This window comes from Erpetoichthys calabaricus, chromosome 11 (assembly GCF_900747795.2).
Source record: "Erpetoichthys calabaricus chromosome 11, fErpCal1.3, whole genome shotgun sequence".
Classification (NCBI taxonomy): domain Eukaryota; kingdom Metazoa; phylum Chordata; class Cladistia; order Polypteriformes; family Polypteridae; genus Erpetoichthys; species Erpetoichthys calabaricus.
Window position 1 is genome coordinate 134,632,891 of NC_041404.2, and position 110,000 is coordinate 134,742,890.

Consider the following 110,000-nt stretch of genomic DNA (forward strand, 5'->3'; position numbering starts at 1 on the left):
GCTAAACGAGTTCCGCAGTTTACGGTCATCTCATCCCCATTCGTTTCTTGCCGGATTGTCCGTTGACCACGAGCACGACGCTCGGACATTAACTTCTCGGGTATCAGCAGATTAAAAATAACCGCCGGTGTGACTTTGGGCGGACGCCGGAGACAGCAACCTGCTGCAGTCCCTGTCGGTGAACAGATGGGCACGAGTGAACGTGCCAACTAGATGGGCTTAATGGGCGACTGGCACATTCCCGAAATCTCGCCATGCTGACTGGATATGTTCAGGAAGGAAGCTGCGCCAGAAGATCTGCCTTGGCACGCGTTCGTGTTGCTTTTACACCTGTGTGGAGAAATGCGAAACCCAAGTGATAAGACGGAAGAAGAAGAAGAAGAAGAAGAAGAAGAAGAAGAAGAAGAAGAAGAAGAAGAAGAAGAAGAAGAAGAAGGTCAACCTGAAAGGTTTATGTCCTTCATTAAAAGCGGCAGGCTTCTCGTCTGTCGTTCTGGAGGAGCGACACCTGCTGCCATTTGACATCCACGTCTTTATATCCGTTGAGTCGTTTTCGTGCCAGCCGGGCGCTTCAAGCCGTCTGGATCTCCATTATTAAGAGTGGAGCTTTGGTCGGAAACCCAACGTGCAGACCGTCTGTCTGCTTCAGAGCTTCATGTCCTGCCATCTTTAGGACGGCCGTCGATCTCTGCTTTGTTCCAAGAACCCGGGTTCAAGTCACGACTGAGCTACTGCCGGTGTGGAGTGCGCCCATACGGCCCGTACCCGTGTCTCTACTATCCTCTCCAAATAATAATAATAATAATAATAATAATAATAAGATCGCAGTTATGGGCAAAGCACAAAGCCTTCATAAGGCGCTCAGGCAAATCGCTTTGATCTCTTGTTGAGATATGAACTCACCAGCAAACCATAAAAAGACGAGAAGAAACAAACGTTTAACATAATAATAATAAGAAGAAGAAGACGGCCTTGATCTAGCGATTTACAGCGTTTGGCTGCAGGTTCAATAGCCGGCATTAACGCAATTATTTCACATTCTTGGGCTCCAATTATAAAAATGAAATCCTCCTCCTCATCATCATCATCATCATTATTTCTTAGAATTCCTTAGAAGATTGTAAGAGAAAGGCGCTGCATAAATTAAGGAGCCATTAATATGAACATATAGTTACGGTGAAGAACCTGCCAGACCAAAGGCACAGTTGTAACTTTTCAGTGTTTGTTCTCGTCCGAGGAGGACACGCGTGGCATACCAGCGGACCAAAGTGCCACCTAAAGCAGGGCGGCTTTTCACGCTGCGCTTCAGAGAGGTGCATGGCTGCAGGGCGCTATATAAAACATAAGGCTGTGCCCATACCGGCCTGCATGGGTAGTCCCCACATCCAGCTCTTTCACTGAGATGGTTACGCACTTGTGTTAATTTTGGACACTTGGGTCCTTCAAACATTTTGATGACACATCAACAATAAAAGAATTCTGGGATCTTTTATGTAAAAACTCAGGTCGCCTCGGACGATTTTAGGTGGGGCGTTAAATATTTTCGTCCTGCTGCAGCCTCCATAAACTTCACTGTAACTAAACGCTAAAAGAGCTAGAAGTCAATTTTAAAAAGTCTACTTAATTAAAGGTACAAGCATATCAGATTCTCCCATTAGGTTCACCCAGTTCAGTGCCAGTGGCGAGCCGTACATGTCAGGGTCACACCCAAGTCGGGGCGCCAGGTCGGTGCAAGGCTCAGTCACCGTCAGGGCCAATCAGGACACGCAGAAGAGTTTGGGGCGCAGAGAAAACCCGCGCGCGAGGCCGCGCTGGGGACCCCGTTAAATAACAGAAAGCGAAATGTGCGTGACGTCACACCGATGCGCAATACAAACAACTGGAAGCAGCAAATGACAGGCGTACAGCACACCGGCGACCCGAGCAGCGGCAAGCAGCGACATCAGGGGGGACAGAAAATAACGTCACCGCCCGACTGAGTCTGAGTGTCCAGGGAGCCCACCGGCCAGTAAAGGCGAGTGTGGGACCAAAAAAAGGACCCGCAGCGCCATTCGCTTTGCGCGTCGTTCGGAGGTCTCATCTGACGTTTAAGTCAATGGGCTGTGTAGGGCAAGTCAGACCGGACCGTGAAACACAACAACTGGGGGGAGAGATGACCCTTTGTGGGACCCTTTGTGGAGTTAGGCAGACTGCTGACTTTGAAATGACACTTTGAGAGAGAGTAGATAGACAGACAGACAGACAGAAGTGAAAGGTGCTATATAATAGATAGATAGATAGATAGATAGATAGATAGATAGATAGATAGATAGATAGATAGATAGATAGATAGATAATGCACATGTGCCCGCTGTGCTCCATGCTCAGGACAGCCGCCTTGTGCCCGCTGTGCTCTCCACTCACGCCTGCTGTTCGCAGGTGGCGGCCATCTTCCCTTTTCATGTGTTCTTCCATTCACGGTTGTGATGACCACCAGCATCATCCAATCACATTACACAATATTTGCCTGTGGAGCACCCTGGCGGTGCCAATGGGCTTACTGTGTGGCTCACGTGTGTCACCGGGGCCCTCGAGAGCCCTGCGGACAGACATCTTTCAGCCACTTTTCATGAGTTCTTTTTTTTGGCATGGGCGTTTACTGCAGACTACCACTTTTGTTGGCATGTCATTGTCTTGCCTCTGTTCAGTACGGCCCTGGGGTCCCTGTGGCCGAGGGCATTGATGACTCATCTTTTCCCCTTACAGACCACAGAGTGCAATGAGGGAAATGATCGACAGTCTTTGACCAACCCCCCGTCCAACAGGTCTACTTGATGACTTCTAAACCCCACAGTCAAGTTTTTAGTGCCACTCTCCACAGGGCACCCTGTGCCCGCTTTGCCTTTACCTCTGGCTGTCCTGGCCCCGGTCTGGCTAACCGCACAATGACAAAGCTCCACTCTGCTGGGTTGAGGATGAATACGGAGGCTGCAGCAGTTTGCAAGGATGAGTACAGGGAGAGATGCCACCTACTCAAGGAGCCTCACCCACACACCACAGTTGCTCTTGATGTCTGTGGACCACCTTGTGAATCCTAAAATCTTGAGGATGGCTTATTTGCCATCCTGTTGGAGAGACACTTCAGTCTGAGACGCTACAGTTCCACTGTCGGACGTGCGGGTGGCATTGTATGCCATCCCTTAAATTCAGATCCAGTAACTCAGGTGTAGGTGACAAGAGTATCATTGGAGTTCTTCTCCTCTGAGCTCGTTGGTGCAATGGAGCCACAGATTTGTTTAGTTTTGGTGCCAAGATGTCAGAGGACAAAGAGAAGTCACAAAGAGTCTGAGCGCCCAATGTGAGTTCCTGTGAGGTTTGGTGGCACAGATCAGATTCTTCTGGGTGCCAGATATACACAGTTAGTGGGACCCACAAGGGGGACTTGGACGATGGTCAATGGGTGCTTTGTCTGCAGGTGTCTAGTAGGTGTGATGTTACATGTAGGGGACGCTCCAGATGATGAAGGCCTCGTCCACCACCATCGGGGATGACTGAAATTCTGGGTGGGCTAATTCACTGAGCATGTGTCCAGACTGATGATGTCCACATTGTCCAAGTGACAACATGGGTGTATGCCCAGCTCTGTTGTCCCAGGGTGATGCTGCTACAATTCATGACACCTGGCACTCCAGTGCTGAACCCTGTGCCCACTTCCATCCTCCCAGGGGAATGCGGGTGCCATTCCTTAGGGGCATCTCCCTGGGGTTATCTGACCTCTAGTGTCCTGGGGTGCTACTGCGGTCCTTCCCAGATATAAGGCCTGCTACCCTCTGCCATGAGGCAATAATCTTCCCCCTGCCACGGCCTGACTCTGACACAGACCCCCCCCCCCCCCCTTACTCTGATTACTCATGTGCCAGCAGGACAACCCCCTGCAGTTCTGTAAATGAATTTAAGTTCAAATGAGAGGGGGCAATGATGGTGGAAGGGTATGGAAAATGGCAACTGAGACCTCCACCTGAAGTGGAGAATTACAAAGCTTCAAAGTCACCCACCCAGCTGGTGTCAGGGGGACCATGGGGCAAAAAGAAGGAACCAACCCTGGATGGTCAGCCAGGACCCACAGGTCTCTGCTGGCAGGTCACCTGCTGGCACTGGCTGGCCACTTGTCCACACCTGGATGTGCCTCAGCTCGGCCATCGATCTTAGCATGTGACACGAGTACGCTGAGGGGCACCCAAAGGCCTGGCCTGACCCCACTGCTGCCCCCCTCACCCCAGGGTCAGCACGCATCTTGCGTTCGGCGTCTTAGCACAGAACTTATTGAAAGCACCTGTGCGCGTTCTGTGCCAATGCCGAGCCTGGTCAACTTTTAAAAAGTATAATAAAACGGCGAGATGAAAAGGAAAGAACACGCGGATTTCGACGAGGAAGAAACGCTGTTATTTTGTTTGGCTGTGTTGCCATGTGATGGATCTGTTGGCTGGCGGCTCTGGAAATTCTGTTCATGTGATTGTGGCTCGTTGTGCAGGGGCGGGACGGAACAAAAGCGCCGAGAGTTGCACAACTGCACTCGCAGTTTCAGCGATCTGTTTACTGGCGCTGGCACTGGACCCGTCCCTGCTGCCTGGTATCTCACACACTGGCATCTGCAGGTCACAAGGGCACTGGACCTGACCCTGCTGCCTGGTATCTCACAGACTGGCACGGTGCGAGCGTCCACAGGAGGAAGAGTCGGTGGTGTCGAGTGGTCCTGGCACCAGCACTGTATAACGCCTTTCACGCTGAACAAGGAATGACCTCAGGGGTCATTATATATAGTGCCTTGCACACTCACTTCATATTTACGCACTGAGAGGACCGGCAGGTCCAAACCTTCAGGGGGGCGTCTGCTTTTTAAACTTTCCTCCCCCATTGGTGGAGCATTTCAGACCACAGCAACGAGCGACCCCTGCTGGCGTCACTCTCACCACCCACTGGCTGCTCTGTCTGGCGAGCACTTGTGTGCCACCTCAGGGGGCATCTGCTCTGTCCTGCACCCCTCAAGACCATCCGGTGGAGTGAGTTAAAGCAAAGGCAGGTTCGAGACGGATGGCCAGGGGGCCGAGGCAGCCCTTTGTCCACTCCGAGTGACATCCTGCTCCTCATGGTCTCCTGTCCATTCACGAGCCAAGGCGCTATACAAGAAGGTGGCGTGTTGTGAGCCGCCACTCTGTTTATGTTGCAGAGATGGAGAAGAAACAATCAGTGCCAGCGACTGGATCACCTCCAAGTGTCTGCTTGGTTAATTTCCCAATAGTGGAAAACGCCAGAGGCGAGCTCTGTCACCGCGTAATTAAAGTTACTCAAGACGCAGATGCCTGACGTTACAGGAACGAACGGCAGATGAAAAGCGTCTGAGCACCGCAGGCGGGTCTGCGTCCACAAGTGGGCCAGCGGGTGCAGCGTGCGGCCGAGTGACCAGGGCCTGCTGGGCGCCAGTGCCATCGGCGCAGGTGAGGGGACCACAAAGGCCTGCCACCTGGCCCATTCCCTGAGTCCTCGATAGGCTGCCTCAAGAAGCGCCACAGTCTGCCAGCAGGGGCTGGGGAGTCCACCTTGGTGCCGTCCGCTTATTGTCCACTTGAGGTCGCAGAGCCACCCCCTCTTTGTCTTGGATGGGCGCTGACCTTTATTTCTATGGGGCCCGGAGATGTTTCTTCACACAAAGAGCCGTCGAAATGTGGAAATCTGCGCCCACTGGCCGAGGGGACTTGCGCTCACAGGCAGAGGGCTCGGACCCCCCATTTACACATAAGGAATCGATGACTCCCAGATCGGTCAATCGCCGTGACCTCCATGCCATCGTGTGGCATGCCAGTCTTTGTTTATGCAGAACTTCGTGCCCCCCAAGCGTCCTTTTGTTCAGCAAGTTGGCCCGCCACTCGCCAGCTGACAGACATGAGGCAAATAATCCAAGATGCCAGGAGGCTCGTGTAATTATTGTAAACTCCGAGCGCTCTGGCTGGAAGCTGTTCCTCTGAAGTGCAGAATATGACATAATTTCTCGAGTTGTCTGTCTTTGTTCGAGAACAAAAGCGTATTGTGATGAGGGCTGCTCTTAAGGTGTGCTGATCTTTGCGAATCGAGCGCTCATGGATTCTCCCAGCGGGTGTCGGGCACTGAGACGGCACTCTGTGGGTTTTCCAGGACCGGCCCCCTCTGTCCCCAGACCGGATCGAGGGCTCTCTGAGTTTTCATTTCTCGCAGCACATCCATCAATCATTCGTTCGTTCATTTTTTGCCTGCCCATCTGCTAGTGTTGAATTGGGTGGGGGACACATGGGGCAGGGGGCAGTGGTTCATGCCAGGGCCCAATTACACACCCACAGTTTCTCAGGACATTGGCGATGAGAATCTCCTGACGTTGGCAGGCAGAAGCTCAAACTGCTGTGCCAACGTGCCACTGGCAGAGTCTCCTCTAACGTGTGCTGTAAGTGATGATCCACAGCCCACTCCGACACCTCACATAGGCACCACACTGTGAACTGTCAGCGGCCCCCAGAGGGGACCACTCAGTGGGCACGGGCATAAGCCACCACAACCTGGCGTGATTTATTTAAGTTGCTCCTGCCCTTTTGAAGGGTGCTAAACAAAATGATGCCACATTAGATGAAGGAGTGACAAATGGCAATTCTTAGAGCAGAACAGGGGCAGCACCTGAGGGGCACAAGTGACGTAGCCTGGCAGACTTCCACTTTACCCTGGTGACTCAGCTAATCCTTGGGGGGTCCTTTTAACTCTTTTGGGCCAGGCTGGCGCTCTCAGGGATTCTGAGCTCACCACAAAGGTGGCTTCCTGCTAACTTCCATGAAGCCCCCCAAGATGGCGTGGCTCCTGTGCACTGAGTGCTTGTGAAGCTGCCCGTGTGCCAGTCCCCCTTTTCACATCTTTACAAAGTGCTGCAGAGAATATGAACCAATGTCACGTAACTTTCTTAAACCCACTTAATCCCGTTCAGGGTCCCAGAGGGCTGGATGGTAGGCAGGAGACGGCTGTGGACAGGGTACCATGCCCAAGGCCATGCGGGCAATTTGGGATCATTCATCGATTTCACCTTCGTGTCTCAGAGGAAAACGCAAGCGAGTACCTGAAAGAAAGTGCAGCGGAGGATCTGAAGCCGTGACGCCAGAGCTTTGTGGCATCGTTGCTGCCCACTGTGCCACCTGCCTGCCTGTTTACCAGAGAGTCACTGAGGGAGGCTCACCCGAGACCACCAACTTGACAGACAAAGCCCCCCTAACCAGAGCACAAGGGTTTTCCTTCCATGTGAAGGTTCTGAATGTCTATGGCCTTCCAGTGAACACCCAACTGCCAGCAGAGCCCCGAGGGAAGCGGGCGGCGTGCCAGCCTGCGGTTTGCTGCATGTCTGCTGTCCTTGAGGTTCCCTTTGTCCCCGTGAAACGTCACTCCGTGTGGCACCGCTGGTGTCTCACAGATGTCCCTCCCTCTCTCCTTCTCTCTTCTGAATCTCGTCGGCCGTCTCTGATGGAGGCCTCGGAATGCTAATTAGCTGCTTATTATGCCAGCGGGGACTCCTGGCCACAAATTTGGTTTTCGGTCTCTTGGCTGCGCTTTAATGGCCTCACTTAGGCGCTGCTTAAGACGCACACTCTCACTGCTATTGATGGCCATTTCAGCTGAAGAGCTCACAGCTTCATTGTGCCAAGAGGCCCCGTCTCTAGATCTGGACAGCACCTGCTGTCTTTGATGCCAAGCGGATGACCCGTGATGCCAGGCAGGCAGCGCTTTTGCTCTGTGAGGGTGCGACAGTTTCTATGAGAGGTGCCCCTTGCCGCCATCAGCCGTGGCATTGTGGACTGTGCCCTGCTGTGTTTCAGATGTACCCTGGCAGCTTGCCCAGTCCGGCTTGGTTCTTGGCGCCCCTGCCGCCTGCCGCTCTCCCTCTGACCGCTCTTCTCTTCTCTTGTAGGTTTTTCCTCCTCTGGGGCGTTAACTGAATTTCCCGATTCCGTCCGCCGCGCCTCAACGGCCCCGCCATCTTCTCCGGGATGAGCCGAGCCTGCACGTGGTTGCTGAAGATCTGTTTGCTGGCCGAGGTCGCCAACGCGCTCAACCCATTTGCGGCACAGCAAACTCTGCCCGACCCCTGCTACGAGGAAGGCGGCGCGGCACGCAGGTGTGTCCCCGAGTTCATCAACGCCGCCTTCGGCAAGGAGGTGCAAGTGTCCAGCACGTGCGGCCGCCCCCCCCACCCGTTTCTGCAGCATCCAGGAGCGGGACGAGCGGCCGGCCACCCGCCTGTGCCAGGTGTGTGACGCCTCGGAGCCGCGCAGGGCCCACCCGGCCTCCTACCTGACCGACCTCAACTCGGCGCACAACCTCACCTGCTGGCAGTCCGAGAACTTCAACCACTCACCGCACAATGTCACCCTCACGCTGTCCCTGGGCAAGAAGTTTGAAATCACCTACGTCAGCCTGCAGTTCTGCTCGCCGCGCCCTGAGTCCCTGGCCGTCTACAAGAGCATGGACTACGGGAAGACGTGGACGCCGTACCAGTTCTACTCCTCGCAGTGCCGGAAAATGTTCAGCCGGCCGAACAAGGCAGCCATCACCAAGCAGAACGAGCAGGAGGCCTTGTGCACGGACGGACACACGGACTTGTACCCGCTCTCTGGGGGCCTCATCGCCTTCAGCACCCTGGACGGCCGACCGTCGGGAAAGGATTTCGACAACAGCCCCGTGCTGCAGGACTGGGTGACTGTCACCGACATCCGCGTCGTCTTCAGCAGGCCGCACTTCCCACGCAACCAGGCGCCCAGTGAGGCTGGCAAGGAAGAGGAGTCACTCACGGGCACTTACTACTACGCCGTCGGCGAATTCCAGGTCGGCGGGCGGTGCAAATGCAACGGACACGCGTCGCGCTGCGTCAGGGACAAGGACGGCAAGCTGGTGTGCGACTGCAAGCACAACACCGAGGGCCCCGACTGCGACCGCTGCAAGCCATTCCACTACGACCGGCCATGGCAGAGAGCCAGCACCCGCGAGGCCAACGAGTGCCTGGGTGAGTGTGCCGCTACCGCGACGTGCGCCTTGTCTTGGGGTCGGGGCATCGGGTGGCAAGAACCTGACAGGGAGACGCTGGCACGCCGCAGTAGGAGCCATCTCTGAAGCAAGGTGGCACCAATGTCCCGTTAGCGCAAACTGGCACACACCTCGGCCTAGGTGCTGCCATCCTTTTGAAAGTGTCTCGGCTGGCACATGGGCACCACCACACTAACCCTGATGGCATCGGCTGTTAGCACCACACAGACAGTTTGATAAAGAAGGAGAAAGCTGAGGTGGCACTGCTGCCCGGGCTCGTCAAGGATGCTCACTTTGATTGCTCTCCGCTACCCTCGCCTGCCACTCTGCTGGGGCTGCTGACGGTGGGTGTGAAATGTGAGAAGAGCCAGTGCCCGCAGGGGCTATGGGTGTAACTTGGTGAAGCAGACGGGGGATTCCCAGCTCAGTGAATGACTGACGTTGAACCCGAGGGTGGCGACGGGGTGGGGTGGGGGGGGCGCCACATGGGGCTTCGGCCCACTGATAGCATAGCGTCAGGCACAGGTGAGTGTGGCCATCTGCCATCTTGATCATTGCTTTACAACCCAAAGTGTGCAATGCTAAACACCATCAAAGAAATGCAGCAGATGGGCACCGAGAACGAGGGCTGCCAGGGAAAGCTGGAAGGGAAGAGTTTTTGGTAGACCGTGATGTCCCAAGTGTCGTGGTCCAGGGGTCCGTGTGCCAAAGCCAATGCCTGCATCAGGCACGCTCACCCACTCGTATCAAGGGGTTGTGAGGACGCAAAGGTGGGTCCACCAACATGGAGGCCACAAAATCCACCCTGGCCGCGGGGCCAGCAGCTGAGCTTTGGTTGAGGATGCACCCGCTCCCTCTGATTTAACTGGGCACTTCACGAAGAAGCCGAGCCTGTGGGTGCCCACCTTGTGCCCAGCTGTCTGTCCCCCTCACTTTCTCTGATGTGGATGTTTGAGTCCTGCCATAGCACAACCCTGGTCTGCTGTCCACTCTATACGTTGGCCAGGGACGGTGACGTGTAGCTGTCGACCCCTTGGCGATGTCCTCATTCATTTCGGGTTTTCTTGCTAATTTACACTCGGTGGCCACAACAAGATAAATCTGTACAATGAATAACCTCTGGAATGACCTTCACGTTCAGGAGCGTCCCGCTCTTTTTATCCCAAATTTCGTGTCCAGCGCCTTTGGATTCCGGCTTTACACCGCTGTCCGCTTGGCACAATGCCCACGTGCCACCTGCTTCCTCTTACGGTCCCAGCTACAGGGCCACCTCGTCCACTCTCTGAAGCCATGGGTGACCAGCCCGTTGCCATGGCTACTCTGAGGCCTACGGTGAGCTGCCCCCCTCCCCCGCCCTCGGCGCTTGTCCCGTTTTTTTTCGCATTCCTTCTGCGTTTGCACATTTCGTGTTTCTTGTGTTTCCCTTTTTTAGTTTTGCATTTCACTTTGATGAGTCAGCAGCTTTGGGGAAGAAATCCAAGTGCCTGATAAACGGCGAATTCCCTTCTCTCCGCTCGTATCTGCTTCACTCAATCGGCGTGATTAGAAGAGAGCAAAACGTGGCACTGTGTGCCCGCGCCCGACTGTGGCGCCCTCCTCCGCCATCCTTCGGGGCCATTCTTGACCGCCACACAGCAGATGCCTGAGACCCCCTGGGCTCCGGGGATGCGCTCAGCTTTGGTTTCTTTGGCACAGTACCCGCTTTTCCCCGACTGTGCTCAGTGTGGCCCCCGGCTGGCTCACTTGTCTGTCTGGGTTGCACTTCAGTTACACTGCAGAGTTAAGTCTGCTGTTTTCAATGAAAGGCGCTATATAGATGGTCTCGTTTTGAGTGCCACTCATCTCATCTTCTCATGATCTCCAAGTTGCCATATCTAAGGTTTCCTTTTTTGCTTTTCCATGTTTCTACAAGCCTTATGGCAAAGCTCAGCCTGGCAGAGTGGGCCACAAGACTAGATGGCATGTTGGTCCGTGACAGGGCACACTCGTACACATGCCAACCCCAGACAGGGCCATGCCTTTCAATTAGATAATACTTTATTTGTCCTCAAGGTAAAACTAAGATCTGGGATATGGGCAGCAGTGCCAAGAGCCTCCGTGCCCATGACAGAATACAGGGGCGACATGTAATGGGCCAGACCCTCCCCCCGATGTTGGTCCAAACACACCTGTGTGACATTCATCGAAGGGCACAGTGGGCACTTGTGTCCTGCAGCTGTCCCCCCTGTCAATTGGCCTCCTCCCATCGTGCCCAGCGCATGCGCCAGTGAATCCTGGTGTTTACAACGCCGGCCCTTTAAGGAGAGGAAGCATGGAGGTGGAGGTCAGCCCGCCGCCCTTGAGCTTCCATCCTCCTGCTTTGGAACAAAACTCACAGCTGAGGGAACGGGCGGAAAACAACAAGGACAGAGCAGCCAGCCGCCTTCATCCATGGCCCTGGATGGCAGCGCGTGATGTGACAGAAACCGCAGGCGCCTCACATGCAGCGTGTCATTTGTCATCGTATTCCTTAAGGACTGCGGCAGACATCCTCACAAGAACATGTAGGACGAGGACGAGGATTGTGGGACAAGGCCAGCACACCTCCGCGCGTCCTTCTCTGCAGTAAGGAGAACCTTCCAGAGAGACCCCTGTGCCCAAATCCAGCCTGTGCTAAGCCCGTACTTCACCATCCTGCCGTCGTCTATGGTCCTACAGTCCATGTGCTCCTTGGGTGCGACACCAGCATCCAGACCCAGCTGGCGCTCCCCTATGCAAGTGCTGAGACGGGCCTGGCATGGCCGTAATGGGCGACTCTCTTAAAAGTGCTGCATGTGTGAGAAGGGAGCGTCAAGTCGAGTGAAGCCAGTCACAGTGAAGGTGCCATCGTGGCACTAGGAGATGGGCGGGACACTTGAAGGGGTTGTGATGCCCTTTCTGCTTTAGTAGCAGCTCCATGAGCTCAAAGGGCAAGCGATGGTAACTGCTGGCATTGTAGGTCAGAGGTCGGAGAAATTCTGACGCCATGTCAGACCGACAGGCAGCACATCACCATGGGCAGAGGGGTGTGAAAGGTGCTATGTATATTGGAGTTGGTGAAGTTGGCAGTACAGTTCTATATAAGCCCCTGTGCCACCCAACACAAAGGACAGTAAAATGCCAGATTGTGACCCGCTCCAGTCGAGTGACGTCTCACATTTCCATGCCACTTTGGCTCAACGGCGAATGTTTAAATAGCAGACACCAACGGCGCTGTGGCAGAGCTGTACAGCGACAAATGTAAGCGGGTGCACCTCCAAGGCCTACACCCGCTGTACCAGTTTGTTTAAGGCAGAATTCTCCTGACAGCTGCCATCTTTTCGTAACCCTAACCCTAATTCTTTCTGACGTGGTCCTCTTTCAAGTCTCACTTGTGACATGCAGCAAAGGCCCGCATGGATCTGAGACCAACCTGGGCAAGGTGGGGCACAAAGTGCCAGCTACTGATGTGCCAGGCACGGCCTGGTGTTGAAGGCAGCAAGATGTCAGGCAAGATGAGAGATGCCCACTGGCGCTGCTCTGCCTGCGCTCTCCTGTCCTCGTGCCAAGCCCTGCAGATGAGGGCCTTCAAAATGCAGCAGATGGTTTTCTCCCCCTGGTTTGCGGCACGCCTGGCGCTCGTGTGCATTTATCACACGCTGGCCTCGCAGGGTCCATTTGTTTTAAATTAGTGTGCGAGTCTCGTCGAGGGCCCGCGTGGAGGCGGTGGCTTCTCATTGGGCAGGTGGCGGTGGCGGCACCGACTCTCCTTCCCGACTTCTAAGCCTCGTCATTAGCAAGCCCATAAATCGTCGCCGTTTGACTTGTCATTTGCACGGGATTAGAGCTGCCACCTGGCGCCCATAAATCCAGCGTTCCACAGGGGCACTGCAAATCGGAGCCAAGCGTGAAGGTCAAGGGGTCAGGGGGGAGCAGACGTCCGGGTGTGACCAGGTGAGAAAAGAGCGGGCACAAGTGCCAGGCCAGTCACGAGGTCGTCTCGCTTCTTCTTGGGTTCAGTGCCAGCATGTGATCAAACCTTGGGCTGCCTTGGCGCTGCCCTCTCTTTGTTTTTTGTTCACTTTGCTCCTGCTCTGCGTAGCTGGACGGTGTTGTGCACTAAAAGCGGACCCCTGGCAACCACAACAAGAGCCAGGCGAGACCCCCACCGCAGTTGAAGGACGTGCAGGTGACGTTGGCGTCCCCCTTGGCACGGCCCGGGCCCCTCTCCGTTTTTTTCTGCGTCCTCCTAATTAAAGGCACACCTCTGGCTGTCAGTTGCCGAGCTCCCCGGGGATTTTGTGCGCCGAGTTAAACAAGCCAGGCAGCCAAAACCAATTAGCAGGGTAAATGTGAGGAGAGGGTCTCGCCCGCGCCCAGGCCCCTGCGAGTCCTCGACACGCCTGCTTCTCATTTGGGCTGCCGCGCAGACGGAGGGCCCCCGTGTTTCTGTTTTATTTGGAAGGCACCGCGTGTTTGGGTTTTGGAGGGCCGCTGCAGAGCTGGGAGGAGAACATCTGGGCGGCAGATGACAGGCGGCTTTGTCCCTCGCCCTCCCCGCACTGCAGCGCCTGCCTATCGGGCACCGGGGGACGACACGGGCATTTCGGTGGGGGCCGCAGGAGAGCGTAGGCCGGCACGGAACCCCCAGATGCACTGGGACCGTCACGCAGGCACGCGCGCACACACACGGGCAGGGTGGCCTGTCTGTCAGGGAAGTGCCAGCTGGCTGAAGCGAAGGGGCTGTGTTTCCAGGGAACGGGTGGGTTCAACATGTGTGTCATGCCAGTCTACTGCTGCCCTACTCAACTCGCTTCTCTTCCACAGCCTGCAACTGCAACCTCCATGCCCGCCGCTGCCGCTTCAACATGGAGCTCTTCAAGCTGTCTGGCCGCCGGAGCGGAGGCGTCTGCCTGAACTGCCGGCACAACACGGCGGGCCGCCACTGCCACTACTGCAAGGAGGGCTTCTACAGGGACCTGTCAAAGCCCATCACGCACAGGAGGGCATGTCGAGGTACGGCGCGCCACTTGGCTTCTCGCAAAATGAAAAGCAGAGGCCGCCACGCTGAGCTTTTGATCCTGGCAAGTTGACACGTCACCCCAGTGTCCCGCCGTGCCCGCCTTCCCCATTCTGCTCTATTTTTTTATTCTCCTATGGGATGCCGTAAAGGTGGACTGTTTGTGCCCGCTTTGATCAGCCTGCGGGTCAGATAGTGCACACGAGACGTGCGTGAGGGTGGGGGTGTGGGGGGGGTATTAGTGCCTTTTGGCACGCCTTTGAAATGACGCCACCTGCTGTTAAACAAGGAGTGGATGGGCACGGCGCTCCGTCAGATGTATTTCATTAGCACCTCCACATTGATGAAGATGCCAGGCTTCCCCTGGCTGCCCGCTCAAAGCTGTCGGTGCAGATGGTGAGCGGAGAACAGTTAGAGGCGCTGACCTCTGACCTTCACCCTGCCCGGTCCTGTCGAGACAGGTGTGCCCCGTTTGAAATCTGAAACTCGCCGTTCAACTCCCTGGGCGCTCGTTACTTGGCTCCAGGTGCGGCACAAAGCCCTCGAAGGCAGCCGTCGAAGGGCGGGCACTCTGTGTGCCTGGAGTGTCGTTGGAATGGGTGTGCAAGGCCCGAGGTGTGGGGTCAGGCTGCTCACACGATGCCAGGGGGAGGTGCCCACCTTTCTGATGGCAATTTGTCATGACCTGCTGCATTGAGACAGGCAGAGACGTGCCAGGTGGGCATGAAGTCTGAGATCCAGGTGACACGTGGAGACACAGACGGTGATGGGCATCTGACACCCAGCCCGGTGCCACCACACGGGCACTGAAATGAACTGGCAGTTGTGAAGCATACCAATGCAGTATTTTGGAGTTTTTCTTTTTGAAAATTTAATAACAAAATAATTGAAGGTTTTGCCAAATAAATGCCAGGGCAGTGTAATATGTGTCATAAAAATGTGAGGGTGGAAGTAAGGCAGCCACAAGGCACACGGCTCAGTAATTAAACTGTGAAATGATGCCGTTTCATTTGGAAAGTGTGCCTGCTCAGAACTGGCACTGGCGAGTCTCCTGCCGGGCTAAGCATGGGCACATCATATTGTGCTCCTCACACGCACAGCTTTGGCACTTCACTAATTTGATGTAAATGTGGAGCCTGCCAGCTGCGGGTCGCGTCTCAAAACTTCCCTGAAATGGCGTCAGTTCTGTTAGTGCCAGCCTCCAGTGAACACCATTTCCTACCATTCCCTGACCTCTGTGCCCTCTTTGCCTTCCTCTTTCTGCGCCATTGTTTCTCTGTGTTCTAAGAGGGTCCACCGGGTGTCACCGCCAAGCCCAGTGAGTGACAGGACTCTACTGCTGAGGCCCTGGCGAACACTCAGCCTTGGCACTGCCAGATGCCTCCTTTGCTGTCATTCCCTTCACCCCATGGGGTGATGAAGTGGGTGGCTGGCAATTAGAATAAAAAATGGCATATGGAGATGGCACTCAGGGGGCCAGGCCACCTCTCTGATGGCACAACAGGCAATGTTTAGTCTCCCCTACCATCTGAGGTTTGGAGTTGGAAAGGAAGCAGGGGTGTCTCTAAAGTCAAATGGCATAACGCTCGCCTGACCGGTTATGCCAACTTAACTGTGAGCGAGCCCTGGCAAAGCTAGAAGTGTCATATCAGGATGGTAACTCACGTGTGTTCACCTCAAGGTCACCACGTGAACTGAATGACTGAGGTCTCCGGCAGACGCGGGCACATGCAGAAGATGAGTCAAAATAAATGATCAGCGGTAAAGTCGTGAACGGCGATGCTTGTTGGGCATGGCAGATGTCCTTCATGCCAAACACCCCAATGCAATGCATCCTCAGTTCCTGGCAGGCGCCATTCAGGGCTAAAAGGCTGGCACTAGCTGGGCTGAAGAATTGGGGGGCCCACATTATGCCCACTGACTGCCATAACCCCATAGAAGTGTGCTGCTCCCTGGGTACTGCCAGGCCTCAACTGTAAAGATGGTGGCATCTGTGCCACTGGAGGCCACCAGTTGAACGACTCGAGCTGAGAAATGAGCTCTACTGAGCGACAGAGGGTTAGGATTACACAAGTGGGCAAAAGGATGGCATCCTGCTCTAACCCTGTCTGTGCCACCGTCATGAGAAGTGAGCCAGCAGAACATAGATCTGAGAACATCCCTCAACTGCAAAGTACATTCCAAAGGATGGCATGTCCTACCAGTTCACAAGGGCAAGTTGGCCTGGTCAGCCATTGGCGGGCAGCTTACCTGCTGAGGTTGTTGACTGTCTGGGGTCCCACAGCCCATTCGTTACCTGCAGCCGTGCCCACCCACATTGTTATGAGCTCTGGGGTCCTGCCCCAAACCAAACCCCCCCCCCTAAACCCCTCCCCCCCAGACTCTGCCAGGTGAAATGAATGAAATTCTTCTGACTTCACTGCCTCGCCCGGGCCCAGTTGCTCTGCCCTATGCCAGACGTCTTTTCCGGTGTTTTCTTTCGCCTTCTCACCAAATAAAACCAATTTTCTCCACCGGGAAGTCAAGTTTTCGTTCCCATCGACGGTTTGGTTGGCAGCCAATCAGGGGTCCGGGTGACAAGGCCCGACCCCCACAGCAACGTCCGACTCTGCCGATGTGGACTGGAAAGTCAGTTTGGGAAAAACAAGCGGCGCTGCCGCCGAGGCTTCCGAGCCAGCTGTGTTTGAATAACTTTCCAACCCGGGAGTCGTTGGCGGAGCCATTTCTCATATTTATTGACGTTTGGCCACCTTCAGAATCATCAGCAGGGATTCGGGAGGGCGCTGGAATTTGCAATATGGCAGGGATTTTCTGTGTTTTTTAACTTGAGAAACGGGCTTTGTGAATGAAATACGACAGCCGAGCGTCACAGGAGTTGTTGGCACAGACTGGCACCGTCCTCGTGCCCTACAACCATCAGCCTCTCCTTGATTTCACTCTCGTCACCCCCGCCATCTGTGCTTGTCCCAGTCAGCCCACCGGCTGTGCCACCCTCCCCGTGTTTCGTGCTTCTCAAACCCACAATGGGGCTCTTGGCCCAATAATCCCTGCACTTGGACGCCTTTCAGTCGGGGTACCCCCGAGTGCCCAGCCTGAGCTTGTCCACTAATCTACTCCGTGGCCCGTCTTTTGTCGCCACCTCCATTGTGTTTGTCTTCGGCAGGGCCCCCACCAGTGGGTCTCCTCAGATGCCCACTCTGCCCCTTCCCTGGTCACCGCCCAAGGAGTTGGGCACAGGCTCTGCAGTACTCTGGGCTCGTCTGCCATTTTGCAGGCTACATGAACTAAGCCTCCTCTTCTCTCTTCTTCCTTACAGCTTGTGACTGCCACCCTGTTGGAGCAGCGGGTAAGACCTGCAACCAGACGACTGGGCAATGCCCGTGCAAGGACGGAGTGACCGGCATCACCTGCAACCGCTGCGCCAAGGGCTACCAGCAGAGCCGCTCACCTGTGGCCCCCTGCATCAGTGAGTCCTGGTGGGATGGGCCAGTTTGAACCCATGTTCAGGGTGCTAGAGATGGCTGGCACTGCAAGAGGGAGCCCCCTACTGGCAGAGATGAGAGACGGACACCACAGCTAAAGCCAAGATGTCGATTTGTCGCCTTGTGGCACATTCGTGCCAGGCAGGTCCAGATATGCAATGACAAGCCACACCAGGACCCTGTGCCTTGCTGCCCCCAATGCCAACGAGCGCCTCCTGTGTTCTCCTCACTCAGCTTTCATCGCCATCTCAAAGTTGTTTAACCAAACGTGTTTATGTGAACTCGCCTGCTGCCCGATTTATGATGCTAGAGGCACTGAGACTGGGGGCTGCCCACCCGCCCTGCCCCTTCAGAGCGGCAGCTGGCAATGTGGGAACAGCGTCCTCCTGGGAGTTCACTCTGGACGGCCGGGGCAGCCAAAGGAAACAAGGCTGGAGGTGGGACCTCGTGGGCAGCAGCGGCAGAGAGGAGCGAAAGCAAAGGAAGCCACCCAAAGAAAACACAGCTAAGCTAACAGGCCGGTCGAGTGGTGCCAGCACCCGGTGCCCATCTACCCCTTACTGCCACCTCTGTCGCTCATTTAGGTGCCCCCACGCTTGCCTTGAAGAGCCCACCCAGCGGGAGGGCGTCGTGTCAGCTTCCTCATTCCAGGAGCCCCCCGGCCCACCCGTGCCAGGCAGCTCCTCCTCTTGCATGTGCCAGAGGGTGCGTCTGACTGTGCTTATCGCAGACACACTCGGCACTGACGGCTCGCTGACATTTCTGAACCGAGGCGTCACGTCGACCTGCTAATGACGGCTCAGAGGATTGCACTTAATCCCATAATTAATCACAAGAATGGGACCCCAGTGATGCGCCCGCCACAGGTGTGTTTTGACGGCTCAGCCAACGATGTGGGGCCCGTCCACCCCGGGGCATGCCGGTACTGGCACATCTTCTTGCGCTCTGGCAGCCATACAAATCCACTTAAAGGGGCTTGAGGTGAACGTACCACCTATAGCAGCCGTCCTAATGAGAACGGACCCCCCAGCTCCTCAGCCAGCAGGGGGCACACCAAATGCCCACTGAGAGGGCACAGTGGTTAGTGGTGCGTCTTAGCCTGTGCCAACATGGCCACTTTCCTTTTCCAGAACTGGTGACTCGATGCTGTGAAAAAGTATTTGCCCCCTTTCTGACTTCCTGTCATTTCTGACGTTTAGCCCGGAGTGACCCCTTTTTTATCTTTTATGAATACACTGAGCGTATGTCATCTATTAACGGGACAAAGAAATCCAACATGAGGCACGGTGTGAAAAAGTCATCGCTGCCTCCAGACTCTCTTGAGTGCAACATCCATCTTTGACTTCCTTTCCAGACTCTTCGATTTCCGAACGTCGATGGGTTTTTAGTCGAGTGCGGCCATCTGGCCGGTCCAAAAGTGTACTTTGACTTCTCCATCATTCTTTGACCCTCCACTTCAGCTCACAGATGGACGACTGGACTTCTCCTCAAGAGTTTTCTGGTCCCAAGCAATCCCACCAATGCCACCACGCTTGGCCTCTGGTGTGACATTCTTACTGGGCGGTGTTGGCTTTGACTTTATGCTGGACGTGACTGGGCCCATGTCCGCCTCACCCTGGCCTGTCTGCGCTCTCTTCATTTGACATCAGATTTCGGTTGAAGACTCAAAAACATTGAGTGTGAAAAATTTGGAATAATAGAGGAAATCGGGGCGGGGGGGGGGCAAATACTTTTGCAGACTAGACGTGGATGTTTATCTGAATGAGCAGCTAAAGTCCTGTCCAGAATCCCAACTGGATATCAGACGTGCCAGTGGGTCTGCCAGTATTTTTATAGCGCCTTTCACGTCACATAGCCACCCGATTCCCCACACGAGCCCCCCATTGTGTCTCACGGAGGTCCGAGTGTTCGCTCTAACAATGTCTTCTCTCGCTGTCCACAGAAATACCGACAGTCCACCCGACGTCCATTGTCAGCAGCACAGAAGAGCCGGCCGGTGAGTCACTCGGTTTTTATTCCATCTTTGGGGGCTGCCCTGTGAGACCCCCAAGGTTGCTAAATGTCATGGTGGGCCTGTCCACTGATACTGGGAGTGCTCTGTGTTCTTCCCAGTTGATTCTGGGGCTCATCAGGAGGGTGCGTTCTGCTCCTTCTCTCTTCAATGATCACATGGACTGGGTGGTGGGCAGAGTCGGGGGGGGTCCAGCGGCTGTGGGTGTCTGATCTCGACTTTACTGATGATGCTGCCTCTGATGGGGGCTCTCGAGAAACGGAGTGAGGACTCGGAGTGTGTGGGCTTGCGAGGGTCCAGGCCTTCAATGATCCCTTGGGCACAGCAGTGTGTCTGTCTGTCTGAGTGTTGACCTCCTCGGTGGTGACAGTCATGTGACTCTCCCTATGACGTCACGGATTGGGAGGGCATCGGGGGGTCATGACATCACTTTAAAGGGGGGTGTGGCACTTCAGAGTCCTGGTGCTCCCTGTTTGTGAGCCATGGATGCCGTCCAGTGACCCGCGATGAGGACTGGGCTCCTTCACGTGTGTCTCTTTGGAGGGTCCTTGGCATTGCGACGGGGTGTCAGTTGTGGTGCGATCAGCTCACAGGACCCTCATCCAGCTGGACCCGGCCAAGGGGATGCCCACGTAACTCTTAGCTGCAGCAGATAGATGGGTGGGACTGGACCGCCTGTCTGCCTGGGGGGTTTCCAACTGGGATCCCGAGCCATTTCATCACTACTGCCAGCTCTCCAACCTGACCTGATGGGTGGCCCACCTGGCCAGTTATGGGCAGAGTGTGACGGCTGCCACAAGCACCAATAAAGCAGCTCTGCTGAAATATGACAGCCGGTGTCTTGGGGGCCACCAGTGTAAGATGGGAATGAGATTTCTGGAGGGCAAGTGAGATGGTCACCTGCTGCCATCGTGCTGTGGATTGGGGGGGGGGGGGGGCCCACGGGTGCTGACCATATTAGCGACTGTCTTCTCTGTCCACAGACTGCGACTCGTACTGCAAGCCAACAAAGGGCAACCTGAAGATCAACATGAAGAAGTACTGCAAGAAGGACTACGGTAAGCAGGCCCGAGGGGGTCCGAGACTCGAGCCCACCCCTCACCTCCTATTCGGTCAGCCTCCTTCACTCAAAATGTCTCCTTTTTGTGTTTGTGTCCAGCTGTCCAGGTGAACGTCCTCGACATGGAAACCATCGGCGACTGGGCCAAGTTCTCAGTCAACGTCGTTTCGGTCTACAAGAGCCGTGGCGAGCAGGCCAGACGGGGGGACCGCTTCCTGTGGATCCACATGAAGGACTTGGCGTGCAAGTGTCCCAAGATTCAGATGAGCAAGCGCTACCTGGTGATGGGCAGCCTCGAGGGCACAGCCGAGAGGCCCGGCCTGCTGGCAGATAAGAGCAGCCTGGTCATCCAGTGGAGGGACGTTTGGTCTCGCAGACTTCGCAAGTTCCAGCGCAAGGAGAAGAAAGGCAAATGCGACAAGGCGTGACGGCCCCCCGGTGCACATTGGACAATCCGTCACCGACACGAGGAGCAGCAGCTTCCGTGGATCTCCTGTTAACGTGTAAATAGTCGTCGGCTGGCGCCGCGTCTCGCTCTCGTAGAGCCGCCTGCCCGCCCGTCACTAACGCCGCCCGGTCCTCTAGCTTAGCCACAATAAAGCAGACATTCTGATGCCACTCCTTCAACAGCTGACCGCGTCTCGTGTTCTTTGAGGGGTTGGAAAGAGTGTGTGTGTGTGGGGCGGGGAGGGCACCCCCTGCTGGATGGCATGCGGTGGCCATTTTTGTAGATACATGCTGCTAATTAAAAAATACCTCGAAAGGTCAGCGAGACGTCCAGTGATATCACCACTTCATCTGGATGTGCCAACTGGACAGCCCCACGGTCCCCGAGGCCTCCGGTGGGGTCAGCTCTTCACATGCCATGGTCACATCACTGGTGACGCCAATCCAAGTCACAAAGTCACCCACCAAAGTGGGTCAGTCAACACGACTCTAGGTGCCCCTTGGTCACCCGCGGGCCCATCTGCTGCTGTGGTCTGCCAGCCTAGGCGGTGCCTCACTCTCAGTCATCGACTTGGTGACCCCGGTGTACTTGTCACCAAGTCGTACGACTCGAGGCTTCGCCCTTGAGATCCTCAGTCACTTGTTCAGGTGAAGGTCATTTTTTGCACGTCTGAACAGCAAGGACTCCACATGGACGTTTTGAGAAGACTCCTGCCCTGTGTGTCGGCTCGGTGTCCCCTCGTCACGGGTCATCACCGGGGTCATCTCATGCCATCCACACATCGGGCCGATCCCCAACAGGAAGCGCCGCCTCATTTATCCGTGTGTGATGCTGCCCCCTGTTGTCCTAACCTGACCACATTCAGTCCATCTGATGCAAGGCCACAGGGATCACATTGCAGACCATCTGGGGACCCAGAAAGACCACCTGGCCAATACAATCATCATGTCGTGTCACACAGGCCAGTCACGGGTTCTGTGTGCCCGCTTCCATATGCCAGCTGACAGGACGTGAGCCTATTCTGTATGTCAGCTGATCAAAACACATGAACAAGGACTGGCAGGACATGCCAATCATGTATGGTCCGGCCTCCTCCTCCTCCTCCTCCTCTCATCTTAGCATGCTGACGGGGGGGGGCTGCTGTGAGACACTGATGCCCCCTACTGGGCACAGCGTAGTCTGCGTCTCATCCCTGCTCACCTAGTCCTCTGGGGGTCACCATATGGCAGAGTGGCCACGCAGATCCACTTCACATGACCATCCTATTGGTCAAGCGGCTGAGGATTTCATTAAGTGCCAGTCCTAGGAGCCTGGCACCCCCTCCGGTGATAAAGCTGGTCCTACTGTAAACTTTGGCTCCCCACATGGGGGACCCTGGCAGCACCTTGAGCAGTCGATACGTCCACCCGCCACCTGGACAGCCATCAGAGCGGCAGGCCATCAGTTAATGGCGCGGACTGGTGGGGGAGGGGAATCAGAGCGGGCGTCGTAATGACAAACAGGTGAGCCGAGGTTCGTCAGGTCTCAGGAATGTGACAGATTAGAAAAATAAGAATGATGAAAGGGCAGAGCGCCAGGCGGCACGAGGAACCCTACAGCATTCTGGGAGGGTTAAGGAGCAGGAACAACCGCCAACTTGTCAGGGCACCCCCAATGGCCCCACCCACACGGACATGCCAAGCCCACCCATCCAACTTTGAGATGCCCTGACTTTGGTTTCTGGGTTCATTTTCAGATGTGACCTCAAGGTTGCCCACCAGAATGAACGACTTGTTTAAAATGGCCGTCGCCCTTCGAGGAAAACTAGGATCAGGAAAGCGGCAAAAAGATCGGAGTTCCTGTGCTTGCTTAAATGTGCCTTTAGCATCCGGAGAGCTTCCATATAGCGCCTTTAAACACTTTAACATAAATACAACTAAGTGATAAAACACGGTGGCCATCGTCATCTAACACCAATGAGGATGTCTGTTTGATAGAAAGATCGACGTGACGCATATCGAGGAAAGTGGCATGGGCACCCAGAGTACCCCGCCAGAGCCGTCTTCACGTTTCTAGTTGTGTGGCTTGTGATCTGAGAATGGCAAGGCACATCGGCCCTCGCATTTAGATTAGAGGGTAGGCAGGACAGGGCCGACTGCCAGCCCACCTTAATCAGCTCAAAGGCTGTGTGCAGAAGACGTTTGTGTGCCCAACTGCAATAGAAACATGTCCTGTGCCAGTCCATCGTCTGCCCTTCAAGCTTTATTGGCTGATGTGTGTGCCCCATTGCAGAAATACCAGGACGTGCCACTCGGAGCACCAGGCTTTGGCACACAGAGAAGACAAACAGGCTGTTAAAAGCTACTCTAAGCTCAACTTCCAATGACAACCAGCAGAGGGCGCTGCTACCAATGGGCACTATGAGGCACAGCTTAACAAATGAAAAAAACTGGGAGATGCCCAGAAGGCCCTCGGAAAAGCCACAGTTGCCGAGAGCTGAACGGGGCCCACATGTGGTCACTAAGGCCAGCGGGAGGCGCCGTCGCAGTTGGGGGTCACCGCACTCATAATGCAAACACACCGAAGTCGAGCAGCTTGGCTTCAATTTCCTAATGGCTACCATTGGTCAAGCGACTCCTGGCCGCTCCGCACTGCTGCTCTGCTGACCACAGAATTACCACACGGGTGGGCCCTTGGACGGGGGTCAAACAAGGGGTCATGAGCTCCTTCAGGCCACCCCATCAGGAGGGTGATGGCCAGAGCAGTGGCGATATCCAGACTTTGACATGGTCAACCTCAGGTGAGTCCTGCTGAAGATGTTCAGGGGTCCATCCGCAGCTTGTCATGGGGGTCGAGGTTAGAGGTCCACTCTTTGGCAAGTGGGGCCCCGAAGTTCCTTTTGTGCCTTTAAGATGGCGCGGGTGCCATTTTTGAGGGCCACGTCACACTCATCTGGGTACAGGAGGCTCTCACAGACCAAATTCAAGGCCACAGTGTGAAGCCCCCACCCCCCTCCGGTGGACTTGTCACAAGGTAAGATGGCCTCCTGGGCATGCAGTCAGAGCAGCTGGTCTTACTGGATAAGCTGTCCGTCCTCACTGCCACCAGACTGTTAGAGAAGAAGCAAGTGGTGCCCTGGAACTGGAGTGCCACGGCCGATTGAGTTCACCAACACACTGAGTTGCCTTTACATCTGCTGCCCTCCATTTTAAAGTCGGATAAGCTGACCAAACCAATGTGTGCCGACCAACACTAAAGCTTCTCAAGTTGTGCATATGGTTTGCCAGCAGAGGGCAGGAGCCACAGTGGGTATGATGCCCACAGGTCTGGAGGCCAGGGAGCAGCCATTGGCATGCGTTTGCTCAGCGGTCAGCACCTCTCGACATCATTCAAATAGCGTACGGATTTAAATGACGACATCTAGTGGCACACATTAAAACTGCAAAGCAGGGAACAAAGGCAAAGGAGAGGCATAAAAAGCAGACGAGGCCAGCTGAGAAGGCCCGGCCAGTAGGCGGGCACCACCACGCTGAGTGGCAGGCAACTCGCTCCTCCACCGCCTCATATGAAAGCAATTTGTACCGCAAAGAGAACGCAGCTGTGACCTCCAAAGTATGAAACAATTAGCGCACATTCACGACGCTAACGAGAAGAAAACATCTTGTAGGAAATAAAGCGGACTTGGAGAGCTGGGCTGTTTGGAGTGGCGCTGTGCCAGCTGCCCAATGGCTTCCAGCGCCGACAGCTCATGAATATGCAGCGGCCGACTCCTCCAAGGCCCTCTGCTGGTCACGGGGCACGGGATCTGACAAAGACGGCGACTGCAGACAGGGGGCACTGGCAAGACCTGCTCCGAGCCCAGCTAGACGGCGCCCGGCGGCACCGGTCCAGCACATTCGCACTCAGCACACCTGGAGGGCCAGACATCTAAAAATAGCTGCGGGCTAAACGCACGGGAACGCGGCTGGGGCGCTGTGGACTGGAGACATGTCAAAAAGCTGGCCAGACTGGCGGCAGGTGAACCCAAATCTCTGTGAAGACGAGTAGGAGCCTTCCTCTGAAAGGCACTATATAACAGGTGTGTGCCACGGTCAGCGTTGGCTGCGATGCCCACCGTGCCTGATCTAGTGTCCAGAAGATGGGATGGCATGCATGTGGCGCCCCTTTTTTATGGTTGCTGCTGTGCCAGGTCATAGGTGCCCATCTCCTTATCCCCCTCCATTTCTTGCCCTCATTTGGTGGAGGTGGTCTCTCCTGCAGGTTTCCTCCTTTTTTTCCTGAGCTCATCGTTTTGCTTTTGGCCAGCTGATGGTCTGGTCGGGCACCAAGCGTTCCTTTTAAAGCTTTCTGACCCACAGGACTTAAACAGCCAGACTACCCAGCAGAACGTCGGCGTGCCTGCCTGGGCTCTTCTCAAATTTTTCTCGTTCAGCTCACTTGACCTCTCGGAGTTGGATTCCTACAAGCTTAAGCCATGTGTGATGTGGTGCCGGGGCATCCTTGGGCATCTTGTCACCCATGTAATGCCCAGGCCATCTGGCAGTCACGGGCCTGTAATGGGCGAACAGCCACCATTTTAAATGTACACTAGAAAAGCAAAGGGGCAGGGATAAGGTGGCTTAACAAGGAGAGATGGCAGAGCTGGGGTCAAAGTAAGCAGATGTCAATGTGGCACTGACCTGCACCCGGGCCAGTCTGGAGACCGAGATGTGATCGAGGTGTGTGGAGACAACGGAGACGACTGCGCCGATCTGTCTGAAAATGGTCGGTTGAAGCCCAGGCACGTGTGGGCAGCACGTATGCCAGCTGTCAACATGTGGAAGGCGTGGCTGCCTTACGTTTAATAATCTGTGACACTTGTGTGGGCATAAGGACATCCGCTGTGACCTTGGGGCACATAAATTCACAGACTGAAATCTACAGGAAACACTGATGTCCTCGCTGATGCCGAGATGGCTCTTCCATTGGTGACCCGTTGTCTGCCACCTTCACTGTGTCACTGGCACTCGCTCCTGCCAAGAAGGTGGGGTCACTGATGGGCATCAAGTGCCGTGACCTCTGAATCCGTTCGCCTGTCAAACAGCGAGCAGAGCGTCACGGAAACAAGCCGTGCCAGGGCAGGTGCCGGCGTCCTCAATGATTATTGACTTTGATGAAAACATTCCTGGCATCCTTGAAATGTCTCTGCTGCTTTGGCGTAACTCAACACGGCTTGAAAGCATTTCGAGGGCGCTTAAGCGAAGGACACCTGCAGCCGCTCGTGAACGGCGACTACGGACGGCTGCTGGACGCGACTCAACTCGCAGGTCAGGGGAGCGAGGCTGGAGGGGTACAGAAGGGTGGGCAGACTGGGCTGAAGGGCAGTCAATGGTGCCCAGGTAATCTACAACATAAAGCTCAACTGTGTCTGCCCTCCATGCACGTCAATGCCATTGAACATCTCTGGCACAGAAGGAGAGCACAGACCCCCGGGGGAAGTCGACTGAGTGACCCCCGCTGCACTCTACTCCACCCTTGGCAGCGTCAAGCCTCTGTGCCAGTGTACTATACAGGTAGGTAGGTAGGCATGAAAGGTGCTACAGCAAACGATAGGGTGGCAGCCCCTTGAGTGCCACTTCTGACAGAAAAGACCCTCAGCTTAGGCAGCACCAAGGCCAGTTGGTCAGACAACATTCTACATGGCACCTGCCAGGGGACTCTCAAAAGGCAGCCAAGCACAGAAATGGCCTGCAAGTCATGGCAGTAAAAAGCCGCTTCGTGAGTGGGAGTCTACATAGAGGGGCACCACCGGTCAGTCTGAGAGGTTTCAAGAAAGGGGGGCACCTCTCAGCGCCACCACACGGGCCAAAGCTTACTCAGGCTGGACGTGGATGGTGGCCATATCAATTCGGCCGCTAGTGGAACCAGGTGGTGGGCGCCCGGTGCTCCCCATGGTGGCACCAGAGTTCATGCTGCGGCTCCTGCTTCTTCACAGACTTAGCAACGGGTGACTCTGACGCAGTGACAGTGTGTGACAAGTGACATCGGGCTGGCTGCATAATGGACAGTTTTAAAAATCAGACATCCACTTATCATTGCAGCGCCTGGTGACATCACCACTCACACATGAACAGTTTAGAAATGTCGAGCTGGCACAGGGGTTCACGACAGGAAAAAGGAGCATGTTGTGACATCTGATCTGCCCGACAGATTCTCCTACCGCATGGCACTGATTTGCACCCGCTTCACGGCAACGGACCAAACAGCCAGCATGGAAAGATGACGTGCTGCCATCCCTTGGTAGAATAAGCCTGGCATGTCCCACAAGGCCAACCCAGACTAGGGCTTGTGCCCACTTCTGGCACTCCCCAGGTGTGGCTTTCGGAGACGTCTGGCAGACCCCCCCAAAGTGCGCACCTCCAACACTGCCACCATCTCTCCTTTAGCACTCGCTTTTGAACCCGCACGCACACATCTGCCCCCTTTACCAGGTCAGTGGCCTGGGCGAAACGATGCCCTGACACGGGTTCAACGGTGTTTGTCTTTTAAAGGCGGGTCTCGCCAATTTTATGCCTCCCTGGGCCAGCTTGTTGAAGGCGCACACAAAGGAGACAAGGGGGCCTTGTGTGGGTCGCCGGGCCTGTGAAGCTGGCCGCCATTCAAGGTCAGGGCGTTCACAACACGCCCCGCGCTTTGCCACCTCGTCACTCACTCGCCGTGTTTGTAAACTCGGACGCTTTCTGCATTTTCACACAGCCTCCCCGCACTGCCAAAGGCGAGGGAACAATGGCACCTTCACCCAGTGGCGTGGGGTGGCTGCTTTCTATGTTCACCATGGCAACCTCATAATGGCCACCAGGAAAGGGGGAAAAAAAAAAAACAAAACAAAACAAGAAAAGAAGCGGAGCGGAGCGGGGGCCGTGGTGGGAATCGGGAAAGGCCAATGGAGAGCCAGCGCTCCACCCGTCCACACCCAGCCGTCCCGTCTTTGTCATGCCAAACGGAGGTCCTCGTCACGTGCTCGCTCCCTATGGGTGCCCATGGCGGTGCCCACACGCCGCCATTTGATGAGCAGCTGAGCAGACTGTATGCTGGCTGGGCCGTGTGCCACGGAGGGTCCGAGGCCAGCTGACTCTTTCGTTCACATGGCCTGCAGCCTCCAAGCTCGGCCATCCCCTGCGCACTGGCACACACCACTGAGCACCATTAAATATTAATGACGCCAAAGGAAGCTCTTTTTGCCAGCACTCAATGCATCTCTCCGGCCTCCTGTCTCGTTTGCATTTGCGTCGACGCCCACTTGGTGCCGGCCCAAGCCGCGGCGGCTGGTGAATAGCTGACCATCCATCACCCGGGCGGCCATTCACTCGGTTGTTTTGTCTCGCTCGTCTTCTCGAGTGCTTGGCACTTTTCAGCTGTCTGCCGGCCTCAATGGCTTTTGTGCGTCTCTTTTCTCGCCGATTACTCCGCTCCCACCATAGCGCGTTCCCATAGACGTTTCACCTTGCAGGCCTGGCTGGCTGAGTATCTCAGCGTTCACCAGCGTGTCACGTGGCATGTGGAAGGGCACCAGGGCAGAACACACAAGTGCTGATGAGTTCCGGAGCAGACTCTATTTCATATAGCGCCTTTCCATCACAAAGCACTTTACACATACAGCACAGAATGGGGGGCAGGACTGGCAGTCGACACGTTAGTCACGGGGGGCACCTGAGCACCAGCAGGAAAAGCAGGCTTCTCGGCCGCTAGGGGTCGCACACCCACCTCTTAGTCTCTCCGTGATGCCACCTGGAATGCCCCGAAGCGGATAAAGGGCCCACTGTCACTGTCCAACCTGCACAAACAAAGGACAGCTTATGTGCCACCATGACCACGAGTCGTCTCAGTCAGGCATGGTAGTCCTGGAGGAGGGCTGGACTGGCATTGCCAGCAGCTAAATATAACGGAGAAGTGACAGAGCATGGGGACTGTGGAGTGTCCCATGTCACTCACAGTTAAACAGTTCTCAGCATCCCTTAACATGGAGGTGGTGCCAGTTGCCCCAGTCCGTCTTCGCCAGCCTGGCATGATCATTACTCTGATGTGGCCTGCTGGGCTCCATCTCCCCTGCAGCTTCTCTAAGCCGAAGCCTTCATTCACTTCTGTCACCAAATCTCAAACTCCTTCCTTATTTCTCCTCAATTTCTGATCCATGGCGTCCCCTGCAGCCCCTCCCTATAATCGCAGGTGGACTGCAGAAATGCCCAAGACGTCAAGAGAGTAACCTGTCCATACCGATGGAACACCGGGCACAGGACGCGCCACAGGATGTAACCCAGAGCACACCTAACTAAGACCACCTCACGGTGAGGGACTGGACTGTGTCACATGACACCCCACCCCCCCTCCATCTGCCTGCCTGTCCCCCGGGTGCGCGTCTTCTACCCCTACCATCTTTGGTGCAATATATGAGGCGGAGATGTGAAAGACGGACTGGCACTGGCAACCTGTGGGCCTCAACTGGAGAATGGATGGCACAGAGCCAGGACCATGCATGTCCCGCCGTGCACCTCTGCCCTCCCACTTTGTTTCAGAGCTGCCAGCCGTGTCCACTTTGTTTCTTCAGTTGTGCAAAAGCCTGCTGTGGGAGTGAGGGGCTGAGTGCCAGTGTGGCTGGACTATCATCCCCTCCTGGTCTCATTCCCACCTTTGCTGGCACGTGGGCCCTTGAATTGTGGAGTATGGGCAATGAGAATGGATGGACAGAAACACCCCGAGCGCCACCTTCTGACAAAAGTACAAAGTGCCACAATCAGCAAGCAATTCCAGCAGTCACTAATAATAATAAAATGATGCAAAGGAACGGGCATGAAAGCTGCTGTGTGGCACTTGGACAAACAGGGTTAGGGTTAGGGTTAGGGTTGTGCTAAACAGCAACAGAGGCAGGTGAGCCACAAAGCAACGGCAAAAGAATCCAATGGCACAACAGAGACCCCCGGTGGACACCGAGGGAAGTGCAGCAGTTGTTGACCAGTGAACGGACTGAGCGCTCTGCCCAGTCTGTGCTCTCTGGGAGTCACCAGACGTCATTGGCAGGGCAGGGGTCCGCATGAGGGTCAGTGAAGATCACTTCACATGTGTGGGGGTGCACGACTGAACTGCTTGAGCATCGGCCACATAAGAGCTGCCGATTTACCTGGGCACGCTTATGGCTGCTATCGTTCTGGCATTCCCTGTATACTGGGGAGGACATGGGTGGCATCCTAAAGCCACAGGCAACGGGCGGACTATTTCAGGAGATAAGTGAGAGTGGCAGCATGAAAGGGAAAAGAGAAGAAATAAGCGAGAGATGAGAGGAGGCCAAGCGCCCCCAAGAGTAAGCGATAATCCTGCTTGACAGCGTTTTCATCAACCGAGATGCCACCGGCCCCATCACCAAGGCCCCATTGTGTGGCTTATGACACAGTGACGAGTGACAGGTGTGCCGTCTAATTAAGAAGCTGAGCAGGGCGAGTGAGAGGAGCAGGTGGCAAGAGCCTGGCAGGTGTCCAGCCTGGATGGCAAACAAGTGTCAGTCTTAGTGGACATCTGTGCGGGCAGACATGTCAAGGAGATGCACTGCTGGAATGATTTTGACCAAGGTACGTTCTCATACCATACCCCCCCGGCACAGAGAGGATGTCACAATGCAGCGTAGCACAGCACAGGAGACCCCTCACAACCCCCTGAGACTGTGTCCTCTCGCCACATCGCCCGCACAGTTAGCACCGGGGTGAGAGGGGGAGACACTGAGCTGGCATGTCCAGTGGGATTAGAACAGCTGTCCTCTAAGGAACATCTGGGAGGGGGGCAGAGCTATGCCGGACGTGAAGTACCCGCGCACAGATGACATCACGAACACTTCAGGCTCGACAGTCTGGTGTCGTGGACCTTCTGAGAGAGGGCTGGCGTCAAGAGCATGTGGCTGGCATAGTGCTTAACATGGGGAGTCCAGATGAGGGTCTCACTGAGCTCAGAGAGTGGGCTACCGTTCCACCATCACGCAAGTGCTTAGACGGGCACTCGGTCACTGGCCTCCCAGTCAGGAGGCGCCTCGGGCCTGCATCTCCTTCATGTGCTCCTCCACATTCGCACAATCGCCTTTTATTCTCAAACTCCTCCTACCCCCCGCCAGAGCGACATTCCAGGCAGTGAACTCTGGGACACCTGAGCCTGAGAGCCATCATCGCAGCAGCGACCACGTGCAGCTGGCATTCCTTATCGGGGCAGGGATCAGTGTGTAAGCACAGGTGGGCAGAGAGGGGCTGCCACCCCATACTGACAGAAGCGGAGATGAGAAGAGCCCACCAGTGTGGGAGAGCAGGGCAAAACACAGTCAGAATTGTGACAGATGGATGTATGGGTGAGGAAGAAATAGGGGCCTCAAAATCAATGGACGGTCAAACCTCTTTATCACACAGAGGTGCCAGTCACTGCTGGCACAAGTATGCGGTTGACAGCTACCCTGAAACGTAAGGTAATTGTCACAAGGATGGAAAAAAAGGGGCCAAATGTGAAGGAACCAGGGCTGAGACTGAACAGAAATGCTCCATTATGAAAAAGTGACAGGTCACATATGGATCGTGTTCACTAAGGACAGGCCACCGTGCTCACAGGATGGCACAACGGTGGCAGCGGCCAGTGTTACGCTTAACTGGTATTAAAGAATCATGAAGCGTATGATCCGTCGGGCTCTGCTAGGAGATCCCCAGTATAAGCTGGGCAAAGTGCTACCGGGGTGTCAAGCAGCAGGGTGTAAGCTGAAGATTTGATTGTTTGGGTATAAGAAACCAGTGCGGCTCTACCGAGAAGTACAAGGCGTGTGCATACAGATGTGGGGCACAGAAAGTGTGTGAGTGCCTACTTTACATAAAAGACGAGTATTCTGTAAGCAGGCCCTGCGCGTATCAGTAGATAACAGAGAAGGCCAAATAAGACACCAAATGGAAGGCAAGTTAACAAATTAGAGCCTTGGGGCGGGTAGGCGTGGACCGAAACAAAGATACGAACCTGCCGAGGACAGAATGGCGCCTCACAGACATTTACTCAGCAATAAAACGCTCTTTAGTGAAAGCACATTAGCCAATCATCTTAGCCATCGGATACTACCAGTAAAGCAGAGCTTCACACGCCGCTTCCATCTTTGTGACCATTCGACCTCCTGCTGCTATGGCGGGCATCAGCAGACAGCGAGGAGGGCGGGTAAAGCCCTGGAGGAGGAGGAGCAGGAGGAGGGCGGCTCATGACGTCACCTGGAGGCGCCGGAACTGCTTACGCGCCCGTGACTCACGCGCCTCGCCTCCGCGCCGGAAACGACTCTTTCTGGTAAGGACACATGGCGTAGAAGTGCCGCGGGGGCAAATCACTGAAAAGCAGAATTCACGCACTCCAGGAGCGACATGTTTCTCAGCACGGGTTTGCGGGCTTCCCTGAGGACAGGCCTCCGACTTCCACTTGTCTGGCGGGGAGTATGTAGCATCAACTCAACGTACGCAGCTCGAGGTTTGCAGCGATTTTTATTTGTTTACGGCACGACTGGTTAAAATGATTTGACTTAATGCCAGGAAGCACTGTTTGAGGGCGTGTGATTTACAGTCTCCGACGGGCTCAGCCTCTGGCCGGTGTTTGTTTTATTTATCACCCGTCATAGGTGACCCAAGGCCAAGGCGCTTTACAAGGTCAATAAAGGCGGTTAGGGTGCCTGTGATGTATCGGAGCACAGAACGGTTGGACCAGAGGGCCTGCAGGTGATCTCCGTACTGTGGGAGCGTTTAACTATTGTATCGGACTGGATGTCGGTGCTGTCGAGCCGGCCGATGGGTTCATTACGTTTGGTCCTTCGTGCAACTCTGGTAGCAGCATTCTGAACTTGTTGTATTGGATTAATACGTCAGTTAAGGAGACCGTTGAGAAATGAATGGTCGTAATTGAGTCGAGTGGTGATAAAAGCCATGGCATGGCAGACCAGGACAGCTTTGAAGGGCTGGAGTTTGTAATCACTTTTTAAACACTTCGCTGTATTGGAGCCAATTCTGGCAGCATCGAGCAGCAGGCAGGCAGGCATCGGCCCAGTGCAGCACAACCCCACCCACCCACACTCGGCTTACCTTAAATGTGTTTTTGGGTTGTGGGACAGACCACCAGCCCCCAGGTATGGGCCTGCACTGTCTTGAGTTTGAATTCAGGTCTGTGGATGTGTCGGGCAGAAATGCTAATGAGTGCATCGCCAAGCTGCATATGGATAAGAAACTCCTGTATGTTCAAGTTGTTTGCAAAATGTTGAAAGTTTTATAGGGTGATTATTGTCAAATGTACAGTGGCAAAAAAGCAACAACAACTACATTTATTTCTAGAGCACATTTTCATACAAATAATGGAGCTTTACATGATGAAAAAAGACAAAGTAAGAATTAAAATAAGAGAACACTAATTAACATAGAATAAGAATAAGGTCGGGGGGGGGGGAGACAGAAAAAACAAAAAAAAAACTCCAGACGGCTGGAGAAAAAAATAAATTCAGCCAGGAGACCACCCGCCCAGCCCCCTCTAGGCATTCTACCTAACATCAATGACATCAATGGGTCCTCGTGGAAGGACTTGATGATGACGGTCATATGGACTTCTGGCCTTTAATCCATCAATGTAGGGACATCACGGTGCTTTGATCAGGTGATGGTGGCGCAGACCACAGAAAACCGGAAAAAGAACAGAAGAGAGAGTCGGGGTTAGTACAAGTTTTGGAGCCACCATGAATAGTAATGATAATTAGATGAATATGCAGAGCACTAGGATTAAATTAAAATGAGGTTATGAGAAAGCCATGTTACAGTAATGAGTTTTTAGCAGTTTGTTAAAGTGCTCCACCGTATCAGCCTGGCGAATTCCTATTAGCAGGCTATTCCAGATTTGAGGTGCCTAACAGCAGAAGGCCGCCTGCCTGCCCGCCCGCCTCACCACTTCTTTTAAGTTTAGCTCTTGGAATTCTAAGCAGACCCTCATTTGAGGATCTAAGGTTACAATTTGAAGTGTGTCAGACATTCCGATATATAAGATGGAGCAGATTATTGAAGGCTTTGTAAACAATAAGCAGGATTTTAAAGTCAGTTCTGAATGACACAGGTAACCAGTGTAGTGACATCAAAACTGGGGTGATGTGTTCAGATTTTCTTTTCCTAGTTAGGATTCTAGCAGCTGCATTCTGCACTCGTTGCAATCGATGTAAGCGGTTGAGAAACCCACTTGACCACAAGCAGTCCTGCCGCCGTCGCGCTCGAGGCCTCGCTCAAGCCATTGTGCCACGGGGTAGAGCATCAGCATTTAGTGGAACAGCCTGAACTGAGAGATGGATGATCTCGCCTGCCCCACGGAGGTCTCGCCCAGTCGCGATTGCCAGTTGTATTTCTGCAGTGTGTTGTGATTATCCGGATTACAAGGCAGGCTGTGTGGTTGCAGTAGCCAAGCCATCAGGATTACTGGTGGAGTTTCAGCCTCACCTCACCTTTGTGCTGTCTCTTTAGCTCTGTAAAGTTGTGCTGAATGATGATGAGGGTGAGGGCTTTGCACATCTGGAGCACCTGAACTCTGCAGTTTACAGTGGTGTAACGTGATATTTGGACCAGTTGATTTGCATCACGTGTGCTTTGTTCCATGACCAGTGGCCTATCCACATGGAGAGATCCCAGTTCTAGACTCGTGGCACTGTGTGCTGAGCTGTCCTGACCGATTGCCATCTTATTTTCCATGTCTTCCTTGTTTATTATTTCACTCCCAGAACATTCTGCATGTTGTGTCCTATTCAGGCCCGTCTTTGTGCTGTTTCTCGGTTTGCTTCTGGGATTCGGTTTTTATTTTTGTGTTTGTTTCCTCCTTTCTCAGTAGGAAGTGGTGGAATCAGCAGCCAATGGCCGGCCAGTTGGTCATGTGGTTCAAGGTCCCATCTGCCTGTGGTGACTGGTTCATTTCCCAGCTGTCAGCCCTACAGTTCCCAGCAGGCTGAAAGCAAAGAGGAAGAGCCTTTACACAGCATCATCAGTGACACAGAAGATGTGGAAGGTAAGGTGTGGTCCTGGCAGGCCTGCTTCAGCTTACTTTTACTTGAAATGAGTTTATTAGAAAGTGATGCCTCCTATGTTTCACATTTGACTGGAGTTGGCCACTGTTCTGTTAGTAGTCCGGTCTTCCTACCTTTGTAATCATCTCAAAATAGAAAGCGACATCGCATGGGCAGAAGGATCTAAACGGAGAGCTACTCGGAGGTCTGAAATTCCGATGGCTTCAGGAGTTCTGCCCTCCTTTGTGCTCTGTTAGACAAATGAAGAAGAAGAAGCAAGCAGAGGCCTGGATGAAGCTAACAATGGCAGGTCAAGAACAGACTACAGTAAACTGCAGTTGAGCGCAGACTCGTGCCATGAAATCTGACTAGATTAGGCCATGTGGGAAAGGCCGAGCATCAGATTGCATTCAGAGTTCTCCAAAGACCAGCTATGGGAGGTTTTGGTGTCGGGGTTGGCTGATTTGCAGATGCGTTTCTGCTTACGTCCTGCTCATCCATTGTTTATGTGATGGCAGTCTGCTAAGGTGAATGGTTTGTCTTTTTGTTTTAATTTTAAACTTGTTTATCCACGCATGCTGGGACTCTCAGAACCGACATGTCCTATTTTTTTTCAGGGTCATCTTTCCAACACGAGTTCCAGGCTGAAACCAAGAAACTGCTGAACATTGTAGCGAGATCTCTGTACTCTGAGAAGGAGGTGAGCTGTAATAATAGATTATTTTAATGGTATCAACGTGCTGTATCGGTGCCCGCTCCCAGCCTTGGTAGTTCTGCAGTGACAATCTGCTCAGCACTAGGAAGTGTAACCGCTGGCAGTGGGCATATGAGGCCTGCAGTTGATGTGCTTGTCATAAGAATTTCACTGACCATGTTGGGACGGGGTGGCACTGATCTGTCCACTGAGCTGAGTGAACCTCACGCAAACCGACAAATTTGTGTTCTTGGACAGGGCATTCTTGCTGGCACTGACACCGTGGTTTGTGACCTTGTGCTTTGCAGGTTTTTATCAGAGAGTTGATTTCTAACTGCAGTGATGCTCTAGAGAAGCTACGCCACAGGCTTCTTACCTTAGAGGGGGAGTCAAGTCCCATGGAGATCCATCTGAAGACCAACCCCGAGAAGCGCACTATCGTCATCCAGGTATTTCCTTGGCTGGGTTACTGTCACTGTACTTTGTCCAATCAAATATATAGCAGCTTCAATTTACTACCGTTACACTGTGGCCATTATGGGACACTAGGCGCGTGAGACTTTTCTACTGCTGTGCGTTTTCAATTTTTATTATATGTATAATGGCAAAGGTCCCCCTGTTTTCTGGGAGAATGAAGAATCAAGTTGTCTAACATTCTTTATTTAAGAATCCCCTGGTCACCTTTTAACTGGGATTTACCAACCCTTCATGCCCAGAATAAATGCCAACAAGTCCAAAGGTTTTAAAATGACATCCTCATTAATACCTGAAACAAGGAAACAGTCAGGGAGTGATGAAGAGAGGAAGACCACCAAAATACAAAGTAAACCAAATATGACAGCAGGGCTGGGCGATGTATCGAAATGTTAAAATAAAAACACAGGGTGATGAATAGAGCGGAGTATGGCGTGAGGCTGTATCATGGATATCCAGTTAGAATAAAGTTGTTTTAATCTTGCAGAAAGCCCTTCTCCTCATCCCTCACTGCCTGCTCCAAACTCCACTACTGTGCTTTTCTAGCAGCCGTGCCCATCTTGCCCTTATGTGCGTGTAAACACGACACCCAAGTCACCACTCAAGATGACTGAGTTTGTAAAAAGAGCAACATTGGGTCAGTTATTTGGAGGAGGTTTGGATTTCACAGGTGAGATGAGAGGCAGAATACCATAATCTGCAGGGAATGCTGAAAGGAGGTAGATGTCAAAAAGTGGCAGCATTGCCGATCTTCTTCATCACTTAAAACAGTGGCACAAAATTCAGCATGACGAGGCTGGTAAACTCTGCTCTGCTACAGCAGTTACGAAGCATTCACCACCTGAAACCGACTCGGGCAACATTGTAAGCTTCATTGACTTACACCTTGCTTTACGAAAAGAAAAGCACAAAGTGGCGCGGCGTCGCTGAGGCAGTGGCTTACTGCATAGTAAAAGATGTGCTTCCTGTCTCAACAGTGGCAAAGGGGGCTTCTGAAAAGCTCATCAAAACTGTTGACCTGTGAAACGAAACGCTGCGTCGCAATTACTTTGAAAGAGAAGCGCTGCCTGACATGTACATTCAAATCAGATGTTCCCTAGCCAACCTGTGCGCCAAACTGAAGTATTTTGCACTGACAACTGACACGTCGTATTTAATTGTGATGTATTCGTTTCATTGAAGAATGGGAGATTAAACGTATGTGTGTGTGTGTGCAAACAAGCTTTTTACTGAAAACCGCACTGGGGAGCACATAGCCGAAGCTCTGGAAGCTGATGAAAAGAGGCTCGCTGTCATTACAACCGACAATTGGAGCAACGTTCTCAAAGCGCGCAGGCGCTGAAACAGCAAAAGATGCACTGCAGGTTTTAAGAAGAACATTAACTGCTTGTATTATCGTAGTATTTCCCTCTACTTACCCTTTATCTGTTCTCTTAAGGGTAAGTGTTCTCGTCAAGTTTGTTATCGAGTTGGTCTGCTGTTGCACTTTAAGATGAACACACACATCCATAGCTATACACAGACACTAACCACAGCAGTGCCCCATGAATGACACACACACACGCTGATTAACCCTTAGCACTTTAAACCACACAAGTGCTTTAAGAATAACACAGCCTGTCACTCTCTCAGCACTTCAGGAGACGTACTTATTATCAGCACAAACAACATACGATGTTTTAATGATATCTCAGACTTAAATATTACTTTTGGTCTACAAGAATACGTTTAAACATACAAAGACTCAGCACTCTTGACTATCGGCCATTTATCAGCCAAGAATACCTTCCTTATGTCCTGTCCCTACTATTGAGTGGAGCTCTCACCCTCAGCCTGATAAACCTTGCAGCACAGAGTGTATGGCAGATTTCTGGCTGGCTGGACCTAACTTATTACTTCAATCACTCTAGACATTAAGACAAAGCATAGAACCTTAGCATGGTATTTATTACAAGAATAATAATAATACCACTGGAACAAAGAACAATAGAAAATCGGTACTGATAGGAAAGTCTGGATAGATATAGACTTTAGAAAAAGCTTACAAAAAAAGTAGAGATGACAAGGATGAATCTCGCAGGTGGCTTCTGATCTCGCACTCGTGGATGTTCATGATGCTTTTCTGACTACCAGTGACGTCTTCGTCCATTCTTCTTCTTCCTCCCTCCCTCCTTCCGTCTTTACTTCCCTACTCACTCCTCACACGAGGCATATTTATTCTAAAATTGTACCGGGAGTGGGGTTTGCTAGATGTGATTCTTAGATATTCTGATTGGCTGGCTGTCAATATGAAGAATTAATTCCCTGTCCGTTTTCCCAAATAATAAAACCTTTTATGTTCTCTGAGGTGTAGGCAGATCTTCCTTTCCCAGGCTGTAAAATAATTAGATGTCCATCCTTTCTCAGGTTATAAAGTCATTGAGCCACCAGCATGTCTTCCTGTCTTTGTTAGAGTAGCCGTTTTAAAAGTGAGGTAGAACTGAGAAGAAAGACCTGCTTTGATGTGTCCTGATTGTAGTTCATCTGTTGTCTTGTCTTGAACGAAATAGAAACCAAAATGTACAGATTTTTGTACCCCACAACACTACTCAAGTGTTACAGTTTATTTCTCAAAGACAGAATTGAGCCGTAAGAGCGAGTTATAAACTGCTTGCCTTTCCAGTGAGTTGTGTCAGTTAAACGCATTATGTGTTTTGTGAAGTTTAAGTGGGGTACAGTGTAGCTGCTGAGTTGGTAAGGCAGGCTCAAGTGCGAGTCAAACGTGCACCAAAAGAAATTCCTCAGCCTAATAAAGTTTGTTTTTAAAATGGGTTTAGTGAAAACTCAAAGCAACAGTTCACACAAGAATAGAGAAAAGCGTTGTTACACATGCAGAATAAAAGGCAGGACATGGAAACCTGTTTCTTTGTCGTCTTTAAACATTTTCTTGTTAAACTTCAGTTGTCTTTCTATTATAAAAGGAAATCCTGCGTCGAGACATTCTCAGAGATAATTTCAAGTCCCATGAGACAAGAGATGTTGAAAAGTCCTGCCCTCCCCTCAAACATTTACAAGCACACGCGTGGTCCAATCATTTCTCATTCGTGTGTATTGTCGGACACACACAGTTCATGTGCTCTCCGCTCCTATAAATGGGACAAGTCCTTCGTTACATCCATTAAAGAAGCTTTTCTGGACAGTATTTATAGACATACGATCTGTTCACTTCCGTCGATGTCGTCCTTTTATGGACAATAATTTTATACGTTCAAGATGACACGTCAAAGACTAAGCGAAGAAGAAAGGGCAGCGGTGCGTTGAAAGAGGCCCAAAAGTGTTGGAGAGAAAAGAATTCAAAAAAGAACAATAATAATAATCTAACTGCAAGTTTGGAAAATAAGGAAAGTAATAATCAGCCCAGACCAAGTGGCATTGAAAACCTAGCAGGTCCAAGTGGGGACGGAAATAAAAGACAAAAAGTAGAAGACAAAGTAGAACGTCGTAAAGAGGCAGAGCAGGATAGAGATGATGAAAATACTGAAATTCAAAAGTCTCAAAAAACTGATAATAAAGATCACATTAGCGCTAACAAATGGAAAGGATTACTCGGTGAAATAACGGAACAGCAAATAGAGATTGAATGTATGGACATGAGAGATGACTGAAGTATGGAGATATTGTTCAGCTTTAAAGTTTTAAGTCGGAGACTTGTAGATCGTCTGATTAGGGTTGTGTATCCACAAGAATTAAAAGGTTTGTTATTTGGTGAAAGTGAAATCCACAAACACTACAGGCAAAATATCCGAATCTACAATAATCTGTATACATTCACTCATTCAATGATCAGAACGTAGTTTTACACGACTCCGGACCAGACGCTATGAGAATCTGTGGTCCCGTAACAATTCAAGCTACAACAAGTTTCATTTCAAAGAAAACAAAATTCAGTCAGGTTTATATTTTGATCATGGAGAAGCGATGCAACATAGAATTGAAAGAGTTAAACGATCGGACATATTAGAAATTCTACAGCCAATAGTGGATACAAATCCATACGTCCAAAAGTATCGCACTTTACACGAAATTTATCTGAAAAACACAAAGTATTGTTGGATTTTGGATTTGTTGTTTGGTGAAAGTGAAGTCCACATACTCAAGTGGCAGAGACGTGAAGTGGCTGGCGCGTAGCGCAGGCAGGGGGCTTGGCGAGCAGGGCGTGAAGCCCCCTAGTTGTTTCTACTTTAGGATGAGTTGTTTCTCTATGCCTAATACACTCGGTACGTTCAATACATACAGCAATGCACGTTACGTCACATCCAGCTGGGCACGGTTTGAAACTGTGTGCCCTATAGCCAGGCGGGTCACTGAGACTAATCTCTAGTCAGAGAGACAAGAAATAGAATATTCCATGTCAGTTTACCTTGTGGGGTTATAACAGAATCTCCCATATACCATGCACTGATATATACAGTTAGGTCCATATATATTTGGTCAGAGACAACTTTTTTCTAATTTTGGTTCTGTACATTACCACAAGTACTAGGGTGTTGTACCGTGTTAGCCATTATGAATGTAGAGAAAAGCCAAGCAAAATGACACCTTTTATTGGCTAACTAAAAAGATTACAATATGCAACCTTTCGAGGCAACTCAGGCCCCTTCTTCAGGCGAGATGTAATGATTGATTACATCTTGCCTGAAGAAGGGGCCTGAGTTGCCTCGAAAGCTTGTATATTGTAATCTTTTTAGTTAGCCAATAAAAGGTGTCATTTTGCTTGGCTTTTCTCTACATTACCACAATGAATTTGAAATGAAACAACTCCGATGCAGTTGAAGTGCAGACTTTCAGCTTTAATTCAGTGTGGTGAACAAAACAATTGCATAAAAATGTGAGGCAACTAAAGCATTTTTTGAAAACAATCCCTTCATTTCAGGGGTTCAAAAGTAATTGGACAAATAAAATAACTGGAAATAACATGTTCATTTCTAATACTTGGTTGAAAACCCTTTGCTGGCAATGACAGCCTGAAGTCTTGAACTCCTGGACATCACCAGATGTTGGGTTTCCTCCTTTTTAATGCTCTGCCAGGCCTTTACTGAAGCAGCTTTCAGTTGCTGTTTGTTTGTGGGCCTTTCTGTCTGAAGTTTAGTCTTCAACAAGTGAAATGCCTGCTCAACTGGGTGAAGATCAGGGGCCTCATGTATAAACGGTGCGTACGCACAGAAATGTTGCGTACGAACCTTTCCACGCTCAAATCGCGATGTATAAAACCTAAACTTGCCGTAAAGCCACGCACATTTCCACGGTAACTCATTCCTTGGCGTACGCAATTTATCCGCCCGGTTTTGCAGACTGGCGGCACCCAGTGTCAAAGCAGTGCTACTGTTCCTGTGTGATCACCCTTTCATTCTTAAATGCACATTCCTGGCGCGGCTTTATAAATACACTGAAATTAACTGCATATTGTTTATTAGTGTAATGCATCTGATTGTAATTAACCTGTAGCAATATAATGGTCCAGGGAATAGCCATAGTATTCCAAATACCATAACTGCTTTAGCGTTGTAACTCTCACTGCATGTTCTTTCAGCTGATCCCGTTAAGGGTTGCCACAGCAGATCATCTTTTTCCACATTACTCTCACTGCACCACTCGGAGTATTTATATCACTGTATCTGAGTGTGAATCACAGCAGCAGCTGATTGGAAAGAGAATTATCGGTACACAGCATGAAGCAGATGCTGCCTGAGCCACAGCAAACGCTTTAGTCCCTGTACGGACTTCGCGGTTTAGAAACAGTTTCATCCCAAGAACTCTAAACACACTAAATCAGTCCATCAAGTGCTCCTTGTAGAAATATTTGGACTTATAAGTACAATTACCCCACTGTAAACTTGCACTACAGTTATAATATTGCACAACCTGCGCCACTTTATAAAGCGCGTATTTACATGTGATGACGGTATTCATTTCTAAGACGAAATGCAGCAAAACATGTTGATTATATTATACAGATAAAACTTTAACTTCATTTAAATAATCTGTATTGTTTATAATTAAACATGTGAGGACACGGTGCCGCAGCGCTAGCTAGTTCAGTAATTGTTCCTACCTTGCGCTGTATTCTTGCTGGTGCTGACGCGACACTGGAAAGATAGACGGATATAATAATTAAACACGTACTACTAAGATATTTCAATGTTCCTTAAAAGTTTTGAAGAATCGAAGTTCTAAGCTTACAGATGGCTTCACGTCTATTACATAGCTTATTGTGTGGCGATTGAGTTTTTGGAGAAAGAAAAGTAAGGACAGGAATTGGAGGTTAGTACATTTGAAAGAGACAGTACTGCTGTGATAAATTATTTAATTGAAGGTTGCGCATGGCGCAGCAAGCCTCTTGCGTGAGACATGAACAAGCACTGCGCCACCGTGTTCCCATGTTTAATAACATGCTTTCATTCCTATCATCATGAAAAAGATATCACGTATACATCTTACTATTTTAATTATTCAGAGAGCTGTAATATCACGAATGTAATGGATTATGTGTCCTGTCGGAGAAAGAGAAAGCCCGTTTAAAAAGCAGGTAGTGATTCATACACATAGAGCACATGGAAGATCAAATACAGAACAAAGCATTTAACATGCCACTTTAGTTACAATGGGATTTGAGAAACTAGTAAATTAAACGAATTTTAAGATGAAGTTTATGATGTTCTACTTTAATGGCAAAATAAACTACGTGATTAAAGTGGAAATTTCGAGATTAAAGTTGACATTTCGTGCTTTTTTCCCCACTGTGTGCCTTTTTTTTTGTCTGTACCCTAATAAGCTTTCATATGACACTCAGACGGTGGGCTACGACTCGCTTTTTCACGGCGACTTTGATATGTGATTTCTTTTTTATTTCGGGCACAAAGTCGCACACTTTGAAGTTGAGCCTTCGAGTTTCTCCGACACTCTGTCACTCGATCAGCTTCCTTTTGTTGATTATACCACTGTTTAAACCAACAAATAGTACGTTTTTCCTTTGCCTCCACTTGGTATTCGCTGAAATTCTTATATTTTCTCCCGTGCTTTTCCCATTGTCTTTTCACAGAAGGCTATTTATATTGATTTGCATATTCAAAGAGGCGTAATTCTGGGAGGAGTTGGGGCGGGACAGAAGGCGCGTGCACGTGCGTTACTTTTCACGCAAATCGGGATTTATGTAGTGGAAGAACGTGAAAGTATGTGTGCGCACAGATTCCTGCATCTGGATTTTTCTGTGCGTACGCACAATCCCGCTTTTGTGCTTACGCCATGTTATAGTGTGAGTTCTACGCACGGCGTTATACATGAGGCCCCAGGTGACTGACTTGGCCATTCTGTATCATGAATCAATTTGACTGCTGTATTTAGCTGGATTTGAGCAGACAGGATGTCTCTGAACACCTCAGAATTCATTTGGCTGCTTCTGTCCTGTGTCACATCATCAATAAACACTAGTGACCCAGTGCCACTGGCAGACATGCACGCCCAAGCCATCACACTGCCTCCCTCCACCGTGTTTTACAGATGATGTGCTATGCTTTGGATAATGAGCTGTTCCACGCCTTCTCCATACTTTTTTCTTGCCATCATTCTGGTAGAGGTTGGTCTTGGTTTCATCTGTCCAAAGAATGTTTTTCCAGAACTGTGCTGGCTTTTTTAGATGTTCTTTAGCAAAGTCCAATCTAGCCTTTCTATTCTTGAGGCTTATGAGTGGCTTGCACCTTGCAGTGCACCCTCTGGATTTACTTTCATGCAGTCTTCTCTTTATGGTAGACTTGGATATCGATACGCCCGCCTACCCCCTGGAGAGTGTTGTTCACTTGGTTGGCTGTTGTGAAGGGGTTTCTCTTCACCATGGAAATGATTCTGCGATCATCCACCACTGTTGTCTTCTGTGGACGTCCAGGTCTTTTTGTGTTGCTGAGTTCACCAGTGCTTGCTTTCTTTCTCAAGATGTACCAAACTGTAGCCTTTGCCACTCGTAATATTGGAGCAATTTTTCGGATGGGTTTGTTCTGTTTTTGCAGCTTAAGGATGGCTTCTTTCACCTGCAGCCAACAAAGGGCGCAAGGCAGGAAACAAAGCCAGGGCAGGGCGCCAGCCCACCACAGAGAGACAGGTCATATATGTATTTTATATTGTTCTTAGCCGTGTTGTAGGCTGAGTTTTCTTATAATTTCAAATACATTTTCAGACATTGTTTTCTTTACACTGAAACATTTACACAGTTCTTAACCTGAAGACAGACTCTTCTAGGTACTGTGGGTCTGTAAGTTAAGTGTATATTCATTTGTTATGTCTTTCAACCTTTATTTTTTATAAATACATTCTTGTGACATCAGTTGTAAGCCAAAGCCATACAAAAAGCTTTTACACGCTTCATAAAAAATGTTTTAGCTCTATACAGTGCATCCGGAATGTATTCCCAGCGCTTCATCACTGTTTCCACATTTTGTTATGTTACAGCCTTATTCCAAAATGGATTAAATTCATTTTTTTTCCCTCAGAATTCTACACACAACACCCCATAATGACAACGTGAAAAAAGTTTACTTGAGGTTTTTGCAAATTTACTAAACATAAAAAAACTGAGAAATCCCATGTAGGCCTACATAAGTATTCACAGCCTTTGCTCAATACTTTGTTGATGCACCTTTGGCAGCAATTCCAGCCTCAAGTCTTGTTGAATATGATGCCACAAGCTTGGCACACCTGTCCTTGGCCAGTTTGGCCCATTCCTCTTTGCAGCACCTCTCAAGCTCCATCAGGTTGGATGGGAAGCATCGGTGCACAGCCATTTTAAGATCTCTCCAGAGATGTTCAATCGGATTCATGTCTGGGCTCTGGCTGGGCCACTCAAGGACATTCACAGAGTTGTCCTGAAGCCACTCCTTTGATATCTTGGCTGTGTGCTTAGGGTCGTTGTCCTGCTGAGAGATGAACCGTCGCCCCAGTCTGAGGTCAAGAGCACTCTGGAGCAGGTTTTCATCCAGGATGTCTCTGTACATTGCTGCAGTCATCTTTCCCTTTATCCTGACTAGTCTCCCAGTCCCCTCAGCATGATGCTGCCACCATCATGCTTCACTGTAGGGATGGTATTGGCCTGGTGATGAGTGGTGCCTGGTTTCCTCCAAACATGACGCCTGGCATTCACACCAAAGAGTTCAATCTTTGTCTCATCAGACCAGAGAATTTTCTTTCTAATGGTCTGAGAGTCCTTCAGGTGCCTTTTGGCAAACTCCAGGCGGTCTGCCATGTGCCTTTTACTAAGGAATGGCTTCCGTCTGGCCACTCTACCATACAGGCCTGATTGGTGGATTGCTGCAGAGATGGTTGTCCTTCTGGAAGGTTCTCCTCTTTCCACAGAGGACCTCTGGAGCTCTGACAGAGTGACCATCGGGTTCTTGGTCTCCTCCCTGACTAAGGCCCTTCTCCCCCAGTCGCTCAGTTTAGTTGGCCGGCCAGCTCTAGGAAGAGTCCTGGTGGTTTTGAACTTCTTCCACTTATGGATGATGGAGGCCACTGTGATCATTGGGACCTTCAAAGCAGCAGAAATTTTTCTGTAACCTTCCCCAGATTTGTGCCTCTAGACAATCCTGTCTTGGATGTCTACAGACAATTCCTTTGACTTCATGCTTGGTTTGTGCTCTGACATGAACTGTCAAATGTGGGACCTTCTATAGACAGGTGTGTGCCTTTCCAAATCATGTCCAGTCAACTGAATTTACCACAGGTGGACTCCAATGAAGCTGCAGAAACATCTCAAGGATGATCAGGGGAAACAGGATGCACCTGAGCTCAATTTTGAGCTTCATGGCCAAGGCTGTGAATACTTATGTACATGGGATTTCTCAGTTTTTTTATTTTTAATAAATTTGCAAAAACCTCAAGCAAACTTTTTTCACGTTGTCATTATGGGGTGTTGTGTGTAGAATTCTGAGGGAAAAAAATGAATTTAATCCATTTTGGAATAAGGCTGTAACATAACAAAATGTGGAAAAAGTGATGAAGCTCTGTGAATACTTTCCGGATGCACTGTATATCATGTATTGCCATCCATCCATCCGTTATCCAATGCGCTATTTCTTCATACAGGGTCACGGGGGTCTGTTGGAGTGCAAGGCAGGAACAAACCTCGGGCAGGGCATCAGCCCACCGCAGGGCACACCAAGCGCGCGCACACACACACACACTAGGGACCATTTAGGATTGCCAGTGCACCTAACCTGCATGTCTTTGGACGGTGGGAAGAAAACCAATGCAGACACGGGGAGAACATGCAAACTCTACGCGGGGAGGCCCCGGGAAGCGAAACCAGACAGGTCTCCTTACTGCGAAGCGGCAGCGCTGCCCACTGCACCACCGTGCTGCCCTATTGCCATTCATCCAAAACATATTGAGACGTGACTTTTTGTGTATCGCCCAGCCCTGTATGACCGCTCGCCTGCCTCAGTGGGCCACAGGACACCAGGATTGACCCCTTGACTTCTGCGTGGACCTGCTGACATCTTTGCTTGTCTGTCCGCTCGTGTCCGGTAGCCCCTGTTATTCTTGCACCCTGAGCCCTGCTGAGTTCAGTCTCCGTTCCTGTGCTGCCACCTAATGGACTGTAAGGAAGCTCCTCGGCTGTTCTTTTTGTCCTGTAATCACCTTTTTGGAAACGCCATCATTTAAAAAATTACAAAAAAATTGGTGTGTTAATTTGAATAAAAATAAGAAGCTGAAACTTTATTTTCTGTCTTTTGCACTTCACCCAACTCTGCATTTGCCACTTTTTGCTTTTTGTCATTTGAGTGCTGCTCTTATCCTTCTGGCAAGAAATGTTTGTCTTTCTCTCTTGCAGGACACTGGCGTTGGAATGAGCAAAGAGGAGTTGGTGTCAAATCTTGGGACCATTGCACGCTCTGGTTCAAAGGTAATGAATAACTTTGTAAAGTTGATGTCACAGTTAGCGACTTTCTAGAGAGGCCCTCGATATTCTTCTCTTCATGTGTCTTCAGACATTTATCTGTCCTGAGTTGTTCTTTTGGTAAGTTAGGTATAACATATTATTATTATTTTAATGGGGGTGTCCAATCTATACATAAACTGTCAAATGTGCTTAATACAATTCAGCGTCATATATTGGGGCGGTCAGTGCCAATCCCAACAGTATGAGGCCTTGAATAGAAGCCAGGCCATCACAGGGCCCACTCACACCCCTACCCTCACAAAGAGCCTGCGTCATGGTAGGGAAGAAAACCTCGATCAGCACAGGGAGGACATGCAACTCTCTGTAAGGCCAAAGCGCCGGCCACTGCCCTGCTGGACTGCATATTCCAAAGTTCGGCTCCTCCTGATAGTTATCAGTGTCACAGTTGGGTTGTTTTAGGTTCTGTTTTCTTAAGGTTAGAAATCGCAAGCTGGTGCGAAACTTGCTGTGGTATCCTGTGCATACTTGTGCATAGCACATGACATCCCGGGACGCCACATGGTCACCGGATATTGGCGGCCATCTTAAGCAGGGGTGAGCTGTATGCTCCGTGATGATCAGAAATGACGGCGCACATCTACTCAGGCCTGCACAGGGTCTTTGTGTTTTTTACGTTTGGCCTGTTTCCACCCCTGAAGCCCCCCAGACTTTGCCCTTTGATAATGATCTCGAGCTTTGGTTAACAAGCCCTGCTTGTGGTTTGAAGTAAACGTCGATATCACTCTCAAAAAGGAAGGATGGTGAGCCGTTTTGATGTTTTACTTCTCTATGAGAATGTCGTGCTTATATGCGAGAGGTCTTGACATCTCTCGTCTGGCGGCACATCACTTGCCTGTTTACTCAGCTCAGTCTGTAAAGTTGTCACGTTTTTGTAGAATTCTTCTCTTCACTACTTGCTCACCTAATAAGTTGGTATCTCCGTTATTATTTTTATTTAATTGACCTTTGTTTCCTTGGACACTCCTTGTGCTAAGGGTCTTTCCGTCTGCTTTCCCAACAGGCATTCCTTGATGCCCTGCAGAACCAGTCAGAGGCAAGCAGCAAGATTATTGGTCAGTTTGGTGTGGGCTTTTATTCTGCTTTTATGGTGGCTGACAAGGTGGATGTTTACTCCAAGTCTGCCGAGCCGGACAGCGATGGGTATAAATGGTCATCTGACGGGTAAGATTCATGGCCGCAGGATATCGACAGCATCTGGCGAGCACTATACTAGTGGATATTTGAAACTTCATTTCTTATTTGTAGTTTTATGTGGTGTTTAAAGTGTTAGGAATGCTTTCTTCCATCATTTATTTTCATTCATAGGTAAATGTGTAAAGGCTCTTTTGTTTCTTATTAGGGTGTGAACATCATTTTTAAAAGATCATCACATTCAGCCCATCGTATCTTCTCAGCGTCTGTTCAGTTAACTTGAGACTTGAAAAGTTCACTAAATCCTACTGTCTGTTCCTGCTTGTTCTGTTACTCCATATATTGATATTATTTTGTGTGAAATTCTAGTTTGTTCATGTTGTGCAAAACCTTCCACCTGTACCCCCATCTTCCAGCTGAAAGAGCTCACTTTATAGTTCAGGCTGACATGCCCCCCCACATTATATTCTGAATTACTAGTGAAGCTGTAATGGAATCCTGGGTAAATACCCTGAACAGTGCCATCTGTTGGTGTCCTCTGGCACTGCGCTGTTATCCATTCACATGTTCTGTAGCATCTGCCAAAGGATGCCAGGGGGCACTCTGAGGGGTACAGGGAACAAACAAGAAAGGTGACCAACATGCCTTTTACAAGTTTAAAAGCTTACGGTTTTATTTATTGTCAAAGTTGTCAAGTGACAGTGTTGGCACAAAAAATGCAAAATCTCATTTGATCCTTGATCTTGATGTTCATGTATCTAGTTCACAGCTGTAGAGTGCGCTGTAAGATTAAATGGACGGGATTTCAATTGTGGTAAAGTCACAGGACAGGCGTGGCCGAGTGCCACCTACGATGCCACTGAGAACTTGACTGCTGATTTAGCTCGTGCTCAGTTTTTATGACTGCAGTCCACTCCATAGAGATGTGTACTGTGCTGGTGTGGCCATTCTTCCAGTAAGGTCCTCTTGAGTTACGTCCGTGTAGAATGTTTGAAGCTGGTCACCTAAACCAAACACAAAGCCGGGGTGTCACATTACGTCTGTCACTAGAGAGGTGTAGTGTATGTGTGATGAGATGGGGTGAATGTCACTCGGCTTCTTCTAAAACTCTTTGCCAGCCTTGTGGAAATACAGAAGCAGCGGTGCTGTGTTTCTGAGCAGCCTTTGATGGGGTCAGTCCACAAGGACACTGGAGAACCATCTTAACATTCTGTGGCAAATGGAAAGGGTGCTCTTTTTATACTGCTTGACTGAAATGGTATGGACATGTGATGAGTAGAAACCAAGAATATGTGGGCAAGAGAGTGGTGGAAATGGAAGTGCGGAGGAAGAGGAAGAGGGGAGGCTGAAGTGGAGGTGGATAATAATAATAATTCATTATATTTATATAGCGCTGGATAAAGGAGAAGGTGCAGGGCCGATAGGTGTGACGAAGGTTGATCAGTCACACCAGCTGCACACAGACAGACAGACAGATGATGATGATGACGACGATGATAAAAGGCTGTACTGTTACATGATAAATGTACTGTGTGTGTAAACTCGTGCAGACTGAAAGGAGCACACCAAGTGTGGGAGGTCCGTCACAATCCATCGTTCTTCACTGACGCCTTTAGACATCTCCATCAGAGTGTAAGAAGCACAGCAAATACTTGCGGACCAAAATGGTGGAAGAGCAGGACTGATATGGGGTCAACATTTGGCCGACAGTCAGGCTCTCATGGAGGATCAATCTAAAGACACGAGAACATAACAGTCATAATGTGTACAAAACAGGGGCGTTTGTATGATTGGTTTAAGACTGCGAACAGGCCAGACATCACTAAACCGACCGTGCATAGCCGTTCTTGAGCATGGCACTTGACGCCGCTGAGCAGTGTTACCGCCCGACCATAAAGGCCTTACACTACAAGTTCATTTTTAGAATTCGAGGAAACTCGAGGGCAGTCACGGGGGTGAGCTGTGAGCTTTTATCGTGTTGTGTGTCATTTTTAACTTTTGGTTTGTTTTCTATTCCAAACTAGCTCAGGTGTGTTTGAAGTTGCCAAAGCCAGCGGCGTTAGACTGGGAACAAAAATTGTTGTTCACCTCAAGGATGAATGCAAGGAATTTGCTTCAGAAGACCGGGTCAAAGGTAAGAATGTTTAGAGGCCTTATGTAATAAGAGTCGTAAAACTAATTTACTGCCTTTGACAATCTGAACACATTCACTGACACCTGAATATCAATGTGCCCCAATCAGAACTCTCATCCTTACCTCAGGACACATTTGTTATCGAGGCATAAAGCCTAACGTTACTGCAGAGAGGGACTGCCGATTGACATGCTGGGGTGGCAGGTGGCTGTGTGCAGCTCGACAGCTTGTTTGGCTCCTTACTTTCCCGCATACAGAGCCCACTGAATTGCATGTGCGTCACCACTTTACGGAGCCATAGTAGTGAGTGGAACCACTGTACCTCGAAACTGCTGTCTTCCTTACCTAAAATTCTCGGGACACGTTTGTCCTAAATGCATACAACATAAATTACAGGTGAATTGCAAGAATGAGAAGGGCTGTTAGGAATGCAGATATCCATCTCAGCTATGACATTTGAGGTCACGTGTGTACAGCCAAGAGCCACAGCAGGAAAAGTCAACGACTAAAATGCTGTCTTCCCGGTTTTAACTGACTGATGGTGGCATCCATTGTAAGCTTGGAGACACAAAACAGTAAAACATGAGGACGTCTCCTTCGAGCTCTTGCTGGCCCTGAGGCTCTACGTTACGTGGGCCAGCGGTAAGAAGTTCACTGCTCTTAATGAAGGATTCCCCTGCAACACCGCTGGCATTAGACTTTGTTATTGATGCTAATATTTGATGTCTTCATTTATTTTTAGATGTGTTCTTGTTTGTTTTCCAGAGATTGTGACTAAATACAGCAATTTTGTTAGTTTCCCCATCTTCCTGAATGGCAGGCGACTAAACACTCTGCAGGTGAGACGTGGGTCTTCTTCTTTTCCAGACAGTACATCTTTGGCCTTGTTGGGTGGTGCGAGGCATGTTAAGTGCTTAGTGAAGTGACAACTGAGCCGGGGCCGCTAAGCCCACGGGCCCCCTTTGGGCAGCTAACAACTACTTGTCAACAGATGCCAGGTGGGCTTTCTACCTGAGTGTCACAGCAGAGCACTCTTGTCATCTGTTGGGAGATGCGTCTTCACACAATGCACTTCTGCCTTTCTCTGTCCTCACGAGTGTTCTCTCTGCTCGGTTTACTTTCTTGATGGCATGTCACATTCAGATTTTTTTTTTTTCCCCCCCAGGCATTGTGGTTGTCGGACCCCAAAGAGATCAGTGACTGGCAGCATGAAGAATTTTATCGGTATATTGCACAGGCTTATGATAAACCACGATATGTTCTGCATTATCGGACTGATGCGCCACTTAACATCCGCAGCATCTTCTATGTGCCAGAAATGGTAATGGTTGGCTCCAGCAGTTTGTTTAATGCTAAAATGAAGACGTGACTGTCAAGGCAGACCTGCAGTTAGATACGCTGTGATGTGCTGTTCCTACAGTTTAAAATGTTTGGATATTTGATACCTCACTGATGACACCGTGCAGAATTGCCACATTAGATGCCCATCCATTTCATGCCGATTACTCTGGCAGTGTCTTTGAATACTAAATGTACAGGTCTACGTGTGAATGATCCGGGGAGAAGGACCGACTCAGATGGCTTTTTACAATGTGTCTTTCAGCAGCAGGTGTGTGTCTGTGACAAGTGACTTTTTGTCTTTACTTTAGTGGACTGTGCAGGTACAGAGTGTGCCATGGCGCTGTCTTTCATTGGGCCCCTTCACTTCTTGGCGTAGAGGTGCACATCTTGCCTGCGTGCTGAGATCATTGATCATTAAGGACTTTTTACAGTTGGAGTGTCGTCAGTGTGCGTGTGCCTGGTTTTTATTTCGTCTTTGATCTTTAATTTTAAGAAAGAGTTAATTGTATTAAACAAGGCTGCCCTGTCATGGCACGGCTGGGAAGATGGTTCTGCATGTGAAAAGAGTCCATTCAGTCCACTCACTATACATAAAGAAACATAGCAGTGACTTATAATGCGGAGATGTTCAAGTTTGAGGACACCCAGTTGATGTTTTCTGTGAAAGATGCCAGCTAGTCAAGCACCTCAGAATTTGATGAGGAGGAGGAGATAGCTGATTTGAAGCTCATTGCAGCTGGGAGTCGGAGGGGCAAGTCAGCTGGCACTAGAGGGGAGTGCAGAGCAGAACAGGTGGGTAACCGTCAAGACATTTATAGAAGGGTACAGGGGATGTAATCAATGGTTGGTTTGAAACTAAAACCCCAGTGAGGACTGAGACCCGTCTGGATTGGTTTGGGGAGGCTGTCATAACCTAACAATATCCCGAAGGTGTGACTCTGTAAAGTAACATAACATTCTCAAAGCTGGGTCATCCACTTCAGGGTCAAGGGGGCCATGGCTGTGTCCAGGACAAACCCAGCGAACCAAATGAGAGTAGAAGTGTGGAAGTGTCCAATGACTGCACATTGACAAAGATCTGCTGTCGGGCTGACCATTAAGGCAAATGCCAATAGCTAACAGACTCCGGCATGTAAATCTCAAAGTGTAGTGAGCAGGGTTGGTGCGCCTCTTGGCACTGACGAACTAGGCGGGGTCAGAGGACATGCCACTCGACGAGGCTGTAACATAAAAGACGGGTCTGTTAGAAGACCCCCAGACGGTAAATGAATTGACTGAAGGACCTAATGAGCACTATTTTTACCCTTGTGTGCCGTTTTCAACGCATCTTCTCGGACTTTGTCAATTTCAGTGTAGTCGCTCTGCCTTTCATGAGGTGTGTGCTAATTTGATGTCATGTCATTCGGTAGTAAGTTGTGACCCATTTCTTTACCACATAACATTGTTTTGCTACCACATTTCTTATTCAGAAGCCTTCCATGTTTGACGTGAGCCGTGAGATGGGCTCCAGTGTCGCCTTGTACAGCAGAAAGGTCCTCATCCAGACGAAGGCGTCGGACATTCTCCCCAAGTGGCTCCGTTTCTTGCGTGGTAAGAGAGGTCTGAAATGTAACGTGGTGACCACGCAGTGGCACTTTTGTTTCTGTTACTCCATTGTCTGGATGGCTTCAGTGACTCGAGGCTTTGGCTTCTTACCTGGAGTGTTCGCCCTTCTGTGATGAGCAGCTTGTTGGGGTGTTTCTGAGTTGAGGTGGAGCCATTTTGAGATGTGTATTAATAAGAGAATTTTGAATTTGTCATGATATCGGACACCGTCTTTATCTTTGCTGTTTCTGTTTAGGTGTCGTTGACAGTGAAGACATCCCCCTGAACCTCAGCAGAGAGCTACTTCAGGAGAGTACACTCATCAGGTTAGCAGATGGTTCACAGTCCACGTCTCTGCCCGTCCTTACATCATCCACACTAAGTTACCGAACGTGCCCCTTGACGTCCTTAAATTTCCAGTCCACTGTTTGGCACCTGAACCCTTCCACATTTCGCTCCTCTTTCAAGTCCACAGGCACAGCACCCATAACTGCACACAAAGCAACAGCTGGGGTCTTTCATTTGTCGTCTTTGCCATCAACTGTTGATGCGCCTGGCACAACACGCTTATGGTGGACATGGTGACCTCACATTTGATGAATTTGTTTTTTATGATGTTGCAGTTATGGGGGGGGGGGCACCTTTAGGATGGGCAGCTGCACCCTCATCACTTGCAGAATTAATTTGAAAGTCAGACACAAACGTAGTGGAGCCCTTGTTCGCTGCAGCGCCAATCACTTGATGTAATTGTTGAGTTGCCCTGAGTTGTGCTTGTGCCCCGTTTCATGTGATGTTTGTCTTGTATCTTTCCCAGGAAACTAAGAGATGTTTTACAGAAAAGGATTGTGAAGTTTTTTGTCGATCAAAGCCACAAGGAGCCAGAGAAGTACAGGAGATTCTTCGAGGACTATGGGCTCTTCATCCGGGAGGGCATTGTCACCTTAGCTGAACAGGAGGTCAAGGTGCGGGCGCTCTCATCAGTACCACATGGGGAGGGAGATCTTTAGGGTTAATGAAGCCAGTAAAAGCACTTATGGAGGTCTGGGAGATGTCCGAGGTGCTCTTTGTGCTCGCCACTTCTGTAGGCAGCATTAATGTCTCCACTGGAAACGGGTGAATGGTGATTTTCATTTCTTCAGCAGTTTTACATTCACTGTCCTTCATTCTTTAGGAAGACATTGGGAAATTGCTGCGGTTTGAATCCTCCGTTCTCCCAGAGGGTCAGCAAACAAGTTTACAAGAGTACGCAGAGAGAATGAAGGCTGGCACACGTAATATTTATTACCTCTGTGCCCCTAACAGGCACCTGGCTGAGCATTCACCATACTTTGAAGCCATGCAGAAGAAAGACATGGAGGTAGGTGGGTCTCGAAAGTGGCAAGGAGTGCTTTCTGTTCGTTTGTTTTTTAACAAGTCAGTGTGAAGCCATGCCACTTGTGTACCCCACTGCCAAGGAATCCTTCGTTCTGCTTTTGTAGGTCCTATTCTGCTATGAGCAGTTTGATGAACTGACTCTCTTACACTTGCGGGAGTTTGACAAAAAGAAGCTCATTTCTGTGGAGACCGACATTGTGGTAGATCACTACAAGGAAGAGAAGTTTGAAGACTCAAAGCCAGGTGGGCACTTCATCACTCACCAGTTTTACGTTGGCACATCACTGGAGTATTGTCATGTCAAGAAGGAAAAGTGCTGTGTGTATCGTGGCCATTTGTAAAGGGGATGTCGACGTCAAGTGGGCCTTCTTGGTCACCCTCGCGTTGGCACGGTCACTGCTGCTCAGTCCAGTACGTTGTAGCGCTGCGTTTATACGACACGACTGAAAACGCCAAACCCTCTCTGTGTCATTAGGATGCACGATAAGTGATATCGGCAAGACGTTGAGGTGACCCTTGTTAATGACAAGTCACTTTTTAGTATCTCGAACCTTCATGTGGCCTCCTTAGCATTAAGTGTATCCCTGGAAAACGAGCCAAAGCGTCGATACTCTCAACAACAACCTAATGTTGTTCTGTGTAACTAACCTAGATCAGTAAATACCAGAATGTCCGCTGAATCTCAAGGTACGGAGAGTGTCCCCTGCATATTCGTGTGACGTGTTGTTTAGAGAGATTCTCTAAGCCACGTGGCTCTGTTCAAGTAGACTGTTTGCTCACGAGAGGGTAGAGTGGCGCTGCCTGACCTGCATGATCGACACCCCCATTGTGGCACAAGACACATAGCGACTTCCACATGTCCCCTAACAGGAACATTAACACCTGAGGCACTGTCAGCAGTGCTTGGGGGGCCGACACCTTTCTTGTCCTTCCACTTGTGCCCACACAGCTGAAGTCCCCAGGCATATCGCAGTGGTTTGCTCAAACCCTAATTTAGAAAGTGCACCTCATTAATGCTGTAACTGTGGTCAAGTAAAGGACCGATGATGTAACGACGCCATGTTGACCGTACTTGCCATCCCACTTGTATCCAGAGCTGGACACTGAATCGATTGTCCCGTATCCTCGACGGCCTTCTCTTATAACCCATGAGACTTCAGTCAATACTTACGTCACAATCAGGAACACTGAAGATCGCCTGATACACGTCCTGCAGTTTAGCTGCTGGCTAAGTTGCTTCATCGTAGTCATCGTTCTTAGTAAAATGCAGATATTTCATAATTGGTGAAAAACGATACTCGCTCATAACTTCATCGAAAATGGTGGCCTGCAGCAAGCAGTTTGTGAACCAGTGCCATCTCTGGACTGGTTTAAGCACCGTGCCCTGAAACACCCACATGTCGTCTGCAGTGACTGTTTACTCCACCACACTGTCATTGACAAGAAGAATCAGGATCAAAAGACCTCTTTAGACCGGGTCACCCGTAAATGGGCATTAATATGAAGCTGACACCAGAAACGGGCATTAATGAAACTTGGCAGGGTGAAATTTACCAGACTGGGTTAAGGTGGTTCACTTTAAGGTTGTTCTAGAACTGCCATTGTGTTTTTGGTTGAAAGCTCCTCCTCAGTCATGAATATTAATGAGTTACCGTATAGTGAGGTCAGCTTTGTGGTTTAATCCACTAGGTGGCAGCAGAATACCATCTGGCGAGTTATTCAGACTTGGTACTGTAAAGTGGACATTTACATGTCACCCCGTGGCTTAACTGGATTTACACACTCGAGGTTAATGCCGTTTGCCCGTGCTCATTGTACCCAAGGTGCCCAGCCAGTGGCGGGCGAAACCCCAAAGATGTAGCTTTAGGACCTGAAGTGGCTCGTTAGCTGTCGCCAGTGTTGAGGAGTGGCACCCTAAGGAGTCTGCCACCATTTTCATCTTCATCTTATGCCTTAATGCTCGTATGTCACTGAATGGAACCTGCAGCATGTGCAGCCATGTCACAAGTTCCATCACCGCTGGCCTTTTCACTGTTTGCAAACTGCACCAAAGACCCTGGGAATTACAGCCATGCCATCTGTTGGAGTGTAGCTGCTGGCATGGTGAGGTGACCCCCTTAGCGGTGCCGCAGACACTCCAGTATGTCTCACTGAGGGGTCAGTTGTCAGTCACCAGTGGGTTTGTTGCCATCATTGTGCCTTGTTCAGACTACATGAGGCCCGCTGTAGGGTGTGTAAGTCTGACATACCCGCTGTTCAGTTTACCTCACTTGTGTTTTGTGGCATGAAGGACGAGTGTGACAAGTTAGTTATTTCTTTACAAACGTGCTACACGTGTATTTGCTGTGTCCCACAGTCCAGCATTTTCTATCCATTTTTAAAGATCTCTTACCTGCACTGGTGTTTTACATTGGAGTTGACGAGATGCGGGTTAAGCTGGCAAACGAGCCTGAAAACTTACAGAATGCGTCCGTTTTTGAAGCCCAGACACTTCCAGTTTTGATCCGAGTCTTGTGACTTGCTGGCCTTTTACAATTACGTCTTTGTCATTTATGAACAAACGCCAACATGACGAGATTCGGCCGTTTTTAAAGAGAGCCATCTGTGTGCCACCTCAGGACTTGTAGTCTTCCACAATGAGCGCTCACCCTGTGCCACGTGGCGTGATCTTGAAAGATCAAATGTCAGTAAAGGCTTGATGGCATCTGATTTTCTTCCATTTGTAAGAATTGACAGAAGCGAGCAGAGAACATTCAGAGCCTGAACGATCAGAGTGCCAGGAGCAGGCGCCAAGATGATTATCGGGGTCCGGCGTCGGGAACGCCACAGGCAGGCAGCTTTTTATTATCGAATCTCCGATACGGAAAGCCGTAACTTGCTTTTATTTTCCAGTGACACTTGGTGCCCCAGTGCAGGCTCGATTATTTCTTTACATTTATAGAAGACTTTGGAAGTTAATTTCATGTGAGAAATGAATTTATAACAAGATTGGGAAGATTTACAGGACTTGAAAATGATTGAAAACGCCGAACTTCTCCTTTAAGTCACAGTAAAACGGTTTGCTATAACACGAGTAGTAAAGCGCTCTGCAGGTTTGCCGACGTGTCCACTGCAAGTTCTGATGATGACCAACTGACCCTTGACCTCTCTACTTCGCGTCTCCTTACCCGGGCCTCAACAGTTACTTGAGATTTCTGTCCAAAAGCCTGCGCCATGCTGACTGACGCCCGTCCTGAAGGAGGCTCCTCACTCGAGGCCAAGGAATTCTGTGGCGGCTTTCCAGTCTTCATGGCGGACGTCACACACTAGCAGTCGAGACCTTGGCACACCCCACGTGGCAGAGAGTACCAGCATATAAAGAGTGGCGTCCAGTTTGTGAAAGTGCCCCAAGCAGCCTGGCAGCAGTGATGCCCTGCGAGTGTAGTGGCATATAGCGACGATTTCACTATAGTGGGCTTACCAATGAGGGGGGAGTGCGACCCCCTGAAATCCTGCCCTTCTGGTAGCAGACCTTGTGCACTGAGGAAGCCTCTTGCTGTGTCAACAATGAGGGCAGAAGGGGGCACAGAGGCACATCCTCATAGTGGCACTCGGGTGACCGATGAGACCTGCTGGGTCAGTTCATCTCTAAAAGGCTGAGAGGCACTGCTGGCCATGTTGGCACCTGCCAGAGAGCGCGGTCTGTAACAGCAGAGCCAACGGTGACCAACGTTTTTGTTTCTTTCAGCGTCGGAGCGTCTCACGGAGAAGCAGGCAGAAGAACTGATGGCCTGGATGAAGAGTGGCCTTGGAAGTCGCATTGCCAATGTGAAGGTATCTCCATGGGCTTACGGGCCAGTCCATCTTGTACCCGAGTCAGATATTTATGCCCCCAATGCTGGGGAGTGGTAGGGAGGAGTAAAGCCATCTTGTCCTTCCCCAGGTGACCCCCAGGCTGGACACGCATCCCGCTATGATTACCGTGCTGGAGATGGGGGCAGCTCGGCACTTCCTGCGCACACAGCAACTGGCCAAGACCAGTGAGGAGCGGGCACAGATTCTACAGCCAACTCTGGAAATTAACACCGGGTAAGGGAAGGGCCTCAGTGCCCCTCTGACATCTCGCGCTGCCCAGTGGTGTACAGTTGGTAAGCTTTGTGCTTCAAGAGCCTCACACACCATGAAGGTTGGCCTCAGATTTCAGGATTTGACCTCCAGAGATTGGAAAGCACAGACTTGAGGCCCCTTTTGATGGCTCACCAAACACTCGAGCTGACACTCGGGGACTGCAGTTGGGCCTCCTTGGTCACCACGGCAGGTTTGCCCTTCAGACCCGAGCCCAGTTTGTAGCAACAGTCAGCCTCTCCATGCCCAGTATGGCCAGACCAGGCTGCAGCACACAACCATTAAACACACCACGACGCTGCCATTCCCAGGGCCGCTGGTGTCCACCGTAGAACCCGTGCCAGCTGCTGATAGTCATTAGGCACATTCTTCATTGGCATGTCCCAGGTCGAAGGGTTAGCAGGGTACACAGCCTGCCTGTAACCCTGTGTGGGGTCACGAGGTGACGGTGAGAAATCTTGGGCTTGTCACTTGTCATTGGCTCTGCAGGCCTCACTTGGCAGCTGGTGCCTTCCTGCCCTTAGCAGTCCCCCGGATTAGTTTTCTCCATCAAGGCCCACCACAAATTGACCAGCCCAAAGAACCCTGACGTGAAATGTTCATACGCAGAATTAAGCAAAAATATGACTGCAAGGTAAGGGACAACAAATGAAAAACACAAAGTGAACGTCCCCAGAGAGCCTCGTGTGAGTGGGTCCAGGGAAAACGCTTGTCAGATACAAGGGTGGCACGTTTGGTTGTCTTACTGTGGGTCTGCGGCTCAAGCGGAGTCCTGTTTACGCCTGGCAGTCCTTGGGCGCACCCTCAGTCCGATTACCAAATCAAAATGGGCAGCAGCGTACGTGGGATTGGTGGTGACGTGTGCCACCCGTGGGACATTCACCCTTTTTTTTTTGGTCTTGTTCCCATAGCCATGACCTTGTAAAGAAGATGGATGCCCTTAGGAACTCCGACCCACACTTAGCCGAGTTACTGCTTGAACAGGTGAGCTGGCGGTGTGTCCTCGGACTGACCCGGTGACACGTCCACTGCTGTGTGTGTGTGTGTGTGTGAGTGTCGGGGGGGGACCTCGTGGAGCTTCACTTGACCCCTCTGTAAATGTCACATCTTCCTTTCCTGCTGATGATGCAAGTGACCTGAATGCTGACACTGGAGCCATTTTGTAGGAAGTATGGAATTAAATGACACAGTAATGCCAATGAAGGTGCCAACTTGACAGTGGTACCATGTAACAGATTTGTACTGAAGATAAACTAATCTGGCATAGAAGGCAAAAGTTAATGCGAGCTGACAAAGTGACAGGCTGAAAGCGTGGGGTTAGAGAGCCGTAGCTAAAGTGTGATGGTGCCAGTCATCGTGTGCCTGGCTCTCAGTGCCATACCTCCTCTTGTCCTCCCCAGATCTACGACAATGCCATGATCGCAGCAGGACTTAACGATGACCCTCGCCCAATGGTTGGCCGCCTGACTCAGCTACTTACCAAAGCCCTGGAGAAGCACTGACACGAGGCCCATCACTGTAACGACGTGGTGACAAGAAGGACATTTGGGGAGCGTGTGGCAAAGTCCTGCGGTCGTCTAACATTTCAGCTCGGCATTTGGGCCGGTGCCATCGCAGATGAAGGAGCCCTTGACACCCGCATGCAGTATGGCCTCTCTATATATTGAAATAAAATAGCGGGAGGAGGCCTTCCTCGCGTGCTGAGGGTCTGGGCCTCGTCAAGGAGCCCCGAAAATATGTATGTGGCTGTACAAAAAATAAATTGCTGTTGTTGTTGTTGTATTGAACAAGCTGACCTTTGCATCGCTCCCCTCGTGATTTTGAGTGTGTGGACAGAGAAACCCGCTGACGAACTGCGTCTGGTGAGCCTGTGCCAAGCCTGACTGCCCTCTGCCCTGGGGGGGCTCACAAGGCCAGTGCCTCGGCCCAAGTGTCTTGTGTTTAATTGTCACAGCCCCCAGGGTCCCAGCTCAAAGCCACCCATGTGGCACCTGCTTACTGTGCGTTCCTTCTAATGTCCTTGGATATTGTGCCATGTTAAGTGACTTCACTAAGGTTTGTACCAATCTACATACTGGCATCTTAATATTGGCTGCTTCTATTTTAAAAGAAAAAAACAAAACAAATCTGAGCACGCCCCCCGATAAATGTGGAGAGAGGGGCCTGGCACTGTGTGGAGCCGGAGACCCACCTGGTGGGACAGCAGTAGTCCAAGGTGCCCAGTCAGGACTCGCACCCAATAGCAGGCTGCTTGTGCCAGGCTCTTACTGGAATACAAATTGATAGAAATGTACAAATGAACCGTCGATGCGCTCTGATGGCCCCCCCCCCCCCCCCCCCCCCCCCCCACTACCACCATGTGCTTACGGCCAATCAAAATGCTTCAGGTCAGGTTGGGGACCGTGCACTGGCACAGCGTGCTGCCATACCCAGCACACAACGGAGGAAATGCTTCACTGGTGCCCCCTTTCAAGAGAAGAGAGCGACGTGAACAATCAGTAACAGTTGTAAATATTGTCAGGGCTATTCCAACAATATTGTAAAGGTTTACAGTCATCGGACACTACTGTAATATTAGGGGTCACTTTATTTTTCAAATATAAGAAACAACAGCTGCTGATTTAGAAATCTGTAATTTGACTAGTTTTGGATTTATCACCTAATAATACTTGTTAAAACCCCAACAGAATCCTAAAGAATAATATGAGCTATGGGCACAATGCCAGCATCATGCCACACTAAACGAGCACCACAGCCACCTGCGCGCACCTCCATGGACTGTAGAGATCGCTCAAGGGAGGATGTGACAGTAAAATACGACCACGTCCGTTCACTTACAGCACATTTATTAGGCACATAAATAAACGTAGAGCAAAATGGACGGAATCAAGGCAACAACTTCAATAATATTTCATTTCAATTTAAACACAGTTGGCCCAATAAAGCACTTAGGATGCACAGGCAGCCAGGTTGGCACAGGGCTGGGGTGGCATATACTCTCCGTGGCCAGGTCGACCCTTTCCGGTCAGCTGTGGCGTTCACCTGGGTTTGTGTGTTCGTTTCGTTTTGTTCATCCTCCGGCATCGCGTGTATACGAGCAGAAGTTATATTCAAGTACATGAAAGACTAAAATCGCAGTTACATTAGACATGACGGCCGTGGAGAGAACCACTGAACCAGCTACGATGGGCATACATACATGACGCTCGGATCTCCCACGCGTACAAACGTCAACCTAAAATGAACTTTTCTCGACGTTTTCAACGCCGTAAAATCAGACCGAGGGTTCAACTCCTAGCGACTTGGAGCCAAACGGGGAAGTGCAAGGAGGAGCTTTGACGTCATAAGAAAGCGCCCGTCACGTGATCGGAAGGAGTGGCAGGCGGCAGGTAGGAGTCGTTTGTGTTTGGAAGTCGAAGTTAGCGCTCAGTAAAATCAAACAAAACGTTCGAATTCGAGCGCCAGGGGCTCGGGCGTAGGGACAGCAGCCTCACCCGCACCCTTTCACGGTCGGTGCACGTTGACCGTGCGTGCTACTCAATGGTTTGTATTTTTCAGTTTCACTGCCGATGCAGAGCGTTTGCGCGGACTGTTTGTGTCGCTTATTCATTCCTTGTATTCCTTTATTATTTTCTGGCGGCCCCTTCTTGTTCTCCCCCTCGCTCGCCTGGCTGCCGAGTGTTTGAGTCTAATTATTATTGTATTGTGCCTGTTTATTTGGTGAATCGGTGCTGCCGAACAGCCAGGCTTCGCTGTGCAGGTTTGCTTAAAGACGGCGTCGGTGTGGCAGCTCGTAATGCTCCGGTGACGCGACGTAGTAGAGCCGAGCCCGAGAATTGGGCAGCGTGACTTCCCCTTCAGTTTGCTCCGTGTCGGGGTTCTAAAACGTTGAATTTGGGTCCGAATTGCCCACGGGTGGGTGCCCTCCGTGGTTGCTGCCCGCCCTGTGCCCAGTTCAACGGGTAGGTCTCCGAGTCTCCTTCGTCCCAATACAAAGCTCCAAATGACCAGTCCGACCAAGGCCGAACCCAGTATGGGCGGCTGGCACAGAACAAGCAGGTACGAGAACCCAGACCTTCGCAGGGAGCTGTGCACATGGCGCGGTAAACGAGGTCTCTATATAGCGCCTTTCACGCCGAGATGAATAAAAGCGAGTATTGGGGGTCCAGTAAATGAGCTGGCGTCGCCTTTAAAATGATGGGGTTTGAGGACTTGGCACAGACTTCAGCTAGCCCTCAGTGGGTTTGCTCCCAGCATGCACTGCAGTGACAGTGCCAGTCAGTCGTGGGCCTTTGCCACGGGGTGGGGAGCCGTGCCCCGTTGGCTTTGTTCTTCCTCCTCCTCGACTTTCTGGTGTTGTGCCCCACGTCTCGTGACTTTTCTTGCTTCTTGGAGGCTCTGTCATTTACCCGTAGGGAGTTTGCGGTGGGCTGGGAGACGTTTCTGTCGGAGATGCCCCACGGCCGGAGCCGAGTGCTGGGTAGTATGACCAAAAGTCTATTTCACGGTGTTTTTCAGAATTGTACCGCTTTCACCCTATTCAACGGTATTTTTTTCCCATGCATGAGTGGATGTTAAGCACAATTTCCACTGCAGTAGACTGGCTAAGAATAAGCAACTCCACTGTCATGAGAATCGTCCAAAGAAACATTTGAATGTGCACAGAAGTACTAATGCAGGTTTGTGACAGTAATGAAGAGAAGGACTCACATGGCATGACAGTGGCAGTCCAAGTGTTGAAGTTGTTCAGTAAAAAGGCTCAACTCACATTTTGACAACATATTTTCAACCATCCAAAGAGGCGTTTAGACTTCGTCAAATATCCAGAGGTGTTTGTCAAACGTCGTATTGACTTGAATTAATCATCAATGTTCTGTAAAGCAACTGCACTTTCTGTTAATGTTACCAGTCTCTGTCCACTGACACCTTAAAGTGACTTTTTAAACAACAATAAAGTAAATAATAGTGCAACTTCCAGTGATAATACAATTACTTCAAGACTTCAAGCCCAGCTACATTACACAATACTCGCCAAATAAAATAAAATAAAACGAGTGGTGATGACGTCTTTACCAGCTGACCCGTCATTAAGGCAAAGTGCAGTAATCAGGACCTTACTTCACGCCAAGCTAAATATATAAATAATAAAGTTGTGGTGCTCTTTGTGTTTTAGACCTACAGAATCGTGTTAGGGCCACCAAACTGGATGTCGAGATCAAAGTCGACTTTTCCACTTTATTCTCCGTTTATTTTGTCATTAAAGTAGAATGTCGTAAACTAAACTTCATCCTACGCACTTCTTAAACGGAGGCACCGAGAGGCGGCGCGCATAGCGACTAACAACACGGAACACAAAGCATGTCATGTGCGACATAACTTATGATGGGGTTTGAGAAAATCTAGTAAATGAAATACTCATTTTAAGATGAAGTTTGGTTTACGATGTTCTACTTTAATGACAAGTTACGAGACTAAAGTCGACGTGTCGCCCCACTATCTATCACACAGTAAAGTACGACTTGGCTCGCCGTCTTCTCCAGCAGTACAGAAACAGAACTCCCACATTTGAACCTAATGGTCACATCCGACCTTTTAAAACCAAAGTGTCTCCAGACCACAGACGCGGCTCCTTCTTCTGTGTCCTCACGTTCAACTTCGTCTGCCGCCGCTTCGGCTCTCTGTCCTTTTTCTCCGCTCGCTCCCTCCACTGAGGCCTGTACTCCATTGCACGTGTTTAGCGGTGCAGCAGTGATAAAGGTCCCCCCTTAAACGGTCCCCCGCTGCGCCACGTTCCAGACGTCCTTTATGTCCTCGCAGGTGGCGCAGTGGTGGTGGTGCTGCTGCTTTGCAGTAAGGAGACGGTGGAAGTTTGTGGGTTCACTTCCCAGTTCCTCCCTGTGTGGATAGCACTTTGAGTACTGAGAAAAGCGCTGTGTAAATGTAATGAATTATTATTATTATTAGGCTATTTAAAGCGGTGTAAGAAAATCCACATCATAACAAAAATAAAAAATATGCCACCCAGCACTACCGGAGCCATCGGGCGTATCGGGGACCCCAAAGAGTGACGCGTTTAGGACGGCGCTGACAGGACGTCCTGTTTGCGTGTGAAGCTGCTGGGCGCTGCTCTGTGCCCCGTGTGTTGGACAAGCCCGCCTGAGAGGGTCGCTGTGATTAGGCGAGTGCCTGGAGCTGCTGGACATTAGGGGGTCCACGTGCTGACGCCCCTTTATTTATGCTTGGGTGTGCTGACCATTGGAGGGACCTATTTTGCTCGAGCTTCGGCGTGAAGATGTGACGATGGCTGGGACCACCGTTTGTGTTGTTCTTCCCGCAGATATCCACAAGATGTGAACTCGTGTGAGCGGCAGGACGAGAGCCAAGATGGAGAACTCGGACGACGAATTTGCTGACCTCGGCAGCCGTTTGTTAAAGAGAAGTAAAAAGGAGGAAGGGAATGGCAGCCACGCAGCGGAGGAAAAGTGTCGGCTGGCCAAGAAAACCAAGAGGAAAGCCAAGGCAGGAGCACTCGGACCTCCAGACGGACCGCCAGATAAACCTCCAAGCGTCCAGCCACACTCCTGGCATCCTCGCGCCAGTCCCAGCGGGCATCGGCCGGAAAGCCATGGCGTCTTAGGTGAGAGTCGGCTGATCTGGCTTGACCGCACGTGTGGCTGTGGCTCACTTAGCGTGTCACCCTTGACCTTTGCTCATGTGACAGGTGCAGGACCCCGAGTGAAGGACCTCGTGCTGCAGAGGATGCAGAAGTTCAGGAGGCCAAAGCCAGAGAAGCTGACGGCTGAGGGCGAGTCTCCGGGCACAAGTTGGTTTCGTTACACTTTGGTTTGCTCCTTTGCCAGGCTGTTTAAATTGTCGATTGTGTCGGACCCCCAAGTCGCAGATTCAGGCCCCATTGCATTGTAGAATCCGAAAAACACGCATGGGACTTGTAGAAAAGAGAGTGGGGGTCTGCAGGGTCGGTCAGGGGGTCCCAAGGCTTTAAATGTGTCCGTCTCTGCGTTTTCTGACGTTTGCTCCCATAATTGCATCTGAATGGAGCTGTGACATCACTGTCATTGTCACATATGAGCAGAGCAGTGACTGTGGCATTGGCATCCCCGTTGTCTGCACTGGGTACAGTAAGGGTGGTTAAAACTAAGAATGAGAGCCAGACTGTCTGGGCCCCCACAACTGACCTTGCAGACCACCGCTCCAGACTGAGGCTTTGGGACCCCACGGTTCTTCACATCGGTCATTGGCTGACCCCTGAACTGTGACCCGCAGGTCAGCAGAGTGATGAGGCCCTGGCCCGAGCGATTCAGAAGATCCTGGACATGGAGGCCACGGCGGATGGTGGGCAGAGTCTCGAGGGTCTCTTCTGCCACATCTGCCAGAAGGACCTGTCGGCCATGAACTGCACGCGCCGAGCTCAGCACATAAACAGGTAAGCTGGGCTCTGGGTGACACTTGGTGGTGGCCCGATGTCCTACACCCCCACGTGACGGTGTTCTGATCTCAGGACTTCGATCACAGTGGGAGGATGGCACTGCCAGCTTCTGGCGATTTGTGCATTAATGGGCACAGCACCACCTTTGACTTCCTGCATCTTCTACTGTGGAGGGTATGAATTGTGGGTAACCATCGGGCACAGCGGCTCTGCCCGTGCCCACCAGTGTATTCTCGGGTGCCTTACTGCTTCCTTCACAGGTGTCTCGATCAAAGCGAAGCAAAGCCGGCGATCCCAGAGTGTCCCATCTGTGGCAGACGTTTCACCTCTTTGAAAAGCCGCTCGGCCCACCTGAAGAGCTGTGCCTTGGCAATGGCGGTCCCGACGTCGGCCTTGATCGAGGCTGTGCAGCAACAGGCCCAGGAGCGGGTGAGCGGCGGCCCCAGAGAGGGGTGAGTACCACTGGCACTAAGAGGGGCTCGCGACGTGACCGGCCCGAGTGTGCTTTGTCTTCGAGACGTCGGCACAGGCCTTGGTAAACTAAAAATAATAAATGGTGGGAAACCGTAAAGTGAAGTGACCATAGGGTGGGCACTGTGTGTGACTGCTTGGCGCTGCCAGCCTTTGATCGTCTGTCACGATCACTGCACCAGCCCGACTCCTTCCAGAGGCTGAGGGTGTCCTTATAATGCAGACGTTTGGCCAGGATGGGGTACAACATTGTACCACACAGGTCTTAAAGACTCCCAAGACACGAGGGCAATTGGCAGACCCCGAGGGCGCGTCTGAAAGGAGGCAGCACAGAGGGGCGAGTGGCGCCACATTTGTAGGCAGCCTGAGAGAAGAGGGCAGGGAGGTGGGCAAGGCTGTGAAGGCCACAGGTTACAGTGCACACATGCCACCCGGGAAACACCGGAGAAGCTGAGCGCTTGGCTGGCATCATTACTGGCAAGGGGCGGAGCTCTGGTGTGCATGGCTTGAGACTGACCTGCTTTCTCGTTTTATGTGAAGTCTTACAGTCGGTCAGGTCAAAAGAAAGGGCACAACGGACAACCGACGACCGACAAAGAAGATGAAAAGAAAAGAAGAGCCAATGGACGAGAACACCATGGTGGCTTTGGCGTTGTCACGCTCGCTGATGGAGCAGGACGTGGCGTTGGCGATCGACGGGCAGCTGCCCACCACAGAGCTGCGGAGGCCTCTGGAAAGTGCAGGTAAACCCAGATGAAGGGCACAAGACCACCGGTCAGAAGTGAGTTGAGATACAAAGTCGCTGGAGGTCTGCATGTGCTTCACTTCTGGAAAGGCCTTCTCACCACGTGAGACAGTAGAGCCGCTTTAATGTCACTTGGTCACTTGGGGAGCCTTGTGCCACGGCCTGGAAGTGCACGCGTTCCACGGTCCAAACTGAACTCCGTGTCTTTACATTTCAGATAAGAAGCCGCGTAAAAAGCGCCCGGCGGCAGCAGCGCCACCTCCCTTACTGCTGACACGAGATCGAGAAGAAGCGTTCCGGAGAATCCAAGAGCGAGCGACGGCTTTACTTCTCCGTGAGAGGGCACAAATCAACAGCACCCCGCCACTGCCCGCCAGTCACGTGTCCTGGGACCATGGGAACAGCCGGCTGTGGGATCGGAGCGCCTTAAGTGGCAGTGGTGGTCTTCAGGATTTCTACACCACTGCGCTGCTGCCAGCGGTCAGGCCATGGAGCTCAGTCCAGGTAAGTCATGCCATCAGTTCTGCCCATCGCGTGCCACTTGGACTGATGATTAGACACCCAAGAAGAGCCCAGAAACTTCAGGAAATGGCCAAGTGGACTTTACGCCATAGTGGGCCGAGTCTCCAGTGTCAAAAGGTAATGCCAGGGTGGGTGATAACTTGAAAGGACATAAGCCAAGCCCCTTGACTGAAGCAGAGGGCGGTGGGGAGCTGGGCTGCTGCTCGTTTGTCTGTCCCTCTCTGTCCCCCTCTGTCCCTCTCTGTCCCACCACAAGTGATATGTTGATTTTTTTTCTTTTGTTTTTCTCGTTTCTTGTACACACGCAGAATCAAACAGAAGATGACGTGAAAGGAGTGGATGGCAGTGATGCCAGTGCAGAATGTGGTGTGGCACCCGCCACTGGCCTTGGGGGCCCTGAAGGCCTCATGCCTGACCCTCCTTATCCATTCGTTCACCAAAGTCAGAGTTCACAGAGCCAGCAAGCCCTGCGTGACCTGATGGAGCTCGCCGAGGAGGGGCTCACCTTGAGCCAGGGGGACCCGAGAGTATTTGAGCGAAGGTTGGGCGCCTCCTCCGGGGTCACAGGTGAGTCGTCATAAGGGGGGATTGACAAGAGCGGGCAAGTATTAGGCCAGAAGACCATCCTAGCTTGGCGCCACTCCACGATGACGTGTTGTCATGTTGGTTTTTGAGGGGCAGTGGGGCCCACAAATGAATGCAGAGACGTTTAAGGGGTGTAGTGAGCAGTTTGTTTAAATGAGTTTATTATTTTTTTAAACTACAAACTAAACTTTTAGTGATGATCTCCACATGAAGTGCTTGTAGCGAGTGGCGGCCTCTCAGTCTCTTCAATATTTTCACAGGTCAGGACGCCGGGCCTTCTGTCAAGTTGGCGTCACATCCAGGAGACTCCCAGGACTTGGTAAGACCAGTTGTGCCATCTCTTATGGGGGGGGGCACCGTCCAGCCATCTGAAGCCAGTGCTTGGCGATCCTGACTGTGGCACGTGTGGGCACTGCGTTGGTTTTGCTCTTGTCTAGTTTGACTGCCTGCCTGTGCCATGCTGAGTTTGGAAAGTGGCAACTGATGTCCAGGCCTCCGAGTGCTGCCCATTCACCATGTGGCGTTTCAATTGTCCTGCAGTTGGCGCTGCGTAAGCTGGCTTCAGACCTTGGTGGGATGATCAACAACCCTCAGCTGAGTGACGTCCATTTCCAGATGGACTGCGGTGGGCTGCTCTATGCCCACTTGTTCCTGCTGTACACACGATGCCCGAAGCTGATCGAGGCGGTAAGTGAGCTCTGAGCCGTGTTGTTGACATCGTGTCACCATTCCGTGCCATTGGTGACAGCTGTGTCCTGGTGTTGAATGTCATCTTTGGTGTTTGTTCATTTAAATACCGAGTGTCGTGTTGGTCGGGGCACCAAGAGCGGGTGACTTAAAGCGGCCCAGTGTGCCCAGCGTACACCGAGAAGCGTCCATCCGGTTTGATCGACTTTAACAACCGTTTAAGTGTCATTGACCGAGGGCTCCCGGGGTCTTCACGGCCGTAGGCACTTGTGCTGCGTCACCTTTGGACGCTCGTCCACTGCGCCCCTCCATAGTCGTAGGATCGATGAAGACGACTGCTAGTAAGAGCTGCACTGGACTGCTACTCCTGTGTCATGTGACCACCATGCCACGTGTCCCCACCCTCTGGTGCTGTGACAAACGTATTCAAATGCAGACCTCCAGGAATCTGATGTGGTCCTCCTCACGGCTGGTTACTTGTGACCGCTGAAGTGGCGCCACTCGGGCAGACTTGCCCACCGTTACCCTTCAGCAGGCCCCACTCCTTCAGACATCTCAAATGCGGCTTGTCACTGGAAGGTAGTATCAGGATGGCTCGTCCCGTCGGTGTTACATTTGTAAATCTGGTCACAACGTAAGAACATTCCAGAATGGCCCACCGTCTGTCTGTCCGTCTGTCACTTCATTTGGGCTTTGAACCGTCCGTGTCGGGTGACTTTGTGTCTGAGCGTCACAGCTGCACACTGAAGGACGTCACGTCAGCAGCAGTTCAGTCATGTGACCTCCAGCTCAGCACTGGGCAGCCCACCAGTCCACTGCATGGCGCGCACAGTTGACACACACAGTTGGCACACGTTGGTGATGTGGGAGTTCCATGACGCTGAGCCCAACTTTACTGTGCAAGCACATAAGTAGAGAGCAAGAATGTGCGCTGCGTAGAAGTCCAGCGGGGTGGGCAGAGCTGTGCAGATGCCCGCGTCAAAGAAGCAGCAGCGGCCAAGTGACATTTACACACATCACTAGGGCACACCAAAGTGACATTGGCCTGAACCCAAGTGTGGAGGGCAGAGCCCCGCAGATGAGGCCATCGGAGCCGCGTGACGTTGAGAGCACAGGGTCTGAGCCCTGGCAGGTGGGCACCGCCGTTCACGTGGAGCGATGCAGCCGTTTCTCAGATTTTTTTTTTTTTTTTTGAGGAACACGGCGACCATCCCAGCCGTGCATTGGGGGCTTCTTCGACTTTACAAGCCATTGTGTTGAGGGTCTCTGTGGGCAGGGAGTCGGACAATCGAACAGCATTGGTGCCTCATTTGGCAAATCTGATGGAAGGTTTTGTTGGGGTCGGGTGGGAGCTCCCCGTGGGGTCTTGAGGTCCTCTGATCTCGGACCCCCTGGTGATGTGTCTGCCTTTCTCTTTCTCAGGTTAATGAAGATGGCTTCTTGGTGGAAGAGGAGGGTCTGCCACAGTCCAGACGCCTTTTGTTAAGCGAGGTCTCTGTGGACGCCATGAGGGGATTCCTCGGTTACCTGTACACCGCCCAGGTCTCCATTGGCAGGACCACCCTGGATGAGCTGAGGGGACTCGCTGTCAGGTCTGAGCTTTGTGACTCTAGCTGGGCACTGAAGGCCTGGGGGCATCACATGGGGCGCCGAGCTCCAAATGTTTGTGCTGCTTTGAAATTCGAAGTTCAGCTTGGTGTGGATGAAGCTCACATTGGCAAACCCGACCAGGCCTGGACCCCAAGCGGTCTGCCGTCCACCTGGGCAGGATAAGCAAACCTAAGTGCCGGACGGGCATCTTGTCCAGAGTGGGTTACTGCCATGAAACTTTGGACTGGACGGACAGATGTTGGCGTGTGCTTCATTAACATTAATAGGACGCCACGCTGGCCACTTGTCACGTCCCTCTCCTCACAGTGATGGGTGGCAGTAAGCTGAAAGACGGACCCTCGGCCCACCTGCACACCCCCCAGATCAGAGCCATCCGCAAGAACTATGGTGTCCCTCCCCCAATCCAGCAGTGCCAGCTGCCCCCCGTTAACTCCTAGGTGCCCACCGACTCTCCTCCTTGACGCACTTTGTGACGTCCCTCTAGAGATGGTGACCTGGACCTGACGTGCTGTTTGCTGTTTCCCAATGCAGGTTTGGCGTGGACGAGCTCCTGGACTTGTGTGCAGCCTCGGCCGCTGGAGGAGGAAGAGACGACACTGAAGATGAAGTGATGGAGGTGTCCATGCATGAGGAGGACGAGGAGCCTCGACGTGACTGTGAATGTGGAGAGGAGAACTTCAGACAGCTGCTGCGCTCCATGTGGGTGGATGATGATGATGATGATGAAGATGACCGTGAGTCATGTGACCTTTATGGCCGGCCTAAGCCAGACACGATTGCTGAAGAGGAAGACCATCGGGACAATGAGCGGGTGAATGACGAGGAGCTGGAAGAGATCTACGAGTTTGCTTTGACGCAGCGCAAGACAATGGGCACGTCAGCAGTTAGTGACGAAGAGGACGGAGTGCCGAGTGAAATCCGTGAGGGCGATGAAGACTTGAGCAACGAGGAGCCGCGTCAAGGAAGACCTCCAGCAGAAAAAGAAAACGAACGACGGCTGCTGACTTTGGAGCTCAGTCTGAGCATAGAGGATGGCTGCCAAGGCCCGAGCGGGCACATTCAGCCCAGCCCAGAGGCCCCCCTTGAGAGAATGGAAGGGCTGAGCCACCTGACCAGTGCTGAAGTGTCCCTCGCGGGCGTCAGTCGCAACTCTTCAGGTGGCGCTGACGGGGACCAAAGCCACGAGGGGCCCATCCAGGAGTCGCCACGTTCTGAGGCTCAAGACGAGTTCAGCTCCTGCACCCCTGCCAGGCCTGGCGAGGACCCGGGGCCCGACTCGATGCCCGGCAGTCAGGTGTCGTCGCTTGTAGATCTTTCTGGTGGCTCCCCTTTAAGTCTGCCGGTGTTGGGCCTCTCTCCCGTGACTCCGCCGAAACCGGGCGAATGTTCAGCAGCTGCCCCGACACGAATGGGCGACAGTCCAGTGAGGCCCACAAACACACGAGTGCCGCTCTTCAACGTCTGCTCCAGCCCAGCGCCTAAAGCGAAGCCCCCTTTAAGTTTCATTAGCGGGAAGCTGGGATGCCCGACTTCCCCAATCGCTAGCCGTGGCACGAGATCGACGTGGAGCCTGTGTGTGCCCTCAGAAGATGAAGTAATTGTCCTGTCTGACTCGGATGAAGAGGCAGAGGATGGCGAAGAGCGGCCGGGGTCCAAATTCAACTCTCCGGTGCTGAAAGACCAACAGCGAGACGACGAAAACCGCAGCACGTGGACCCCCAAGGGGCCACAGGCTGGCGTATGGATCAGAGAGAGCCAGTCGGGCAGAAGGCAGAGTGGCGCAACAGATGCCAGCCTCTTTGACAACACCAGCATTGACACCTCCTGGCTGATCCCAGCCACTCCGGCGCCCACCACCGCCAGAGCAGTCCAGTGGTCCGCGAGGGCACCGAGTTTACTGAAGAGTGCAGCCGACGTGACGGGATGTGAGGTGGGCCAAGAGGGCCCCGTTCGGTGGTCTCCGTCTGGTGCCCATTTGGACACAAACAATGGCAGCTCATGTGGCCCCTCGGAGGGCAGTCGCCTAACCAACATGACACTTGGCAGCAGGGCGATGAACTCATCCAGTGTAGGAGACGCCAAAGACGAAGGACTGGCAGACTGCCAAAGCTGGCACGGCAGTGACAGTCCAGAGGTCTCTGAGGCGGATTGTGCCAACGATGGGCGCTTGCAGACTTGTGGGGAGGCCCAAGCCGACGGCCCCACCGGTGCAGGACGCCATGGAAGAGGCGAATGAGAGCATCTGTCTGATTGACGAGCCCCCTCTGCCCTTTGACGATGATGGCGGCTGGGACGCCAGCGAGGAGGGCCTGGGCAACATGGGTGACGGCACCCCGAGGAGTTGCTATGGCGAGGAGGAAAGAGTGGGGGCTCCCGGCGTGAGGTCACCTGCCAGAGGCGACCCCAGGCTTTGGGAGGAAGAGTCTTCTCCACTGGTCCTGCCGCTAGCCCAAAGGCTGGCAGTCAGTGCACCCATACAGCCGCTCAAGACGCCAGGTAAGGGTGCCCTATGAAAATCGGGCAGTGCCACTTGTTTTGTTTGGATTGACTTTGCATTGTTGCAAATGTTTCTGCTGACTCCGCCTTCCGGGTCCCTTCGGTGATGTGACGAGTGTGACCTTCCGGTGTACAGATGACAAACCTAAGAGCGGGGTGCCCACTTTGGGGTAAGGGTTAGCCGGGAGGGACGGGTCAGCTAGTGGAGAGGCAATGGTGGCAGTCAGCCTAGAAGGCGAGATGTGGACTGAGTGGCACTGAAGCACGGGAGAGGACGATGGTCCAGTCGGGTCCGAGGTGTGCGCATTCTTCGTTTAGTTGACCCCTGGACCAGCTGGGCAGGGTGGCAGCACGTTGAAGATGGGACGTGAGCCAGAAGTGTGACTCGAGGGTCTGAGCAGAACGGGTGACGGCACCAAAACGAAAGACGATGGTGAAGTCTGACAACGGTGATCATGATCATGGTGACCACGCAGGGCATTCGCCAACTCGGTCAGCCGAGCGTAGGACACGGCCCTTAATGTCAGCTTGGCAATGGCATCACTAATGGTCAGCAGTGGTGGCACCAAGCCGTCTTCAGACACATCCCGAATTGAAAAATCCGACGTGCCCGCTCTAAAACCCCAAGATGGCATCTCCATTATCTTTAGAGGTCGAAAAGTAGGCTGGAAAAATGTAAAAGCACACGAGTGGGTGGCACCAGCATTGAGGATTGGTGGGCAGCAAGAGCCAACCTGGCATAATCAGTGGTGCTCGGCTCAGGCTGGGGCTCCCAGATGGCACATGCAGGGTTCGGGATAGTTTGAGGCCTTCCTGAAAGCCTCTCACGCTGGCAGTACCAACATCTGTAGATGGCTGTCCTGCCTGGGCACCCCGTGGGTGGCGCTCGTGCTGTTCTGCCCCTTTGTGTCGTTAACTACGTAGACGATTGGCTGTGGGCTTTTCAGGACGGCGGCCGTCAGAACATTGTGGGCACCGGTTGGGTAGAGCTGGCTTCATGTCCTGTTGCCCACCAGTTTGTCCCCAGCCCCTCGCACGTTTTGCCTTGTCACTTGTTTGTGCCTACTGCTTTCTTTCAGGGTGGGCTCATTACAGGGCTATAATAGAAGAAGACCATTGCTGAGCCAGGGTGTATAATGGGAGTGGGCACAGCCAGCTGATGACCTGTGACCACTGAACGGAAGCCTGATGCCCACCTCACCCCCTTTTTTTGTCTTTGCTTTCATCCAGCTGTAAATAAGAAATCGGTGCCAAGAGGGGCACTGGTGCCCATCACTCCGATGCCTGTCTATGCACAAATGGAAACCCCGGAGCTGAAGGCACAGCTTGGCAGGTGTGTTTGCTGAGATGAGGCCCGTGCCAGCGAGCACAGGTTGGTGTGAAGGGGCTCGGCGTGACTTTCTGTTGCCCTTCTTGCCCCTCAGGTTTGGAGTTCGTCCTTTGCCAAAGCGGCAGATGATCCTGAAGCTCCGGGAGATCCACCAGTACACACACCAGGTGGTCAGCTCCGGCTCTGAAGACGAGGCCACCACAAGAAGCCACGCCCCTCCACGGCCACCCCCTCTCGGCGAGGGACGACGGCCCACCAGCACACGAGAGCAAAGGCATCCTGAGACGGGGTCCGAGTCCTTGGCACCATCCCAGGCTTCACACAGCGACGAGTCCTCCTCCTCCCAAAGGTGGGTCTCCTCCGCCGCCCACCATTGCCCACTCTAATAGAAAGTGACCTGAAGTCTTGGGTGCCCGAGTGGCAGGCAAGCAGCTGGTTGGCCAGGTGTCTCCATTTCTTGGTGGGGGACCCTGAGGGGCTTCTAAGAAGCTTCGAGTGCCATTAGCAGCCCCAGCAGAGGGGTGGCACGTGGATGGTGAGGCTTGGAGCGGGTGACATCCATGGCTGGTAAGTGGGTGAGAGAGGGTCATAGGGATCAGCACTAGGAAGAGGGCAGTATGGGCATGCATTCCTAAGGCTCCCTGGCACCCCCTAACAGTATATAGCGCCTTTCAGAGAGCAGGAGAAGGGGGAGAGGTGGTAGTGGCGCCTTATTTTATACAACCCCCTTTAGCGACTCTCCGTCCACCACGGGCTGGAGCTGGGCACGTGCCAACCTGCTGAGGTCATCTTCTGCACAATGACTGGCAGGTGATACTTCATGAGCCCAGTCAGAGTGCCACACCAAGTCAGCCTGTGGCATGGGACCACTGTATGGTGGCACAGTGTTTGACCATCTGAATGGCCTCCATGTTGGGTTTAATTGGCTCACATGGGGCCAACACTGGCGATTCTGGCTGCTAGGGGCATGGTGAGAGGGTGGAGTGTGGGACCCTTGGCACACACAGACGAGCATTTGTGTTCTTAATGCCGGTGTGCGTGGCCAGCTCAGGTGCCCCCTTGTGCTTTGCCTGTTGCTTTCGCTTGCCACCTGAACCCTCCTCTTGCTTTGCTTGTGTTGCAGGTCCAACCCCGAGGCGCTGGAGCTCTCTGAGGATGACGATGATGCCGAGGCTGTGCCCCCGTCTCAGGCGGCAGCACGGGAGGCAGAGAAGATGGCGGCGGTGAAGAAGTTCATCCTGTCGAACCCTGACCTCCACCGCCGGGTGCTGCTCTACGAGCCACTGGTGCTGTCACAGCTGCAGGCCCACCTGAAGGAGGCCGGGGTCCGGCTGGGGGCTGCCAAGCTGCTCGATTTCTTGGACTCTCACTGCATCACCTTCACCACGGCAAAGCCGCACAGGCGGCAGCAGGGCGCCAAGAAAAGCAAGGGCCCGGTGCCCAAGAAGGGGGGCCGTCTGGTGTCCTGACTGGCATTTTATTTATTGGGGACAAATGTACTCACAATATAGTTTTGTATTTTAATTGAGCAGCGTGCAGGTTGGCATTGTGTGCATCTTGAAATGGGGTGACATGGGTGGCAAACTGGCATAGAATGCAAGTTCAGCCATTCATGTCTGCGCTGTGCCCACCCTAGTCTAGGCACTGGGGGTGTGTATGAGCGATGCCCTGCCCAGGGAAGAACCCACGAGGGTGAGCTGTGGCAATCTGAGCCCCTTTTTTGGATGACGTGGTTGTCAGGCCCGATCCCACCACCAGCGGGCACTGGAGCGGAGCGGCCTGCGTGGATGAGACCTGAAGATGCCACAATTCGGAGCCCACGAATCACACACGTTAACAGCACGTTCCAAATGAGCTGAGGTTCGTCAGGGTGGTCCGCCTCGGTGGTAGCTGCCCACCTACTTTTAATTCTGCTTAAAGGGTGCTTGCCACCAGGACAGGGTACCACAGACTCTGCTGTCAACTCCCAGGGGCCCTGTGCCTGCACTTCACTGTGGCACGATAGGTGCCAAGTGTCTCCATGGCCTGATGCCCCCGTGTGACTCACTCCACGGAGACTTGGCAGTGACCCTTGATGCTGCTGCCTTCAGTGTTGTCCATGTGCCACCTTTTGGTGGCATCTTCTGCAAACCGCAGGGTTGGGATGCCCTGCTCTAATGCCATGCAGCAGGCTCTTGGACCCTGGGCAAGCCCTCATGCTGGTTTTGCGAACATGTCACACATGCAAGTCAAGGACACCACAGACGGGACGATTGAAAAATTCATTTCTGCAAAAAATCTACAAACCAACTTGGTACAAAAATGTGCTCGTCGTTCTCGGCTGACATCCCCTGAAGGGCTGGCACCGCACCACCCAAGCCCAGCTGCCCCCCCCTGTGCAGGACGCATGGCTTTGACATTTTCAGGAAGCTTTAATGATGAGCACGGGACAATCCTAGCAAGGACTGGCAGAATCTGCCTTTTTTGTGATAAAGGCACTTGAGTCTTCCGTGATGCCCGCTTGGCACCTGCCCCTCAGCTTATTTGGGCCTGTACTGGAACAAGATTGGCGAGGGCTCCCAGAGCTGGTTGAGCTTTAATGTCACAGGTGCCCATCTGTCTGGAGGGAAGGCCGGGGCTATGCCATCATCACCCGGAACCTAAACTGGAGACGCGCCCGACGCCCAGTTGGCTGCTCGCCTTTTCAATCAGTTTTTTTTGCGCATCCCATAATGTGGCACAATGGCAGCTTTTCTAAGAGGGGCAGCAGGTTAAATTGCCACCCACTAGCATAGCAGCTTTGGGCCCAACTGTGACAGGTGGCACCTCCTCATCCTCTGCCCCCTTCACAGGTGCCCGGCTTTGGCAGGTTTAGCTCAGATTTTCAGAAGATGTCAGCCCAGAAGGTCTTCTCGTCGTATAAAAGAGATCATCACTACTGCAGTTTGGCCACTTCCACCGTCAACGTGAAGGTCAACAAGAAGCCAAAAACTGGCAGAGCTCGGCAGTCAGTGGCAGGATGCCCGTCCGGGAGGCGTCGGCCCAAATTCCTCTCGAAGAAAAGCGCAGCAGTCCGCCTCACGGAGGTCACAATATGGCCAGGACCCTCTGTGCCCAGAACTCCTCCAGGTCGATGGGGACAAAGTCTGAAAAGGAAGAGGACAGACAGGTGAGGGATGGCATCTGGACATTCACTTCAGGCTCGTAGCTGAACGCTGTCTGGATGTGATGGACAAAGGACAAAACACAAGTGGGCACTGGACGTGTAACCAGGGGGGACTCTGACACCTGCCATCCATCTGTTCTGACTCTTGTGGTATATCAGCTTTCAGGTGCCCAATCTCCTTGGGGTTAGGAGCCTGCCAACAAAAAGCATGGCATGGAAGCTCCTCTCCATAGGGTCCTGGAGCTCTATGCCAAGCCAAACTCTGTCTGTGCCAGTAACCGAGAAGCAGCAGCCGCCATTCCTTCAAGAAACTCTTGCGCCAGAGAGGGCACAGCAAGCGGCCAAAGCACATTCCACACCGCTGCATGGCCTTGGACCCCATCCTTGGTGACTTGGGTTGGCAGGCCTGTTTATCTGTGCCAAGATGGTGCCCTGGCTCCTGGACCTGCAGTGACCCCCTTCTATAATCCTTGCATTATTTAACACAAGTGTTACTGCGCTAGACGCCAAGGGGCTTTGGACCGCCACCTCCTACCGAGAATGGAAAGGGGAGCCTTCCCAGAATATCATATTAATGCCCGCGACTGCCAAAGGCAAACCTTACCAAGAATTACAAAATCAATCGATTGATCGCTCAAGTCCTCTTCTCACCTCCACACCCCCCTTCCTCCATTGATTTGGGGTCCCTGGGTGGGCAGAAGTTACGATTTTCCTACACTGCTGTCACTTGTGCTTTACCAGCTTCAAGGTTGAACACTTTGAGTCTGCCATGTTAGGGGACAAAAGAAGTGCCCACTGTCCAAGATGGTAGCAGACCTATGCCCAGACCACCCCAGGAGCCCCTCATATCAGGTGTGCAGGGACCCTTTAGCACATTTAAACTTCAAGTACCTGAGGTGGCCATCCAAGTGGCCTCAACTGCCCAGGAGCCGCCAGTGAAAGCGCTAAAGACACACAGTGCTGGCCCATGCCAGGCGCCCTCTGGCCACAGTCGGCTCCTACTGGGGGACACAACGGGCGACACTCGCTCACCTCGCCTGCTCCGCTGAACCATATAAGTGCTGCACTCTGAGCTTTGCGGCTTGGCCCCCCCGAACAAGATCATGTAGTCCGCCATGGGCCATTCACCTCAGCACATTGGCACACCCAGTGCTTCAGCCAGCGCCAGCAGGAGGGCAGCAAAGACCTGGGCTTGGTGGCGACGACAGTAAACTGGTGCTGCGCTGTCACCACATGGGCATGGATGTGAACTTTGATGTCTGTCACTACAGCATGAGGTCACTGGAGGGGTATGTGGCGCAAAAGGACAAAGGTCCAAGTCTTCAGAGGCCTGGTGGTGCCGGCTTGTGAGACGTGGACGCTGCCCAGTGACCTGTGCCGAGGACTGGACTCCATGTGGTGCGATTACCTGAAGGCCATCAGCTGGCTGGACCAGGACAAGGGGGTGCCCATGTCACACCTGGCCGTGGCACTGGACCATGTGTATGCCTGGAGGTTGCCAACCAGGATCCCGAGCTGTTGTGTGGTGTGTGTGCGCCAATGCGCCATACCCATGCCTGCTACCCAACCTGACAACCTGCCCTACCGTCGCCTCAGTAACAGGACAGCAGCTGGTAACGCGGCCCTAAAGACCCTTCTGATCCGAAACAGAAGTCAAAGGTCCATCAAGTCATGGAGGGCCTGGCGCCCCAAAGTCCCTCAAAACAGTCAACGCCATGCCACTGGGCAGTGCGATGAGGAGCCCTGGACCCCTCTGTCCCCTGAAGATGGCTTGACACCTCACAATGACCATTCAGGTGGCAAAGCCGATTCTTATTGGTCACCGGTGGGTTCAACCCCACACCTCTGGAAACTGGGGTCTTCCTGGTGGTCCAAGTGCTGCTCAAATTACACTTTTAATGTAGAAGTGACTGTCGGTAAGATCGGCCATCTCCCAGTACCGTACCCTGGCATCACTGATGTCCTTTCACACTCCGCTCAACGGACGAGTACAACTCCCCAAAAACCGAGCAGGTGGGCGAGTGAACAACCATAAGACCCTTCAGCCCCCCGAGGCAGGACGTTTGTTAAAGTTGGCCCTGGACTTCACAGAATTTACCCGTGAACAGGCCACTGAGTGGCACTGCCCATTTGCTGAGGCCTTTGATGGCCCCCCAGCAGTTGTCCAGTAGACCAACCAGTAGGACTGAGTGAAGACCTGAACTGAAAGGCCTTCTCCGCTAACACTTCGGAGACTCGGGGGTCCATTTCAGGTGAGTCACCTCTCCGCCATCATCATGATCTCCACTCCAGTCAGCACAAGCTGCACCTTCTCTTGGAGCCCTCGGGACTGGACCCTCACCAATCGGACCCCCAATCTTCTCATCAACGCCAGTGACCGGCCCGGTCTGGGAGACGCAGCGACGTTTCAACGAGGGAATCGGTTTGTCACAAGACGACTGAGAGGAGCCTGCCATCCAGGGTGACCCGAGGAAGACCACAGCAGGGACGGAGATGAACAAAGTCGAGATCGGAGCACACGGTGGCGATGGACATCTAGGAGCTCCAAAGAAAGAGCAGCGTCCTGCGAGTCACCAAAGCCAGCAGTGCCAGGTGGTCAGCCCAATCTCGTTTACGGGAGCCCCTCGCCTGACCTTCAGAGGGGCTGTGCGTTCAGATCAGCGTTTAACACGTCTGGACGACATTTACACGCACTGCGCCACCACACAAACCTCCTCCGTCTGCCTTCATTGGCCCACAATTCCTCACTTCAACTGTGATGAGAACGCGGGTCTCAGTTCTACGTGGCACTGGTTTGTCCCACCCCTCCAGTTCAAGTGTCTGTATGGTGACAAAAGGACAATCGCCAGCTGACAGTAAGGGTGTAAAGCCATTAGGCTGGCATGATAAAGCAAAGCTACCGTGTGCCCACAAGGTGGCACTCCTCTGACTGCAGGCAGCAGAGATCACTGGGTGGCACTTGTATTAAACGCATTCTACCCAGCGTGCCGGAGTGGACGAGAGTGTGAACAAGCAAACCACGACTTACTCTTCAATACAGGATTGGGACACTTCTCGGAATACTGCACTGGGCCATCTCCGTTCTCAGGCCTGGGGGGCTCCTTCAGCTGCTGCTCCACCTCCTGCCAGGCTACAAACAGACAAGAGGGTCGACTTGTAAATGGAAAAACTACAAGGTGGTTACAAAGAAACAACCCCATCATCATCATCATCATCGGCCTTCATACAGGTTTGCAGAGTGTGGCCTGCTGGGCTGGCTTCACCCTCACCTACCTGTTGTGCCCAAAGCAATCAAATGAACAACGTGCAAGACGTCCGCTCCATAACTTTGAGGTGTCCTGGGATAAAACACTCAACATGTGACACTAATGCTGCAATGACGGCCTGCAACGCCCGCTCCGTTAAAGTGGGTGCAGGCAAATGGATTAGGCCATGGTGGGCAGGGAAAGAAACTGCTTGTGGGATACAAGACCAGCTGGGACCGACAACAAATGGCCTGGCACTTATGTCAACTTGTGTGTGCAGGACAGTCACCCACTCACCTGGGCGTGACACATTCAGACTCGGGATTCACAAGGGACAATAACTCATCCAAACCGAGTCACTCTTAGTGCGGCCCAGGCTGTGCCCGTGTGAAGGCATATGGCCGTCTGCCCTGATTTACTTCTTGCTTGCCTTGTGCCCGTTGCCATTAAGATGGGCATCAGCTCTCTGGGACCGTCAAGGGGATAAGCCGACGAGTGCCTGTTATGGCTTTCTGTGTCCCCGAGCACATCTGGGAATGTTACAAAGTAAGGATCGTCCGAGTGCCCGTAGCGTAATTGAATGCCATGCAAGTAGATTGTGGTCAGCGGCGACCCAGGCCTACCTTCATATATGAACCGGACATTCTCCTCGTGTGCTGCGCTGTAATCCTCTTGCGGAGAATCCGCCTGGATGGGTGCTGTCCGGAAGCGTTTACCATTTAACCGGTTAAAGACGAGCTTTGGTGTGGGGCTGCGGAGAGAAAAACACAGAGCACAAAATGGGAAAGTGGAACCTTTAAGGTGAAAGCATCGAAAGAGGACAGCAAAGCCTGGCAATACTCGGCTACTAAACTCCGAGGCCTGGTGGCCGTCACTCTGGGTGTGAAAGCGCACTTTGATGGATGGCACCACACGCCGTGCAGCACTGGGAACCAACAATTGAGCCCATTTGATTTGAGCCATCAGTGTTCACACATTTCTGTTTTAAACCTCGGCTGGTGCCTGGAAATGCCCTCCCTGTCAGAAGAGACCCAACTCCGCCGGGCCCTCCACCTGATCCTGGGGTGCTGCAGACCGGCGGCGGGCCCTGCGACCACCACTTCACCTCAGGCAGGGATTAACAAAGAACATCCAGTCAGACACCAAGGGCTCTGCCAAGCGGGTGCTGCCACAGGCCGGCCTGGTCACACGAACCTCTCGGCCCGCACGTCCTCCTTTCTGGCGAATATCACGCTATGGCTCCGGAGCAAGAAAACCTTGGGAATGACCTGGAGTGTGCTAAAGCGGAGCTTATCCTGCTCGAAGCCAAAACGCGTTAATGCCTCCTTCGGTCCTGTCAGGCGGGCGTCTCGCCTTCGAACTTTTCATACAACTTTGAATTGGAAATGACGGCCGGGAATAAAGAAAAGGTAACCGGTGTAGCTTTGAACTCAATGCCCGGACGGAGCGAGCGGTGCAGACAATCAGGACGAGCCGCCCTGCCCCGCATGGACGACTTGACAGACGGCCAGACACACAAACACAAGCCGTGGACGCCGAGCGAGCTGGCACAGCCGACCTACCCGATCCCTCCAAGGGCTCTGCTTTCTTTAAAGGTCGACACTTCGGCGTGGGGCGACCTGCGTGGTCAGCGGCGGGCGGACTGAAGGGTCGCCAACACGGGTTACAGCGAGCGAGCGGGCGGGCGTGAGGGCGAGTGGCGCGCGCGGGAGGCTGCCGCCCGCGAGTCTCCCTGCCTGCCTGCCTTGTGTCTCCCGCGCGCGCGCAGCGCCACGAGTCAGCAGCCCTCGGCGTCTCCGGCCGGCGCGCTGTAGGTAACCTTGTCCTCGCGCAAGGTCACCCGCTGGGCTCTTCGGCGGTGGCTTGGGACAGGCCCGTGCACGAGCAAAGCGCGTTCTCGGCTTGGCAACAGGCTCGGCCACAGAGCAGCTCCTTCACAGAAGAGTCACTTACTTGGAGGGCGACCACGCCGCCGGCTTCGGCTTCTGCTCGCCGACTTTCGTGTCGATCTGCTGCTGCGTGGGACCTGTTGGGAGATGGAGAGGAGCGGACGCGTTACGAAGCCCCTCGCAGGGTACGGCTCGCCCCTCCTACCCTCCCCGTGTCGCCTTCTCCTTCCTTACCTGTCCTCCTCTGTGTGACAAGTTTACTGGGACCCTTGGTGATCGTGTACATCATGTGCGGGACTCTTAAACGCGCAGGCAGCATTTGCTTACATGCCCCGGCGTGCGCTTCACCAAGTCGGCCGGTGGGCTCGTTGTCAGCGGCTGTCCCGTCCACCTGTCCGAGCGATGCCGTCCGGCCAGCGCCACATGACCCGCTGTCCCCGGCCGTCTTCACACTTATCCGAATGTCAAGCCGTGTCCCCGAGACGCCCCGCCCACCGTTGCGTCAGCACACGCCCCTCGACGCCTTAAAGGGACCGCGAGGCGCACGCATAAGGGATGACCTTTCACCTGCAGTCCGGAGGCCGGGTGGGCGCCGGCTGGGTGAGTGGCGGGTGGTCGTGCGGCGCTCAGATGGGGCGACTTTTTATTTTTTAAAAAAAGGGCAAACTTCGCCTTTAAACGCTCCGCTCGTGCCCCGCCGGTTTGCATCGTGAGTCAGCATTTATGGGACGGCAAAGCCTGAGGAGGAACATCGGGGCGGGTAGGGGGGGCACCGCGGAGGTCAGGGGGGCAAGTTCCACGGACCAGGGTTCAAATGCCAGGCTGAGTAGTTTTGCTGCCATTTACTGAAATGTTGGGGTCCCTTGGGGAGGTTAAAAACTGTCCCCAGATTAGTAAGTAGCCCTCCAGGGTGGGCTGGTGCCCAATGCCAATACAATTTGAGAGGTGGGTGAGTGGAGATGCAATACCCGTACCATTCAGACAACGTTTAGAACAGTAACCAAAGTGATTTTTAATAATGTCAAAACCATTAAATGGCACGTTTGTGCCTCAGCAGTGACAGGGCATCAACGGGCACAGTGTGCAGTTCTGGTCAGCTTATTAGGAACCAGAGGGTGTGCCCCAAAGTGGCAGGCCTCATGGGGACCGGGTGACTGTTCTGAAGACAGCCAGGTGTTCTGCCAGCTGTGAAATACTTGGAACCAGAGGGCAGGTGTGTGCCCTGTTTGATGAGGTCACAGGTGTAGGACTTGGCGCTAGAGTGGTCTCCACTCGAGGGGTGGGCTGACGGCCTTTATAAACCAGACTGCCTGTGGTGACAGAGGGTGATGCGATGGACGGAGTGGGACTGGAGTTGCGATGCTGAAAGATGGCGACCCTCCTTCACGTCATTCCCGTTGGCACTGCCCAGTTTCTCTTGAGAACACCTTGTGGCGACTATGGGGGCGGTCACCCAAGGTAAAGACCACGTTCATGGCAGAGGGTGTCAGGTGACAGACATCTGCTCATATAGTTATTTATGTAGCGCCAGCCTTTCGCCGCGCCATGCCTTACTGCTTTAAATGTTAAACACTGTGCCAGTTCTGGTAACATCACTAGTGCACACTCATGCTGCAGTCTCCTTACAGACTGGCAGGGAGCTACAGTGCGCTGCCAGGCATGCACGGGGCATTAGGCCAGTGTGGCAGCTTATTCACCAAATGAGACTGTGCTGTCGTGTGGTGTACTGTACTGGGAAGGGTTAAAGTTGGTGGCCCCCTGAAGCAGCACCGTCAAGGGGGACGAGTGACAGAAAGAAGAGGAAGGGACGGCGCCAGGACATCTGTGACTCCTCTTATACCTTTGGTGGCTCTGGGCCTCGGCTGCGGCTCTTCCTCCTCATCTTCCCTGGCAGCGACTCATCAGGGCCACCTGGTGGATTGCCCAGACACCCGATGCCCACGACAGGTGGGGCACAGGTCGGTTAGAAGTACTGTAGCCCAAAGGCTGCCTGCCCCAGGCTACTCGATGCTGGCTTTACCCTTTGTGTCACTTGTTCCTCACATCTGGCTGAAGGCTGTCATCAAAGTGCCCTTGGCGTGGTCAGCATGCAAGACACTCAATGGGTGACGCTCTGCCAGGTGCCTTCACTTCATAACTGACGCCAGCCAGAAAAATACGAAGAAAGTCCTTGTGAGGCTGTTTATAAGTCAAAGGCTCGGTGACAGCGGCACGGCGTCTCCAGCGGGAAGGCCCTGACTTGGCACAGGAGGGCACGCTGTTGCGTAAGACTCATTCCAAGCGTCCTTGGCAGCAGGGGCTCTCCTCGTCCTGTGACTGCATGCGCTGTGCTCCTCTGTGCTTTTGGGTGCTGTGGTGCGTCACACATTGGTGACACCCGATCTCGTGCTTCGGGCGATTAGGAAATGGTGACCTTTGTCTGTTTGATCAGCTTGGTGGTCCTCTTGGCCCGCACGGACTTTGTTTTGCTTCGTTTGGCTTTCACCCGAGGCCATACAGGTCTGCGGCTCAAATCGATACATCTGTCTTCCCTGGGACGTCCGTGCCACCTCTGGTGGCGTCTCTGGGGGTCCGCTTGCCATGCCCCCCTCTGCACACAGCTCTCCTGGGCACTCCTGCTGCTTGGGCCGAGCTCTGCCACTCTCCCTGTTTTCTGTGTGTTTGATGTTGTAAGCTGGCAGAGCGCCTTCTAGTGGCGCATGGCACTAATGGAGCTGTAAAATACTTTGACTGATGCCAATTACATGGGATGATAAGTGGAGAGGACGACTCGTGTGCCCCACATGACTGGCTGTCACCTCGCTCTCCACCCGGGCCACTCAAGCATGAGACTGGGGTTCACATGGAAGCCCCCTGCCTGGTTTAGTGGACGATGGTGCAGCCCGGTGGTGCCACAAGCGGTCCTTCACACGGAGGTCGTCACTCTGGCTGGCTGTGCCCGCGGAGGTGGGTTCATGACTGTGCCACCTTGTCCTCGTCCTGATGCGCTTGGCTCCTTCATTTGCCGCCTTTTTCTTTCTTTTTCTTCCGTGTCTCTCTCTCTTTCTCTCTCAGTTTTTTATCCTTCTTTGTCGTTTTCTGCCCGCTGTTGCTGGTGAAGCTTGAGGTGACCACAGACCAGCCTTGGTTTGATTCCCCCCAGCATGTCCTGGTGGTCAGCGGCTCGTCCTGCCAGAACTGCCCGAGTCGTCGTCTCTTTGGGAGTCTTGCAGGTCGGACGCGTCTCCCTGTGCACGGCCGTCAGTCGGGTGACATCGGGCACAGACAGGACGCGTCACTCACAAGATGGTAGAGCAAGTGAGAAGAAAATTCAGAGTAACGACAAGGCCAGCATGTCCACCTCCCACCCAAGACCCTCTGCAATGTCCCCCCATAATGCCAAGCTCCTCAGCTGAGATGCGGACCAAGGACTGACCTGCTGTCACTGCACCTTCTGGGTGGTCCACCTCAGAGTCACCTCACCAGCATCACTTTTAACCACACGGCGGTTTATATGGCGCCTTTCAGGGCGGCTGTGAGCGCCACGTGTTACTACTAAGCCAGTTCTGCTTAGGGGGGGCCCCGCGGTGGCTTTGGGACCCTTATTGACTCCTTCGCCCAGTGCCTGGCCGTCTCCCTCCCCTGCCAGTCAATACGGAGGCTCCTTCGGGTGAGCCCATGCCCGCTTAGCTCCGGCGTGCTTCCATGACTCCCTGCTGTGGCCGTGGTCTCTCCTCCTTGTCCTCTTCTCGTCACCTCTGCTCTCCTCAAGGCCCCTGTCTAGTAGGGGGCACTGCAGGGATCAAGCCACCATTTGACGTCAGACGTCACCCTCGGCCGTAGGTCTGGATGTTCTAGAAGCCGCCCTCCGTTTGGACATCAGGACCCGAGGGAGACCCCTAGACAGGAGGACGAGGAGATAGTGGGACGTGGCCTGGCATTGTTGAATTGAGAGCAATGCCAGCTAAATGCCAGTCAGGTGAATGGACTCCACAGACATGTCTGCTGCCACCCCCACTTTTGGCCCCCCCCCCCCCACCAGCTTGACCCTCCATGGTAAGAGCAGCTCGCTGACCCCGACACGTTTAAATGGATCAGACAGCAGCAGGCCAGTGGAAAGGCGCTTTATTTAGGAGAGCGCAAGGTGCTGCCATGACCAGACCACCACTGGGCCACTTGCAGCTCCACAGTAACGCCATTCTTTGGGGGCTTCTCTGACTGTCAAAGTCCAATCTGCGGCCACCAGGAAGCTCGAGTTGGGGATTTTGGTGCGACGAGATCACCTGGACGTCTTGGTGGTGGCCAGCGGTCTTCTAACGGTGGTCTGCTTGTCCGCAGTTTACATGCACAGAGCGGTCAGTGCCTCGGCCCGCCAGCCTGCCTGCTTGTCCTCTCTGGGTCCTCACTCAAATGCTGGGTTACCGAAGCCCACCTGGCGCTGCAACTGGCGGATTTCCCGAAGAAGGTCTTCATTCTGAAGATTTAACTGGGGAAACAATAGAGAGGATGGATTATGACGAGAAGACCCCCTGTGCCCTCGCTGATGTGGGCAGGAGGACCCACCAGAAAGGCCAGCGTGACCGAGCCCCCCGGGCAGATGGGCTTTAGAGTAGAGCTAAACCAGAGGTCACCACACAGATGACCACCTCTGACCACTGGCACCACACACATGCTGATGGCAAATCAATTATGGAAAACCAAAAAGGATCAACTGCTGGAAGGGCCACAAACTGCTATGAGCGTCCAGGTGGTCTGCGCTGGTCAGCAGGACATGAGCCCCCTCAGCTGGCCTCTGCAAGAGCAGCCCCAGTGGTCTCTGGCAACCCGCTGTAAGATGGAGGTCAGTGTTTGATACCCAGCAGAAGAGGCATGAAGAAGGGGACGTGAAGCCCTCTACCAACCTTGATGGCAAACTTGAAGGCCTGCTCCGCTTCCATCCTCCTGTTAGTCTGAAAGGAAATGTCAGAGAAAGAAGTCGTCAGTCCTCGGGGGGCACACCAGTCAAACCCAGTGTGCCCCCCCCCCCCAGAGGTGCAGGCTTCTCTACCCCTCGCATTAATCAGCAAACTCCCCTCATTGCCCCCCCGAGTCTCCTGCTCCCTTAGCCAGGAGGCGATGTTAGCGGGCATCAAGTGAGAGGCTGACCACCAGAGGGCACCAAACCACCAGAGGGTACCCGTCCAGCCTCACCTGCAGGCACACGAGGCTCAGGTAGCCCCACACCTCCGGGTTCCTGTTGTTGAGGATGTTGGCCTCGGAGAGGGCATCCTCTGCCTCGCTCAACTCCTGGAGCTGAAACCACAAGAAGACGGGCATGAAGACGGGCAGCAGGCCTGCGGGTGATATTAATGATCTCATGCTGTAGAGCGCCTTTGCGTAAGTGTGATTGGCTCAGATTGAGACAGACAGGCGTACAGGGAGAGACACACTCCTGCCAGGCCCAGGTGCCATCCTTCGAGGGCACCGCACGGCCTGGATGAGCCTCAGGGTCTGCCCTGAATGTCTGCGATAAACAGAAAAACAAAAAGCAGCCGAGACACAAAAGTCATCCAGCAGGACGCTACCCGGTAGCAGGAAATGCCAAGGCCGAGCCAGGTGAGGCAGGTGGGCGACCTCTTGCAGGCCCTCAGGTACGTCTGCTTGGCCTGGTGGTACTGAAAGACAAAGAGGCAGCGTTAGAGGGCACAGCAGAGGGCACGGAGGTGGGCAGCCCATGGTAAGACCCGCACACATGTCTCACCTGCTTCTCCATCAGGTAGATTGAGCCGAGATGAAGAGAAACGGCGTGAAGCTCCGAGGTGTCTGCCACCAAGTCCAGCGTTCGCTCGTAGCACTGCCTGGCATCACTGAAACTGCCATTCAGGTACTGCAGGTGCCCATTGAGGGCCCATGCATCAGGGTTCTAGGCAAAAATACACAGGCCAATGTCGGGGGGGGCATGAATTGGCCAGGATGAGGGCGGATGCCCATCTCTGATGTGACTGTCCCTCAGTGTGACCCGCTTACCTCATGGCTGGCACGCAGCGCCTCCTGCAGGCTGTTCTTTGCTTTGGCAAACTCTCGAATGTGGAGCTGCAGACGGGCAAGGGTCACGTGGTACAGGCAGCTCGGTCCGCCGTCTGGAAAGAGCAGTTCCTGTGCCAGGGCTCGCTGGGCAAACTTACAAAGAAGACAAAAAAAAGATCCATTAAAGGGACGCCCTGTGGCCAAAGACCCTCTGTACGGGCAGTCAAATGCCCAGAGAGTGACCAAACCACAAAGCGGGAGCCCAAATAATGGCGTGGGGTGAGCGCCCTAAAGCTACCCTGGTCAGTGTGCCTACTGTACCAGTGCCAGGTGTGCCACTCACCTGCAGGGCATTGACCTGCAGCAGGAAGTGTGCAGCCTCCATGAAGATGGTGGTGCCACGGCCCTCACAGTTCTGGTCCCCTGCGGCCACCACCGCATTCATGTCCTCCGACAGCTGGGTGTCCTCCGTGGGCACGGCGTCGACCTTTTGGTGTGGCTCTGTGAAGGGGAACAAAGCGAGGAGGGCATCACGATGGGTGACGTCTGTAACGGTCTTGAACCCGTGGCCGATCAGCAACTCCCCAAGGTGGCATGAGCGCATTCTAATCCTCACCATTGTCCTGCATGTCTGCTGGCGCGGCTTGCACCTCCAGCCCATTGGGCACTGGCGTCTCTGCTATGATCGGGTTTTCTTCAGTGGCTTCCGGCTCGGTTGGCAATGCCCTGCCCGATGGTGCCCTTGCATCTCCCGACTTTCCCTTCAGCTGCTTATTTGCCTCCAGGAAAGCCATTTCTGCCTGAATTGGGTTGCCTTGAGCCTCGTAAAAGAGCCCTGAAATGATCAAGAAGCGGGCAGGCCTCGTTTATAGCGCCTTTCACCACAAAGCCACCCAGTCAGAAAAGCAAAGGACAGGACAGCCAAGAAACAAACAAGCAAAGGAAAACTGCCTCGGGCAACAACCACTATGCCCATCGGGGGGCGCTGCATCACTGAGCCCAGAGCTCGACCTCCTCCGCCATCTCCTTGATGGCACGCGTTATTAACTGCATGATAAATGCCAGGGAATCGAGAACGGACATGTGACCAGTGCCCCAAGGGAGGCATGAAGCTCACCCAGCGGTCGGCCACCACTCGGCATCCCTTTACAGTACCTAATATGGTCCAGGCCAGTGTTCCGGTGGCATCCACACAAGTGGCATTCTCAAAGAAAGTGTGGGCATCTTCAAAGCGCCCTGCCATCTCTGCCATGACCCCACAAAGCAACAGGCTGGAAAAAAAGAAAGAAATGAATGAGGCCTGTGAGTTGAGGGCAGGAAGACCAAACGCGAGCTCTTGACACAGTGTGGGCACCCGTGGAGTGGCAGGGGGTACCCAGGCCTGTGGCAGCACCAGGTACTCCTCCACACCTAGGGCCCCATCCACACCTGTCACCCTGTCCAAAACAAACCCCGCAAGTGCCCCCCTGGTCCAAAAGGCTCAGAAAGGCGGATGTGGCCACAATGTCTTTGCCCACCTGCTGGGCAGCCTGCAATCTACTCACCTGGGCACGTGTTTCTGGTCAATGGCCAGCGCATGTTGGAAGCACTCTTCAGCCTTGGTGACATCTGAGATGAGGAGGCAGAAGGAGCCATAGTCGAACCAATGTGACGGGTCACTGCGGTCCAAGGCAATTCTCTGAAAGTGAAAGGGATGGCATTGAGGAGTGGACACCATGTGCATTGTTAAGACAGCAGGGCATCTGAGTGGGCAAGGCTATTGAAGAAGACATACATGTCACCAGAAGGCCATGCCAGCTCAATGTGCTGTGAGCTCTCAAGACACAAGTAAAAGGTGGCAGCTCAACCTCGGGCACGCAGCATGGCATCCTGGAGTGAGATCACAAGGGGCACAACATCTGTCCATCCATCACGTAGACCCCCCCCGAACTCAGATCACCAAGAGTCCCAGCCTCCTGATGGCATGCCAGTCTATCTCACAGTCTCACTCACCTCCATCATGGCGCCATACAGGGCTGGCACTCACCTCCTGGTAGTACATGGATGCCAAGTCATAGTCCGCGTTGATCTCCGCCTCTCTGGCAAAGTGTCTGAGCTGGCTGCAGTCCTTCAGGGCGCGCGCCTCCCCGTTCGGGACGTTCACCTGAAGGGTCTAGAAGGAGCAGACACGGTTACTGGGGGGTCTCCTCTGCTGCCCTCCTGCCCCCCACAAACTGAAGTGCTGGCACTCTTGGTCAGCGAGTCCTACCTGGTTGAGTGAGACGTGCATCTGGTCCACCAAGAAGGTGTAAAGCTGGCTGAGGAAGGCCTGCAGCTGGGCCTGGTCGGAGAAGGTGGACGTCTGCAGCAGCTTCTCCCGCACGACGCGCACCACGGAGTGCTGGACGGACAGACAGACAGAGAGACAGACGTGAGGTCTGACTGACACACTCGCACACTCATACCCACTGAGCGGCGGTCCACCGCCACCTGCTGCGCCCACTCGTCGTCACTCCAGCCCGGGCTTCTGCTGTATGTGAACGCGGGCATCGGCCAGTATGGTGAACGGGGCTTTCTCCATTAGTGGCATTTGTGTAGGAAGAAAGGGTGCATATAGCGCCTTGGCAACTCAAAGTGTGAGGGGCGTGTAGTCCCAGTGCCAAGCTGAACTTGTATGGTGTGATGTCTGCCAGATCGACAGACAGATGGATGGATTGGCACTAAATACCATTCGTGTGCCCCCAGGCGGTCACCTCCAGCTGGCTCACCTTCAGCTGCTCCTTGAACGTGAAGTACTTCCCGGAGTAGTTAAGCTCCCCCAGCAGTTTCCTCTTGCGCTCCTCCTGGGCACTGGGGTCAAGAGCAAGGTCCCCTCGTGCCACCGCCGACCCAAACAGCTCCTGGTACTCCTTCATTACCAAATCCGCCACCCGCACAATCTCCCGGTGATAGTCGCCGACAGCCTGCAGAGGAGAGGCAGCGTGAAAAGTCCCTGGCACGGCTCTCCAGCGCCACCTGTTGGCAATCACGTCGCCAGGTGGCTGCTGATGCAAACCTTCCAAATGTGCCCCAAAAGCCTCACGTGGGAGTGAAATGGCAAGGAGGACCCACGGGCAGCTCTAGGGGCTCAGCCGTGTCCCCACGCCTGACCAGTTTCATGTCTGAGTGGCTTGGACCTCGACGTGGACACCCCCTGAGCGGGTAGACTGCCCTCTCACCTTTTGTGCGCCAGCTGTCCGCAGTGGAAGGGGAGGCCTTGCTGGGATGAGCTCTTTAACTCTGAAAGAAGAAGCCATGGATGACCGTTAGCAGACAGTGGTAAGACCTTGGGCGGTGCGCCAGTCCATCGCCGGGCACACTCATGCCATACTTACAGCTGCCAGACACCCTGAGGTGCGCCTCACACGGGCACAAATGCTCAAGTATGGTCTTCTGCCTGTTCAGCATGAAAAGGCGCTATATAGGACCCCAAGATTAGGGAGAGACCCCCAGAGTCATCACTCGGCAAGTCGCGTCTTAATAAACACCAGGACACACCCGGACCAGAGTGGACTCGGGCCACTGACAGGGGACTCTGGGGGGCACAGCCTGGCAGCAGTGCCATCCTTCTGACTCATTTCAGCTCAGGGGTTTGCCCACACCTCTTACCCACAAACTAAATCATGTGACCCTACAGTTTGGTCACTTGAGCTTGTGCCACAGCAAGTGAGTCCATTACCGCATGCCCACATATGTGTAGTGCCCGTCAGACATCACCTGCCAGCTGAGTCTTTCTTAGGACACCTCAGGATTCCCACCTTGATTAGGAGTCAGCCCGGGTTCAAACACCCACTGTGGACTGATGCCCCCAGCTGGGTGACTTCATGCCCTGTGCCCAGCCTCTGCCTAAACTTCACACAGCGGCCTGTAGGGGACCCTCAGGAATCTTAGCTCAACTTTGGTATCGGCAAGTGCCACCTGGCAGGCCACCACTGGGACGCCCCATGATGTTGTGACCCTTGTTTTGTGAGAATTCCGAATTTCATCAGCCAGCCTTGAATCCATGGCAGGTGAAGAGTCGATGCCAACGCGGCACTTGAGCCGACATCCAAGAAGCAAATTGTGAATTTAAGTGGTCAGCCACTTCGAAATGTGAGATGCCCCAAGAGCTGCCCACAGACCGGGTACCTTCTGGCGAGCTCCTCCGCCGGCCTCTTGGGCACAAGTGCCTTGTCCAGAGTGACCTCCAGCACCACGTAGCTCTTTGCATCCATGTACATCTGAAATGAGAAACGCAGCAGCTGAGAATCATCAGCAGAGGGCAGCACAGGGGGGACGTCACACACAGAATGACTGCGGGACTGAACCCGGGCCTAGGCTTGGCACACAGGGGCTTAATGCATACTGCACCTGTCCTTCCGGGTTCAAGGGCACACTGCCATCCGCCTCCTGCAGGCCATCTGGCTTGTGACTCGCTGATTGTATTGAGCCCTGAAAACAGAAAAGATGAAGACGTCACAGCGGCGACCATCGATCTGCCAGGCTGCTTGAACCCAAGGCAGAGCCCAAAGCCTCCCAGTAAGATGAACAAAGAAAAGAAATGAAACAAAAGGGAAGGGGAGCCAGCCACCCAAAAACTGACCCGACAATGCCCAGGGACCCAAATCTTAATTGGGTGGGAGAGGGTGGGCACACCCCCCTCAGGGGTCAGAGCATGCCCTGTGACCCAGAAATGGAATAAGTGGCCAGTTCAGAGACCTGACTGGGCACACTGCTCACGGATTCTGGACCCTTGTCAAAAGTGCCACGCTCACCCTCTTCACGATGCCCTTGTCCTCCTTCAGGTTCTTTGCCTTGTGGGTTGGCGTGCCAGCGGCCGATGGCTCTCGTCCTCGTCCAGTCTGCCAGTTCTGCTTCTGGTGGTCCTTCAGGTTGCTGCTGCGCCGCTTGGTCTGGGGTGAAGAAGAAGAAGGTCAGGAAGAAGCGGGCACCATTGAAGGTTTAGGGTCGGCAGACTGGCCCACTGACCACCATGTCCGATAGGCCCAGGGGGTTGACAGGATTCATGAAGTGGCCACTGCTTTAAAGCTGAACCCTTGGAAGGACAGGACAGCAAAAACTGCCAAAGGGGGTGTGGACCTGAATGGACCCCCAATGCCTGCCAGGGCTGAGTGCCACCCTGAGGTTCATGCGCCTCCTGGTCCCACTCCACTGTCCCCACTGTGGTCTCAAGTTCTGCTGCCCTGCCCTCTAATCACCCCTTGGTGACCACGGCCCCCCGCTATCTAATGTTCCTAAAGGACTCCTCACTTTGCAGGTCCTCCTCTTCCTCCTCCTCATCCTCCCACCTTTCCTTACTTAATTTCCTCCTTCTCCCATTTGTCCCTGTTTTGCCATCTTTCTCTTTTCTGTCTCTTGTCTTCCTCACCTTGGCGTATAAGTCAGCCTCATTAAACGGGAAGATCCTGTAGGCCCCTCGGATGCTCTTCACCCCCGGGTACAGAAGGGCTGCCATGTCCACAAAGACCATGCCATGGAAGGATATCTGCCCCTCGTCCTCCGCCTGCAGAGAAATGTGACATGTCGCAATGGATGAGGTGACACCCTGACTGCCACTCTTGTAATTCCTCTCGCCTTGTGTCCTTTGACTTCAGTGACTGTCAGAGCTTTGGGTGCCAGTGGGCTCCCTCTGTGGGCACCAGGTGCCAATCCCTGAGCCGTCAGAGTGAACAGCGATGACTTGCCCAGAGTTTTGGACAGTAAAAGCAAAAGCAAAGGCTTGCCTGTGTGTGACAGCAGACGCGGGTGACAAGATTGCCAAAGCCTGTCAGTGAGTGGGGTGACACAGGGCACAGAGAGGCTGGGGCTGCCAGTAGGGGGTCTGCCCCCCCCCCCCGATTACTTTTGTGCGGCTTTGCGTTGTGTCATCATGAAAGGCACTATGTAAAGTCAAAGGGGATGAGGCCCCAGCTCATTGACGATGGGTTGTGCTGCCAGTGCCCCTCTCACCTTGTCTTTGCCAGCCTTTCCGGCCTTTGCTGCATTCGGAGTGGGCATCCTCATGATTTCCAGTGGCCAGTATCTGCACTCCACGATTTGGTTCAACAGCCTGGGGGTAGAAAATGCAGAAGAGCAAGTCGGGCAGGAGAAGACATCGGAGCTGAGGAAGGAGCCGAGCCGACTGGTTGGCATCGGGGCAACTTACCGGCCGACAGCCCCCGAGTCCATAAAGCAGCGCCTCTCGGTGTCCCAGCTCACCCTCTTCCTGGTGCTTTCTGCCTCGGCACGGAACACTCGGTCCTGGAATAACACGCCGTCACGTTAGCAGTGGGCACAGAGTGACCCGCTGGAGCAGAAGGAGGGCATGAGCCCTGAATCTCACCCCAGGATCTTTTGCATGGCAAGTCAAGTAGGCAGAGAGGGTGGGATAGAAGAGGACAGCGGGGTCATGAGGAGAGAGATGGGGGGAGGGGGGACACAGAAGGGGACAGGAAGAGGAGTGACACAGGAAGGGACAATCCAAAAAGCAGCAACCACCTGGCACTCCCTCACAGTCCCGGGAGCCCTGGCTTCACCTGGCACCAACAGCCCACTTACCTGCCAGAGGATGTGCCTTCAATGGTGCTGCCACCCAGTGGCTGCTGGAGGCACTACACCCCTTCATCACACCTCGGTGTCCACATCAGGGGGTCTCCCCTAAATGTCTACCCACTCCTTTCTTGTAATGCCCCTGGGGTATTCCATAAACCTGTTGCCCCGTAAGAGATGACGGGCACCCCAAGGATGGCATCGCTGGCCTTTTATCTCGCCTCCTTTATTTGTATCTGTGACTCACCTCAGGGGACGTCAGGTCTCCAAGTTCTTCAGCTGCTTCAGCCTCCGTGTCAGACTCCAAGATGAAGTGGGACCCTGGCATCAAAACTGATCCCGTCGGCCACTTCTTCAGGCGTGGTACCGGCTCCGGCTCTCCTCCAGGCTTCAGCACTCCACCGGCAAAGAAGAGCAGCTGGTCCCTCTGCAGGAGCAAAATGACAAGAGAGACGTTGGCATCAAGGAGCTCAGACAAGCCAACGAAACAGGAGGCTGCCAGGAGCAGAAGTCACATGGCAGCTAACCCTGGAGTGGCACTGGTCCACCACTGCACGCAAAATGCCAAGGGCCTCCGACGACTTACCTCGGCCGAGCAGGGCATCAGCATGCTAGCACCATAATGAAACTGAGTGCCCGTCAGGCTCCAGGCATCAGGTGCCGAGTACAAACTATGAAGGGCCACCTTAAGGAGGTTGGAGTTGGCCAGCAGTGCCTCGGGGACCAGGGCCTGTGGGACAGACACGGACACCTCGAGCTGGGGCTGTGGAGAGAACACACTGGCGTGAGAGGTTCAGAGCAGGCAAAGGGGGCATCCACCAGCACTGAGGTCTGCAGCCAACAGAACCCTGGGGTGGCAGTCACTGTGAGAGGTGCTATAAAACAATGCCATCTTCAATTTATCAAGCACCTTGTACAAAAAACACAGCTGTACTTGGGCAGACTGGCATTCCTATGGTGTGCCAGCATGAACCTGGTGGGCATCAACACTTTGTGCTGTTGCACCGCATTTCATGTAAGGCTCACCTGGACATGACAGCTGGCACAGACTGAAGGTGGCTCACCTTGCTGTCTCCCTCTGATATGATGCCATCTGCTGCAGTCCCGGGCACTGGATGGATGGTAACGACAGTTGTAAAGGAGACTTGACCTGCAGAGTTCATGAGAGACGTGTCACAGTGTGACCAGTGAATCTGGACAGCAGAACGCGGGTTCAAGGACAAGGCTGACCCTGCCACAGTCAGCTTCTGGGCACCTTCTCCGTTGTGCCCACAGCCCCTGAGCTGGCACACCACTCTCGTCCCTGACAACTTCAGCACGCATATTGATCTTTAACCACACAATTCTGTCCTCTTATCAATTCACTTAAATAAAACTTGTCAGCTTCCCATCTGGTATGCCCCAAGTGCCAGCTGGCACAACACCATGATGACAATGCCCCTCCACTCAATCAGATACACTCCATAAATCCAGCAGTCAGCAACTGGCGAACTTTACAGTGACCTACTGAAGTGAAGTGTAGTCTAAGCCCTCCCCCAACACGGTGCCCCCCTGGCTCACCTTGTAAAAGGGGCAGCAGGTCCACAACGGCCTGGCCCAGTGTCACCATCTTCTCGTCCTTCTGCTTCTTCTCCTTCGGTAAAATTTCAATGAGGGTCACTGTGGGTAAGAAAAAGGGACCATGAGGTTCAGAGCCAGCTGCTCCACACCAAGACACAAAATCGAGCCTGGGTGCAACAATACCCGTCACTGTGCCAACCTGAATGAAGCCTGAAGGTTCAACATGGAAGACAGCATTGTTATACAGTATCTAAATATGTGCAGAAAGACCGCCCAACTACCCTCGGCCCACACGGGGTGACAGGTCGTTCAGCTCATCACCCCAAGGCAGGTCCCCTGTCGTCAGGTGTCTCCGTTCCACAGTGACTGTCACTGAAGGGGACACTTGACCGACATCCTTGGCCTGCGGTCGCCCTGTTGAATGTGCCCACGTGCTTACAGATCACAGGCTTGTGTGCCAGGTCGTCTGTGGTGTTGCTGGTGTCTGTGCAGTCGAAGCTGCAGGTGAAGTTGTACTCGGCACCGGCGTCCGGCGAGCTGTCCACTTTGGGTGAGTCTCCGATCACCGTGCCGTTGAACTCCACTCGGGCGTAGGAAAGAAGGCTGGTGCCCTTTGTCCCTCTCTGAGAAGAAGAAGAAGAAGAAGAAACGCTGATTACAGTGCAGACTGATAATGCCATCCTGCCCTTCAGCACCAGAACCTGGCAAGAAAGACCAGGAAATGAGACCCTCTGGCCACATGGCGGCGCCCTGAATTAACTCCTTCACTCCCAGGCTCGGGGTGAACACCAGGGTCCTTTTCCATTTCGCAACCCCCCTGCCTCCAGCCTGACCTCCTGGTCACTATTGGCCCCGAGCGTTCCGCATGTCACGCTGGCACCTTTGTGGATCAAACGCGACTCTTCTCGATGTCTAAGTTGCCTTCGCGCTTCGGGGTCGTCGGTCTTTCTTTTTCTTTTCATATTTCACAGCCCCTTGAACCCGAGTTCTCACCCACCTAAGAGAAGGCTCTGAATCTGGGGACACGCGGCGACTCGCGAATGGCACACTTACCAAGTGGCGGCCTCGCAGCACCGTCACCTGCACCGGGATGGCGGCCCGCTGCATTTCAGTCAGACACGTATCCATCCTCCCGGAATACGACGGGGGCGTCACGGGGCTCGGGGTTCTGCTGAGTCCGTCGCTGACTGGCGCTCGTGCTCGCGCTCGCTCCGCGTGTTTACAAAGCGCGTCGTGGTTGCCCGGGCGATTCGGGAGCGCGCGCACAGCTAGTCCGGCCTTCCGTGACGTGCGCGCGCTCCCGAATCGCCCGGGCAATTAGCGCTCCCGACGGGCGAGCTGGCGCTTCAGCCGCTGCGCTCCTCATTCGGACAAGAGGGGACAGCGACACAATGGACTTGGACAAAAGGGCGCTCCAGACCCTGAGCATAAACCTTAGGGAGTGTGCATGGCGTTAGGCGCACAGGTGGACATTATCGGGGAGTTGGGGGGACCTTGTTTGCTTTTGCCATTTGCAGTGTTTGCCATGAAGTTCCTATGTGGACTCGGACTGATCCTGTCTGTACCTCACGCCAACCCCCCCACCCCGACCACTTCACCAAAAGTCAGTAAGACCCTGGAAGGGTCGCCGGCGTCTTTGTCTCCATTGGTGGTCTCTTGTAGCCTATCACTCAAAAAAATGAATCATGGTGTAGTTTATTATTAAGTATTTTCGACTTTTTGATTTTATTGAAATATTAAGATTTTCAAAATGTATTTATTCAAACTACTTAAAATCAGCTTAAATGTCTTAATTATAAAAATAATTACATTTAATCAGTTAAAATGCATGTAAACATTTTAAATATGTCTACCAGTGAAACAAGCAAGATTCAATTACTGTAGTTCAAAGGTGTATGAGAGATTGGCTTACATGGACATTTCGGGAAATGGGATCATTACGAAGCGGAGCTGACGTAAGAGTTCTTGCAGCTTTCTAGTGCTACCTTATTGTGACTGGTAAGTTACATCTGCACTTATTAACGTATGGACATGTTATCTTTGTATAACGGTTTTATCAATATATTGATAATCAAATTCAATAAGTAAATATGTCTGCCTTGTCCGCTGTAGCTAGTCAACATTCACAGGCTGCGAGTAATATCAGCCAACTTTAGCAAGTCAGCTTTCTCATTAGCCAGCACTCCATGTATTGGAATTTAAATTAAGTAAAAGAGGGCGATGGGCTTTTTCATCGGCGATGTCACTGGCCATCTTATTTATTCTTTTTGTCGGAACAAAGAATACAACGCAGAGACGACAAATGGAGGAGTGCTGATGGGGTCGGGAGCCCGTGAGGTGAAGCGTCCTGCACTTCATCCTCGATTACGGGAACGGGTTAGTTAACCAGATCAGCAGTTCGCAGACTTTACGAACACGGTGCCCACCTCATAAAAAGTGTTGTGGGGACTGCAAGTGAAGGCCGAGTGGTGTGGGGAGCCACGTGGAGTCGAGCCGCTGAAATACAGAGACGAGGGGCGATCTTAGTCATGTGATCTCAAACACGGGCACTGGGCGCACAGTAAACCACAGCAACACTCCGGGCGGTCAGCGATGTCGTTTCACATTTAAATGATCGTTCAAACCTCCGCTGATTACTGCGCTTTGAAAATCTGACGTGAAATCAAGAAAAGTGAACGTGAGGGACGAGACGTTTGTGTCCGTAGAGCCGTGACGGCGCTTCTAGGAGGACAACATCTCAAGTCTTCTGGCGGCCTCAGTGTTTATGTGCTGCAAATTTTATTGGTGCTTTTCCATATAAAACTTACAGATTTTTTTTCAATTTGTGTACACTGAAAAAGTAGAACATTGATGTTGTTCATTCAACGTAAATGTGCTCTTTCAAGCAACTTAAGATTAGTCATTTAGTGTTGTAGCTTCAAATATTTGGTTTCAGATCTCAATCAAAGTAAAAAAAATTGTTTGTACCAAAGTAAGTTATGGTGGAGGAAATAAACGTGGAAATCCTATTTCAGTTAACTTAATATTTTAGTGTTTTCGTGTGCCGTGTGCGAGGGCCGTTTGTATTTTCTTCTGGTCGAACTTTCCAGCCTGCTGGCTTTCCAACTGCAGAAAAAGAAGAAGAACTTAAAAAACAGATTTAGTATAAAACAAGTGAATTGCAGCCAACACTCTAAACGATTTGCCTCAACTTAAAAATTATGGGATCAATAAGCTAAAAAGAATTCTGTTGGTTCAGATTGAAAATATTAAGTGTGAATCATCACCTTTATTTCTTTTCAGTTTGTGTACTTTTTGAACATTTTCATGACACTAAAGAACAATAAAAGTCTAAAACTAACAGCTGTGATCTTTAGGTCACTACACTCCTGATGTCCTCGTGCGCATGTGGCCTGATGTTTAGTACTAAGTGACGGTAAAACATCACTGGCTTACAATTTAGAGCATTAAACAAAAATATGAGAAGTGTAGCTGAGAAAAAATGTCAATCAATGTCCGATGTTAAGTCACACTGAGGGGGTGCAGACGTCATCATTTGTCACTTTGCTTGGACTGACAGTCAACAATATTTTATATTTTTCAGAAACTGAACCTACTGAAGTCCGTAGAAAATGGACACACGTTTGGTGTTACCTGGTCATAGTAGTAAAAAATCTGTAAAAATGAATACTGTCTTTGTGATTTCATAAGCAAGAACTTCAGACAATTATAAATGTGGTGTCACGTGTGTTACTGTACATACAGTGTGTGTCCAATTAGTAACATTTGTCTTTTATGGACACCTGATTCTGTTGAAAGTTTTTTTCTCCAAACCAAACTGAATACCTCAGTAACCTCTAAGATTTTTTAAGTACGCGAGACACAAAACTTTGATTTATAAAACCAAGAAATTCGATTTCATCAGATAAATAACAACGCTGCTCATTTTGAGGTTCAGAAGAATCAATAATTAAAATCATAATCATAAGACGCCTGATGCTTAGTTTGTACAAAATACCAGAAATCATTTTTGCATTTTAAAAAAGTTATTTTTGTTTTTTTAATGTTTAACTTGAAGGTCTGACTTGTTAACAATCTCACAGCTAATTAGTTTCAGGTTTTCTTTACAGATATATCTAAATGGGGTGGCACGGTGGCACAGTGGGTAGCGCTGCTGCCTCACAGTAGTTAGGAGACCCATCTGGGTTCGCTTCCCATGTCCTCCCACAGTCCATAGACATGCAGGTCAGGTGGATTGGCGATCCTAAATTGTCCCCAATGTGTGCTTGGTGTGTGTCCTGCGGTGGGCTGGCGCCCTGCCCGGGATTGGTTCCTGCCTTGTGCCCTGTGTTGGCTGGGATTGGCTCCAGCAGACCCCCGTGACCCTGTGTTCGGATTCAGCGGGTTGGACAGTCGATGGATGGATGGATGGATGGATGGATGGATATATCTAAATGTGCCGTGTGACTTGTGTAACATGTCCTCATCTACCAGGTGTGATTTGCTACAACATCTGCACTATGGCTGTAAATGCTGCTATCGGGGTGTCCACGCAGATGTATTGTGGATGGAAACACCGCACTGAGATCAAGATGATGAACTTCCACTCCACGCTCGCCCGAGCTAGACACCCAGAAGTTCTTGCCAACTCACAAGTGGACAGGTCAGGGTAAAGCAGATGAGGACATGAAGAAGCCCCCGGAAGGCCGAGATTCATTTCTGTCCAAGCCATCCAAGAGGTGAGACCACAGACACCCTGGGGATGGAAATTAGGGTCAGGGCCGCTCCTTAGACCGAGTTTAAAAAACAAAAGGAATAAGCAGGCAATGATCAAGAAAAAGCCACAGTGTGTCTTAACATACAGAAGATAAGAAGTCCTCAGTGACTGCAGAGGGTGAAAGCGATGGGCAGCACTGTCTGAAGTTGGCCACGTGACTTCATTAACACGTTCATTTCAAATGTTGATGCAAACCTTCATACGAATCACTAATTGTACATCTCGTTGTTGTGTCTTCTCCTCTCCTTCAGGTCAACGTGGAGTTCACGTGTGTAACAAATCGAAATTCATTGGACAACTGGACAGATACACTGATGGAGGCTTTCTGTGCCAAAGGGTGATCTGCAGGTCAGACAGTCCATGCCATGGTGGCACCGGCAGGCACAGGAAGTGTGTCCTTAGGTCGAGTGACAAGCTGCTGACATTCGTTGGACTTCTCTCTCTTTCTCCTCCCAATCCATTCTGTCATCTCCTTCTCTAAAAGTTGACTTCATTGATTTAACTTTGAACTCAGCATCAGTTAAACTAATTAAATGATGTCAGTGCATCGACAAATGTCCTGATCTCTGGGGTCTTGTTGGTATCCTTGTTTCGGAATGAAGACAAACATTAAGTGTAACTGTGTCCTGAGCAGCTGCAGTGTCTCCTTCAATGAGGACACGGAGACACCAGTCCAGGAGTCCATGAGAAGTGGACGTCTACCTGCTCTCCTTACGTTGTGTGTAAGTCATGGGTATACAGTACAGCGCTCTTCTAGACATCATAGGTTAGCACTGCATTGTCCAGCTTTGTGTGACTTTGGAGTTTGATCAAGCAATCTGAACGAGACCCTTGTCAGCTGGAGATGTAGAAGACACACGCTTTGCTTATTCTGCAGGACTGGCATTGTGCAGACAACAACGAGTGCCAGTCAGTCCTCAAGAGGAGCCCGCAGACGTTGGCGTTGGATGTCTGATGCTTTTTAGACTGATTCAGGCACATGAAGATGGAAAACTGGGATCCTCCAGTGATTGAGAGCAAGTGGTCTGATCCACTGATCTTTACTTCTGGAGTGTATGGCGGACTTGCTTACTTGGAGACAAAGTCCGTGTATTCTTTACAGTTCTTGATTTATATTGTTAGAGGTGCTCAGAAATTTGTAAAAATGGATGTCAGATTCCTTAAAATGTTTGTGTACGACATTAGAGCCTTCACTGTTGATCTAATTGGGTTCACCTGTCGACCTCAAGTGTTATTACACAGTCGTCAAGCACAGCGACTAATGTTTTATGATATTGCTGCTCATAAGCCTGTTTACTAATAAATAATATATAAAATATAAAATATACATACACACATGAGGGATGTACAAAAATGTATTCTTATATTACTGTGCACAAAGCACCTCCACTCCACAATACTCAATAAACAAGAGCCATCAATCCGCTAATCACTCCATTCTACACACTCCAACTCGGCTCAGTCTGTTGGGGTTTCCTTTTATAGTCCCTGACCCGGAAGTGCTTCTGTCTCTCAGTCCATGTGATTTCATAGCACTTCTGGGTCAGATGAAAAACTCCTTCGCTTCTTCCATCCTCATGACGGCGTAGGACTTCCAGGCTGTAGGGAAAATATAAATCCTTATTCCTCCCTGCAGTGTCCCCTGGCGGCTCCCACTGCATCCAGCAAGGCTGTAAAGAAAAACTCCAATGTCCATGATGCCCTGCTGGGATTCAGGGCCCCTCCATGTTGCAGGGAGAGCGCCATCTAGCGATGTGGAGGTATTGGCCGGGATAAACTGCTGGCCATATATCACAATATATATATATGTGTGTGTGTGTGTTGGTATACATGCTTTAAAAGGACACAATGTCTGACATTTCACCGACATTATAAGGACATCTCGAATTACAAGGACACTCCTAATGTCCTCATAATTCAGGCTGCATTTTCTTACGTTTCATCACCTTCTAGAGCCCGCCCGCACTTTTTTTCCACAGTCCCTACTGACCAGATAACTCTGATTCTGATGTGTAACCTGTGTGTGCTCATTTATTTTCCGCGCCCCTGTAGGCCGGTCGTGGTATTGCAACTACTAATTGCGCTAAACACAAATTCACACAGGCTAACTTATGCGCATGCGTTTAATCGTGCGCCTCAGATACGGAAATGCGTTCTGGAAAGTGTTTAGCATAGTTAAGTTTTATTTCGATACAATTCAATGATTTAAGATTAAGATTGTTTATTAGTTAGAAAAAGTAATAAATATATGACGTGAAAAAGGCTTTACATTAAATGTTTGGATTTTGACTTTTTCATAAAACGCCGCCGTAATAAGCAATCATGATCGTCCAATATAATCAAATTTTTACTTAACGATTACAAGATTGTTGAATATGGTGTTGTCATATTAATTTTGTTATTGACTATTTCCGTAATTACTGTTGCATTTTTTTCGAGTATGTTAGAACTACGGTGGCCGAGAAGGTTTATGAGGGTCACCTGAACCAATCCTGCATTATGAGGACATCACAGGAGCGTCCTTATAACGTCGGTGACATGTCAGACATTGTGTGCTTTTAAAGCTTGTATACCAGCACACCTTTCCAGCCGCTCTTTCTGAGATGTGTGTATAACGCGGCGTCCTGCACGAGTTACAGCGAAATGCGAGTTACTATTTAATCGCGATAAAGAAGTTGCACACATGAAGTGCAGTACAGTATATATCAATCACCACATTAAGTTTGTGCTAACGCTTCCATAAGTAAACCCTGCAACGAAAAAGAAATGAGAAAGAGCGTCTCCATTGTGAAATATATTGTAACGGCACTGGACAAGTTACATCAGCCAGGGATACATCACCAAAAGAATGAGCTGCTGCCATTTCATCATCATCTATACAAGAGATCTTCTAAAAACGGCAGCTCTGCTCTGTCCCAAGTGATTTTTCCAACTGGTCTTTCCTTCCAAGATCCTGGTGAAGAGCAGAGAATCGATCCATGGCGGTGCTCGGCGCCGACGCTCAAAATGACAGACCTGCACGTTGAAGCCAAGTTCATTGACACAATAAAAGGTAAGGATATTACTGTACACAGTTTTAATTATTCTACATAGTCCTAGTGTTTTATGTTACAGTGTATATCATGTGTTTATCTCCTGTTCTTTTTCAGGTCGTGACGTGTTTGCATAGACATTCATTCCAAAGGCTAACTTTGTTACAGAATTCAGAGTTTTACTTCTGAACCAAGAAAAACTAGAAAAGAAATGTCATTTGCTTTCTTCCACGTCCGAGTACTGGCTCAGATACAAATGGACGTCTTTCTGGTGTGTAGATTGTTACAGTGTGTGTACTGGGATGTACAGAAGATGATGTTACTGGTAAAACAAAGAGCGCGTTTCTTGTAGTAAATGACGCAGCTCATCTCTCTCTGCGTTAAGAGCCATTGATCTAAATGAAGACTTGACTTGTGGCTCTGGAGGATGAGCTCTTCATTGGTGACACACACACTATAAAGAAGGACATACAAGGTGAGCCCGTCGTGCTGCTCTTATTAATGATTTTTAAATACAACTCGTATTACTAGGAGGCAGAATCACAACTGAGACTTGTTGCAAACCTCAGAAAATCGAAGAAACCAGTCATTCATTTTACAAGAAAGAGAGCCATTTGTACTTGTGTTTCATTATTTCTGCAAGTAACAAACTACTGCAGTGCTTTAATTCTCAGAGTCTGACTTTAATTATCAAGCCTGCTGAACAGCAGAGATTTGAAGGATTTTGAGCAATAACCTAAATTGCATTTATTGTGAAACTATAAAATGTATCCTTTAACATATTGGAGAATACTTTACTGAACATTAGTTAGTTATGCTCCTAAAAGTTTTCTAAAATATCTAAAGTAACTGTTTTGTTTTTTTGTGATTACAGTACATAATTGCATTCTTGATGACCTAAAAGGGAGAGACGTTGTATTTTTACGAGATGTATTGTGTTTTTAAGGTCAGTGACGAGCTCTGGACTGTAGAAGTTTATTGGCTGTGCGGTGGGCTGGCGCCCTGCCCGGGGTTTGTTTCCTGCCTTGCGCCCGTGTTGGCTGAGATTGGCTCCAGCAGACCCCGTGACCCTCTAGTTAGGATATAGCGGGTTGGCTAATGGATGAATGGGTTTATTGGCTTCCAACCATTTTGCTCCTTTCAGATACCACTTGGGTTTATCTGTTACTGTAGATATTTGATATAATTTCACTTTCACGTATTTAGTTTGCCTTATTCTCAAAAAATCAGGATATATTGGCTCAGGTGTTGCCTAAGTTTTGCACAGCAATCTTGACAACTCTGTGAACATGTGTACAGTTTATTAAACTTGTTCACTCTTTGATTTTCAGAAATACATTTCTCAATATTTCTTCACTGTGCCGCCTTTATGTAAAGATGTGGCTCTTTTTAGCAAGAACTTTCCTTTTTGTTTCAAATTCTAAAGCTTCTCTCCAAGCTTTTCTCAGTATGCCAATGTGAACCTGCAGCTCTGACGTCTTCTGTTTCTCTACGCCGTGGGCTGTGTTTCATGTCATGTAACATCTCGTGTAGCACACAGCAGCACCTCAAGCAGGCTAAGGACCTGATCATTAATAATAAAATGTCATGTAACGACTCCTTCAGGATTCTCCTTCATGGTCTGATTGTCTCTTTACAGGGCACATCCAGTACCTCAGGTTCAGGGGACTCTGTCACTGAGCCATCAAGTCACACAAAGCCAACAATGGACACTGCGAGCTGCAGATCAGCATCACAAGGAGAGACTTGAGGGGGCTGTCAGTGTGAGGGGGGATTACTGGCGTTACAGTGTCATGGACAGAGAGACTTGTTAGTTTAGATGTTTGATGAACTTTACAGTTGGATGTCATTTTAAAGTCTGTGTGACAGGATGGGACTTATAAGGACGGACGTATTTACTGTAGAGGGACATGTTGGTGACTGACTTGTGACAATAGCAAGCTGTGTGTGTTGGTGAAATATTGTGCTTTATGAAGACACTCGAGCTGAGAGGACTACGCTGTGTCAGCTTACGCGTCTCCCACATTTCACACAATCTTCACAAATATTATATGGACGTTGTGTGAGATTATGTGATTTATTGTTACATATTTAAGCACGTCTTTTTTTGATATGTACGATAGTAATACTGTAAATCAATATATCTTGCTTTGAATACATTTAAGAGAGAAGGTTAAGGGAGTAAAATCTAATAGAGAAGTAATAAAAACTGGGTAGTACTTTTTGTTTTAATTTTATTTTTAACCAAAAGATTACGAATTGTGACTGTTCTAGCAACAGCAAAGACTTTATTTAGTGATTGAAACCTCATGTAGCTTTATGTAATTATTTGTTTATTTGTTTGTGTGTTTCAATCACATTTGTTGTAAATTAGTGTTTGGAAAATTACTTGACACTTTAATATAGAAATAATTTTCAACAATTCTCTTCTTAGGAAAAAGAAATCAAGCAAACTAGATAAGCGAAGATGAAGACGGAATGTCTTATGGTGTGCTAATATGGTAGACATACCAACATTCATATTTTGATTGGCTACCGTTAAACACAATAATTCTTTCTTATAGAGGAACATAGAAAGTTGCCTGAAGAAAAGTTTAAGACTTTGGTCAAAGAAGGACGTATCTGCTCTCCTGAAACACTTCAATGATTTCTTCATTTTAGTGAAAAAGAAAATGTAAAAGATAGTCTACAAATATTTGCAGATTTCAATATGTGTGCTTATTTGTGTTTTTCCTAACTACAGTAATCTTAAAGACTATACAGCAGTAGTGAGACATCACACTTTATCAGAGATAACCTTATTATGTCTCATGTACAGTGGTGTGAAAAACTATTTGCCCCCTTCCTGATTTCTTATTCTTTTGCATGTTTGTCACACAAAATGTTTCTGATCATCAAACACATTTAACCATTAGTCAAATATAACACAAGTAAACACAAAATGCAGTTTGTAAATGGTGGTTTTTATTATTTAGGGAGAAAAAAAATCCAAACCTACATGGCCCTGTGTGAAAAAGTAATTGCCCCCCTGACCCTAATAACTGGTTGGGCCACCCTTAGCAGCAATAACTGCAATCAAGCGTTTGCGATAACTTGCAATGAGTCTTTTACAGCGCTCTGGAGGAATTTTGGCCCACTCATCTTTGCAAAATTGTGGTAATTCAGCTTTATTTGAGGGTTTTCTAGCATGAACCGCCTTTTTAAGGTCATGCCATAGCATCTCAATTGGATTCAGGTCAGGACTTTGACTAGGCCACTCCAAAGTCTTCATTTTGTTGTTCTTCAGCTATTCAGAGGTGGATTTGCTGGTGTGTTTTGGGTCATTGTCCTGTTGCAGCACCCAAGATCGCTTCACCTTGAGTTGACGAACAGATGGCCGGACATTCTCCTTCAGGATTTTTTGGTAGACAGTAGAATTCATGGTTCCATCTATCACAGCAAGCCTTCCAGGTCCTGAAGCAGCAAAACAACCCCAGACCATCACACTACCACCACCATATTTTACTGTTGGTATGATGTTCTTTTTCTGAAATGCTGTGTTCCTTTTACGCCAGATGTAACGGGGCATTTCCTTTCCAAAAAGTTCAACTTTTGACTCATCAGTCCACAAGGTATTTTCCCAAAAGTCTTGGCAATCATTGAGATGTTTCTTAGCAAAATTGAGACGAGCCCTAATGTTCTTTTTGCTTAACAGTGGTTTGCGTCTTGGAAATCTGCCATGCAGGCCATTTTTGCCCAGTCTCTTTCTTATGGTGGAGTCGTGAACACTGACCTTAATTGAGGCAAGTGAGGCCTGCAGTTCTTTAGACGTTGTCCTGGGGTCTTTTGTGACCTCTCGGATGAGTCGTCTCTGCGCTCTTGGGGTAATTTTGGTCAGCCGGCCACTCCTGGGAAGGTTCACCACTGTTCCATGTTTTTGCCATTTGTGGATAATGGCTCTCACTGTGGAGTCCCAAAGCTTTAGAAATGGCTTTATAACCTTTACCAGACTGATAGATCTCAATTACTTCTGTTCTCATTTGTTCCTGAATTTCTTTGGATCTTGGCATGATGTCTATCTTTTGAGGTGCTTTTGGTCTACTTCTCTGTGTCAGGCAGCTCCTATTTAAGTGATTTCTTGATTGAAACAGGTGTGGCAGTAATCAGGCCTGGGGGTGGCTACGGAAATTGAACTCAGGTGTGATACACCACAGTTAGGTTATTTTTTAACAAGGGGGCAATTACTTTTTCACACAGGGCCATGTAGGTTTGGATTTTTTTTCTCCCTAAATAATAAACACCATCATTTACAAACTGCATTTTGTGTTTACTTGTGTTATATTTGACTAATGGTTAAATGTGTTTGATGATCAGAAACATTTTGTGTGACAAACATGCAAAAGAATAAGAAATCAGGAAGGGGGCAAATAGTTTTTCACACCACTGTACAGTGAAATTCTTGCTTGCTTGTCAGAGTAATATGAGCATGACACTCCTGAAACTGTGTGTGTGTGTCTGTATATGTATGTATATTATACTGTATATATATTATATGTATGTAATCAATATTTCAAAGCAAATCTTACCAAAAGACATTTGCTGTAAAAGTTAGTTATTCATTGAATCCAGACGGATTATCTTATAGAGAGGTTGTCTCTTTACATTTAGTCAAATAGTGTTTGTTTTAATAGCTTCATTGGCGTAGGTTTTAAAAACATTTACAAGTACAGTTGATTTCTATAATATTTTCAATTAGTTTAAGAGAATGCACTAAAAATACCTACGGCCTAATCAAAGCTTTTCTTAAAGCAGATCTTGAACATTGGGAAACAAGAATAATGTATTTCTCTCATTAAATAATTCAGTGTTAGAACAAGTTTTTAGTGAACAAGTCGTTAAACCCAACCAAGTACTTCAATCTTAGTCCTAATTTAGGGATTCATTTCTGTATCGCAATCACACATAATGGCCTGCGACACTTTATTTGTAGTCTCAGGCCTCACGTGACTTGGCAGGCCCAAAAAGACACGTACAGTACGTCA

General features: G+C 51.4%; 5 protein-coding genes across 6 annotated transcripts in view; 3 read left to right on the plus strand and 2 right to left on the minus strand.

Annotated features, from left to right (window-relative positions):
- The window catches only part of ntn2 (netrin 2), a 22,449-nt gene extending 1,189 nt beyond the window's left edge, over positions 1–21,260 (plus strand). The window contains 7 exon segments of the mRNA XM_028813940.2: positions 7,952–8,227; positions 8,229–9,043; positions 13,888–14,076; positions 17,397–17,546; positions 19,505–19,558; positions 20,557–20,631; positions 20,733–21,260. Of these exon segments, the coding sequence (XP_028669773.2) occupies positions 8,031–8,227; positions 8,229–9,043; positions 13,888–14,076; positions 17,397–17,546; positions 19,505–19,558; positions 20,557–20,631; positions 20,733–21,061 (1,809 nt within the window). The 5' untranslated portion in view covers positions 7,952–8,030 and the 3' untranslated portion in view covers positions 21,062–21,260.
- Positions 21,261–32,374: 11,114 nt separating this feature from the next.
- trap1 (TNF receptor-associated protein 1) lies at positions 32,375–60,717 on the plus strand. The gene is made up of 18 exons (XM_028813943.2): positions 32,375–32,559; positions 34,933–35,109; positions 35,725–35,807; positions 36,110–36,250; positions 47,131–47,202; positions 48,260–48,420; positions 50,415–50,524; positions 51,290–51,363; positions 51,690–51,845; positions 53,335–53,455; positions 53,706–53,775; positions 54,264–54,411; positions 54,621–54,806; positions 54,928–55,066; positions 58,551–58,636; positions 58,746–58,891; positions 59,839–59,911; positions 60,328–60,717. The coding sequence occupies exons 1-18, from the start codon at positions 32,457–32,459 to the stop codon at positions 60,427–60,429; spliced, it is 2,148 nt and encodes a 715-aa protein (XP_028669776.2). The 5' UTR covers positions 32,375–32,456; the 3' UTR covers positions 60,430–60,717.
- A 1,595-nt stretch (positions 60,718–62,312) lies between these two features.
- Positions 62,313–76,349, plus strand: slx4 (SLX4 structure-specific endonuclease subunit homolog (S. cerevisiae)). Its single transcript, XM_051933364.1, is given in 16 exon segments — positions 62,313–62,470; positions 65,276–65,564; positions 65,649–65,750; positions 66,212–66,371; positions 66,635–66,826; positions 67,386–67,588; positions 67,808–68,094; positions 68,421–68,679; positions 68,958–69,016; positions 69,238–69,384; positions 70,807–70,976; positions 71,527–73,174; positions 73,176–73,491; positions 74,722–74,824; positions 74,916–75,170; positions 75,945–76,349. Coding segments are annotated over 15 exon segments (4,500 nt in total). The 5' UTR covers positions 62,313–62,470; positions 65,276–65,311; the 3' UTR covers positions 76,291–76,349.
- Positions 76,350–77,069: 720 nt separating this feature from the next.
- mcrip2 (MAPK regulated corepressor interacting protein 2) lies at positions 77,070–83,603 on the minus strand. The gene is made up of 5 exons (XM_028813946.2): positions 83,335–83,603; positions 83,165–83,237; positions 81,835–81,962; positions 80,995–81,096; positions 77,070–77,946 (listed from the first exon to the last, which is right to left on the minus strand). Exons 1-5 carry the CDS (start codon positions 83,417–83,419, stop codon positions 77,888–77,890), a joined length of 447 nt encoding a protein of 148 aa, XP_028669779.1. The 5' UTR covers positions 83,420–83,603; the 3' UTR covers positions 77,070–77,887.
- Positions 83,604–87,188: 3,585 nt separating this feature from the next.
- Positions 87,189–98,428, minus strand: LOC114660926 (cilia- and flagella-associated protein 70-like). 2 transcript variants are annotated; one of them, XM_028813942.2, is made up of 26 exons: positions 98,245–98,426; positions 97,631–97,814; positions 97,192–97,290; positions 96,696–96,781; positions 96,218–96,394; positions 95,879–96,058; positions 95,249–95,343; positions 95,053–95,152; positions 94,472–94,606; positions 93,858–93,995; positions 93,454–93,534; positions 93,232–93,323; positions 92,283–92,343; positions 91,833–92,027; positions 91,334–91,465; positions 91,112–91,237; positions 90,630–90,763; positions 90,241–90,356; positions 89,702–89,920; positions 89,429–89,586; positions 89,086–89,238; positions 88,820–88,981; positions 88,644–88,733; positions 88,270–88,371; positions 87,981–88,028; positions 87,189–87,565 (listed from the first exon to the last, which is right to left on the minus strand). In XM_028813942.2, the coding sequence occupies exons 1-26, from the start codon at positions 98,317–98,319 to the stop codon at positions 87,482–87,484; spliced, it is 3,222 nt and encodes a 1,073-aa protein (XP_028669775.2). In that variant the 5' UTR covers positions 98,320–98,426; the 3' UTR covers positions 87,189–87,481. The 2 variants fall into 2 exon arrangements, with proteins under 2 accessions (XP_028669775.2, XP_051789492.1); XM_051933532.1 differs by lacking the exons at positions 88,644–88,733; positions 88,820–88,981 and having other exon boundaries at positions 98,245–98,428.
- Between the last annotated feature and the right edge of the window lie 11,572 nt (positions 98,429–110,000).

What these genes read in the sequence shown, in the direction of transcription:
- trap1 (XM_028813943.2), top strand. Translation starts at nt 32,457, where the DNA reads ATGTTTCTCAGCACGGGTTTGCGGGCTTCCCTGAGGACAGGCCTCCGA. An exon ending in CTCAACGTACGCAGCTCGAG is followed by an intron (nt 32,560 to 34,932) that starts GTTTGCAGCGAT and finishes CTCCTTTCTCAG; the next exon opens with TAGGAAGTGGTGGAATCAGC. An exon ending in CCGAGTTACTGCTTGAACAG is followed by an intron (nt 59,912 to 60,327) that starts GTGAGCTGGCGG and finishes TGTCCTCCCCAG; the next exon opens with ATCTACGACAATGCCATGAT.
- mcrip2 (XM_028813946.2), bottom strand. Translation starts at nt 83,419, where the DNA reads ATGCTGCCTGCGCGTTTAAGAGTCCCGCACATGATGTACACGATCACC. An exon ending in TGTCACACAGAGGAGGACAG is followed by an intron (nt 83,238 to 83,334) that starts GTAAGGAAGGAG and finishes ATCTCCCAACAG; the next exon opens with GTCCCACGCAGCAGCAGATC. An exon ending in TGTCCGGTTCATATATGAAG is followed by an intron (nt 81,097 to 81,834) that starts GTAGGCCTGGGT and finishes GTCTGTTTGTAG; the next exon opens with CCTGGCAGGAGGTGGAGCAG.
- LOC114660926 (XM_028813942.2), bottom strand. Translation starts at nt 98,319, where the DNA reads ATGGATACGTGTCTGACTGAAATGCAGCGGGCCGCCATCCCGGTGCAG. An exon ending in GAAAGGCTGGCAAAGACAAG is followed by an intron (nt 94,607 to 95,052) that starts GTGAGAGGGGCA and finishes ATTTCTCTGCAG; the next exon opens with GCGGAGGACGAGGGGCAGAT. An exon ending in CCTTCAAGTTTGCCATCAAG is followed by an intron (nt 87,566 to 87,980) that starts GTTGGTAGAGGG and finishes TTGTTTCCCCAG; the next exon opens with TTAAATCTTCAGAATGAAGA.